Source organism: Mustelus asterias, chromosome 19 (assembly GCF_964213995.1).
Source record: "Mustelus asterias chromosome 19, sMusAst1.hap1.1, whole genome shotgun sequence".
Lineage (NCBI taxonomy): Eukaryota > Metazoa > Chordata > Chondrichthyes > Carcharhiniformes > Triakidae > Mustelus > Mustelus asterias.
Window position 1 is genome coordinate 34602883 of NC_135819.1, and position 144179 is coordinate 34747061.

At 45.4% G+C, this 144179-nt stretch overlaps 2 protein-coding genes across 5 annotated transcripts in view; both read right to left on the reverse strand.

The window, feature by feature from the left end:
• Nucleotides 1–9979: 9979 nt before the first annotated feature.
• Nucleotides 9980–69791, reverse strand: LOC144507478 (solute carrier organic anion transporter family member 1C1-like). The gene is made up of 14 exons (XM_078234603.1): nt 69222–69791; nt 62133–62274; nt 61906–62038; nt 61066–61193; nt 60823–60969; nt 60625–60723; nt 49967–50209; nt 43542–43706; nt 39799–39994; nt 31340–31505; nt 26932–27110; nt 19886–19950; nt 14497–14614; nt 9980–10175 (listed from the first exon to the last, which is right to left on the reverse strand). The coding sequence occupies exons 1-14, from the start codon at nt 69540–69542 to the stop codon at nt 9980–9982; spliced, it is 2298 nt and encodes a 765-aa protein (XP_078090729.1). The 5' UTR covers nt 69543–69791.
• A 15218-nt stretch (nt 69792–85009) lies between these two features.
• LOC144507880 (solute carrier organic anion transporter family member 1C1-like) overlaps nt 85010–144179 on the reverse strand; it is a 59216-nt gene continuing 46 nt past the window's right edge. The window contains exons 1-15 of one of the 4 annotated variants that reach the window (XM_078235321.1): nt 144095–144179; nt 142634–142789; nt 132838–132979; nt 132602–132734; nt 125669–125796; nt 125426–125572; nt 125242–125340; nt 120037–120279; nt 112462–112626; nt 106687–106882; nt 105849–106014; nt 101326–101504; nt 93016–93080; nt 87619–87736; nt 85010–86314 (exon numbers count right to left, since the gene is read on the reverse strand). The exon at nt 144095–144179 is cut by the window's right edge and continues 46 nt beyond it. In XM_078235321.1, coding sequence (XP_078091447.1) covers nt 86089–86314; nt 87619–87736; nt 93016–93080; nt 101326–101504; nt 105849–106014; nt 106687–106882; nt 112462–112626; nt 120037–120279; nt 125242–125340; nt 125426–125572; nt 125669–125796; nt 132602–132734; nt 132838–132979; nt 142634–142702 — 2076 coding nt within the window. In that variant the 5' untranslated portion in view covers nt 142703–142789; nt 144095–144179 and the 3' untranslated portion in view covers nt 85010–86088. Of the gene's footprint in view, nt 86315–87618; nt 87737–93015; nt 93081–101325; nt 101505–105848; nt 106015–106686; nt 106883–112461; nt 112627–120036; nt 120280–125241; nt 125341–125425; nt 125573–125668; nt 125797–132601; nt 132735–132837; nt 132980–142633; nt 142790–142901; nt 142990–143048; nt 143169–143882; nt 143906–144094 lie in introns of those variants that run through there. The other 3 variants (XM_078235320.1, XM_078235319.1, XM_078235318.1) reach the window with 3 other exon arrangements.

The window sequence follows — 144179 nt, forward strand, 5'->3', positions numbered from 1 at the left end:
AGGACAAACTCAACCGCAACAAGCATGAACAAGCACACCCAGCTGGAGCAATGTCGGAGCTCAGAACCCTGACCCTCTTCGAGGTCAGAGCCCTCAAGCTGGAGGGGAGGAGAAGAGCCTGCGCTGATGGTGGCGGCAACAACAAATGTGAGAATCCTCAAGACACATCGTCATTCTCCAGTGAGTAATCAATGTTCCTTCCTTTATCCCCTGTGATACACTGATGCCACCTCCCATCTCTTGCAAGCCGAGCAGCCCAGACCACTCTCGCGCCCCCTGGACCCATCGGATACAAGGAGCCCCAGAGACTTCTCGGACCCTACTGTTGAAGGGGCATCACAGCTTTCACCCGCACCCACGCCTAACGCAGATACTCACACCTCAGTGAGTTCACTAAGTAGGCAGACTCTGGGTCACTCACTGGGGAGCACCTCACAGCTGAAGATCCATGGCAGATGGATGCATAGGTGTCCCAGGAAATCAGCACTCGAAGGGATGCCGGAGGCCAGGACTCTGCTGAGCCCCAGGCCGATGATGTGCCCTGGGCCCAGTCATCCCCACAGCTGCTGGAGCTGCAGAGCTGCGAGCGTCAGGAAGGGATGACAGTATCTCTCCTCGGAGCGCAAGGCCAACTGGAGAAGTCCCATCGCCGAAGAGATAATCCCGTCACTGCAGCACAAGAAGGCCAACACTGCAGTGGTGGTGTCCGCAGTGGAGATCTTGGCGCAGGACGAGCACTCCATGGCAGGAGATGTCCGCACCATGGCTCAGCTCATGACCTCCATGTCTGAGGGCATGAACTCTGTGGTGCAGGGCTTCAACTGTATGGTGCAGGCACTGGTGAGAATTCACGAGTGGCAATGCCGGAGGACGGTGGGGCTTCTGGCCCTCACTCCAGCTGCCCCTCTATCCCTTGGAGGAGCACCAGGTCCATTGGGCATATGAATGTGTGAGGATCATCTGGTGCAAAGCCTAAGGCCTTCCACCCAGGGGTGTCCAGACCATCTGACTCCCCTCCCGGTGAGCGACACACCCCAAGCCCCACATACCATGGAGGGCAACACTGCAGTACCTGTGCTGCCTGAAAGCAGGTCCAGGAACCCCAGGGGACACCCACCAAGGTGATCTCAGGCAACAGGGTGTGGAAGTCAGCAAACCTCCTCAACATCAGCTGTCAATCTTGGGGAAAGCACATAGTGTGAGAGTAAGGAGGGGTAGGAACTTGTAGGCATCTAGTTGGCATGGGTGAAAGAAGGCACAAATGTCGAAAGGTCATCACTGTACATAAATAGAAGCATAGAATCATGGAATCTCTACAGTGCAGAAAGAGGCCATTCAGCCCATTGAGTGTGTACCAACCACAATCGCATCCAGGCCCTATTCCCGTAACCCCATACATTTACCCTGCTAATCCCCCCAACACTAGGGTCAACTTTAGCACATCTTTGGACTGTGGCAGGAAATTGGAGGAAACCCACACAGACACGGGGAGAATGTGCAGACACCACACCCACAGTGACCAAGGTCAGAATTGAACCTGGATCCCTGGCGCTGTGAGGCAACACTGCTAACCACTGTGCCACCGTGCTGCCCTAGTTCTAGAATAAATATTCGCTGTGTTCACCCACAGAGCCTCCACCATGGTATTTGGTGCCGAAAGCTGTGTTGAACCCCTGCACGCACATCCAGTGCTTCATCCGTGATGAGTGTGAGAATGGCTGTGCTATGTCTCACCCACGCTGAAGAAACTGTAGATGCTCAGCTACAGGTAACCCTTCCCCAACCCCACGGAAACCCTTCCCACATTCCCTTTCATTGGAGGGACATCTCTCCTCCCATCCCCAGTCATCAAGGTTAGAGCATTTCAATAGCATTGCACCTGTGCTCCAGAGGCCAAGGCGCTGTCTAAACGCTGAGAGTCTCCCCACCTCAGGTGAAACTGAAACTGAAAAGCTGAGCCCTTACCCCAAAGGGGCCTGCAGTGCCTGGTGCTCATCTTAACCTGTTTATAAAGCCCACCATGTACCCGTTCATTGGCAGGGCCAATTCAGCTTTCGGTCAGGAAGGAGTCAGACATAGCGCTGAGGATGAAAGGAACATCGCTCTATCCTCACAGCAAGTCATCATCACTCTCCCACAGAGTCCAGCCAATGGCTTCGACCCCCTGTCCATGAAGATGTGCAACATTGTGGTTTGATGATGCTGGCATCACATTCTTTGATGTGGAGATGCCGGTGTTAGACTGGGGTGGTCACAGTAAGAAGCCTCACAACCCCAGGTTAAAGTCCAACAGGTTGATTTGAACTCATGAGTTTTCAGGGCGCTGCTCCTTCATCAGGTGAGTGGCTTGATGAAGGAGCAGCGCTCCGAAAGCTCGTGATTCCAAATAAACCCGTTGGACTTTAACCTGGCATTATGAGACTTCTTACTGTGACCACATTCTTTACTTGACCTGACACCCATGGGGGAGGGCTTAACACAGGACATTTTTACAGTATATTTGCTGTACTGGCTATTTAAAGTGAAAATTATCTTTTTATTTGAAGTATCAGTTATCTGTTGATTTATATTTAACTTGCATTGGTTCCGATTCATATTCGTGTAAAGGCTACAAACAGAGGAATCTTGTTGGCAATTTCTTTATTTGGGGATCAATCAGTAAATATGGTTATTGATGGTACCCCCACGGGATTCAGAGGAGCTGTGAGGTTGTACATTGTCCACCTTCCCCACACAATGCTGCTAAAAAGCCTCTTGGCGCATGCCTGCTAACATTCCTCTCCTTATCCACTATTTTCAAACTATCAAAACCTCTAACCAATCTGACACAGTAATTATCTCTACTTTTATTGACAAGGATTTACAAGGATGTTGCCAGGATCAAGGGACTGAGTTATAGGGAGAGATTGGACAGGCTAGGACTTTTTTCTTTGGAGCGTAGGAGACTGAGGGGTAATCTTATAGAGGTGTTTAAGATCGTGAGAGGCAGGGATAGGGTGAATGCACTCAGCCTTTTTCCCAGGGTTGGGGAATTGAGAACTAGGGGGCATAGATTTAAGTTAAGAGGGGAAAGAATGAATGGAAACCTAAGGAGCAACTTTTTTTTACACAGAGGGTGGAATGAGCTGCCAGAGGACGTCATTTGACAAATTACAACATTTAAAAGGCATTTGGACAGATACATAGATAGGAAAGGTTTAGAAGGGTATAGGTCAAATGCAGGCAAATGGGGTTAGCTTAGATGGGCTTTTTGGTTGGCATGGACCAGTTTGGGCCGAAGAACATGCCTCCGTGCCATAGATTCTATGAATCTATGACTCTACTGTCTCTTTTACCTGGAAATGCAAACTCACATTCCAGAAAAGAGATTTTCTAACACAGAAATTCTTGGCTCTTTAATAAAATTCTGGTTTGTCTTTTTTTTTAAGCCTTTGTGTTTTCAGATACTTGATCGAGTCAGCTGCAACTTGCCATCTTGTGCCACCATGTGACTTTGCCCCCACGCTCAGTGGAGGACCCGTTACTGTAATAGTGGGAACTGACCCATTTTGGATTGCAAATATCTTCATGACTTTTCTGAATGCGGCAGTCATATTCGTGTGGACGAGGCAGGCGGTGTATATAGTATGGGTCCATATACCAGACGCAGGCGGTTTCAGAGTGTGGAATTTCAAGCAGGTTTCGGAGGCAAAAGTGAGTTCTACACCAGTTTATTAAATTAGGCAATTTACACAAAAGCAAGCACTACACTGAATGGAATACCCATTAATACCAAGGGTTATCTTTCATTTGAACTCCTCACCATTCAGTTTACTGTCACCTTTTGCCACTTCACACTCTTATGTGAAAAAGTCTTTTCATTCATATTAATAACTCAATAAGATCACCTCACACTCTTCTGAGCTGCAATCGATACAGGCCCAACCTGTCTAACCTTCCCTCGTAAGATAACCAGTGAAATCCAGAGCTTAGGGTTAGGCAGTTGAAGGCAGAACCACTGGTCACTGAAGATGTGCAAGAGATCACCAAAGTAGAGCTGGAAAAGATTCCATTGTGGCACAGTGAGGCCGGGAAAGATTTGAAAACGGGATTTCGAGTTTTAAAATGGAGACATTTCTGGGTTTAGACCCAATGTATGCCGGAGGGGTGGGGAGGGGGTGATGGGGGAATGGGACTTTGAGCAAATTAGATTACAGGCAGGGGAGTTTTGGATGTGCACTGCTTTATTTAATCATTAATGTGTTGGAGACTGGGGTAAAAATGTTGTCTTACTAACAGTCAAGATTAGTCCAGCTGATAAATGTCATTACGTATTCCTGCTTCTTGTGAACATCAGCACTCCTACTTTGCAGAACCCTTTCTAAATGACGTGGATTGTCAATCCCTGCACCGCCTCTCCCCCTCCAACGGCCCCCCACCACATCCCCCCACCTCCCTACCGCACCCCCAAGATTGTCCTGTACTTGAAGATTAAGCTCCAGTACACTGGTTGCAAGGCTAAAGATAATTAAATTAAACTGTGTTTCATCTGATTTCTTTGAACGTAGCAGCTTGCATTTTGCTAATAACTATCAATGCAGTAAAGTGTCCCAAGGTGCTTCACAAAGCTTTTTCAACCAAACTCTCTCCCTGAGCCACGTAAGGGGTTATTAGGTTAGATGAGAAGAAGGTTTTAAGGGGCATCTTAAAGGACAGGAAGTTACAGAGGTAGAGATAATCACATGTGAATAAATTAGGAGTAGTAGCAGGCCATTCAGCCCCTCGCATCAGTTCCGCGGCCATTCAAATCCGGCCTTGGGTGACTGTCTGTCAGGAGTCTGCACGTTCTCCCCATGTCTGTGTGGGTTTCCTCCGGGTGCTCCGATTTCCTCCCACAGTCCAAAGATGTGTGGGTTAGGTTGATTGGCCATGCTGCCACCAGGAGGATTAGCAGGGTAAATACGTGGGGTTACGGGGATAGGGCTCGATGGGCTGAATGGCCTCCTTCTGCACTGCTTGTTTGTAGTAAGATCATGGATGATTTAATTGCAACTTCAACTCCACTTTCTGCTGACCTCCTATAGCCTTTATTAGTTAAGAATCTATCCCCCATTTCTTTAAAATTATATATTGACCCAGTCTCCATTTCCCTCCTGGAGAGTTTCAAGGATTCAGCACTCTCTGGGAGAAAACATTTCTTCTCAACTCCACTTAAATGGGAGACCCCTTCTTTTTAATGTGTCTCCCAGTTCCAGTCTCTCCCACCAGGGGAAATATTGATTCAGTATTCACCCTATTGAGCCCTCTGAGGATCTTACATGTTTCAATAAGATCACCTCACACTCTTGTGAACTGCAATAGATACAGGCCCAACTTGTCTAACCTTGTAAGATAACCAGTGAATTCCAGAGCTTAGGGTTAGACAGTTGAAGGCAGAACCACCAATGGTGAGGAAACTCCGACTGAAGATGTGCAAGAGATCACAAAACTAGAGCTGGAAAAGATTGCATTGTGGCACAATGAGGCCGGGAAAGATTTGAAAACTTTGGTTTAGAGTTTTAAAATGGAGATATTTCTGAGTTTAGACCCAATGTATATCGGGGGAATGGGACTTTGAGCAAATTAGATTACAGGCAGGGATGTTTTGGATGTGCACTGCTTTATTTAATCATTTGATTTGATTTGATTTATTATTGTCACATATATTAGCATACAGTGAAAAGTATTGTTTCTTGCGCGCTATACAGACAAAGCGTACTGTTCATAGAGAAGGAAAGGAGAGAGCGCAGTCATAGCTAGGGTGTAGAGAAAAATCAACTTAATGCAAGGTAGGTCCATTCAAAAGTCTGACAGCAGCAGGGAAGAAGCTGTTCTTGAGTCAATTGGCACGTGACCTTAGACTTCTGTATCTTTTTCCCGATGGAAGAAGGTGGAAGTGAGAATGTCCGGGGTGTGTGGGGTCCTTAATTATGCTGGCTGCTTTGCTGAGGCAGCGGGAAGCGTAGACAGAGTCAATGGATGGGAGGCTGGTTTGCGTGATGGATTGGCTACATTCACGACCTTCGTAGTTTCTGGCGGTTTTGGGCAGAGCAGGAGCCATTCCAAGTTGTGATACAACCAGAAAGAATGCTTTCTATGGAGCATCTGTAAAGGTTGGTGAGAGTCGTAGCTGACATGCTAAATTTCCTTAGTCTTTTGAGATGGTGGAGGCATTGGTGTGCTTTCTTAACTATAGTGTCGGCATGGGGGGACCAGGACAGGTTGTTAGTGATCTGGACACCCAGAAACCCGAAGCTCTCGACCCCTTCTACTTTGTCCATCATTAATCATTAATGTGTTGGAGACTGGGATAAAAATGTTGTCTTATGAACAATCAAGATTACAAGATAACAAAAGATGAAAATGCTGCAAAATCTCAGCAGGTCTGACAGCATCTGTGGTAGAGATGTGGTAGAAGCTTTCGGAGCTTGCAGCTCCGAAAGCTTGTGTGGCTTTTGCTACCAAATAAACCTGTTGGACTTTAACCTGGTGTTGTTAAACTTCTTACTGTAGAGAATAGAGCCAATGTATCAAGTCTTGATGACCCTTTGTCAGAGTGGGGGACCACATGCAGCCACACATGGTCTCAGCAACCCTACACTGAGGCAGCCTCCTCACTGACTGCCTCTACACACTGGCTGTTCAATTAAGGATGCTGGGTGGACCAAGGAAGAGGGAGCCTCCCCATCCCCTCCCACAACTCCCTCACCCCCAGCAATATCTAGATGGCTGACACATTGGGAGAGGTAAGTGCTACTTGAGAAGAGGGAGACTTATGGGTTGCCTCAGAATGGAGGCACTGACAAAGGCCTCCCTCTTCGGAAAGGTGAGGAAGTACTGTGAGGGGCCTTAGAATAGAGGGTTGACCACTCCAGAAAATTCCTGCTGTTGTCCCTGAACCTCTCCCTGCATTGCAGCGCCCTGGTGTTGCCAATTAATTTAGTCACTCACAGCACGTAGAACTCCCAAGAAGAGCCTGTGTCTGCAGTGTTGCTAAGTCCCCAATGTGGTGGGAGGCAGTACAATGTTAGGGGTGCGGCTTCGGAGGGGGTGCTGGAATTCCAGTGGTGCTTCACACTGTTTTTCCAGCCCCTCCACATCCAACCCCATCTCCACAGTACCGGCAAAGTTCACCCAATGTATCTGTACCCTTCTAAATTGGCATGGCAGGGTCATGTGCTCAGACAACGGGTCAATAGTAGGAACTTCAGGGTGGGCAGTTTGCGGCAGGTTGTAATAATCCTCCAGGAATTCATCCAATCAGAATTGGCAACACTTTGGCTGACCTCAAGCAAGGTCCAGGCTCAATCCCGTCTATTCCATTCTCAACGTTCACCTAACCCAAAGAGAAAATGCTGGAAAATCTCGGCAGGTCTGGCAACATCTGTAAAGAGAGAAAAGAGCTGCCGTTTCGAGTCCAGATGACCCTTGTGGGACACGCCTTGTGGGGAATCAATGGCCGAGTGGCATAATCACTAGACTCTTCATCCAGAAACTCGCTATTGTCCTGAGGATCCGGGTTCAAATCCAGCCACGGCAGATAGTGGAATTTGAATTCAACAAAAACAAATCTGGAATTGAGAATCTACTGATGACCATGAAACCATTGTCAATTGTTGGCAAAAGCCCATCTGGTCCACTAATGTCCTTTAGGGAAGGAGATCTGCTGTCTTTACCTGGTCTGGCCTACATGTGACTCCAGAGCCACGGCAATCGGCTTGACTGTCAACTGCCCTCCAAGGACAACTAGGGAAGAGAATTGAATACTGGCCATCAGCGATGCCCATGTCCCACAAACGAATAAAATAAAAGAGTAGAAGTCAATCATTTGGCCTGTCGAACCTGGGGTCCAACATTCCAACAGGCTGCTCATCTCTCTTTCCACCACTTTTCCCCAATATTAGAATCCCTACCATGCAGAATGAGGCCATTCAGCCCATCAAGTCTGCACTGGCAGGGCATCCTACACAGCCCCAGCCCTATCCCTGTAACCCCACTCATTTACCCTTTTCTTACCCCCAACCTACACATCTTGGGATACTAGGGGCAATTTAGCATGGCCAATCCACCCAACCTACATATCTTTGGCGTGTGGGAGGAAACCGGAGCACCCGGAGGAAACCCACACAGACACGGAGAGAATGTGCAAACTTCACAGGCAGACACCCAAGGCTGGGATTGAACCTGGGTAACTGGTGCTGTGAGGCAGCAATGGCAGCCACTGTGCCACCGTGCCGCACCCATGTCCCTTGATGTTATTAATATTCAGAAAACAATCGATTTCTGTTTTAAACATGCTGGATAACTGAGCTTCCGCAGCCCAGTGGGATAGAGAAATCCAAAGATAAGTGATGGGATTTTTCAGTCACCCCGCCCCCCGCCCCCCCCCCCCCCCCCCCCGCCTCCTCCCACCAACCCCAAGTATGGAAATCCCTACCCGAGGTCAATGGATCTTTAAATGGTTCGCCAAATTATCCTCCCCCCCCTCCCGCCCCTCCCCGCCCGCAATGATTCCCACGGTGGGCAGGACTGGAAAATTTACCCCAAGAAATTGCAGGAGATAGTAATAGTTATAGACAAGAAGTAACGAACTAACTAACTAACTAAGTTATAGACAAGAAGTAACTAACCCCACGTAGCACTAGTGCTCTTTGTTTAATAGGGATTCAAAAACCAGCTCATTCTGGTTCTGCAAGCCCTCACATGATCTGTTCAGGAGCTGACTCTCTGCTGACCCTAGGAAAGCTTCATGCAACTTCCTACATTCCGTATCCATGGCTGTACTTTAATCTGCCGGAGTTGTATGATTCAAATTCCATTGAAGCTAAACTTCCTACTTGAACACATAATTAGCTTTTGTTAGCACTCGTAGCTACATCCGTGCCAATTAATTTAATTCTGTTTTGCATTTATTCTGCTCAGGCAGTCTGTTCTGTGTATACAGCAATTCAGTTAGTGCTGTTCCCACTTTCTCCTTCCACACGCTGTCATCTCCTGAATACAATGACCATTCATCAAGCTGCTGACCTGTTATGTTACACACCCTCATATGAGATTGAGACTTCTGGAACTATTGACAAACTCTACTCTCTCATTTATCTAGCCTAAATTGTTTTAAATGAATTCGGAAAAAGAAAATCAGGCAAACATGTCAATTCCACAGCAGAAATTCAACCCTCGTTATCCGATTGCGTTGAGGTGAGGAGAAAGGACAACCAATTAGAAAGTGCCTTAGCTCACTGGGTGGGATTTTATGGCCTCGCTCGTCCCAAAACTGTGAAATCCCACCCGAGGGCAAGGGGCCTTTCCAGGGTCCGCCCCTCGCCTGCCCCGATCCCAGTGGCAGGCGGGGCGGTAAAATTCCCGTCACTGTCTCTGTCAGAGAGTATGCTAGCCAATTGTGTCATACAACCAAGTGGGTACATTAAACCAGTGTGCCAGTCAATCAAGAGGCATGGTAAACCAGTTTGCCACAGCCAATCGGGGAGTGTGTGTGCCGGCCAATCAAAGGAGGTGTTAATGCCCTGTATCAGCCAAACAGAGCGTATGTTCATCCAGTGTGCCGGCCAGTCAGAGCGTGGGCTAATCCCATGTGCCAACCAACCAGCGTCTGTGTTCCCTCACTGTACCAGTCGGGCAGATGGCTTGCCAATGCACCGTGGCAGCGGGTCACCCAGATGTAGCTTTATAGATACTAATTTCAAGTCAGAATTTTACAGAATAACTGAAAATTTTCCTCACAAGTAACTCTTCAGAATAACTGTATCAGGTAAATTTTGCACTTCAACACACTCAGTGCAGATCCAGGCACAACAGGAGTGTTTAACTGAAGACCAGCATGGCCTTCCATTAATATGGAATGCTTTTTGGAGGGCTAAAGTGTAAATATTACCCATTATATAAAAGAGATACAGAATTTCTCACGCCTTGTCTTTCTCTGTACACAGTTTTGCGAGTGCCCTCACTGGTCATGATCTATGGCATTCATCAAAAGATCACAATCTGCGCGATTGCTAACTTCATTCATAATTGTCAGTTCATTGTCCGATGTTTTCTTGTCTTTTAACATAAAATGTTTCTTCACTTGCAGGTAAAAACGAATAAACAGAGCAATACAGATTAGTCCAATTCCGGTAGCCACTCCAAAGTAGATATGCCTGCAAGTATACGGAAGGATATGAGAGGGAGTGTAAAAGTAATTCGATTGTTCATCTAATTATTTGCGACTTGACAGCAATTTGACCTTTCAAATTGAGACAGGGATGGCACTATCCAATACAAGTAACACACTGAGGTCTATAATTCCCCCCACATGGAATTATAGTTCAGCAAGAAGCGGGCTTCTTTAGGAGCAACATCGGAGAGGCTCGGACCTGTCCACTTACAGACCAGAGGTTATCTGAATTTGGTGGGAAACAGGTTAAAGGTGATGGTGCGCTGCCTTCTTGAACCGCTGCAGTCCACGTGGTCTAGGTACACCCACAGTGCTGTTAAAATCATAGAATCATTGAATACCTGCAGTGCAGAAGTAGGCCATTTGGCCCATCGAGTCTGCATCGATGCTCTCAGATACAGCATCTTACCCATAACCTATCCCGGTCACTCCACATATTTACTTCACTAATTCCCCTAACCTACACACCTTGGGACACTAAGGCGCAATTTAGCATGGCTAATCCACCTAACCCGCAGATCTTTGGAGGGGGGAATTCCAAAATTTTGAACTGGCAACAGTGAAGGAACGGTGATATATTTCCAAATCAGGAGGGCGAATGACTTGGAGGGGAACTTTCAGATGGTGGTGTTCCCACGTTTCTGCTGCCCTTGTCCTTCTAGGTGGTAGAGGTTGCATGTTTGGAAGATAATGTTGTGGAATCATAGAATCTTACAGTGCAGAAGGAGGTTATTTGACGCATTGAGTCTGCACCGACCACAATCCCACCCAGGCCCTATTCCCATAACCCCATGTATTTACCCTGCTAATCCTCCTGACACTAAGGGGCAATTTAGCATGGCCAATCCACCTAACACCAACATCTTTGGAGGAAACCGAAGGACCCAGAGGAAACCCACGCAGACACCGGGAGAATGTGCAGACTCCACACAGTCACTCAAGCCGGGAATTGAACCCAGGACTCTGGCGCTGTGAGACAGCAGTGCAAATCACTGTGCCACCGTGTTGAAGAAACCTTGTTGAGTTGCAGTAATGAATCCTGTACATGGCTGCCACTGTGTGGCTGTGGTGAAGGCAGTGAATATGTAAGGTGATGGATGGAGTATCAAAAAAGTGGGCTGCTTTGACCTGGATGGTGTTGATCTTCCTGAGTGCAGTTGGTGTTGTACCTATCCAGTATTCCATCACTTCCGATTTGTGCCTTACAGATGGTACACAGGTTTGGGGGAGTCAGGAGGTGAGTTATTCACTGCAGAATACCCAGCCGCTGACCTGCTCTTGTAGCCACATAGAATCCCTAGAGTGCAGAAGAGGTCATTCGGCCCATCGCGTGCACCAACATTCCGAGATGGTATATTACCTAGGCCCTGTTCCTCGCCCTATCCTCGTAGCCCCACACATTTCCCATGGCTAATCCATCTAACCCACATGTCTTTACAGACTAAGGGACAATTTAGCATGGCCAATCCACCTACCCTGCATATCTTTGGAACGTGGGAGGAAACCGGAGCACCCGGAGGAAACCCACACAGACATGACACCCAAGGCCAGAATTGAACCTGGGTCCCTGGAGCTGTGAGGCAGCAGTGCTAACCACTGTGCCACTGCGCCACTAGTCCAGTTCAGTTTCTGCTCAATGGTAATAGCCAGGATGTCGATAGTGGGAGAATTCAGTGATGGTAATGCCATTGAGTGTGAAGGGAGTTGGTTAGATTGCCTCTTGTTGAAGATAGCCATTGCCTGACACTTATGTGGTAAGAATGTTAAAATTATACGGTTGGAAGGCCACTATTTAGGTCCAGAAGTAGTCTCCATCACAAGGCAAGTGCATCAGAGAACTTAGAGACAGGGATCACAGTCAGGTTACACCAGTAATCTGTGATTTATACAAGCTAATGGGAAAATGTATTAAAACTTTTATGAGCTCTATGTGACATGGAGACACCATGAAGACAAAAGCCTTGACCCCCACAACTATGACTCTATATATGGGCCTCTATGACTATATATGGGCCAAATGCGGGCAATTGGGATTAGCTTGGGGGTTTAAAAAAAAAGGGCGGCATGGACAAGTTTCCATGCTGTAAACCTCTACGACTCTATGACTCTAACTCTTGCTTCCTTTCTTTAAACATATGCCTGTCACTATGGAAACTGTAGCCCCCCCCCCCCCCCACCCCCCCCCCGTTATCCCCACAAAATCCACGCCTCAAAAGAAAACTGGGGCCAGGCATGGAGTGGGTGCTTGATTCCTCTCCCCCATTAGCCAACCCTGTGTCCCCCGCGATCCTTCTCTGTTTATATAAATTACAGAATCACAGAATCCCTGCAGTGCAGAAGGAGGCCATTCGGCCCATCAAGCCTGCACCGACAACAATCCCACCCACCCCCCTATCCCCGTAACCACACATATTTACCCTGCTAGTCCCCCTGACACTAAGGGACAATTTAGCAGGCCAATCCACCGCACCCGTACATCTTTGTTAGTGTGGGAAGAAACCGGAGCACCCGGAGGAAACCCACGCTGACACGGGGAGAAGGTACAAACTCTACACAGGTAGTTGCCCAAGGCTGGAATTGAACCCAGGTTCCTGTCTCTGTGAGGCAGCAGTGCTAACCACTGTGCCACTGTACCACCCCATAAATAAATAAATGATTTATTTGATACCAAAATTTTATTTTAAGAGAAAGGTACCTCAGCTCCAGGGGGTGTTGATATGGAAATACTCAGAGCTATCAGGTCTGCTTACACCGCTCTGGAATCAGCTTCCCTCACCTTGCTGGCAATCTCTGATTGTAAGCCAGATCCCCTGGAGACTGAGGAAGTGGCTATTCCCAGTGTAGGGATTCCCAAGCCATCCAGATTTGTGCCAATGCCCCTGTAGGGAGTAGGTGAAGGTTCTGTACTGACCAAGCTGAGGGAAAGCTCTCAGTATATGCTGGGACCTGACATATTTCAGCTGCTCCACCTAATTCTGTCCGGATATCTCAACGGAATTTTCCATTTTTGTACAGAGTGCGGGCTGAAGCGTGGGGCTCACTGCCGGCACAGCCGACTTTACTCACAGCATCGTGCGGTACTCTGTGCTAAAGAGAGGAGGCATTGCCCAGACCATCACGCTGGGATGGGGCTGGAAAACACTGGGGATGTCGGGAATCCCGAGATCGGGGCACCTTTTCTAAAGGGTGACCTACCTGGGTGGGAATCTCATTACATCACTGATGGCGGGGGGGGGGGGGGGGGGTGAATTGTGAAAATTGGAATATGAGATCTTGCTGGAAAATCCCCTGCAAAGTCTGAGTTCACCTGAATGACTCAAGTAAATTCCTCCACTGCCATTGCTTTCAGAGTGAAAATGGCAACCAGAGTTTTGGCCTGGAGTCTCCAGGAATCAAAGATCAATCTCCAGGATATTGCTATGTGCAAGCCCGGGGCAAAACTAGTGAGGAATTAAAAAGATTTCTTCATCATTTTCTTTGAACATTTCTCTTTACAGTATAGACATATAGGGCGGCACAGTGGCACTGCTGCCTCACAGCGCCAGGGCCCTGGGTTCAATTCTGGCCTCGGGTCACTGTCTGCGTGGAGCTTACACATTCTCCCCGTGTCTGCGTGGGTTTCCTCTGGATGCTTCGGTTTCCTCCTACACTCCAAAGATGTGCGGATTAGGTGGATTGGCCATGATAAATTGTCCTTCAGTGCCAGGGGGATTAGCAGGGTAAATACATGGGGGTACAGGGATAGGGCCTGGTTGGGACTGTTGCCAGTTGTTGATGGGTTGAATGGGCTCTTTCTGCACTGTAGGGATTCTATAATCCAACGATATAAAAATCTTGATAATTAGGAAATAAAGGTTGTTGGCTACCAGTCAAGCATCATTTAATTGGGTAATGTTTACTTTTGCTTTCCAATTGGCCTAGGAAGGCAAGGACAAATGTTTTAGTCAACTAATGACTGGACATGTGATAAAAACCTTCAGGAATTCATTTAATCACATTTTCACCCCTAACCACAGCCAATGTGACTATTGTAGAAGTTTGATAATATCACAGCATGGTTGCTGGGTTATTGTGAGGTTCAGTTCAAATGGGCTTCAGGTACATGGATCACAGTAACGGTTCAAAAAGACATCTCACCAACATCTTTCCCAGGGCAATTAAGGATGGGAAATAAATGCTGGCCGAGCCAGCAATGTCCACATCCATCGAAAGAATAAATAAAAAGAAGGAGCAGCATAATGATTGGCTGCTGTGCCACTATCATTGATACTAGGCCTAAAGGCCTTTTGGAAATAACAACAAACCTGAACGCATCTGTGTCATACATCCGGCAGGCTCCACGATCCCCACATCTGTTGGTTCCCCATTTCAGACAGGTTGTGTCTATCAATGCTCCAAAGTAAATAGGAGCGGGGATTCCAGCTGGAACAGAAGGAAAAGGAGGTTTTAGAAATGACATTTGGAACAAAACCAATAACCTGCACTGATATACTTTTAATATTGTAAAATGTCCCAGCAGGGTGCGGAGCACAGAGTGGAGGGTGGCACGGTGGCACAGTGGTTAGCACTGCTGCCTCATAGCGCCAGGGATTCGGGTTCGATTCCCGGCTTGGGTCACTGTCTGTGTGGAGTTTGTACGTTCTCCCCGTGTCTCCATAAGTTTCCTCCGGGTGCTCCCGTTTCCTCCCACAGTCCAAAGATGTGCGGGTTACATTGATTGGCCATGCTAAACTGACCCTAGTGTCAGGGGATTAGTGGGGCAAATATGTGTGGTTACGGGGAAAGGGCCTGGGTGGGATTGTGGTCAGTGCAGACTCGATGGGCTGAATGGCCTCCTTCTGCACTGTAGGGATTCTATGATTCTAAAAGAGTGTGGTGAGGCTGGTGTGTTAGGGAGGCAGTGGCATTGTGGTATTGTCAGTGGTACTAGTAATCCAGAGACCAGGGGTTGATGCTCAGGTGACCAGGTTCAAATCCCACCACAGCAGGTGATGAAACTTGAATCCAATAAAATCTGGGATTAAAAATCTGTGATGAGCTGTGTTGGTAATTTAATGCAGATGGGAATTCAGTGCTGAAGGCCTGTTAAGTAAGTCTTTTTATTTCAGCCTCCAAACAAGGTGTGTCTTTGATTAAGGAAGCAGATAGGTTGAGATTTTGGGTGGGATTTTCCAGCCCTTCCCGCTAACCAGATCTTCCAGTCCCACCAAATGTGACCCCCTGTGATGGAGGGGGTGAGGGGGGGGATGGTGAGGGTATTTGGTGGTGGGATGGGAGAGTCATGCAAAATGCCATTGACATTGTTGAGACCGTAAGATTCCCCCGGCGTCCAATGTTAAGCTGTCTCCCCTGCCAGAAAACACACAGCGGGGGGATTGGAAAATCCCACCATTATCCCTCTCAATGCGGGCAGTGTTTTCAACAAGTACTGGGGGGATATAAGCATTACTTAAATTTACAGCTTAACTGGTTAACGCATATTTCTAAACTTGAAACCCAATTCCTTCTCTTCCTCCTACTGTGAGTGTACCTACATCACGTGGACTGCAGCAAGAAGGCAACTCATCACCACCTTCTCAAGGGCAATTAGATATGAGCAATAAATGGGGACCTAGCCAACGAAGCCCACATCCAGTAAGAGAATAAAATTTAAAAGGCACCATGCCCTAAGAGGGCATTGGTTACCATGACTGCCATTGGATTGGTCCATGATGATGCTTGAGCAAGCACTGCAGTGGTTTGCTGTTGCTGACCAGGAAACTCTCCCACTCTTACCGCCTGCCATCAGGTGTATTGGAAAAATTTTACAAAACAGTATTCAACCTGTTTGGCCAAATTATAAATGCACCTTCTTTGGCAATCAAGTCCTGAAGTGGGACTCGAACTGGATCCTCTAGCTCAGAGGCAGGGACACTACCCACTGAGCCATGAGACCTCCTTCAAAACCCAACTAGTGCAGTAAAACATAATAAAGATGACATAACAAAGCTGCGTTGCAGCTGTAACATGTAGGGCCTCCTGGACACCATTGTGAACCACAATAAACACATCTGCAATAAGTGTCTGCAGCTTGAGGAAATTTGGCTCTGTGTTGATGAGCCAGAGTCAAAGTTTCAGACACTGTGCTGCATTGGGGAGTAATGCTTTAGATATCCGTGTGGTGTAGACTTTAGACATGTCTAAAGCATTACTTTCTGAGGCTTAAAAGTTTGAAAGTTAATTCATCGGTGTCACAAGTAGGCTTACATTAACACTGCAGTGAAGTTACCGTGAAAATCCCCTAGTTGCCACACTCTGATACCTGTTCGGGTACACTGAGGGAGAATTTAGCGTGACCAATGCACCTAACCAGCACGTCTTTCGGACTGTGGGAGGAAACCAGAGCACCCGGAGGAAACCCACACAGACACGGGGAGAACATGCAAACTCCGCACAGACAGCGACCCAAGCCAAGAATTAAACCCGGGTCCCTAGCGCTGTGAGGCAGCAGTGCGAACCACTGTGCCACCATGCCGCCTCAGAAAGGCTAAGAGCCTTTCATAATGATCTGTAAACATCTTAAGTATATGAATACATCCTCTGTCCATTATTTCCAGTGAAACTGGAGAAACAAAATAAAAACTTCCAAAAATTCTGGAAGCCTTCATAAAAGTATTTACATACAATGTACACATATTGTTGCCCAGTGTGGAATTGTTTAGGCTTGATTTTAACCTAAGCGTGAATGGTTTGGGTTCCAGTTGTTTACCTGACTTACACAACAGCACCAACTTATATTTATATATAATAGAATGCCCAAGGCACTTCACAAAGGCATTATAAAACAAATTATGATGCAAAGCCACTTCAGGAGATATTAGGGCAGATGCCCTAAAGCTTGGAAAAATGAGGTAGGGTTTGAGGAGTGTCTGAAAGGAGGAAAGCAAGGTAGGGAGGCAGAGAGGTGAAGGGAATTTGATTTGATTTGATTTGATTTATTATTGTCACATGTATTAGCATACAGTGAAAAGTATTGTGTCTTGCGCGCTATACAGACAAAGCATACCGTTGATAGAGAAGGAAACGAGAGAGTGCAGAATGTAGTGTTACAGTCATAGCTAGGGTTTAGAGAAAGGTCAACTTAATGCAAGGTAAGTCCATTCAAAAGTCTGACAGCAGCAGGGAAGAAGCTGTTCTTGAGTCGGTTGCTACGTGACCTCAGACGTTTATATCTTTTCCCGACGGAAGAAAGTGGAAGAGAGAATGTCCGGGATGCATGCGGTCCTTAATTATGCTGGCTGCTTTGCTGAGGCAGCGGGAAGTGTAGACATATATATAAGTGTAGAATATTTCAGAACATAGGACCTCGGCAACTGAAGGCACGGTCAGCAAACAATTGAAATTGGGGGGTGCTCACGGAGCCAGAATTGAAGGGCGCAGATATCTGACAGAGATGTGGGGCTAGAGAAGATTACAGAGATTCTGGGAAGGATGAGGACATGGGAGGGTTTGAAAACAAGGATAAGAATTTTAAAAATCAACAGGAGCAATGTAGACCTGTGAGCTCAAGGGTGGGTTTTGGATGACATCAAGTTTATGGAGGGTAGAATGTGAGAGATCACACTGGAGTGCATTGGAATAGTCATGATGTGGAGATGCTGGTGTTGGACTGGGGTGAGCACAGTAAGAAGTCTCACAACACCAGGTTAAAGTTCAACAGGTTTATTTGGTAGCACGAGCTTTCAGAGCGCTGCTCCTTCATCAGGTGGGTGGAGAGTTGGGTTCACAAACAGGGCATATTTAAACACAAACTCAATTACAAGATAATGGTTGGTTGGAGTGCGAGTCTTAACAGGTAATCAAATCTTTACAGGTACAGACAATGCGAGTGGAGAGAGGGTTAAGCACACGTTAAAGAGGTGTGAATTGTCTCAAGCCAGGACAGTTAGTGAGATTTTGCTTCATCCTGGACCACAACGTCTTCGCCTTCAACAGTTCTTCATCCAGACATACGGAACAGCCATGGGGACCAAATTCGCACCTCAATGTGCACCTCTTCATGCACAGGTTTGAACAAGACCTCTTCACCGCACAGGACTTTCAACCAATGCTATACACCAGATCCATCGATGACATTTTCTTCCTTTGGACTCACGGCGAACCATCACTGAAACAACTATATGATGACATCAACAAGTTCCATCCCATCATCAGACTCACCATGGACTACTCTCTAGAATCGGATGCATTCTTGGACACACACATCTCCATCAAGGACGGTCACCTCAGCACTCCACTGTACCACAAGCCCACGGATAACCGCACGATGCTCCACTTCTTCAGCTTCCACCCTAAACACGTTAAAGAAGCCATCCCCTACGGATCTGCTCAGATGAGGAGGATCGCAACAGACAACTACAGACGCTGAAAGATGCCCTCGTAAGAACAGGATATGGTGCTCGACTCATCGATCAACAGTTCCGACGTGCCACAGTGAAAAACCGCACTGACCTCCTCAGAAGACAAACACAGGACACGGCGGACAGAGTACCCTTCGTCGTCCAGTACTTCCCCAGAGTGGAGAAACTACGACATCTTCTCCAGAGCCTTCAGCATGTCATCGATGAAGACGAATATCTCACCAAGACCACCCCACTACTTGCCTTCAAACAACCGCGCAACCTCAAACAGACCATTGTCCGCAGCAAACTACCCAGCCTTCAGGAGAACAGTGACCACGACACCACACAACCCTGCCACAGCAACCTCTGCAAGATGTGCCAGATCATCGACATGGATACCACCATCTCACGTGAGAACACTATCCACCAGGTACACGGTACATACTCTTGCGACTCAGCCAAGGTTGTCTACCTGATACGCTGCAGGAAAGGATGTCCCGAGGCATGGTACATTGGCAAGACCATACAGACGCTATGACAACAGATGAATGGACACCGCTTGACAATCACCAGGCAAGAGTGTTCTCTTCCTGTTGGGGAACACTTCAATGGTCACGGGTGTTCAGCCTCTAATCTTTGGATAAGCGTTCTCCAAGGCGGCTTCAAGACTCACGACAACGCAGAATCACCGAGCAGAGACTGATAGCCAAGTTCCGCACACATGAGGACAGTTTCAACTGGAATCTTGGGTTCATGTCACACTATCTGTAACCCCCACGACTTGCCTGGGCTTGCAAAATCTCACTAACTGTCCTGGCTTGAGACAATACATACCTCTTTAACCTGTGATTATCCCTCTCTCCACTCACATTGTCTGTACCTGTGAAGACGTGATTACCTGTAAAGACTCGCATTCCAGCCATTATCTAGTAATTGAGTCTGTGTCTATATATGCCCTGTTTGTGAACCCAACTCTCCACTCACCTGATAAAGAAGCAGTGCTCCGAAAGCTCGTGCTACCAAATAAACCTGTTGGGCTTTAACCTGGTGTTTTGAGACTTCTTACTGTGGCTTGGAATAGTCAAGTCTAGAACTATTGAAAGCGTGATGACGCAGACGAGCTGAGATGGGTGAAGTCAGGTGATGTTACAGACATTGACTTCAACAGAGCGTAAAATCAGTCAGGGCCTAAGTTGACCACCTCCCCCCGGCCAAAGCACCCAGTTCTTGCTGAGTGGATTAGATCACAATCAGGACTTTAGTTGCTGAAAGCAAAATAATTTCAAAATACAGTTGACCTGACAAAACTCACCGAACATTCTTATAATCAAACTGTACATGCCAATAGCCAGTGGTTTCAGCTCTGAATCAACTGACCTGTTGGAAGCAAAAGACCAATTAAATCAGTGTAAAGACAATGAAGAACTGCCCAAATGCCTCAGCATTGCTACTTAGTTTGATATGTTGATAGGAGATAACATGGGGAGGAGGCTTGTGAAAGGATAGAATCATAGAATGCTACAGTACAGAAGGAGGCCATTTGGCCCATCGAGTCTGCTCCGAACACAACCCACCCATGCCCTATCCCCATAGCCCCACGTATTTACCCCGCTAATCCCCTTGACACTAATTTAGCTTGGCCAATCAACCTAACCCGCACATCTTTGGACTGTGGGAGGAAACCAGAGCACCCGGAGGAAACCCAGGCAGACACGGGGAGAATGTGCAAACCCCACACAGACAGTGGCCCAAGCCGGGAATCGAACCCAGGTCCCTGGCACTGTGAGGCAGCAGTGCTAACCACTCTGCCACCATGCCACCCCCACTGGCATAGGTCTGTTGGGCTGAATGGCCTGTTCCTGTGCTATTGTATGTCTTGCTGGCTGTTTCCCACTCACAAGCTTTACTATTATGATTAGAACAAATATGGTTCTGGCTGGATTTCAACACAAAGCACCTCCCCGAACCAAAGGAGTTGGTAACAAGTGTTTTTTCCCCATAGCTTTTGTCCCTTAGGGATGGCACGGTGGCACAGTGGTTAGCACTGCTGCCTCACAGCTCCAGGGAATTGGGTTCAATTTTGGCATTGGGTGACTGTCTTGACTGTCTGTGTGGAGTTTGCACGTTCTCCCTGTGTCTGCATGGGTTTCCTCCGGACGCTCCGGTTTCCTCCCACAGTCCAAAGATGTGCAGGTTAGGTTGATTGGCCATGATAAATTGTCCCTTAATGTCCAAGGATTTAGGAGGGTAAATATGTGAGGTTACAGGGATAGGACTTAGATGGGATTGTTGTCGGTTGTGGTTCAATGGGCCAGATGGCCTCCTTCTGCACTGTAGATTCTATAAGCTCTCTCCTTTATCCTCAGGACCGGTCCTTCGACACCTCTTTTAACTCCCTTGAATGCAATGGATCAGTGGCATTTGTTTTGGAAAGTTGTACTAATTTGTAATTAGCAATGAGAGGTATTAGGCATAGTGTAGTGGCAACATTCTTGACTCTGAGTCTGAGTACAAAATCTAGACTGGAATTCTCAAGCAGACCTGAGGGAGAACTACACTGTCAGCTGTGCTAGCTTGTGAATGAGATGTTAAATCATTGCCTTGCCCACCCTCTGGATAAAAGGTCTGGACACTCTTCAGGGAAGAGTGGGGGAGCTCTCCCGGGTGTTCTGACAATATTTACCCCTTAACCAGCATCGAAAAGTCAAATGAGCTGGTCACTTACTGCATTTTGAGACTTGTGTGCAAATAGGTTGCTGTGTTTACGTGACAGCAGTGACCACACTGCAGAAGTGTCTCATTGTTGTAACGCACAATGGGAAGTCCTGCGAGGATAGAAATGCAGATCTTTTTCTTAAATTACACTGTAGTAATTTTCAGTGCCAGAAAGTTTGGGGAGCTCCAATCAAAATAACGTTCCTTATCAGGTGCTTCATGGAAAAACAACTTTTTTTTTTAAAGACACTCTAGAAAGCAGGCAGACATGGGCACACACACACACACGCACACACAGACAAATAGGCATATATACACACACATTAATACACACACATGAACATGGGTATGGACACACACACGCAGACATGGGCAAGGTACACACACATTAATGTGCACACATGAACATAGGTATGGACACACACAGACATCGGCAAGGTACATACACATTAATACATACACATGAACATGGGCACACACACATGCACATGCATGTATGGACACACACATGCACACACACGTGAACATACATATACACGAACATGGGCACACACATGCACATACATACACACACATGCACATGTACACACATGTGAACAAGGGCACACACATGCAAGTATTATGTTTAATATGTTAATATATGCAATCTGTGAATTCTTCTCTGTTATTACTCATAGCACCCGGAGTCAGGTTCCTGTAAATACCATACTTCAAAGTTCTTAAATCATGCCACACCAGCCAATTATCATAATTACAAAGCAGCATTTTTCTAAATTAGTTTTGGTGCTGTACAACGCTTAATCATTTTGAGTGTTTAACTCAGGTAAGTGCCAAATCATTAGTCATTCAATTAATATAATTACAATTATATCATAGATGAACCCACATGCAATTAGATCAGCTTTACATAAACATTGTTGGCTGGACAGTTTTTAACTCTATAATTTATATAATTACTACAATAACAATTTATATGACTGAAATATATTTTCTTTATTTGTGTAAGGGTTTGTATTGCAGCTGGTGGATTTATTTGCAAGTAATTACCAGTGTCACTCAAAATGCTAACTGGGAATATTGCCACTTTGATTAATTAGTGACGTCAGAATACAGATTATGATAGTTTATTCTGTCCGATGGGCGATAATGGATATGACTTAAACAGAAGGAGTTGACAAAGTCTCCCAGTGGACTTTAGAATAAAGCATAATATTGTCCAGCAATTCTCAATTACTGCAACAATAAAATTTGAGTGGCAGAAGCAGTTAGCCATTGTTCATCATATAAACTCCTGCAAAAGTCAAATTTCAGAGATCCTTTTATCAGCAAAAAGTTATAGGATCGATTTTTATATTGCTGTTTATGGGGGGGTTTGCTCTCAGTTCCCGACACTGAGGGAGAATGCGAGCAGAGAACAGCACTGAGTCTTCAATCACTCAGTTTCAGATCATCGTGGCTCACAAGGAAATGGATTGGGGCTAGAAGGAAGCTTAAAAAGGCACATTTTTAATGATGAATATTTATACCTGTAACCTCCAACCAAGTGCCAGCTGCAGGTTTCTTGTAGTGAACAAGAACAAAGAACGAAGAATATTGCAGCACAGGAACAGGCCCTTCAACCCTCCAAGCCTGCACCAACCGTGCTGCCTGACTGAATTGAAACCCCCTACCCTTCTCGGGACCATATTCCTCTATTCCCATCCTATTCATGTATTTGTCAAGACGCCCCTGAAATGTCACTATCGTATCTGTTTCCACTACCTCCCCCGGCAGCGAGTTCCAGGCATCCACCACCCTCTGTGTAAAAAATCTGCCTCGTACATCTCCTTTAAACCTGCACCTTAAACCTATGCCCCCTTGTAATTGACTCTTCCACCCTGGGAAAAAGCTTCTGACTATCCACTCTGTCCATGCCCCTCATAATCTTGTAGACTTCTGTCAGGTTGCCCTTCAACCTCTGTCATTCCAGTCGGAACAAACCAAGTTTCTCCACCTCTCCTTATAGCTAATGCGCTCCATACCAGGCAACATCCTGATAAATCTTTTCTATACCCTCTCCAAAGCCTCCACATCCTTCTGGTAGTGTGGCGACCAGAATTGAACATTATTTTCCAAGTGCGACCTAACTAAGATTCTATAAAGCTGCACCATGACTTGCCAATTTTTAAACTCAAGACTCCAGCCAATGAAGGCAAGCAAGCCGTATGCTTTTTTGACTACCTTCTCCACCTGCGTTGCCACTTTCAGTGACCTGTGTACCTGTGCACCCAGATCCCTTTGCCTATCAATACTCTTAAGGGTTCTGCCATTTACTGTATATTTCCTGTCTCTATTAGACCTTCCAAAATGCATTACCTCACATTTGTCCGGATTAAAATCCATCTGCCATCTCTCCGCCCAATCTCCAATCAATCTATATCCTGCTGTATCCTCTGACGGTCCTCATCGCTATCTGCAATTCCGCCAACCTTTGTGTCATCTGCAAACTTACTAATCAAACCAGTTACATTACCTCCAAATCATTTATATATATTACAAACAGCTAAAGTCCCAGCACTGATCCCTGAGGAACACTGTTTGATGTGGAGATGCCGGCGTTGGACTGGGGTAAACACAGTAAGAAGTTTAACAACACCAGGTTAAAGTCCAACAGGTTTATTTGGTAGCAAAAGCCACACAAGCTTTCGGAGCTGCAAGCCCCTTCTTTTGCTACCAAATAAACCTGTTGGACTTTAACCAGGTGTTGTTAAACTAACACTGTTTGTCACAGCCCTCCATTCAGAAATGCACCTTTCCACTGCTACCCTTTGTCTTCTATGACTGAGCCACTTCTGTATTCATCTTGCCAGCTCACCTCTGATCCCGTGCGACTTCACCTTCTGTACCAGTCTGCCATGAAGGACCTTGTCAAAGGCCTCACTGAAGTCCATGTAGACAACATCCACTGCCCTACCCTCATCAATCATCTTCGTCACTTCCTCGAAAAACTCGATCAAGTTAGTGAGACACAACCTCCCCTTCACAAAACCATATTGCCCCTTGCTAATATATCCACTTATTTCCAAGTGGGAGTAAATACTGACTCGAAGAATCCCCTCCAATAATTTCCCTCCCACTGATGTAAGGCTCACCGGCCTGTAATTACCTGGGCTGATCAAGGAAGGAGTTATTCCGGAAATCGTCTTTAACATGTTTTTTATATTTCGAAATCCAATTGCAACTTATTATCTGACCTCATGGCAATTGTGTATTGGATTATCTTCAGTTGTGGCCAATTTTAGGGTGAAGGTTTAGGTTATTTTATGCTGTAATTGAACTACGTTCCAAGCTCTCATAAGACCATGAGACCATAAGACGTAGAAGCAGAATTAGGCCATTCTGCCCATGGAGTCTGCTCTGCCATTCAGTGAGATCATGGCTGATCTGATATGATTATCCTCAAATCCACTTTCCCGCCTTATCCCATAGTCCTTGCTTCCCTTGCTGATTAAAAATCTGAAACAAGAACTGAAAAAACTGGAAAGTCTTAGCAGATCTGACAGCATCTGTGGAGAGAGAATCGAGCCAATGTTTCGAGTTAGGTTGACCCTTCGTCAGAGCTGAAGACAAGGAAAATCGAACAAGATTTATACTGTGAGTGTGAAGGGTCTCTCTCCACAGATACTGTCAGACCTGCTAAGATTTTCCAGCAATTTCTGTTTTTGTTTCAGATTCCAGCATCTATTTGATTCAAAATCTGTCTATCTCAGCCTTGAGCATTCTTAATAAGTTAAAGTCTATTTATTACTGTCACAAGACTTATATTAACACTGCAATGAAGTTACTGTGAAAATCCTCTAGTCACCATACTCCGACACCTGTTTGGGTACACAGAGTGAGAATTTAGCATGGCCAATGCACCTAACCAGCACGTCTTTCGGACTATGGGAGGAAACTGGAGCACCCGGAGGAAACCCACGCAGACACAGGGAGAACGTGCAGACTCCGCACAGACAGTGACCCAAGCCAGGAATTGAACCCGGGTCCCTGGTGCTGTGAGGCAGCAGTGCTAATCACTGTGCCACCGTGCCTCAACAGCCCTCTGTGGTAAAAAATTCCACAGGTTCGCTACCCTCTGAGAGAAGAAATTCCACCTTACCTCTGTCTTAAATGTGCGATCCCTTACTCTGAGATTAGACTCTCTCAGAAGGAAAAGCGACCTCTCAGTATCAACCCTGTTAAGCCCCCTGAGATTCCTATATATCTCAAAAAGGTTTGCATCTCATTCTTCTAAACGCCAATGAGTACAGGCCCAATATACTCAACCTCTCCTCATAAGAAAGTCCCTCCATACCCAGGATCAACCTAGTGAACCCTCTCTGGACTGTCTCCAGATGTGGAGATGACAGCGTTGGACTGGGGTAAACACAGTAAGAAGTCTCACAACACCAGGTTAAAGTCCAACAGGATTATTTGGAAGCAAAAGCCACTAGCTTTCGGAGCGCTGTTCCTTCGTCGGAGCAGCGCTCCGAAAGCTAGTGGCTTTTGCTTCCAAATAAACCTGTTGGACTTTAACCTGGTGTTGTGAGACTTCTTACGCTGTCTCCAGAGCCAGGATATTTTTCCTTTGTTAAGGGGACTTAAACCTTTCACAGTCTTCCAGCTGTGGTCTAACTAGTACCTTGTATAGTTTTAGCAAGACTTCCCTATTTTGCTACTCCATTCCCTTTGAAATAAAGCCCAATATTCCATTTCCTTTCCCAATCACCAGTTGATCTTGCATGCTAGCTTTTTGTGATTTATGCATGAGGGGCCCCAAATCCCTCTGAGCCGCAGCTTTCTGCAGTCTTTCTCTGTTTAAATAGTACTTAGCTCCTTTATTCTTCCTACCAAAGTGCGTAACTTCACATTTTCCTATGTTATATTCCATGAGATTGGATCAATTAATTCAGTCCAAATTCATTGTTTGACTGGGTGAGTTTCTGCTCAGAAGTTATGCTTTAATTCCTATAGATGGAAGAAAGGAATTAGGAAAAAAATGAAGGAAAACCCTCACTTCTTTTTCTCTTTTCAACAAAAGACGTGCTAACCAGTCTGCAGTACTCTTATCTCTGACTGAACCTCCGGGGCAGTACTGAGGGAATTCTGCGCTTTAAGATTGTGGTGGACCTCAGTTGTGCCTTTGTCCTATATGGACCACCGTTGTGTGTGCTTGTCATACCTGGACACATCCCCTTCCATTGGCATATCGGTAGTCTTTCGCCTTATTGATAGCGCATCAAAGATATTACCCGCCTTCAGATGGGGCTGTCCCAGTCTGTGCCTGTCCTCTTGAGTGAACGTAAAAGACCCCATGACATTCTTTTAAAGAAAAGGAAGGGTTCTTTTCAATGTCCTGGCCGATATTATTTATTCAACCAATGACACTGAAAATCAGCTTAGTTGAGCACTGGCTCATTGCTGCTTATGGGATCTTGCTGTGTATAAATTGTATGCCATGTTTCCTACATCACAATAGTGACTTCATAAGGATTGAAATGGCGATAGATCCCCAGGGGACATCTTGAGTTCCTGGAAGGAGCTATATAAATGAATAAACTCTTTATGGCTCTGATTTATACAGGAATTCAAATTCCAACCATTAATTCAATAAAATCGTTTTACCTCATTAGTATCTCAAACTCTGCCATGGCTCCAAAGGATAAGGTGAAGGACTCAAACGCTGTTACTGCCAAGTAATACGGAAAGACTTTGTTGCAGTCCTCAGCTCTTGGACATTGCCCCAGAACAGCAGAAGAATTGACAGCCGCGAAATGGGAAATACAGCTGCAGTTGTGGAATTCCTGCGTGGAAAAGGCTCAAAGTCAGGATAAAGGCGAAATACTGCGGATGCTGAAATCTGAAACAAAAGCAGAAAAATGCTGGAAAATCTCAGCAGGTCTGACAGCATCCATGGAGCGAGAATAGAGCCAACATTTTGAGTCTGGATGACCCTTCATCAGAGCGAAGGGACTGATGGGTCTGATGAAGGGTTCTGGCTCTAACGCAGAGTCATCCAGGCTCGAAACATTGACTCTATTTTCTTTCCGCAGGTGCTGTCAGACCTGCTGAGATTTTCCAGCATTTTCTGTTCTAAGTCAGGGTGTTAGTGGGAGAAAAGAGCGGATGAGTAATAAGGATTACATAATTCCTTTTTGTTGCTTGGATTTATAGTGCTTCTTTGCTCGAGATTTATGGCGTGGTCACTTTAAATGGATTGTGTTTACTGCTTCAGCAGCTATTACTGCCCCTGCATAGGAATCCTTTGTGTTAAAAAGTCGACAGCTTTCAAAAATGAATATGAACCGACCTTTGTAAATCAATTTAACTTTGGACTCCATGTCGTATATGTAGCTGATTGAGCTGACAGAGTCATGCCAACAGGATAAAACTGCTCGACTGGGCTTATAGATGGAGATGAGAGAACCAACTTAAGGTGATAACTTAATTGACGTCATCCTTACCAATTTTCCTGTTGCAGATGCATATGTGTTGGTAAAAGTGACCACTACACTGCTGAAGGATAGGTCAGAGTAGGACGCTCTCCACTGTGTCATGTGGTACTACCACTGTATTAAGAGACAAAAAATATCTGGAATTAAGAATCTACTGATGACCATCAAACTATTGTTGAATGTCAGAAAAACCCATCTGGTTCACCAATGTCCTTTACGGAAGGAAATCTGCCGTCCTTTATCTGGCCTGGTCTACATGTGACTCCAGAGCCACAGCAATATGATTGACTCTCAACTGTCCTCCAAGGGCAACTAGGGATGTGCAATAAATGCTGGCCAGCCAGCGATGCCCATGTCCCATGAATGAATAAAAATAAAGGCTGATTAAGGGCAGATCTAGCAGCACAAACCTGGCCATTCATGTGATGCTTTAAGGCCATCAACAGCAGAAACCTTTTAACCCATCACAATCTGGAGCTTGATGGCCAGGCAGATATATCATCCTTGAAGAGTAACCCTGGTTCAATAAGGATTGCAGGAGCGAACGCCAGAAGCAGCACCAGACTTACCTAAACATGAGGTACCAACCTTCAAAACTACTGTTGAATGGGAAAGAGTGAAACTGGTGTGCTATAGATGGGGCTAAGCGATCCCATAATAATGGGTCAGGCCAAAATTCCTGTAGCCCTGCCACATCCAGTCCTGAATGGCAGTAGAAAATTGAATGATTAACAGAGGATGAACATCTTCATCTCCAATAAGAGTCGAATCCCACTGGTAATCCCACTTTGGTGGTCTGCAGGACCCAGGGCCATATTTTGTCAGTGGCAGCTAATTAATTGGTTTCTGATGGTGCGACTGTCCCTATTAGGTTCAACCATCTGATCCCAGAAGCTGACAGCTGAGCCAATGGGAAGGCAATTGGTTGGTAAGGACAGACAGCGCTGTCACTGCCACCTGGGGGCTCCTTTGTGTGTCAAGGTGCCTAAATGGGAGAGACCCCACCTGAGCCAAGATCACCAGGGTTAACCTGATAGTTTCCATATATGGTAGAGGGCCCATCATTGCTGATAACATGCCAGCAATGGTGGGAAGAGGTCCTTAATTGGCAGATAGGTGGGCCAATTGGCCTTTGGGATGGGGGGGCTCTCTGTCACATTTCCTGTCACTGATATGTTGGCAAGGTGGTAGCAAAGTGCCAGGCACTACATCACTGCCTTCCCTTATCATTTTACAGGCACCCTCACCTCCCAGCCCCTCAGGAAATGTAGGGGTGATGGATGAATGTAATCTTGAGCAGTTAAGATATGGGGAGCAAAGCTTTAGATGATCATAGATTGGTGTAGGGTGCAAGGCAGGAGGCAGCCCAGCCTAGAATGTCAATCACTAACCAATGGTCATGTCTTGGATCAGGGAGAAATCTCTCCACTTTTATAGAATCCCTACAGTGCAGAAAGAGGCCATTCGGCCCACTGAGCCTGCACCGGCAAAAACCCCACCCAGGTCCTATCCCACAACCCTGCTAATCCCCCTGATACTAAGGGGTAATTTAGCATGGCCAATCAACCTAACCTGCACATCTTTGGACTGTGGGAGGAAACCGGAGCACCCGGAGGAAACCCATGCAGACACGGGGAGAATGTGCAAACTCCACACAGTCACCCAAGGCCGGAATTGAATCCGGGTCCCTGGTGCTGTGAGGCAGCAATGCTAACCACTCTGCCACCATGCCACCTTCTGGAGCAATTCTTGGCACAAAAGAAGATGGTTGTGACTGCTGGAAGCCAAGAATCACAGCCTCAGGATATATTTGTTATTTATGGGAGGTGGGCATTACTGGCTGGATCAGCATCTATTGCCCATCCCAAACCAACCTTGAACTGAGTAGCTTGCTCGGCCATTTCAAAGGGCAATTAAGAGTCAACTGCATTGCTGAGGGTCTGGAGTCACATATAGGCCAGACCAGGTAAGGATGGCAGAATCTCTTCCCTGAAAGGCATTAGTGACCCATATTTTAGAGACAGTCAACAATGGTTTCATGGTCATCATTAGACTTTTAAGTCCAGATTTTTATTGAATATCAATTGCATTGTTTGTCATGGTGGGATTCCATGCCACATCCCGAGACCACTACCCTGGGTTACTGGATTACTAATCCAGTGACAATATCACGATGCCATCACCTCCCTCACTCCAGGAATTCCTCAGGGCAACATCATAGGCCCAATTATCTTCAGCTGCTTCATCAGTGACTTTCCCTCCATCATAAGGTCAGTAATAGGGCTATTCATTGATGACTGTACAGGGTACAGTAGTCATAGAACCATAGAATCCTTACAGTACAGATGGAGGTCATTTGGCCTATTGAGTCTGCACCGACCACAATCCCACCCAGGCCCTATCCCCATAACCCCACATATTTACCCCGCCAATCGCCCTGACACTAGGGTCAATTTAGGATGGTCAATCAACTTAACCTGCACATCATTGGATTGTGGGAGGAAACCGGAGCACCCGGAGGAAACCCACGTAGACACGGGGTGAACGCACAACTTCCACGCAGAGAGTGACCCGAAGTCGGAATTGAACCTGGTCCCTAGTGCTGTGAGACAGCAGTGCTTGCCGCTGTGCCACCGTGCTGCATTCTTCAGATAATAATGCAATCCAGCAACAAGTCTTGGGCAACATCCAGGTTTGGATTAATAAGTGGCAAGTAACAGATCTGCCATCAGGTGACAAGCAATACCATCAGAGAGAGACAAGCTATCTTCTCTTTACAGTTGATAATATTGCCATCGTTCAATTGTTCTTGGGATTAGCTTCCTGGGCATCATCATTGACCATTGACTAACCATATAGATGCTGTGCCAACTAGAGTAGGTCAAAGTCTTGGCATTTTATGGATGGTGGCTCCCCTCCTGACTCCTCAAATTCTCTCCACCAGGGCAAAGCATAAGTCAGGAATGTGATTAAATAAATGCTAGTACTTCAAAGATATCTTCATTATATCTTTTTGGTGTTCTATTATCATCATATTGCTGGATAAATCAGACACAGAATGGTTTATAGAAGCAATTCAGGGGACCACGTGTGATACCATCTTGGATAGGCAACACCCTCCTTGGATACCAGCATTGAACAATTGACAGCAATCCTCACTGTGTACTGTAGTACTATTCTTCATTCAGAGAGGCTCCTGCAGCCATCCTTCCATAGTAAGTGGGTAGTCAACACCATGTTTGGTGTTTGTAGAATCAATGCTCCATTTCTGTCAGATCTGTCAGAGATTTTCCCAAAGAAGAAACACAGAGAGAAAGTGCAAACTGCACACAGACAGTGACCCAACCCGTGGCCAGAATTGAACCCAGGTTTGTGGCACTGTGAGGCGTCAGTGCTAACCACTGTGCCATTGTGCCTCCGAAATAAAAGGCCTGATATGATTACACTTTGCTTTAGTCTTGAAAATTAAATCTAAATATTTCCACATTGACCTTCACAAAGAGTTACCATTATGTTGCAAATCAGTTCTGGGAATGAACCCAAAGTTATCTTGGCAGACGGATGAAGTGTTTTCTTACCGTCTTTACCCCTGTTCCACTCGACAGTTTGCAACCAGCAAGACAAGGAGAAACATAAGTCATCCCATTTCCAGCACACACAGGTTCCCACTCTGTCCTTGAGCATACACAGCCAGCGTTACATTGGGAGAATAATTCATGCTCCTGGTATGAGCTGCCTGTTAACCTGAAATATAATAGCAGAAGAAGTATGCTAAATGTACTAGTTAATATGTTCAGCAGTTGATCTAAACTAGATGAGAAAAAAATACATCAAAGTTACTGGCTGTGTGAGAATGGGACAAAAACAGCAAAGTTCCAAATCTTAGATTGGAGGCGGACGGATACCATTCACATTCTTGAGTCTAAAGTAAAGTTTATTTATTAGTCAGATGTAGGTTTACATTAACACTGCAATGAAGTTACTGTGAAATTCCCCTAGTCGCCACACTCCGGCATCTGTTCGGGTTCACTGAGGGAGAATTTAGCATGGCCAATGCACCTAACTAGCATGTCTTTCATACTGTGGGAGGAGTCCGGAGCACCTGGAGGAAACCCATGCAGTCACGGGGAGAACGTGCAGACTTCACACAGACAGTGACCCAAGCTGGGAATTGAACCCTGATGCTGTGAGGGCAGTAAGAAGTCTCACAACACCAGGTTAAAGTTCAACAGGTTTATTTGGTAGCAAATACCATAAGCTTTCGGAGCGCTGCTCCTTCGTCAGATGGAGTGGAAATGTGCTCTCAAACAGTGCGCAGAGACACAAAATCAAGTTACAGAATACTCTTTGTGATCTCTGCTCTTTGTGATTTTTATTAATGACTTAGAGGAGGGGGCTGAAGGATGGATCAGTAAATTTGCTGATGACACCAAGATTGGTGGAGTAGTGGATGAGGTGGAGGGCTGTTGTAGGCTGCAAAGAGACATAGATAGGATGCAAAGCTGGGCTGAAAAATGGCAAATGGAGTTTAACCCTGATAAATGTGAGGTGATTCATTTTGGTAGGACTAATTTAAATGTGGATTACAGGGTCAAAGGTAGGGTTCTGAAGACTGTGGAGGAACAGAGAGATCTTGGGGTCCATATCCACAGATCTCTAAAGGTTGCCACTCAAGTGGATAGAGCTGTGAAGAAGGCCTATAGTGTGTTAGCTTTTATTAACAGGGGGTTGGAGTTTAAGAGCCGTGGGGTTATGCTGCAACTGTACAGGACCTTGGTGAGACCACATTTGGAATACTGTGTGCAGTTCTGGTCACCTCACTATAAGAAGGATGTGGAAGCGCTGGAAAGAGTGCAGAGGAGATTTACCAGGATGCTGCCTGGTTTGGAGGGTAGATCTTATGAGGAAAGGTTGAGGGAGCTAGGACTGTTCTCTCTGGAGCAGAGGAGGCTGAGGGGAGACTTAATAGAGGTTTATAAAATGATGAAGGGGATAGATAGAGTGAACGTTCAAAGACTATTTCCTCGGGTGGATGGAGCTATTACAAGAGGGCATAACTATAGGGTTCGTGGTGGGAGATATAGGAAGGATATCAGAGGTAGGTTCTTTACGCAGAGAGTGGTTGGGGTGTGGAATGGACTGCCTGCAGTGATAGTGGAGTCAGACACTTTAGGAACATTTAAGCAGTTATTGGATAGGCACATGGAGCACACCAGGATGATAGGGAGTGGGATCGCTTAATCTTGGTTTCAGATAAAGCTCGGCACAACATCGTGGGCTGAAGGGCCTGTTCTGTGCTGTACTGTTCTGTTCTAATGCTGATTAGAATGCGAATCCCTACAGCCAGCTAGGTCTTGAAGGTACAGACAATGTGGGTGGAGGGAGCATTAAACACAGGTTAAAGAGATGTGTATTGTCTCCAGACAGAACAGCTCGTGAGATTCTGCAAGTCCAGGAGGCAAGCTGTGGGGGTTACTGATAATGTGACATAAATCCAACATCCCGGTTTAGGCCGTCCTCATGTGTGCGGAACTTGGCTATCAGCTTCTGCTCAGCGACTCTGCGCTGTCGTGTGGGCTAGCAGTGCTAATGACAGTGCCACCGTGCCACTCAGTCTGTTGAGGCATTTGACTGGATCATGGCTGGTTTGTGTCTTAACTCCATCTTCCAGCTTTGGTTTTGTAGACCTTAATAACCTTACCCTAACAAAATCCAATTAATCTCTGTTTTGGATTTCCCAATTGACCCAGCTGAGGGGTTGGGGGGTTGGGGAGCTGGGGGCGGCGGGTGAGGGGGGGGGGGGTGGTGGGCAGGTGGTTAGGGAGGGCAATGGTGTGTGAGAGATTCCAGATTTACACCCCAGTTACATGAACAACAACAATGGCAAGAATCTGCATTTGTATAGCACCTGTAATGTAACAAATCATTACAAGTATTAAGATTGTTACATCATGGAAAACCAGTACAGACACAATGGGCCAAATTACCTTCTTTTGTACTGTAATTCTGTGGAAACGATTCACAATCATGTTATCAAAACTTGACACTGAGCCATCTAAGGTGATGTTATGATAGATGACCAAAAACGTGGTCAACGAATCAGGTTTAAAGGAGTGTCTAACGATAGGAAGAAGAGGTAAAGAGGCAGAGACAGTTAGGGAGGGAATTCAAGAGTTCAGGGCCTTAGTAACTGAAAGCCACCAATGGTGGAGGGATTAAGGATGAGGAGGTGACTGGAATTGATGGTGATGCACCAATAATCTTTGAGAGTGGTAGGGATGGAGAAGATGACAGAGATAGTGAGAGCCAAAAGCATGGTGGGATATGAAGACAAGGGTAAGAATTTTATAATCGAGGTCCTGTACTGCTTCATCAGAAGTCAATGTGGGTCATGGAGGTCTTTTGGTTCAGTGGATAGCAGTTCTGCCCTGAGCCAGAAGCTTTGGGCTTGAGTCCCACTCCAACAGCGGGACTTTTCCGGCCCTTCCCAATGGTGGGATCTTCCGGTCCAGCCAAAGGTGAACCATCTCAGCGGGTTCTCTGGTGACGGGGCAGGAAAGCCATACAAAACACCATAAACCTCAGTGGGACTAGAGGGTGACCATTGGTGAGCTGCCTCCATTGCTGGAAAACATGCCGCAAGGAGCCTGGAAAATCCCGACCCAGGACTTAATGGCCAAGGAATGTGCATTCATAATGTGGCCAAACCTGTAAATCAACCTGTAAATCCTTCCAATTCACCTACAGCAAGTGGCAAGAGCGTGATGGACTCCTAGTCCGCCATGCTTGGTGCAGCGTGATACTATAGCTTCTGATTTCAAGCTAGCAGCCAATTGCATGAAATGCGATCTATGGAGGACAGGTGGAAACATCTGCCTTTTCTGCTCATGCATTTCTCGATGCGGGAAGTCTTCATGGTTAATGTACCACAGAGACAATGGGTGATTGGGACATGGTATGAGTTAGGATATAGGCAGTAATTCTTGGATAATCCCAATGATATGAAGGGTGAAAGATTGGGGACCAGGCTGGAGTGTGTTAGAATAGTCAAGTCTAGAGGCAACAATGATGTGAGGCAGTGGCGGAGACATGCAATGTTGTGAGGGTGGAAATAGGCAGCCCTATTGATGACATGGTTACGTGATTGGCAACTCATTTTGTGGTTCAACATCAGAAAAAGGCCAGGCAGAGGAATGGAGTTGGAGGCTAACAAACGGATGTGATACAGACCAAAGACAATTGGCGAGATTTTCCAGCCCTTCTCGCCAGCGGGATGGTGACCCCATTAATGGTGACCTGATGCGATGAGTTTTCCAGTGGGGGTTCCGGGCAAGCCATGCAAAACGCTCCACACATCGGCATGACTGGAAGATGCCACTGGCTGCCAATGGCAAGCTGCCTCTGCTGTCGTAAAACATGCATAGGGTAGGGTAGGCGTGGAATATCCCACCCAATAACAAACTTCCCATTGTAGGGTGGGGGAAATTTCTGATCATCCGAGGTAAGTTTCAAGGTCCGGGATTTGAGGCAGCTGGAGCATCGGTGCGGGGCTCAGGAGAGGCAGCAAGAGCGACTGTGAGGGGCTCAAGCGAGGAGTGACAGTTCAAGGCCCAGGAGGGACAGCTGGAGCAGGAGTGGGGGATCGAGTGAGGCAGCAGGAGCACTGAAGCCCCCTGACGTCTGAGTAAGTGAGTGAGAGGAGACGGAGAGAGTGAGGGGATGGGGAAAAGAGAGTGAGGAGGAGAGAGGGTGTGGGGAGGTTGTGGGGTGAGACTGGGTGTTGTGGTGGGAGTGAGGGTGTGGAGAGAGAGGGTGATTCACATTAATGCCTTGGCTGTGATGGTCTGAGGATGCGAGATGGTATGGAGTTTCCATTCTCTGCTGGTAGCTTTACATGGAATGTACAGCACAGAAACAGGCCATTTGCCCCCCCCCCCCCCCCCCCCCCATCTATGTTGGTGATTATGTTCCACACCAGCCTCCTCCCACTCTTCTGGATCCCACTATCAGAGTAACATTCAGCTTCTTTCTTCCTTGTGTGTTTATCAACTTTCTATTCTGTACCTATACTGGAAACATAGAACAGCACAGAAGGAGGCCATTCAATCAATCTTACCTTCTCGCCCCGCTGGCCAATGGGCAGGGTGAGCCGATAAGATCGCGAGAGAAGCTGAGAAATCATTTCTTGCGAGCTTGCCAGCACTGGATATCTGGTGTAATCAGCGGCTGAATATATTATTTAAATGAATTGAAATTCAAATTTGAATGTAATTAGTGAGCCCGGGATGGAATCGTCCAGGCTCACTTGCCTCTCCGGCTTTGCTGGGGAAGGTTCTCTCTCGTGAGGATCATATATGATTCCCCCATCCAGATACAAACCCAGTTCCCTTTGTTAAAACCACAATTGAATCAGTCTCCACCACGCACTCAGGCAGTCAATTCCTGATCCAAACCATTTGTTGCAGAAAGACAGTTTTCCTCATGTCACCTCTGGAACTTTTGTTAATCACCTTATGGTTTGCGACCTTCCGGCAATGGGGACATTTACTCCATCCAGACCCCTCAGTATTTTGAACACATCTAACAAATCTCCTCTTAACCTTCTCTCTCCAAGGAGACCTGCCCCAGCATCACCAATCATTCCAACTGAAGTCTCTTATCCTCCGAACATTTCTTCTAAATTTTTTCTGCTCCGTTTCTAAAACTTCCACATCTTATTGAGGCTGAACCAATGTTTCATGAAGCTTCATAGCGGAATTGATTTTCAATTCTATGGTCCTATTTATAAAACCCAGGATACAATATAATTTATTAACTGATATCTCAACCTGCCCTGCCACCTTCAATGATTTATATACAGACACACCCAGGTCCCTCTGCTCCTGCATTGCCTTTAGAATTGGAGCCTTTATTTTATTATTCCTCTCCTCCTTCTTCTGACCAAAATGGATCACTTCACACTTCTCTACATTAAACTTTATCTGCCACATGCCTGCCCCTTCCACCAGCCTGTCTCTATCTTCTTGAAGTCTATCATTACCCTCCTCACAGTTCACAATACTTCCAAGTCTTGGATCATCTGCAAATTTTGAAATTGTGCTCTGTTACACCCAGGTTTGGGTTATTAATATAAATCAAGAAAAGCAGCGCCCCCTCCAAATACCATCCCCCAGTCAGCAGTAAGTAAAGTTTTCTGTGAGTCTGATTTGGATTAAATAACTGAATCCCCCACTGTCAATATCCTTGGGATTACCACTGACCAGAAACTGAACTGGACTTGCCACATAAACACAATGGCTACAAGTGCAGTTCAAAGGCTAGGAATACTGCAGCAAGTAACTCATCTCCTAACTCCCCAACATCTGTCCACCATCTACAAGGTAAAAGTTAGGAGTGTGATGGAATATTCCCCAATGGTCTGGATGGCTGCAGCTCTAACAAACACTTGAGAATCTTGACACCATCCAGGACAAAGCAGCCTGCTTGATTGGCAGTACATCTACAAACATCCACTCCCTCCACCACCGTTGCTCAGTAGCAGCAGTGTGTACTATCTACAAGATGAACTGCAGTAGTTCACCAAAGATCCTTAGACAGCGCCTTCCAAACCCACGACCACTTCCATCTAGAAGGACAAGGGCAGCAGATACATGGGAACATCACCACCTGCAAGTTCCCCTCCAAGCTACTCACCATCCTGACTTGGAAATATATTGCCGTTCCTTCGCAGTCACTGGGCCAAAATCCTGGAATTCCCTCCCTAACGGCATTGTGGGTCAACCCACAGCACAGGGACTGCAGCGATTCAAGAAGGCAGCTCACCACCACCTTCTCAAGGGCAACTAGAGATGGGCAATAAATGCTGGCCAGCCAGCGACGCCCATGTCCCGCGAATGAATGAAAAAAAATTAAACTGTTTCATAATAATATTCTAGCTGGGCTAAAAACTAATGTTTCAAAAATACCACATGGTTTGAAACAAAATGCTACTGGCACCAATATTTTTCACTTACAAAGCATAGTTTTACTGACATTTGGTGACTAAAATAATTAATATATAGGGAAATAATGTAATTGTAGATTTAGAAATAATGGCCTACACATTTATTAGAACTCCTTCACCTCTAAGTTTCCCACTGGATGGGATTATAAACAGTGTTTTATAATAACTGTAGTATAACTTCCACCTCTTTAAGTGCTAATGCCCAAAGGTCAACTTTCCTTTAGCCTTTTAACTTATTATTTACGCCAGCCCTCCAGCTTTTAGTGATTTAGTGATTTGGATCATTGCATTGCCCTGCGCCTCCACAGTTCCAACTTGCCACCGATTAGAAAACACTCCGATCTGTTTTTCTTAGTTCCAGAATGATCTAACACTTCCCCATATTGAATCTCCAATTGCCATAGCTTTTGACACTGGCTTAATGTTTCAATGTCCCTTTGCAACTTCCTGCTCCCATCTGCATTATTTACTTCAGTCAGTTTCATCAGCACACTTGCCTTTGCAGTTCTCTATTCCTACATCCATGTCATTTATAAATGGAGTGAAAAGCTTCACCATAATTATTCAATATGATACTGAAGAATGCAATTGCAGCGCATGTTTAAATGTCACAGTGGGCGGACCATTAACCTGTTGACGATTTCAAGGTGACGCAGATCATAGCGTTAATGTTGCCCTGTTGCTTGCTGGGAGTGCACATAAATTGAAGGACATTAGTCATAACATGAAATATGATCAGAAGACAGAAATCAAATTAGGTATCCGTGTATCTGTTGTTCTGACAAGCGGTTTGTACCTGCAATGTTAACTTGTTTGTTTTTTTCCATTGACTATTCCAATGCTTTCCTGGCTTGTCTTCCATCTTGTACTATAGATTTAACCTCGCCTGAAACTCTCCAGCCTACACCTCCAACTCACAACAAGTCCCTTTTTCCCAACGTCTTCCCTTCCACCCGTGCTTGTTGACACTCATCGCCTGCAAATGGCTTTGTTTTAAAACTCACTCTTGTGTTCAGCTTGCTGCATGTTGCTGCCCCCACTCTCAAACCACTGCTCCTCCCTGTTGCTGCGACCTCCTTCAAACCAACAGATCTCAGTGAACTCCCCACTCCTTCAACTCTGACCTTTTACCCATCCCCACTGCCTTCTCACTGGGTGGCTATGTCTCTAGTTATGTTCCTACAGTGTAGAGGGAGGCCTTTCGGCCCATCAAGTCTACTCTGACAACAATCCCACCCAGGCCTTAGCCCCACAACACCATGTAATTATCCCACTAGTCCCCCTCGCACTACAGGGCAATTTAGCATGGTCAATCAACCTGACCTGCACATTTTTGGACTGTGGGATGAAACCGGAGCACCCAGAGGAAACCCACGCAGACATGGGGAGAATGTACAAACTCCGCACAGACAGTCACCCAAGGCCGGAATTGAACCCGGGTCCCTGGTGCTGTGAGGCAGCAGTGCTAACCATTGTGCCACCGTGCCACCCCCTGTAGGTTTTAGGTTCTGGACATCCCTTCTTAAATCTTTTTACTTCATAAATTCTAATCCTTCTTTGATTCAGCATCAGTGTTTGATTGATTCTGAGATGGTTAGATGCTTTGGGATATTTTTCTCTGTTAAAGAGATCCACATCAAATGATGTGGAGATGCCGGCGTTGGACTGGGGTGGGCACAGTAAGAAGTCTCACAACACCAGGTTAAAGTCTAACAGGTTTATTTGCAATCACGAGCTTTTGGAGCGCTGCCCCTTCGTCAGGTGAGTGGAGAGGTAGGTTTCAGAAACACGGCATATATAGACAAAGACACAATTGCAAGATAATTGCAAGATTAGCTTGCAATTGTGTCTTTGTCGGGATGTGCCATGTTTGTGAAACCCTCCCCAGGTGTTGGTTTGAAGGAGCAGTAGAAGTAGCTTATGGATATTTAAATCAGCTTCATGCCCTTCCTGGGCGTGCCATGAGATGCACATACAATTGCACATGTACATACTGTGACAGTCTAGCCATTATTTTCCCAGAACCATACCTACCCCGTGTAGGAGGCTGTTAAACCCGCCACTGGTGTCCTCTGGCAGCCCATTGCGAAAAACAAGACAAGGAACATCCACGCGCCAACAGCAGTCCCAATGTAGAACCTTGCAGCACCGATCACTTTTATCTTGAACTTCTTCATCAAAAACCCTCCACAGAAAAACCCAACTGCCACAGGAGGAATATTGACAATTCCTGGAAAAGAGATGCTCGCGTTAGCACCGTATTACTCAGACTGTCCGACTTGTTCTCGCATTGCTTCGCATCCTTACACTTGTCCTTGAACATGTGGTTTCCCACAGCCCAATCCAGTGCCTAACATCAGTAACCTTCTGAAGGGCCATTAGGGATGGGCAATAAATGCTGGCCTAGCATAAAGGATGTTATATGTTGTATTGTTGTATATGTTGTATTGTCATTAATTTAATTCCAACTATCATTGTGTTTAGCTTGTATATTTTCTGTGTTATCAGCATTAACACTCGGAAATTGATCAGTTCCCATCATTATTCCATTCAGCTCCTTTCCATTGAGATGCATTCACACTCTGACCATAATATATTTACTGCCTATTCACCCAATAATTGTGTTCTCCACTGCTTTTCACGTGACAGTCATTACAGCTATGGGACACTTTGGGTTCTTTATCCACTTGACTCTCATTCGTTCAATATTTACGATATTTCACATAGCTCAATAGTTCGAGATATTTTATCAAAAACGACCACATATCAGTATCTTTACTAACAGACAATTCAATTGCTAATTGACAAGTGGGTATCTTCCATTTGGGTCAGAAACTTTGACGCATTGGATAGTTTGAATCTAAGCACACAGTGCTCAGATTAGAGAGCTGCGCACAGTTCTGGTTTCCATGCACTGAAAAGACACAGAGGTTCTGGGGAGGGTGGAGAGCTGATTTGCAAGAACGATACCAAAATTGAGAGATTATACTCATTGAGAAAGGGTGAACTAGGTGCCCCTGATTCTCGGAAAAGTGTACTCACTGGAAGCTACATAGCACATAACCTGTGGAAGAAGGATGGCAGCCAGAGCAAAGTCTCACAAATCGAGGGAATACAGGGATATGGACCGCATAGAGGCAAAAGGTCTTTAGTTTAGAAAGGCGTCATGTGGCGGCACAGGCTTGGTGGGCTGAAGGGCTGTTCCTGTGCTGCACTGTTCTTTGTTCTTTGTTCTAAATAGCAATGGAATCCCCACCAGACAAAGGGTAAATGTTGGAATGAGGTTCTTCCCTTTGTTGAGGTGACTTTTAAATTCCAAGGATCTAAATTCAGACTGTTGTAAACTCATCAACAATTCGAAGCTCAGACCTAATCCTTTTTTGTGACATTGAGTTAAGCAGAGAATATTTTTCCTCTCCAGAAAGAAAGTTCTTCACTCATTGAAGGATCATTCAATTGTATGGGTACAAGGCAGTGGTAGCAGCAACCTGCTGTATGTGTGCATGGCTGATCATTTGACATCAGAGGGCAACCTTTTATTGATTTACCAAACAGCTTCTGTAGCACCTACGTAATCCAGGCCTCTTCAGATGATACCAATGCGATCATTTCTTCAAAAAAACCTCTCTGATTGCACAGTTGTGAGTCATACTTAACAATCTGTCTTGATAGTTTGATAAAGAATGTGAATAAGGCCTTACTCATCAATGGGTAAGTACCGCAAAATCGTGAGTATCCACTCCTGACATGGATACTTGCGCAACAGGCGAGCAGATCAGAGAGTAGTAGGGGGGATCATTATTAGTTACAGTTCAGCAATAGTGTTCTAGTCTTGGAATCAGCAGGTTCTGCGTTCAACACCCATTCCTGTGTGTGATTTAGTCTACCATTGCAGTGAGGTACCAAAGGCAGCATTGGAATATTAGAGGTGCCGCCTTTTGACTAATAGGTTAAACTAGGGCCTACTTTCTCAAGAAAATGTAGAAGTACCATGGCACTATTTTGGAGAAGAGCGGAGCTTTCTCTCCAGTGCCTTGGCCAATATTTATTCTCAATCAAACCAGGTTATCTAGTCACATTCGCATTGCTGTTTGTGTGGTCTTGCTGTGCACATATAGCTCCATGTGATCACGCCGAAATCTCCCGCCCTTGTCCACGGTTAGGATTCCCCGGTGTTGCTGAGAGTGAATGGAGTTGTGGCTGGAATGCCAGATCTGTTCCCCATTCCCGCTTGCGATGGGTCCCGCCACGGACAAGGCCGAGAATCCCGCTTACTGTGCCATGAGCACTTCAGTAAAACCCTTTGAGGCATGGAGAGAAAAGGCATGAGGTAGATATGTCTTTCTTTCTATTTCCTCTGATATCATGGGCAGGATTTTCCAGCTGCACTTGCCCGAGAATCGAAAATCCCGCTTTCTCTCCAGTGCCTTTGCATGGTCCATGTCTCTCTTCCAGTCTCCCATCCATTGACTCTGTCTATACTTCCCAGAAAAGCAGCCAGCATAATTAAGGACCCCACACATCCCGGACATTCTCTCTCCCACCTTCTTCTGTCGGGAAAAAGATACAAAACTCTGAGATCACGTACCAACCGATTCAAGAACAGCTTCTTCCCTGCTGCCATCAGACTTTTGAATGGACCTGCCTTGCATTAAGTAGATCTTTCTCTACACCCTAACTATGACTGTAACACTATACTCTGCACTCTCTCCTTTCCTTCTCGATGAACGGTATGCTCTGTCTTGTATAGCGCGCAAGAAACAATACTTTTCACTGTGTACTAAAACACTTGACAATAATAAATCAAATCAAATTAAAATGTCCTGCCCACCACATGAAAATTCCACACTTTGTCTTTTGCCCATTGAAATTCTCAAGCAATAGTGCCACAAATCAGGTTCACCCCGTATCCTATCCTCAACCTGACCGCAGGGAGAAGATTTTTATCATCAACGACTGGGTTTCAGGCATCGGATGGGCAGAACTCAGCAAAGGCAACGCACACACCAGGAACAGAATCCACGTGATTCTGGTTCCCTCTCCACTGAAATCAGTTGAAGTAAAATCTGGGGGATTCTGTTAGCTCCACAGGAGTGTTAGGAACAGGAGTTCAGGCCCCCAGGCCTGCTCAGTCATTCAAATTGATCCTCCACCTGCCAGGCCCTCCTGACTGCCTCAGAGATGTTCAATGCAAAGTTAAGCAGTAGGCCTCAGTAAACTGTGATGATTTAAAAAAACATAGAATCTACAGTGCAGAAGGAGACTATTTGGCCCATCGAGTCTGCACTGACCACAATCCCGCCCAGGCCCTATCCCCATAAACCCACACATTTACCCTCCTAGTCCCGCGACACTAAAGGGCAATTTATCACGGCCAATCAGTTTAACCCGTACATCTTTGGACTGTGGGAGAAAACCGGAGCACCTGGAGGAAATCCACGCAGACACGGGGAGAACGTGCAAACTCCACACAGACAGTGACACAAGCCGGGAATTGAACCCGGGTCCCTGGCGCTGTGAGGCAGCAGTGCTAACCACTGTGCCGCCATGAGTTCAGACCACTAGTCCTACTCAGTCATTCAAGTTGATCCTTTACACGTCGGGTTCTCCTTACTGCCTCACTGATGTTCAATGAGGCCTCAGTAAACTGTCATGATTTTAACATCAGTACGTTTTTTTCTAAATGAAGATTTCTTTAATCAGCATTATTGAATGCCAAGCTTCTGAGCAAATGAAACTCAAAAGAACCGATAAATCAATCAAAATAAAGTACAAACCCACTAAAAGATTGGCTCTTGATGCTGTCTGGCCATACTGCTGCTCAATAAATTTGGGTTTGAATGTTAGTATTCCGATCATACTGTTCATTTGTAGGGCACTCTGCAGTAGAAGCAGAAAATAGATTGGGTTGCAAATCAGCCTTTTCACAGATGGCAAGAAATCTGAAAAATAAAAAGGTTTTACGTTATCTTTTCATATGAAAATTGTAAGTTTTTTTCCCCAGCTGTGATGGACACATGCAGATATGGGAGCAGGAGCAGGCCATTCAGCCCATCAAGCCTGCTCCACCATTCAATATGGTCATGGCTAATCATCAACTTCAATGTCTTTTTCACACATTACCCCCATATCCCATTATGCTGCTTATTTATTTGATATTAGTGTCACAAATAGGCTTACATTATCACAGAAATTCAGTTCCTGTGAAAATCCCCTAGTCGCCACACTCCGGCACCTGTTCGGGTACACTGAGGGAGAATTTAGCATGGCCAATGTCCCTAACCAACATGTCTTTCGGACTGCGGGAGGAAACCAGAGCATCCGGAAGAAACTCACGCAGCCACGTGGAGAATGTGCAGATTCCGCACAGACAGTGACCCAAGCCGGGAATCAAACCCGGGTCCCTGGTGCTGTGAGGCAGCAGTGCTAACCCACTGTGCCACCGTGCCACCATCACTGGCGTTTTGAAATATGCTTCGTTAGATATTTGAATATTTACATATTTGAATATTAGAAGTTGGGAGATAAAACGAATCAGTAAGGACTTTAAACAGGTTCTAGATATGTTGGGGTGGCACGGTGGCACAGTGGTTAGCACTGCTGCCTCACAGCACCAGGGATCCAGGTTTAATTCCCAGCTTGGGTCTGTGTGGAGTTTGCACGTTCTCCTCATGTCTGCGTGGGTTTCCTCCGGGTGCTCCGGTTCCCTCCCACAATCCGAAAGGCGTGCTGGTTAGGTGTATCGGCCATGCTCAATTGTCTGTTAGTGCTGGGGTAAGTGCATTGGTTTATGGGGATAGGGTCTGGGTGGGATCATTGTCAGTGCAGACTCGATGGGCCAAATGGTCTCCTTCTACACAGTAAGGATTCTATTCTATTCTAAGATAAAGTCTAGATTGTTACCACTTTAAGTGGAAACTATGGCTGGAATTCTTCAATGTCGTATGCCCCACCACTGCTGCCAGCAGGAACAGAGAAATCGGTGCTCAAATCTCCATTCACTGCAGCGGGACTGGAGAATCCCAGCTACGGGAGAGGTCACAGAATCCCAGCCTGTATTTGTTAATTTTGATCACTACCTAAGCAAACCTATGTTGGCACCCAAGAAAAGAAGATAAAGGTTTGATGCCAGTGGTTGATGAACTGCAGCAGATTTGGACAGGGATGCAACAGTTGCCCTCCATTTTACCTGTAATTCTTATACAACGTTTAATTTAAAATAGGAACATGGTCCAGGGTACGGAACACCATTTATACAGAAGATCCAAGAAAGACACCTGCGATGGTTTGGAGAACAGAAACAGAATAACTTTCCACAACACTACACGCAGAAACAGCTATGGCAGGATGTTCAGGAAGAATAAGGAAGGGTCACAGAAAAAATGTCAACATGGACTTCTTACAGAAAAGCATGGGAGTGACTGAAACAGCCAGACCAGTCCAGAAACAGCAACAATGGAACGAATTCATTCAGTCCTGACGTCACTACTGAGCTGATGAATGGGAATTTGTTAGTGATGTTGGTGGTAGCGATAGTAGCTGTAAGTAATAGCAACACTACAAGTAGTGTAAGCAGTTGCAGAGGCAAGAGTGGTAGCTTACAATATTTAACACTGATTATCAGAATGAACTCAAGTTTGTGGCACTGTGCCACCTACACGTTAGCCATGCGCAGGACCACTGACGCAGGTGCAAAATTCGGAAAGAATGGAAAAGCGTGAATCTCGCTGGCAAGATTGCGATTTCCGATTTCCGATTTTGCAAACCCTCTGACTGGTGGAGTAACACGAAACACTCTGAGGGAACCCGGGAACATCATTTTAATATATTAACATTGTAATAATCGTACCGAGGCCAGTTCTCCATCATTAAGCGCCCCATTTAATTACAGTGGTGGTCAAGTGCCATTCGACAGCTAGAGTGTAAATAAGCCCCAAATCTATTGACTGCTGGCCTGAGTGGAACCAGCTAGCTTTTAATCCCCCACTGCTCCTTCCCTATTGGGTAAACCTCCCCTTGCCTAATAGAGGAGCTTGCATTCTACGAGGCCCACGGGGAGATCTATTGATGATCCCTTCTGGCCATCATAACAGAAGTCATTCTGAATACTCACTGCGGGACATTGCCCCCCACCCCCCCACCGACTATTCAGCAGGTGCCAGTGTGAAAGCACCCTGGCACCATTTACAATAGATTTATATAAACATCTTTAGGTGTCCAAGTTTTTAGGTGTCCAGATCACCAATAACCTGCCCTGGTCCCTCCATGCGGATGTTAAAAAGCCCGCCAACACCTCTACTTTATCAGGAGACAAAGGAAATTTGGCATGTCCAAAACAACTCTCACCAACCTCTACAGGTGCACCATAGAAAGCATTCTTTCTGGTTGTATCACAGCTTGGTATGGCTTCTGCTCTGCCCAAGACCGCAAGAAACTACAAAGGGTCATGAATGAAACCCAGTCCATCACGCAAACCAGCCTCCCATCCATTAACACTGTCTACACTTCCCGCTACTTCAGAAAAGCATAATTAAGGACCCCACAAACTCCGGACATTCTCTCTTCCATCTTCCTCCGTTGGGAAAAGATACAAAAGTCTGAGGTCACGTACCAACTGACTCAAGAACAGTTTCTTCCCTGCTGCTGTCAGACTTTTGAATGGACTAACCTCGCATTAAGTTGATCTTTCTCTACACCCTAGCTATGACTGTAACACTACATTCTGCACTCTCTCCTTTCCTTCTCTATGAACGGTATGCTTTGTCTGTATAGGGTGCAAGAAATAATACTTTTCACTGCACACTAATACCTGTGACAATAATAAATCAAATCAAATCACCGGTGGAATCACCTCCAAAGGGATCTCAGAGGTGAGCACTCAGGCAACCATCACCCTCCAGAACTGTTAAATGTTCAAGGGGCATCGAAGATTGCATGGGGAACCCAGATAATGTTAACTCAGGGCTCGAGGTGGGGGTTCACTTTCACAATCTTGGGGTGAAGGGGTCATTCACAGGCCTTTATTCCCCTTCATGTCAGGATGCCCGTTGCTTTAAGGGAGTGTGGAGGCTGGTACGCAGGCAGCACTTCCTGTGCCTCCCTTGATGGGCATGTGTTTAAATTGCTGCCAAGGGAGTGTCCTTCCAGAGTGGAAGCTAGAAAGTGGGTGGGTGAGGGGGGATGGTGGGGGGAGGTAGGGGAGCGGGGGGAGGGAGGTGAAATCAGAAGCTCAGCACTGGGGGTGACTGTGAGATTCCTGGGTGGTGTTCCAAGAAAAGCCAGGCTGTAAGGGCAGAGTGGGGGACTCAGGAATGACGTGCTCCCCCTGCCTCATGAGGCCTGAAGAGCCTCTAACTGGGGGAAGGATGACTGCAGTGTGATTTGAACCCCACAACCCAGAAGGTCAAACCCACTGGTCAGGGAAGTTTGAGTGTCAGGATGAAGTGTCAGGGTGGATGGCTGGAGTTGACCTCTGCCAATTGTGACCTGGGAGGATGAGGGTTTCCTCTCGGGGTGAGCTTGACATGGTTATAGGAGTCTTCTTACAATTCCGGTGTGCCTGGTCAATAGTTGGGGTAGCCAATAGCCTGATCAGCTCCCTCATCCTTCTCTGACTATTCAAATATACCAATTAAATCAGCAGAGCTGCAGATGAGTGCCACTGATTGGAGCCAAGTTCCTAACCCATCACAGACATTGCCTGGCTTTTACCAGGAGTGACTCAAAATCTGGGACACGGTTACCTTTTGCTGCAGCTCTCCCCCATTTGGAGTAACGGGACCTGTTCCTCCATCAATCCCATTTCAGGTGGTTGGTGAGGGTTCCGTTCTCACTTTTATCTGCTGCCTCCACAACCCAGAAGTGGTACCTCAGCACTCTGCCTGGAACTAAGTGTCAGGACTGCTGTAAAGGTAGGTTCTGGGGTGGGAGGGTGGGGGACACCCTGGGAGGGTTGCGGGGCGAAGGCGGGTGGTGGTTTTGGGGGTGAGGCCAGTGGGGGGGAAGGTCGGCACCCCTAATCTGAAGAGGCCATCAGATTGTGGCATCCCGCCCCCTCCTCCATTCCCACCTAAGATGGAGGAATGTTTTCTTTCTCAGTTTCTCACCCTATGGACACCCACTCCGACCAACCTAAAGAACTGAGGCTGGCCGAGTGAAGGCCCTTCAGTGCCCAGCAATAGGTGAATGGGCGCCCAACCATGAAATTGTGTCTGGGTTTGGGTGGGCGGGATCCCAGGGAGATTCCTGTCCATTCAATATTACATTGCCCCACCCCCATCTCAATCTTACATTCCCCCGCGCCCCCTCAATCTACATTCCCCCGCCCCACCACAATCTACATTCCCCCGCCCCACCACAATCTACATTCCCCCGTCCCACCTCAATCTTACGTTTCCCGCCACCATCTCAAAACCGTTCTTGGGGGGAGTGTAAAATTCTGCCCGTGGTGAATCAGGGAGGGAGGTCAAGGGGGTCAGGTTAACTTACACAGAGAGCTTTAAGCACTAGGTGTCACTTGCTGATACTTATTGTATTAGCATGTGTAAATCTTCTTAACATGTCTCTTAATTACATCAGAGAATAACAAGTTACTCCACTGAAAACTGATTTTGAGTGAATTGTTGCTGAATGAATAGATCAGAAAAATGTATGATGTACCACGTACATGTACAGGTAATCCCAGTAACCACACTATATAGAAGGCCTGTGTTACACAGGTATAGTTAATACACTCCAGAGAAGGCAGAATGTGCCCAACAATCGTCACTACCCTCAGATCTGGTTGAGAAATGAGAATAAGAGTGTACATGGGGAAATTGAGCTGCAATGCATCGCATTGGATATCATTCTGTCATTTCCTCCCCTTGCTCACACAAATTAAGTACAGAATCACTCTGATTGATTCACCTCCAACATCCATCTATCCAGCCACATTTTAAAATCAAATTGTTTGGACTATCAAATCGTACCCCTGGAATGGTGTCAAATGTCACTTGATAATTTTTTTTACTGTGGCATGTCTCAATTCTCAAGCAACAATATTAGCTCTCCACTCAGACAGAAGGATTGCTGTTACACTAGACCTCAACAAAAGGAGCATTAACTTTTGTCCACTGAACAAGACTGCAATGCTGAGGGAAAGAGGTTGTTAGAAGCCATAGAATCCCTACAGTGCAGAAGATGGCCATGTGCCCACCAAGCCTGCACCAACAGCTATCCCACCCTGGCCCTATCCCTGTAACCCCACGTATTTACCCTGCTGACCCCACTGACACAAAGAGGCAATTTAGCATGGCTGATCAACCTAACCCGCATATCTTGGACTGTGGCAAGAAACTGGAGCACCCGGAGGAAAGCTACGCAGACACGGGGAGAATGTGCAAACTCCACACAGACAGTGACCGAGTCCGGAATTGAACCTGAGCTCCCTGGTGCTATGAGGCAGCAGTCCTAATCACTGTGCCACCGTGCTGCCCCCAGATGTGCAGGTTAGGTGGATTGGCTAGGCTATATTGCCCATTAGTGTCCCAAGATGTGTTGATTAGGGGGATTAGCGAGATAAACGCATGGGGTTACAGGGATTGGGCCTAGGTGGGATGCTCTGTCGGAGAGTTGGTGCAGACTTGATGAGCCAAATGGCCTCTTTCTGCACTGTAGAAATCCAACATTCTCTGATAAAATGCCAAGGAAGATCTGCTCAGTAGTACAGTAAGAAGTCTCACAACACCAGGTTAAAGTCCAACAGGTTTATTTGGAATCACGAGCTTTCGGAGCGCTGCTCCTTCATCAGGTGAGGAAGGAGCAGCGCTCCAAAAGCTTGTGATTCCCAATAAACCTGTTGGACTTTAACCTGGTGATGTGAGACTTCTTACTGTGCCCACCCCAATCCAACGCTGGCATCTCCACATCATGCTCAGTATTAGAAAGGAAAAAAAGGAATCGTATTTACAGATCCCCTTCTTACATCACAATCTTGCCGCAAAGTCCTCGACAGTCAGCAGGCTTCTATTGAAGTGTAGTCACTGTTGTTATGTAGAACATTACCATGATTGTACGTCAATGGTAGGAATTAATGTTAATACCTACAATATTAGCCAGAGCAGTTCACCAACTTATCTAACCAAAATTAGACATCAGATACATATCACTTGAGCATGTATGTAATCCTGTAGTTCTCTTTCATTAATAAATTGTAACTTGCCTTTGGCCAGTGCTGAAAACTTGGATGCCTGATGTGCTGTATGATCTGACCCACCATGGTCTCCCTCTCCAGACCCTTTCGCAGATGTGTTTGATCCTCTCTTTCCTTCTCCTTCTCTCGGCATGGTTTTTGGAAAGAGGCATATTGGTATTGCAGCAAGAATAGATATCACACCGGCTAGTAAAACACCAAGCCACCAGGCACCGACCCATCGGGTATCCTTTGGAGTAATTGTCAGACTGTCTGTGAAAATAGATGCATATTTATTGTGAGATTCTGCAGAGTCATGGAAAGTCATAACATTCGTTCCTTGTTGAGTTGCCAGCTTCAATGAAAGAGTAAAATGATTCAATGCGACTTGCCTCCCACAGACACTTCCGCTACCCTCTATACTGCACAGTTTTGAATCACAAGTAAGTATTTTAATTGCCTGCACACCAGCTGGGCTTAGCCTGGCCGGTCTTTGGGTTATTGGGACCCATGGAATGATGTCAAATTTCATGTAAGATTTTTGGCTCAGCTATGTTCTGTTTGAGCATTACAGCAAAGAACAAAGAACAATACAGCACAGGAACAGGCCCTTCGGCCCTCCAAGCCCGTGCCGCTCCCTGGTCCAAACTAGACCATTCTTTTGTATCCCTCCATTCCCACTCCGTTCATATGGCTGTCCAGATAAGTCTTAAACGTTCCCAGTGTGTCCGCCTCCATCACCTTGCCTGGCAGCGCATTCCAGGCCCCCACCATCCTCTGTGTAAAATATGTCCTTCTGATATCTGTGTTAAACCTTCCCCCCTTCACCTTGAACCTATGACCCCTCGTGAACGTCACCACCGACCTGGGGAAAAGCTGCCCACCGTTCACCCTATCTATGCCTTTCATAATTTTATGCACCTCTATTAAGTCTCCCCTCATTCTCCGTCTTTCCAGGGAGAACAACCCCAGTTTACCCAATCTCTCCTCATAACTAAGCCCCTCCATACCAGGCAACATCCTGGTAAACCTCCTCTGTACCCTCTCCAAAGCCTCCACGTCCTTCTGGTAGTGTGGCGACCAGAACTGGCGACCATACTGGTCCAGGAGGGAGGGCTTCATTTTCCTAGATCAATGGGAAGTTTTCAGGAGAGGATGGCACCTGTACAAGAAGGACGGGTCGCAACTAAGTTGGAAGGGCACGAATATCCTGGCTGGGAGTTTTGCTAGTGCAGTTCGGGGGGGTTTAAACTAGTATGGCAGGGGGGTGGGGATCAAAATATTAGGTCTACAAGTGTAGAGGCTGGGGACGAGCTTGGGGCTGGGACAAGGCTGGCAAAGAAGAAGAGCACTCTGGGGGAGGACGACCTCACTGGGCCTGGAGGTCTGGAGTGCTTATACTTCAATGCAAGGAGCGTAGCAGGTAAGACAGACGAACTTAGGGCCTTAATGCTCACGAGGAATTTGGATGTGGTTGCGGTGACGGAGATTTGGTTGAAAGAGGGACAGGACTGGCAGCTGAATATTCCGGGGTACAAGTGTTTTAGGCGAGACAGAGGAGGGGCCAAAAGAGGTGGGGGAGTAGCAGTATTAGTTGGAGAGCATATTACAGCGGTGCAGAGGGAGGACAATTCAGAGGGGTCGTGTAACGAGTCACTCTAGGTGGAGCTTAGAAACAGGAAGGGCGCAGTCACTATGTTGGGGGTGTACTACAGGCCCCCCCAACAGCCCAAGGGAAGTGGAAGAACGGATATGTCAGGAGATGCTGGATAGGTGCAGGAAAAATAGGGTTGTTGTAGTGGGAGACTTCAATTTCCCTGGTATATACTGGAAATCGCTGAGAGCTGGGACTCTGAATGGGGAGGAATTTGTAAAATGCGTACAGGAGGGTTCTTTGGAACAATATGTAGATAGCCCGACTAGAGAGGGGGCTATACTGGACCTAGTACTGGGGAATGAGCCCGGTCAGGTCTTCAAAGTTTCGGTAGGGGAACATGTGGCAAATAGTGACCACAATTCTGTTAGCTTTAGGATAGTGATGGAAAAAGGATGAGTGGTGTCCCAAGGGTAAGGTGTTGGATTGAGGGAAGGCTAACTTTAGTGGGATTAGGCAGAAATTGGCAGCTCTTGATTGGGAGAAGCTGTTTGAGGGTAAATCCACATCTGGCATGTGGGAGTCTTTTAAGGAACAGTTGTTAGGGCTGCAGGACAGGCATGTGCCTGTAAAAAAGAAGGATAGGAAGGGTAGGATTCGAGAACCGTGGATAACCAGGGAAATTGAGGGACTGGTCAAAAAGAAAAGAGAGGCGTATGTTAGGTCCAGGCAGCTAAAAACGGAGGGAGCACGGGAGGAGTACAAAGAAAGTAGGAAAGAACTCAAATGGGGAATTAAAAGGGCAAAAAGGGTCACGAAATGTCCTTGGCAGACAGGATTAAGGAGAATCCCAAGGCATTTTATTCATACGTTAGGAACAAAAGGGTTGTCAGGGAAAAAATCGGACCTCTCAGGGACAAAAGTGGGGAATTATGCTTGGAGCCCAAAGAAGTAGGGGAGATCCTAAATGAATACTTTGCGTCGGTATTCACAAAGGGGAGGGATGTGTTGACTGGGAGTGTCTCGGAGGGGAGTGTTGAACCGTTGGAGAAAATCTCCATTACAAGGGAGGAAGTGTTAGGTTTGTTAGAGAATATAAAGACTGACAAATCCCCAGGGCCTGATGGAATCTATCCAAGGCTACTCAGGGAGACGAGAGATGAAATCGCTGGGCCTCTGACGCAAATCTTTGTCTCGTCACTGGACGCAGGTGAGGTCCCAGAGGATTGGAGGATTGCTAATGTGGTCCCGTTATTTAAGAAGGGTAGGAAGGATAACCCGGGTAATTATAGGCCGGTGAGCTTGACGTCCGTGGTGGGGAAGTTGTTGGAGAAGATTCTTAGAGATAGGATGTATGTGCATTTAGAAAGAAATAAACTCATAACGATAGTCAGCATGGTTTTGTGAGAGGGAGGTCATGCCTCACTAACCTGGTGGAGTTTTTTGAAGAAGTGACCAGAATGGTTGACGAGGGAAGGGCCGTGGATGTCGTCTATATGGGCTTTAGTAAAGCGTTTGACAAAGTCCCTCATGGGAGGCTGCTGAAAAAGGTTGGATCTCATGGGATAAAGGGGGAGGTGGCTAGATGGGTGGAGAACTGGCTTGGTCACAGAAGACAGAGGGTGGTAGTGGAAGGGTCTTTTTCCGGCTGGAGGCCTGTGACTAGTGGTGTTCCGCAGGGCTCTGTATTGGGAACTCTGCTGTTTGTGATTTATATAAACAATCTGGAAGAAGGCGTAACTGGGGTGATCAGTAAGTTTGCGGACGACACAAAATTGGCAGGACGTGCAGATAGTGAGGAGCATTGTCAGAAGCTACAGAAGGATATAGATAGGCTGGAAATTTGGGCAAAGAAATGGCAGATGGAGTTCAATCCTGATAAATGCGAAGTGATGCATTTTGGTAGAAATAATGTAGGGAGGATCTATACGATAAATGGCAGAACCATAAAGGGTGTAGATACGCAGAGGGACCTGGGTGTGCAAGTCCACAGATCCTTGAAGGTGCCGTCACAGGTGGAGAAGGTGGTGAAGAAGGCATATGGCATGCTTGCCTTTATAGGACGGGGCATAGAGTATAAAAGTTGGGGTCTGACGTTGCAGATGTATAGAACGTTGGTTTGGCCGCATTTGGAATACTGCAATATTATCTGAATACGCACTGCATGAACACTCGCAGTGATGATGTGGAGATGCTGGGTTTGGACTGGTGTTGGCACAGTAAGAAGTCTCACAACACCAGGTTAAAGTCCAACAGATTTATTTGGAATCACGAGCTTTTGGGGCGATGCTCCTTCACCAAGTGAGTCTGTTCACCTGACAAAGGAGCAGATGATGAAGGAGCAGCGCTCTGAAAACTCATGGTTTGAAATAAACCTGTTGGACTTTAACCTGGTGTTGTGAGTCTTCTTACTGTGAACACTAATAACATAATATTGCCGTCACTTGTGTCACTTTGCTTTCTCTGACAGCAGCATCAAGCACTCGCTGTCAAACACTTCAAACTCACCACATATTTCCATTGGTAAAGCGAGTTCCAAGCACGGACACAATCCCCAGTTTTTATTTGGTTGGAAGGGAGTAATCTCTATGAATAACTGCTAGCAATAATACTGCAAGCATCAATTTCACTGTTGGCACATGCCAGCTCAGAGCTCCTGCGAGTTCATCTCTGTTGCAATCTGCCTTAAGGGAGAGCAGCATGACATCATTAAAAGGGAAGTGTGTCATGTGATTTCATCTCAGTTTCACTCTGACCTGTGAGCAGAACACAACCTGCTCTGATATCTTTAAGCTTCCTATTCAGGTATATATGTTCTCATGTGCATAGTTTAAATAAATGACCCCACAACACGGCATGAAGGCACAGTGATTAGTACTGCTACCTCACAGCTCCAGGGACCTGGGTTCGATTCCCAGCTTGGGTCACTGTCTGTGTGGAGTTTGCACATTCTCCCCGTGTCTGCGTGGGTTTCCTCTGGGTGCCCCGGTTTCCTCCCACAGTCCAAAGATGTAAGGTGGATTGGCCATACTAAATTGTCCCTTAGTGTCAGGGGGACCAGCTCGGGTAAATGCATTGGATTACAGGGATCGGGCCTAGGTGGGATTGTGGTCGGTGCAGTCTCAATGGGCTGAATGGCCTCCTTCTGCACTATATGATTCTATGATTCTAACATGTTTGCGCAATCCCTTATGAGTGGTTTTGCCTTTAAATCATTACAAAACATAACAATCTCTTTGCTTATTTTTTATTCCCATGCCCTTGTCCATGATCTTCAGCCTCTTCGCATGCTTAGGCAGAGAGAGGCTTGGAACCCGGGCCCCGGAGAATGTGCCAACCCCCAACCCTTCTCCTGGTGACTGAATTCCTTCATTTTCCTCTCGCGCTGAACATGAATTAGGTGCCTGCTGAACGTCTCATCAAGTGGCACAGATCTTAGAATTATAAAATCCCTACAGTGGAAAAGCAGGCCATTTGGCCCATTGATTCTGCACCAGCTTTCTGACAGAGCATCTTACCCAGGTACACCCCCTGCACTATCTCCATAACCCCGTGCATTTACCCAGTTAATGCCCCTAACCTACGCACTAAGGGGCAATTTAGCAGGGCCAATCCACCTAACCCGTACGTTCTTTGGAGTAAGAGAGGAAACCGGAGCACCTGGAGGAAACCCACGCAGACGTGGAGAGAACACACAAACTCCACAAAGGCAGTGTCCCAAGGCTGGAATTGAATCCGGGTCCCTGGAGCTGTGAGGCGGCAGTGCTAACCACTGTGCCACCGTGCTGCCCAACTGAGATGGGGCGTTGGTAGGGGACTCAAAGCTGATTACCACATCTTACCATCCTGTAGCACAGCACAATGCAAAACGATAGCCAGTTATTCCGAAAAGTCAGCTCTGAAAGTATATTTTATTTGGTCGCGTTATTTCAAATAAGATTCCAAACAGAACTTGCTCTCTAAGGAATAATCTTAAACATTCTGCCAGCTGGGGGGGCATCAATCAGTCACACTTAGGAGGAGCATCAAACAGGCTGGATTCAACTGCGCAAGGTTGTTAAATCTAGATTGACACATCAAATATTGTGTTCACAGTATTTTGGGAATGGTGACATCCTGCGACCTCTGAGGACAAGCTACTTATGGGTGGGATTTTCCAGACCTGCCGTTGTCTATGATGTTTTGTGTGGCTTGCCCGTCCTGCTGCCGGGAGGGGTTGGGGATGGGGAGGTGTCACCTTAGGTGGGACTGGATGATCCCACCGGTGGGAAGGGCTGGAAGATTCTGCCCTGAATGTTCACCACGTGTTTCTGACCCATGCTGGAACTTGCATTGGGACTTTGTCTACTGCCACAGCACCACTAACCCCTCAGCAGCTGTTGTTAAAGGGCTAACGCTTTCATTTAAAGGGGAAGGTTTGTTTTATTTTCAACTCTATGTATAGATATATTTTGGGATTTCAGTCATCGCAAGCAAGGCTGGCAATGTTTCACCCTCCCTGAGAAAGTGGTGATGGTTCTTCTTTGATTTGATTTGATTTAATTTATTATTGTCACATGTATTAACATACAATGAAAAGTATTGTTTCTTGCGCACTATACAGACAAAGCATACCGTTCATAGAGAAGGAAATGAGAGCATGCAGAATGTAGCATTACAGTCATAGCTAGGGTATAGAGAAAGATCAACTTAATGCAGGGTAGGTCCATTCAAAAGTCTGACAGCAGCAGGGAAGAAGCTGTTCTTGAGTCGGTTGGTATGTGACCTCAGACCTTTTTCCCGACGGAAGAAGGTGGAAGAGAGAATGTCCGGGGTGTGTGGGGTCCTTAATTATGCTGGCTGCTTTGCCGAGGCATCGAGAAGTGTAGACAGAGTCAATGGATGAGAGGTTGGTTTATGTGATGGATTGGGCTACATTCATGTCGTTTCTTGCGGTCTTGGACAGAGCAGGAGCCGTTCCAAGCTGTGATACAACTAGAAAGAATGCTTTCTATGGTGCATCTGTAAAAGTTGGTGAGAGTCGTAGTTGACGTGCCAAATTTCCTTAGTTTTCTGAGGAAATAGAGGCGTTGGTGGGCTTTCTTAAATATAGTGTCGGCATGAGGGGCCCAGGACAGGTTGTTGGTGATTAGGGCGCCTAGAAACTTGAAGCTCTCGACCCTTTCTACTTCATCCCTGTTGATGTCGACAGGGACATGTTCTCCACTACGCTTCCTGAAGTCAATGACAAACTCCTTCATTTTGTTGACATTGAGGGAGAGATTATTGTTGCCGCACCAGATTCTCTATCTCATTCCTATTCTCTGTCTCATCATTGTTTGAGATTTGACCCACTACGGTGGTGTCATCAGCAAACTTGAAAATCGAGTTGGAAGGGAATTTGAACACTCTGTGTGGTGAGGTTGCGCTCACAGTAATGTTAGAAATTCCCAGAAATTGACCCAGACAACCACAAAAGCAGCTGCAGTAAATCATGCAACATCATGCAGCCAATTGGTGGAAAGAGAGAGCTAGCAAGAGAACCAAAGAGGAGATGAGATTTTGACTGGAATTCTCTGGCTGTTCATGCCAGCATGGGCTGATATCAGTGGGAATTCCCATTGACACGGGCGGGGCCAGAGAATCCCGCTGCTAGCAAACAATGCGCCACCTCCCGCCAATGGGAAACATGTGGCTGGGAGGCCGGGGAATCTCACCCTTTATTTTTAAACTCAGGGAGTGATCTGGAATATATTGCCTGAAAGGGTTAAAGAAATGGATTAAATCGTAACATTCAAAAGGCAATCGGATATATAGAAAAGCTTTGTAGGGTTACTGGAAAAGAAAAGGACCGTGGGACTATAACTGCATAGTTCCTGCAAAATATTACTTATAATATTTATAAAAGTTATGCGGCCATTTTGTCTCCTCCAATTCCTGTCCTTTGCATGATTAAATGGAACTGTAAGATTTGTTGCATTAAATTTTGTGACTGTCCACATGATAAGTACCGACCCTTTAAATAGGCCTTTAACTGCGAGAGGAAGTGTATGAGAGGACATGAAGCACATCAGGAGAATAGTTTGGTAGCCAAGGGAAAACTCCCAAGATATTATCGCTCAGCATTTACCTGTACTAAAACATGGGGAATGCCTGTCAAAAGAGCCCCCCCAACCAACCCCCAACTTTGTCCAGCTCAGATGGGATTGTAGGCAAATTCATAGAATCCCTAAAGTGCAGAGGGAGGCCATTCGGCCCATCGGGTCTGCACAATCCCAACATTTATCCCGCTAATCCCTCTAACCTACACATCCCGGGATACTAAATGGCAGTTTAGCATGGCCAATCCACCTATCCTGCACATCTTTGGAGTGTGGGAAGAAACCGGAGCATGCAGAGAGAAACCCACACAGGCATGGGAGAATGTGCAAACTGCACACAGACAGTGACCCAAGCCAGGAACTGAACCCAGGTCCCTGGAGCTGTGAGGCAGCAGTGCTAACCACTGTGCCACCCTAAGAAGTGGTTGTGGCAGTGATTCTTGCCTTATGTAAAGTTTTTTTTTACTAGTACCACGAGTAGGTTTACATTAACACTGCAATGAAGTTATTGTGAAAATCCCCTAGTCACCACACTCTGGCACCTGTTTGGGTACACTGAGGAAGAATTTAGCATGGTCAATGCTCCTAACCAGCACGTCCTTCGGACTGTGGGAGGAAACCGGAGCACCCGGAGGAACCCACGCAGACACGGGGAGAATGTGCAAACTCTACACAAGCAGTGACCTAAGCCGGGAATCAAACCCTGGCGCTGCGAGGCAGCAGTGCTAACCACTGTGCCACCATGCTGCCCACCATACAGTATATGCCAGGTACATCTAATGTGAGGCAACCTTTGTAGTTGCTATGGAGACCTGGAAACATGTTTGGAATTACCGATATGAAATTGTGAGCACAAAACTCCCAGAAGTTCAGATATCAGAACAAAAGGAATAGAAGAAGCACTTAGGAATAAGAAAATGTAAACACAATTGTGTATTTTTATGGCCCTTAATGGGCTCCATTGGCAAACACTTGCCTCTCAGACAGAAGGTTGTGTGTTGAAATCCCACTTCTGGTCTTGAGCACAAAATTCTATGGTTAACACTCCAGTGCTGTTTTTGACCAATGATTGTGCGGTCAAATTCCCCTCCAACTCGATTTTCAAGTTTGCTGACAACACGACCGTAGTGGGTTGGATCTCAAGCAATGCCGAGACAGAGTACAGGAATGAGATAGAGAATCTGGTGAACTGGTGCGGTGACAATAATCTCTCCCTCAATGTCAACAAAACAAGGAGATTGTCATCGACTTCACGAAGCGTAGTGGAGAACATTCACCTGTCTAAATCAACAAGGATGAAGTAGAAATGGTCGAGAGCTTCAAGCTTCTAGGTGTCCAGATCACCAACAACCTGTCCTGGTCCCCCCCATGCCGACACTATAGTTAAGAAAGCCCACCAATGCCTCTACTTTCTCAGAAGACTAAGGAAATTTGGCCTGTCAGCTACGACTCTCACCAACTTTTACAGATGCACCATAGAAAACATTCTTTCTGGTCGTATGACAGCTTGGTATGGCTCCTGCTCTGTCTAAAACTACAAGAAACTGCAAGAGGTCGTGAATGTAGCCCAATCCACCACACAAACCAGCCTCCCATCCATTGACTCTGTCTAAACTTCCCGCTGCCTCGGCAAAGCAGCCAGCATAATTAAGGACCCCACGCACCCCGGACATTCTCTCTTCCACCTTCTTCCAATGGGAAAACGATACAAAAGTCTGAAGTCAGGTACCAACCGACTCAAGAACAGCTTCTTCCCTGCTGCTGTCAGACTTTTGAATGGACCTATCTTGCATTAAGTTGCTCTAAGTTCTCTACACCCTAGCTATGACTGTAACACTGCATTCTGCACTCTCTCATTTCCTTCTCTATGAACAGTATGCTTTCTCTGTATAGTGTGCAAGAAACAATACTTTTCACCTTATACCAATACATGTGACAATGATAAATCAAATCAAATTTAAAAAAACAATAAAATGATGCCCCTCTGACCTTTCAGGTGGATGTGGCACAATTTTGAAGAACGGGGAGATTTTCCTGGTGTCCCAGCCAATGTTTATCCCTCAAACAACAAACGGCAGGTGATGTGGTAATGATCACATTGTTGAGTGTGAGATCTTGCTATGCACAACTTGACTGCCTTGCTTCCGACATTACAACAGGCCACCAATTCAATGAGGACCTCATTGGGTCTAAATCACCTCAGAAGATCCTGAGGTCGTGAAAGGCGATATATAAATGCAAGTCTTTAATTTCTTATTTTTAAATGAAACTTTCACTCATTTTAAACTAGATTTTGTTTGCAGATATGCAAAATTGACTTGCGAGACTCCAGCATTGTTGCAAGAACCTCCCTGTACAGATGCCTTAAAGTTTTGCTTAAACAATGGGGCTGGTTTAGCTCAGTTGGATGGACAGCTAGTTTGCGACTCTGAGAAATACCAACAGCATGGGTTCAATTCTTGTGCTGGCTGAAGTTACTCATGATGGCTCAACCTTGCCTGAGGCCCTCAGGTTAAATCACCACCACTCTCCCCCTCAAGGGGGGTGCAGCCTATGGCCATCTGGGGCTGTGGTGACTTTACCTTAGAGAATGAAAAGACCTCTTACCAGTTTTGTGGCAGCTGCATTTTCTAAAGCATAAACCGTTTGGTCTCACCATATACGAGACTCCTCCCACTTTAATTATGCCTCCCCAGCCTATCCGGTGCCTTCTCATTTGCAGCTGCATCACGCTACATCTTCAATGTGGAAAGTTGTCTTCCTTTTCAACTTGGAAGGTGAGGCGTTCTGCATTGGAAAGCCAGTCAGCTGACAAATGTGCGGGCTAGATTGATTGGCCATGCTAAGTTGCTCCTTAGTATTAGGGGGTTGTCGGGGGGATTAGTAGGGGTTGTGAGGATGGGGCCAGGGTGGGATTGTTGTCGGGTGTAGGCTCAATGGGCCAAATGGCCTCCTTCTGCATTGTAGGTATTCTATGATTCTATGAAATGTTAGAAAATGCTCACAGTCCTTACCTGAGCTAACAAATCCAATATCCACAAATAAACTGGCACAGAAGGATCCCAATACAAAGCCGAATATTGGTCCCAAGAGTCCAACTGTGTACATACATCCTAAAGTGCAATGGGATTATTCAGTTAAAAACAATCAGTACACTAAAATTCCTTATTCCAAATGTACAAACCGTACTCGTTCGGAAAATCCATAATTACCCAGGTAGAAGGCAAAGTTCTCCTGCTTGGCATGATCGTCGAGATAAGAGACACCCAAAGGTATAACTGGCGTCTCCCCAATTCCACGCAAGACATTTCCAAGGAATACAAATATCCACAGAGAGGATTTGCCTGTATTTTCACAACCTGAGCGACAAATCCATACTTCCAGTAAAATGAAGAATGCCACAACATAGAATAAAACAATAAAACCGTTCAAAAATCTGACAGAACTTTACTTGCCCTCTTTAGGTATTAGTGTTGACATCTGCAGGGATTCTGAAATTTGCACATCATATGATTCTCTTGAGCACATGGACACATTTGACGTAGAGTTGTGCGAAGATTTAATTGCTGATTCATATTCATAGCTGTGCAAATGTTGACAGTTTTTATTAACATTGATATATCAAATAGCACTTCTAGCAATATACTTAGAATCATAGAATCCTACAGTGCAGAAGGAGCCCATTTGGCCCATCAAGCCTGCACTGACCACAATCCCACCCAGGCCCTATCCCCATAACCCTAGCTAGTCCCCACTGACATTAAGGGACAATTTAGCATGGCCAATCCATCTAACCCGCACATCTTTGGACTATGTGAGAAAACCGGAGCACCCGGAGGAAACCCACGGGGCGAATGTGCAAACTCCACACAGACAGTGACCCAAGCTGGGAATTGAACCCAGTCCCTGGCGCTGTGAGGCGTCGATGGTAGCCATGATGTGGAGATGCCGACGTTGGACTGGGGTAAACACAGTAAGAAGTCTCACAACACCAGGTTAAAGTCCAACAGGTTTATTTGGTAGCAAAAGCCACTAGCTTTCGGAGCGCCGCTCCTTCATCAGGTGAGTGATGAAACCAGTCACTCACCTGATGAAGGAGCGGTGCTCCGAAAGCTTGTGTGGCTTTTGCTACCAAATAAATCTGTTGGACTTTAACCTGGTGTTGTGAGACTTCTTGCTGTGAGGCAGCAGTGCTAATCACCGTGCCACTGTGCCACCCTTAATATACTTAACACCCTTAACATTTCCTTCACAGAATCGAGAGAAATTATGAACACTTGGTTTTGGAAACTCACCGTCCCATGATGAAATGGGGCAAAGCTATTATAAATGTTCCAGTGGCCATGAGTATCAAACCGATGGCAATTAGCTTCGGTCGATGAAACTTTGCTCCAAAGTAACTCACGAAGGCAATCACCAGCAGGTTCCCTTTAGCCAAAAAAAAACCAACAAATGCAAATGATAACCGCAACTGATCCCAATCCTGGACTGAGACTGTCACGTTTCTGGATTTAACACTCACCAATTTCAAAGCTCCCGTCAATGATGCCAATGAGTGAACTTGGTATATCAAAGCGTCTCTCGATTTGTGTGATTGTGCTCTTCAAATAGCTCCCAGATAATGCTTCCGCAAAGAAGGCAAAGGACAAGGCTGCTAGAAACAACTTGAAAAATATAACAGGTTTATAAATGGATGTCCGGGGCAGGCGGGGGAGGGGGGAGAATGTATCAGGAAGTGGTCATCGATTCACACCCAGGAATATATTTCCAATATGATATTGTCACAAACAATAAATTTCCTTCATGCATGTATAGCATGTATGATTTGAGGAAATGTCATCACTCTGTCTGGATTAGCTCAGATAAAAATCAGGAATTACTCAACACTTAAACCAGGGAATTTGCTAAAGTATATCTCCTGTTGACGAATGACTCTTTTGATGTAAGGCACGAGTCAACAGGCCTACAGGGGGTTCATCGGTGCAGCGACTAATGCCCCCATGCATTAGATCAAGGAGAGAAGATAACAATCAAAGAAAGTACAAAAGGTTGTGAATGTAGCCCAATCCATCACACAAACCAACCTCCCGTCCATTGTCTCCATCTACACTTCCCGTTCCTCAGAAAAGCAGCCAGCATAATTAAGGGGCCCCACGCACCCCGGACATACTCTTTTCCACCTTCTTCCGTCCAGAAAGCGATACAAAAGTCTGAGGTCACCAACCAACTCAAGAACAGCTTCTTCCCTGCCGTCAACAGACTTTTGAATGGACCTACCTCGCATTAAGTTGATCTTTCTCTACACCCTAACTATGACTGTAACACTACATGCTGCACTCTCTCGTTTCCTTCTCTATGAACAGTATGCCTTGTCTGTATAGCGTGCAAGAAACAATACTTTTCAGTGTATACAAATACATGTGACAATTATAAATCAAATTAAGTCAATCAGTGAAAGCTTGATTTTATTCAGTGTCTTCAAGGAAATATCTCCAGACACAAAAGAGTGGATTGACCTAAGACAAGCTCTGTAAAGGAATTTCATAGAATCCCTACAATGCAGAAGGAGGCCTTTCAGCCCATCGAGCCTACACCGACAACAATTCGACCCAGGCCCTATCCTCGCAATCCCATGCACTTACCCTGCTAATCTCCTGACGCTAAGGGGCAATTTAGCCTGGCCAATCAATCTAACCCACACATCTTTGGAGTATGGGCGAAAACCAAAGCACCCGGAGGAAACCAATGCAGGCACAGGAAGAATGTGCAAACTCCACACAGTCACCCAAGACCAGAATTGAACTTGGGTCTTTGGCGCTGTGAAGCAGTAGTGCTAACCACTGTGCCACCATGCCGCAATGATGTGGAGGGACAAGGAAATGCTAAAGGGCGAAGTTAGTTTGTTACTCCTCCTCTCATGCTCCATCGGAAAAAGTTTTGGACACTCTTTGTTAAGTAATTGAATCTAAGGCTATGGAACAAAAGCAGATTGAAGGATAGATTGTTCATGACCTAAGTCCAAAGGTGTGCAGGTTAGGTGGATTGGCCATGCTAAACTGCCCCTTAGTGTCTTAAGATATAAAGGTTAGGGGGATTAGCAGGGCAAATACGTGGGTTACGGGGTAAGCCTGGATAAAAGTTGGCGCAGACTCAATGGACCACATGGCCTCCTTCTGCACTGTAGGGAATCTACAAGTCTATGATTCTAATTGCTGGCCCACAGGGCTGATGGCATGAATCCCATTCCTATGGTCCCTCTCATCCTCCACTTGAACTGGTTTTATTAGTTGTTATGCCAATTAGCATACAGCACAGCCGCATTTATTTTCAGCCATCTCATAGGGTTTGGAGCCTCAGCCAGAATGGCCCAAGTGCATGAAGCACCAGCCCACTATTTGGAAGAAATTAGTAAAATTGATTGGCACGAGATTCACAAAACACAGACTAATTGGATGTGGGGACTTTAAATAATCTTAGGTGAGTGGCCAGGTGTCATCTTCATGTAGCACTGCAGAATTGCTGTACAGTATCCAGCCATATGGTTACTCTGAATGAACCCAAAGCAACACTGCATGTTGGTGGGTACAGCCTTTGAGATTCACCATTGATGCTGGTAGATCAATCCTCTGTTGTAAGGCACTGTGGAACTAGAAACTTGAGCGTAATCACAACCTGATCTCTCACAGGAAGGATACGGCTAACTGAAGGCTGCCTCTCGAGCTTATCATTCAGGGAATGGCACAAGTTGGTAACCTGCCTTAGATGGCCAGGGCTACCAATGTTATTTTCTTCTCTGCCGGCTCTCCGTCACGTCTTGCCCCCATCCCACCAACCTTGGGCAGTACAAGAGAAAACCATTGGTGGCGTAAATTAATGGAATCTCACTTGCAATCGGGAAATGCTGCATCGAGTTTGGGACCCATTTTTAAGACAGTGAAATTCACTTTGAGCCTGAATGGCATCTAAATTTAATGTCCATGCTGCTGTAGGTTCTTCAGAAACGCTGCCAACCGCTCCAAAATGATATATGTGTTAACTCCAGTTGATTCTACTCTTCAAGATGCTGCAGTGCACCCTTTGCCAAGCTGCCGAATTGCCTATCCCCCAGTTGTCAGGCTGCCTTTTGAGGAGTACCTTTTCCACAGGCAACTCATGGGCCACATTGTAATGATGACCCGAACCAAAATAAATCCATTCCGCATCCAAAAAATAGCACTCCAAATGAAAAGCCCTCCCTCGTATTGACTCCAATTCAGGTCAGAAGCACCAACATCATCTGACAATTTATTACCTCCTCCCACCCATTCAGAAATTCCAGTCAATTAGCATTGGGGACAATAACAGGTCCCAAATTTGTACAATACCATAGTGGGCAGAAAAGAGATGTATTAATGCATCTTTTTGCCCTAAAGGTCTTTATGTACTTGTGAATACAATACATATCAATGTAAAAAGCTTAAGAAGAAGGTTAAGCACAGAATCTCCATTTAATTTATTGTGGCCTAAGCAGTTGATGGGAACGTCTCGTGGTGTTTGCTGATCCCAAGGTCTTCCTTGGGCTGTACTTTAAGTTTCAGGAATATTCAAAACAACAGAAATTCAAAACAGATTTACAGATCCTGTGAATTCAATGGGGCGGCACGGTGGCACAGTGGTTAGCACTGTTGCCTTATAGCACCAGGGACCCGGGTTCGATTCCCAGTTTGGGTCACTGTCTGTGTGGAGTTTGCACATTCGCCCCGTGTCTGCGTGAGTTTCCTCCGGGTGCTCCGGTTTCCTCCCACAGTCATGTGGATCAGCCATCCAAAAAATAGATCAGCCAAGATCTTATTGAATGGCGGGGCAGGCTCGAGGGGCTAGATGGCCTACTCCTGCTCCTCTTTCTTATGTTCTTAGTCCAAAGATTGACCATGCCAAATTGCGCGTGTGTCTGTGATGTAGTGCCCCACAAGCCATAAGCCCCAGGTGACAGACTAGTGACCTGTTCCAGGAATAATTAGCTGCAGAAATAGATGGAAATCAGGGGGGGAGGGTTGAGAGAGAGAGAAAGATGGATTTGATATGCCAATCACAGCACAGCAGCAATCAACTCTAGAGAATATTTAAATAGATTGGAAAACAGTACGGCACATAAGAACATAAGAAATAGGAGCAGGAGTAGGCCATCTAGCCCCTCGAGCCTGCCCCGCCATTCAATAAGATCATGGCTGATCTGACGTGGATCAGTACCACTTACCCGCCTGATCCCCATAACCCTTAATTCCCTTACCGATCAGGAATCCATCCATCCCGCTTTAAACATATTCAGCGAAGTAGCCTCCACCACCTCAGTGGGCAGAGAATTCCAGAGATTCACCACCCTCTGGGAGAAGAAGTTCCTCCTCAACTCTGTCTTAAACCGGCCCCCCTTTATTTTGAGGCTGTGTCCTCTAGTTTTAACTTCCTTACTAAGTGGAAAGAATCTCTCCGCCTCCACCCTATCCAGCCCCCGCATTATCTTATAAGTCTCCATAAGATCCCCCCTCATCCTTCTAAACTCCAACGAGTACAAACCCAATCTCCTCAGCCTCTCCTCATAATCCAAACCCCTCATCTCCGGTATCAACCTGGTGAACCTTCTCTGCACTCCCTCCAATGCCAATATATCCTTCCTCATATAAGGGGACCAATACTGCACACAGTATTCCAGCTGCGGCCTCACCAATGCCCTGTACAGGTGCATCAAGACATCCCTGCTTTTATATTCTATCCCCCTCGCGATATAGGCCAACATCCCATTTGCCTTCTTGATCACCTGTTGTACCTGCAGACTGGGCTTTTGCGTCTCATGCACAAGGACCCCCAGGTCCCTTTGCACGGTAGCATGTTTTAATTTGTTTCCATTGAGATAGTAATCCCATTTGTTATTATTTCCTCCAAAGTGTATAACCTCGCATTTATCAACGTTATACTCCATTTGCCATATCCTCGCCCACTCACTCAGCCTGTCCAAATCTCTCTGCAGATCTTCTCCGTCCTCCATACGATTCACTTTTCCACTTATCTTTGTGTCGTCTGCAAACTTCGTTACCCTACACTCCGTCCCCTCCTCCAGATCATCTATATAAATGGTAAATAGTTGCGGCCCGAGTACCGATCCCTGCGGCACGCCACTAGTTACCTTCCTCCAACCGGAAAAACACCCATTTATTCCGACTCTTTGCTTCCTGTCGGATAGCCAGTCCCCAATCCACTTTAACACACTACCCCCAACTCCGTGTACCCTAATCTTCTTCAGCAGCCTTTTATGGGGCACCTTATCAAACGCCTTTTGGAAATCCAAAAACACCTCATCCACCGGCTCTCCTCCATCAACCGCCCTAGTCACATCTTCATAAAAATCCAACATGTTCGTCAAGCACGACTTTCCCCTCATGAATCCATGCTGCGTCTGATTGATCGAACCATTTCTATCCAGATGCCCTGCTATCTCCTCTTTAATAATGGATTCCAGCATTTTCCCTACTACAGACGTTAAGCTGACCGGCCTATAGTTACCCGCCTTTTGTCTCCTTCCTTTTTTAAACAGCGGCGTAACATTAGCCGTTTTCCAATCAACCGGCACTACCCCAGAATGCAACGAGTTTTGATAAATAATCACTAACGCATCCACTATTACCTCTGACATTTCTTTCAATACCCTGGGACGCATTCCATCCGGACCCGGGGACTTGTCCACCTTCAGTCCCATTAGTCTACCCAGCACTGCCTCTCTGGTAACATTAATTGTATTAAGTATTTCTCCTGCTGCCAACCCTCTATCGTTAATATTTGGCAAACTATTTGTGTCCTCCACCGTGAAGGCCGACACAAAAAACTTATTTAAAGACTCAGCCATATCCTCATTTGCCACTATTACCTCCCCCCTCTCGTCCTCCAAGGGTCCAACATTCACTCTGCACAAAGCAGAGAAAGTTATGCTCAAATTATGTGATCCAATAGCCAGACCAAAATTAATTATAGGATCCATCTTGGGTTAATGAGATGCAAGGGGTATATTCAAATACTGGGGACAATTCAGAAAAGAGTCAGGTGGCTAATCAAAATGATTTGGGAGTCTTGGTAGACATAACTTGACATCCAACAAGTCCAGCTATCATTGTTTAAGTATGAGTAAAGTCTAAAGACAGGGGGAACCTAAGACATTATTTTGAATTCATTCATGGGACGTGGCTGTCACTAGCTGATCCAGCATTTATTGCCTATCCCTAATTGCCCTTCAACAGAGTCACTTGCTAAGCTATTTTAGAGTACATTTCAAAAGTCAACCATGTTGCTGTGGCTCTGGAGTCACTTGTAGGCCAGTCCGGGTAAGGACGGTAGATTTCCTTCCCTAAAGGACATTAGTGAACCAGATTTCCAACAATCAACAATGGTCATCATTAGACTTTTAATTCCAGATTTTTATTGAATTTGAATTTCACCATCTGCCGTGACGGGGATTCGAACCCTGGTCATCACAGCGTTACCCTGGGTCACTGGATTACTCGTCCAGTGACAATATCACTATCCACTGCCCTCTCCTTAAAACGTCATCTTATAAAAGGCAGGAAATGCTATTCAAAAGATAACTCCAGAATATTACTTCAACTAAAGAGTGGGTTTAGAGCAATGGAACTCAGATTTAAACTAGTCGAAGACAAATTTAGGACTGAAAGTTCACTGCACAATGTGATAAATATCTGTTTTTGTGGGAGAAGACTTGGAGTTATTTGACAACCAGTGGAATGTCATAATGGAAGGATGTCAGGCCCTTCCTAGATGGTTGAACAAAGGGAGGTCTCACTCCCATTTATCCTATGATCTTTTGAAGCTCAAACACAGGGCAGGCAATGGCCTAGTGGTATCATCGCAAGACTATTAATGCAGAAACTCAGCTAATGTTCTGGGAACCTGGATTCGAATCCTGCTACAGCAGATGGTGGAATTTAAATTCAATGAAAAAAAAGTCTGGAATTAAGAATCTACTGATGACAATGAAACCATTGTTGAAAAAAAAGCCCATCAGTTTCATTGATGCCTTTTAGGGAAGGAAATCTGCCATCCTTACCTGGTTTGGCCTACATGTGACTCCAGGCCCACAGTGATGCGGTTGACTTTTAACTGCCCTCTGAAATGGCCTAGCAAGCCAATCCATTTCAAGGGTAATTAAAGTTTATTTATTAGTGTCACAAGTAGGCTTACATTAACACTGCACATTAACACTGCAATGAAGGTTCTGTGAAAATCCCCTCGTCGCCACACTCCGACGCCTGTTCGGGTACACTGAGGGAGAATTTAGCATGGTCAATGCACCTAACCAGCACATCTTTGGACTGTGGGAGGAAACCGGAGCACTTGGAGGAAACCCACGCAGACACGGGGAGAATGTGCAAACTCCACACAGGCAGTGACCCAAGCCGGGAATCGAACCAGGGTCCCTGGCGCTGTGAGGCAGCAGTGCTAACCACTGATGGTCAATAAATGCTGATCAGCCAGCGATGCCCATGTCCCACAAATGAATAATAATAAAAAAGTAAAACAAATCCTTCCTATTGGACACCACTAGGGATCTGGGTCATCACTAGATTACCTTTAAGTTATGAAAACACGAGTGGCTTTTCTCAATCGTTGAAGATTCAGGATGATGTGGCGCACTCTGCATCAGTGTTGTCTCATCAACACATGATTCCTTCTCCACCGCTGAAGCTTCAGGATAACGTGTCGCGTCCTCTATCACTGACGGCTCGGATTGATGTGATGTATCCTCCATCAGTGAAGCTTCCGGATGAAGTGGAGCACTCTCCTCCATTGGTGGTAACACCAAATGATCTGACGTTTCTTCCGTCGGTGAAAGTTCTGAACAATGTTCGGCGTTCTCCGTCTGGGGAAGCTTTAGACGATGCGAAGCCATCTCCTCCTTCAGCGAAGGTTCAGTTTGAGCTGGAGTAACTAGCGATTCTGTCCGTGCGTTTTCTAATCTCTGCAATGAAGAGCTCTCAACAGCACAGCTGAACTAAAACGATAGAAAGCATTGCACCGTGGCGGGGGGAACAAAGTGTGAATTCAATAAACAATTGAATTAACCAATGACAATTGCAAACAGGAGATAAATTGGGTCTCCTAACTCAGCTGAGTTTACGTGGTCCTGAGAGAGAGAATGGTGAGATCTGACTATAAAGCAGAATGCTGAAGAATCTCTGTGGAGACTTTGCAATTTTTTTTCATCATTACTGATTAACAAACGGCAAACAATGAGTCCAGTATTTGCTTCCTTAGGACTACATTCACACTTGGATTGAATCCCAAAAAATACAATAGTAGCAACACGAAATCAGAAGAAGAGAAGTATAACTGTAAATGCTAGAAATCTGAAACACAGGCAGAAAATGTTTGAACTGCAGAGGATCTGGAGACAATACAAAAGGCTGGTTATTGCTTCACTGGATAGTCCTAAGGATCGCAGAGACTCTGTAAACCTGCCCTCTTTCTTCTCCATATGGACACAGGCAGACCCCACTATGCACTTGTCGGATATTTTGTTTCTCTTCCAGCAGCAAGCACTGATTGCCTGAGCCTGTTCACGCCTGAAGTTATCGCTTTTGCTGAGTCGCAGAAGTGTTGAATTTTATGAATGTGCGCTATTGTCCTTGGCTGCAGGGAGCGTGTATCAAGAAGCCAAGGGCTGGCTTACTGCTTTGTGTTGCAATGGAGAAAATTGCACTTGAAGTGTGCATGAAATTGCGCTTGCTAAAGTAAAGTTAAAAGTTTATTTATTTGTCACAAGTAAGGCTTATGTTAACACTGCAATGAAGTTACTGTGAAATTCCCCTAGTCGCCACACTCCGGTGCCTGTTCAGGTCAATGCACCTAACCAGCACGTCTTTCAGACTGTGGGAGGATACCAGAGCACCTGGAGGAAACCCACGCAGACACGGGGAGAACATGCAAACTCCACACAGACAGTGACCCAAGGCGGGAATTGAACTCGGGTCCCTGGCGTTGTGAGGCTGCAGTGCTAACCACTGTGCCATCGTGCCACCTAGGTTAGGCTTTGAGCTTCCACTAAAATTAATTTGCATAACATCAAACTTTCTATGAACCACTGCAATCAGGCAACATGATAGGAGGGAATCATTTTCTTTTCCTATTCAAAAGTATTTCTAGATGTAGTTTCATTAATGCCACTGAGAATGGGTTTATCATTAATAATAACCATTCTTAATAAGGGTTCTGATTCTGCTATCTGAGTAGCCTCACTTGAAATCACTGAAGTTGATTTAATTAAATTATACTGAGCCATTTAATAGTTTCATTTACGTACACTAGTATTTTTAAAATTTTATTTATTGGTCACAGATGGACTTACACTGCAATGAAGCCACTTTGAAAATCCCCTAGTCGCCACACTCTGGCACCTGTTCAGGTACAATAAAGGAGAATTTAGCACAGACAATGCACTTAACCAGCACATCTTTCGGACTGTGGGAGGAAACCAGAGCACCCGGAGCAAACCAACGCAGACACAGGGAGAACAAAGAATAAAGAACAAAGAAAATTACAGCGCTGAACAGGCTCTTTGGCCCTCCAAGCCTGCACCTACCATGCTGCCCATCTGAACTAAAACTCCCTACTCTTCCAGGGACCATATCCCTCTATTCCCATCCTATTCATGTATTTGTCAAGACACCCCTTAAACATCACTATCATATCTGCTTCCACTATCTCTCCTGACTGTGGGTTGCAGGCACCCACCATCCTCTTTGTAAAAAAACTTGTCTTATACATCGCACAGACTCCGCACAGTGACCCAAGTCAGGAATTTAACTCGGGCCCCTGGCGCTGTGAGGTAGCAGTGCTAACCACTGTGCTGCCCACTAAGTTCCTTACTAATTTTTCTGAAGTGAAAAAAACGTTTTAATAGGTGCCTCCTTGTGCCTGTGAGCCAAAGGAAATTAGCACAATTTCAAAATCCTTCCTCAACCAGCATTGCAGGACAACCTTCCTCCAGGTTTTGTGCTTTCCAAAGGTTACGGGAATCGTAGCGGGTATGGGAAGGGGTGGGGTGGGGGTGGTGTGGTGGACCGTGCAAAGGTCTGTTGACCTCGGGTGGGATTTTCCAGTTTTGGGGTGAGCGGGGCCGGAAAATCCCACCCGTGGTGTTTTATCCTTCGGAGGTCCAAAGATGTGTGGGTTAGGTGGATTGGCAACGCTAAATTGCCCCTAGCTAGGGTAAATGCTTGAGGTTACAGGGATAGGGCCTGGGTGGGATTATTGTTGTCGGTGCAGACTCAATGGGCCGAATGGCCTCCTTCTGCACTGCACTGTAGGGATTCTGTGAGATATATAGAGATGACACCAGTTTCTCTGTTTGAAGAGGAACTTTCTTTCCAATGCTTACAAAATGTTTGCTTTCGCGTTTGCAGCTTCTTGCTGTCAATTTTGTTTCTCTTTCTCTCCGTAACCTCACCCAGGAGTGGTTAACAGCAGCCAGAGCAGAGGGATTCGATAGATGCACACAATCAAACACAAAACAGTTGAACAATTGAATGGCATAAAGAGTGCACAAGGTGATCATCTGCCAGATAAATGCAACGTTGAAGGAACTTCCTGTTAAATGTGCGTGCGTGTCTCTGTAACTTATCCTGAAGTTGTCGCTTTGGAATCGATTGAAACAGCAGAGTTTTAAAACTCATTTTCTCAGTCTCCTCCCTGAAGTCATGACGTTTAGCTAGGGGAAGGTTTCCACAGGCACCAGCAGGCCTCATTCGGTCATATACTCTGACTACATGAGCCGCAACTATGAAGTCCAGTAACTTATTAACCATTGTGTGTATCACCTGATCCCAACTCAGCACACATACACACACACAGGACAGATACACACACGGACACACACGGACACACATACACACATGGACATACACACACACAAGGACACATGGACACACACGGACAGACACACACCTGGGCACACGGACATGGACACACACACATGGACACACACGCAGACACACACACACCTGAGCACACACACACACATATATGGACACACACACAGACACACACACACACATGTACACACACATGGACACACACACATGTACACACACATGGACACACACATGCAGACACACACGGACACACACATGTACACACACACATGGACACACACACACATGGACACACACACACATGTACACACACACATGCATGCACACACTCACTTCAGCGATTGTGGCCTTCGCATGCTGGGGGAAATGAATTTTTTCTTAATTTTGTTGGTTGTCACAAAGTGAAACTTCCCAACAATGCAGCCTCAGTATGAATTGAAAACTTTTGTAATAATCTCAACAATGAGAAGATGGGTTGGAATTGTTATCGTTGCTCAGTAGCTACAATGTATGCTCAATATTCGTAGCGAATGCGATCCTTCCTCATGAAATAGAATCAACACTGTTGAACTTTTATCTGAGGGGGTTACTTTCATGTTGACCTGTAATCTCACTTGGCAATTGATTTCTCTCTGCCCCTGAACTCACGATACTTTTGTGAGCTGGTCATGACATATCTCTAAACCATATTTTAGAGTCACGAGAGTATACAGCACAGGAATAGGCCCTTTGGCCCATTGCATCTGTGCCGGTCAAAGACAAACCACCTAACTATCTCTTAGCCCTGTGTGCATTTGAATCGCAAGTGCACATTTAACACTCAGTGGTTAGCACTGCAGCCTCACAGCTCCAGGGACCCAGGTTTGATTCCCGGCTTGGGTGACTGTCTGTGCGGGGTGTGCACCTTCTCCCCGTGAGTGCGTGGGTTTCCTCCGGGTGCTCCAGTTTCCTCCCGCAGTCCAAAGATGTGTAGGTTAGGTGGACTGGCCATGCTAAATTGCCCCTTAGTGTCCAAAGATGTGTAGGCTGGGTGAATTAGTAGGGCAAATATGTGGGGTTATGGGAATAGGGCCTGGGTGGGATTGTTGTCGGTGCATACACGATGGGCCGAATGGCCTCCTTCTGCAATGTAGGGGTTCTATTATTCTATTCTATGATTCTAACTGAAACTCTCCAGCCCAGGCAGCACCCTGATAAATCTCCTCTGCACCCTTTCCAGTGCGATCACACCCCTCCGAAAATGTGGATTCCAGAACTGCACACAATACAGCGATTAGCACTGCTGCCTTACAGCTTCAGGGACCTGGTTCGATTCTGGTTGGGTCACTGTCTGTGTGGAGTTTGCACATTCTCCCCGTATCTGCGTGGGCTTCCTCCGGGTGCTCCAGTTTCCTCCCCCACTCCAAAGATGTGCGGGTTAGGTTGATTGGCCATGCTTAATTGACACTTAGTGTCAGGGCAACTAGCAGGGTAAATATGGGGTAGGGGCTGGGCGGGATTGTGGTTGGTGCAAATTTGATGGGCTGAATGGACTCTTTCTGTAGGGATTCTAAGTCTAACTGCGGCCTAACCAATGTTTTATATAGTTCCAGCATAACCTCCTTGCTCTTAAACTACGCCTCAGATAATAAAGGCAAGTATACTATATGCCTTCTTATCTACTTTATCCACTTGGCCTGCTACCGTAAGGGACTGGTATACATGCACACCAAGGCACCTCTGATCCTGCCATTCATCATGTATTCCCTTACCTTGTTTGTCCTGCCCAAGTGCATCACCTCACACTTATCCATATTAAATTCCATTTGTCACTGAACAGCCCATCTGTCCAGCCTGCCTATATCCTCATGTCATCTAAGGCCATCCTCCTCACTATTTACCACAATTTTTGTATAGTACGTGAGTTACTGATCAACCCTCTTACATTCAAGTCGAAATCAGTTAGTGTGGGAGGAATCTTCCCAAAAAATGGCAAAATGGCAGGGTCTGGCTGAAAACCAGTGTGTTTCACTGCTGAAAAATAGGCCAATTTTCTCTCTGGATCTTCTGATATTTTGGTTAACGGTGCCATCTTGAGGGGTGGGTCCTTAACACAACGGCAAAGCCCAGTTGCACCGAGATCGGGGTGCCATGTTTAAAGGGCTAAAGATAACCCCCCCACTACCCCACCACGGATTTCTCAGGGGCTCCCTCACCCACACTCCCCCATTGGTCAGGCCAGCATCTCTCTGCTGATCTTCCCCCATCCCCCCACCCCCCATCTCCCCCTTCCAACCATCACCAGCACCACCCCCTTCCCTCTGAACATCTCCGGTATTGGACCCCCACTCCCCTCAAACATCCATCACCGGCATCACCACTGCTCCCACGTCTGCTCCCCCAAACCACCACAAATAAATGAGATCCACACCCCCCCCTTCCCCCCGCCTCACCATGAGGCTCCATGAGGCCCCTGGCATTTCTCCCAGCACAAGTTGCCAAGTTTGCATAGCGCCAACCTGCACAGGGGCAGTGCCAGGGCACTGCCTGGCCATGTCCCTCTCCTCCGGGGACTAGCCTCATCTTTATGCCCCTGCGGGGGTGGGGGGGGGGGGGGGGGGGGGGGGGCGGTGTTGGGGGTAGTTCCCATCTGGTTTGAAAATATGGCTAAGGTTCAATATATGGTGAAAGGGGTTTTTAATTATGTTTAAATTGATCAAAATGTATTAAAAACAGGTTCACACCCGTTATGGGCATGGACCTGATTCTGGCACTGGTGAGAGGTGATGGAAATCAGAAATCCTGATCTCAGCGGTGAGATTCCCAATATCCGGGTTTCGCCGGATCTTGAGCCCCCACTGCCATTCCCACAGATGGAGTGCGTGGGTTCAAGATCATCCCAGAAACCAAAAAATGGCAAGGACCCCAACACCGATCCCTGTGGAACCCCACTGGACACTGTCTTCCAGTTGGAAAAACATCCCTTGACCATCACTCTGCTTTCTGCCACTCAGCCAATTCTGGATCCAATTTGCCAAATTTCCTTGCATCCCATGGCTCTTATCCTTGCTATCATTCTCCATGTGGGATCTTATCAAAAATCTTGCTGAAGTCCAAGTAGACTACGTCTAATACCCGTATCTACACACCCGGTCACCTCTTCCAAAAATCAAGCTGGTCAGACATGACCTCCCCTTAACAAAACCATGCTGACTGTTCTTGATTAATCCCTGCCACTCCGGATACAGATTCATTCTGTTTCTCACAATTGCTACCAGTAGTTTCCTCCATCACTGAAGATAGACTGACTGGCCTGTAATTTCCTGGTTTATTCTTTCCTCCCTTCTTGAACCATGGTACCACATTGGCTGTCCTCCCGTCCTCCAGCACCTCTCCTGTGGCCAGAGAGAAATTGAAACTTATTGTCAGCGCCCCTGCTATTTCCTCCCTTGCCTCATTCAGCAGCCTGGGATAGATTTCACCTGGCCCTGGAGACTTACCTACTTTTAGCCTGCCAGGCCACTCACAACCTCCTCTTTGTCTATGTTAGTTTCTTTAATTGTATTACAGTCCTTCTCTCTGACTTCTATATCCACATTGTCTCTCTCACCAGTGAACACTGACACAAAGCATTCATTGAGGACATTACCTACCTCCTCTGGCTCCACACACAACTTACCACTATGGTCCTTAATGGTCTCATTTTACCCTTACTGTACTTTTAAAACAGCTTAGACTTTTTCTTTATGTCACCTGCTAGAATTTGCTGACTTCAAGCTGTACCAGAAAGAAAAATAACATTATCTCCTGGTAAATTTCCCACTATCAACATTCTGGGAGGTTACTATCGATCAGAAACTGAACTGGACCAGCCATCTAAATACTGTGACTACAAGAGCAGGCTGGGAATTCTGTGGAGAGTAACTCACCTCCTGACTCCCCAAAGCCTGTCCATCATCTACTAGGCACCAAGTTAGGAGTGAGATGGGATACTCACCACTTTCTAGCATGAGTGAAGCTCCAACAACATTCAAGAACCTGGACACCTCCTTGTACAAAGCAGCCCGTTTGATTGACACCCGATCCACTGCCCTCAACATTCACTCCATCCACTACTGACAAACAACAGCCATGTGTACCATCTGCAAAATGCACAACTCACCAAGGTTCCCTCCACACCAGCTTTCAAACTCGTGACCTCTACCACCTGGGAGGAAAAGGGCAACAGACACGCGGGAACATCACCCTCTGCAGGTTGCCCTCCAAGCCACCAATCATCCTAAATAGGATGTTACTGTACCTTTTAAGAAATATATTTATATCATGTTTCATGTAAGAGGTGGAGTTGCGTTGCAAGAAATAAATTTGTCTGACAAAAGATGCAGTTCCATGTTGAGACTGCAGGATAATAACTCATTTTAGCTTATGGTGTGTTAGTCTAAACAGAGTTAATGCATTTGTGTTTACTTGGTTTTTCCCCTGGGATTTCAGAAGAGTTTTGATTAGGTTTGTTGCAAGTTTTGATGTTCAGTCTTTTTAATTGATCACAACTTTTGTTCCCTTTATGTAACTAGACCAAGTCCTGGTGTGGCAATCATACCAAAAAATTTCGAAGTGCCAATCGAGCATGAAAACAGAAGAGAATCATGCTGATTTTTTGGGCATTTAGTTTAAAAAAAGAGCCAGGATGTGATTCTCGCCAGTAGGGTGAGGGGTGGTGCCTATTCTCACTGAGAAGTGGCTGCTGAGCTCTCGGGGTGCCATTGCACAGGCGGCCGGATCTCCCAGTATACTGGAATTTAAAAGAGGCATCATGGGCGGAATTTTCTCAAAAGATTTCGAAGTGTAAAGCGGAAGGTTTTCTCGCCCATTTTTTCAGCGAGGTATGTCATGTAAATTACAGCGATATTGCACAATACTGTGCAATACAGAGGTTGTAATGTGAATCTGATGAGGAGGGGATAGTGGGGTCTCAGCTCGCGTGTGAGGCTGAGCTCTAGGGGAGCCATTGTTTCGGCAGCCTGATCTCCCAGTATACTGGGAGAGCATACCCCCAAGCTCCCCACCCCCCCTCAGACATCACCCGGCCCCCCTCCCACTCCACCCCGCTCACCGCCTCGCCTGACCCCCATCCCTGATTGCTGCCCCGGTCGATCACCCTCCCCCCCCCGCCCCCCCAGTTGCGGCCCTAGCCAATTGCCCCCCATCTGACCACCGCCCGGTGCCCAGTGGGCTGTGCCAGGGTGCCAGGGTGGCAGTGCCAGGCTGGCACTCCTCCATGGGCACTGCCCAACCACCTCGGGACTTCAACGGCCTCTAGTCCCACCAGCAAGGCCATCACATCTGGTCCCTCGAGGTGGGGATCATGTATGATCTTCGCTGCTGAGGACCTCGATAGGCGAAGGGACTAAAGTAAGTGAGCGCAGACGATTGTGCCCCTTCCAGGATGTGAGGCTGACTTCACTGGCAGAATCGGGCCAACAAGATCATGAGAGATGAGGGGGGCGCGGTTTGAAGAGGTGGAGTCAGGTCACTCTCATCCTGCATAGTGTTGGTGAGGGGGGAACGATCCGTTATTTAGTGTTGGGGGTAGGGTGTCCCTCTTTCCTGGGTGGTTGGTGGTGCTCCCCTTTTTAGTGGAGTAGGGGGGGGGGGGGTCACCATTTCCATGGTGATGGGGAGGGGTCTCTCTCTGAACATGGAGAGCAGGGTGCCCTTTTAAATTGGCGGCCCAATCTCGGTGAAGACAGGCGGCCCCGTGCGCCTCCTGTTAGGCATCGTTTTACTTGCTAAAGGTGGGTGAATCCCAGCTTGGAGGTGCTGCCAGCAGCAGCAGCAAACATTCTCATTTTCCCGCTAGCTTAGAATGCAAACGGGTGAATTGCGGCCGGACAAATATTGCCCAGCTCGTCAAGGGAGCTCTGAAATTCGCCAACATTAATTTGCATTTATTGATAAACACATCTCAGCTATTTGCTACTCCAGATTGTGCTGGCAACAGTGTAAATGTTGTCCATTTAACCTCGTGCAGAAAGTGAATTATCAGTAACATAATAAAAGAACAAACTCTAAAGAAGATAACAGATTGCATAATGCTCATGACTTGTGTATTCACTGTGATCTGGTGAACTTTTCCATAGTGAACCTTTCTGCACTAACAGCATGCCTCCCCTGCTCCTGTTCATCCTCCACTGGTTTACTGGAAACTTGTAATAGGATGACCATATAGCCAAGCACAGAGTGGCATGGTGGCACAGTGGTTAGCACTGCTGCCTCACAGCGCCAGGGACCAGGATTCGATTCCCGGTTTGGGTCACTGTCTGTGTGGAGTTTGCACATTCTCCCCGTGTCTGTGCGGGTTTCCTCCGGGTGCTCTAGTTTCCTTCCACAGTCTGAAAGACGTGCTGGTTAGGTGCGTTGGCCATGCTAAATTCTCCCTCAGTGTACCCGAACAGGCACCCGGAGTGTGGCGACTGGGGGATTTTCACAGTAAGTTCATTGCAGTGTTCATGTAAGCCTACTTGTGACACTAATAAATAAACTTAAACTTTAAGTCTCAGAAATCCCATTGACATCATTGGCTACTGACATTTGCATCAGGCCACATGATGTTTCAGATTTGCTCCAGCCATCAGGTTTAACCAGCTACACGAGACCACCACACATGGAACATCAGCGCACGTATTGTCAACATATGCCTCCTTCAGGGACCTCTGAATCCTCCCTGTGCCTTGTGGATGTTGGCATTTATCACGAGGGGGATATAAAGGCAGAGAAGTCTTGCTGCATCTGTACAAGGCATTGGTGAGGCCGCAGCTGGAATACTGTGTGCAGTTTTAGTCCCCTTATTTGCGGAAGAATATATTGGCCTTGGAGGGAGTGCAGAGAAGGTTCACCAGGTTGATACCGGAGATGAGGGGTGTAGATTATGAGGAGGGATTGAGCAGATTAGGTTTGTACTCGTTGGAGTTTAGAAGGCTGAGGGGTGATCTTATAGAGGCATATAAAATAATGAAGGGGCTGGATAGGGTAGAAGTGGAGAGATTCTTTCCACTTAGAAAGGAAACCAGAACTAGAGGGCACAGCCTCAAAATAAAGGGGGGTCAGTTTAGGACAGAGTTGAGGAATGGGGCTTGTTGTGATTGTGGTGAGTACAGACTTGATGGACTGAATGGCCTCCTTCTGCACTGTAGGGATTCTATGAATTATCAGGCCCCCTCCCCCTCATCAGAAACCCATCCATATCCGGCAGAATGGCATGAATCACGACTGGTCTCCCAAGGTATGCACCTGGCGAGTAGACCTCGCAGGGGTGCTCAGGTGAATGCAGGATTCAGGAGCGAGAGGGTGATGCCTAGGAGGTGCCCAGGCACTGTCCCAGTACTGCCTAGGCAGTCCCCAGGCAATGCCCAGGTAGTGTCATGTGCCAGTGCCCAGGCAGTTGGGGGAAGACAGTGCTGAGGGGACACGGTTGGTTTCCAGGGTGAACTCATTTGGTCTCTCTGTGCTGGGGTGGTCTTCAAAATGATGACCCGATCCTCAGCTGACCAAGTTGCTGATCGGGAGGGCGAATCAAATCAGCAATAGATCATGGCCCCTGCACAGCCTCCCCCCCCCCCCCCCCCTCCAAAGTATTTTTTCAAAGCTGCAAACTATCTGGTGGAGAAAGTTGTTAATGTTATCGACAGCCTCACTGCCACTTTTCCCATCCTCCGTCAAGTTTGCCGATTTCTGGGAGAATCTCGCCCTCAGTCTCACACATCCAAACACACCTACCCACACAAACAAAAATTCGTTACAGGTAGCCCAGTTTTACAGAACACAGTTAATTCAATCTCTGATTTATGATTTCAGGTCTCCCACGCAGCAGGCCTGTGGTTGCTTGGATGGATTCGATGATTAAAAGTGGAAGTGAGGTCTTGTAAAGGTTGCAGCTGGTTACAAGGATTCTTGCAGTTGAACATCTAGGAGATTAATTTTGGCGTGAACTGTGAAACTGGAGCAGCTAAGTACTTTTGGTGCTTGATGGCTTACGGCTCATTCCAGCGTCTTCTCAGACTGATGATTCTGTTGGATTTGCTGGGCCCCCGGGTTAAATAAAGGTGTAGTCCCCAAGGCCAGCTTTAATCACATGATCACTGGTTTAATACTGAGGAGACCCCCCCCCCCCCCCCCCCCCGCCCCGCCCCACCTCACACCCTCCTCCCTCTCCAGTCTAGTTTGAATAGGGGAAACAATCATGATACAATAGGAAGCTGATAGTGGCCATTTATTTTGACCTTCCCCTTTCATCCAGTATGAAAATGGAGACAGGTAGTCTGGAAACTGCATAGTGATTAAGTGTTTCCCATCCTTAAACAATGAGATGTGCGAATTCTACAAATGGCTTTGAATTACCTTTACCTGTGTCCATATTTAATGAGGTACTCGCTGAAGGCTCGATACTGCCTGTAGTCCAAATGCCCAAGGTTATATGATTTGCAGCAGCCATTTTAAAAATTTGTGTCCAATTTGCAAACGTGTTAGCTGTAAGTCCAAGAAGGGGACGCCGCAGTGGCACAGTGGTTAGCACTGCTGTCTCACAGCACCAGGGATCCGGGTTCGATTCCAACCTTGGTTGATTGTTTAGAGTTTGTACGTTCTCCCTGTGTCTGATTGGGTTTAATGTGCGGGTTAGGTTGATTGGCTGTGCTACATTGCTCCTTTGCAATTAGCAGGGTAAATACATGGGGTTACAGAAATAGGGCCTGGGTGGGATTATTGTTGGTGCAGGTTCAATGGGCTGAATGGCCTCCTTCTACACTGTCAGGATTCTATATCACATGCCTGTACTGGGCGTGACACCACCCTTTTGACAATATTTTTTCTTTAATGTTTTATTTCTGTTGGACCACATTTCCCATGGAGCTTGTATTCCTTAAGGAAATATATATATTCATTTAAATTTATGATTGCTTTAAATGTTCACCATTGCTCAACTATCATAAATCTCATTCCAGTGCTCCAGTTGGTTTTAACAAATTTGTCTCTTGTGCCTATGTTGTTGGCTTTGCCCAGACATTCAGCAGTGAGTTCAGGATGCATTTATGAAAAAAATCAGGTATGGATAAATCCTGTCACAGCAGCTGGTGGAATTAGAATTCAATAAAAAATATCCGGAATTAAGAATTACTGATGACCATGAAACCATTGTCGGAAAAAGCCTATCTGGTTTCACTAATGTCCCAGCTCTGACGGGTTCGATTCCCGGCTCGGGTCACTGTCTGTGTGGAGTTTGCACATTCTCCTCGTGTTTGCGTGGGTTTCCTCCGGGTGCTCCGGTTTCCTCCCACAGTCCAAAGATGTGCGGGTTAGGTTGATTGGCCAGGTTAAAAATTGCCCCTTAGAGTCCTGAGATGCGTAGGTTAGAGGGATTAGCGGGTAAATATGTGGGGGTAGGACCTGGGTGGGATTGTGGTTGATCTCGGTTGCGGACTCGATGGGCCGAATGGCCTCCTTCTGCACTGTAGGGTTTCTATGATTTCTATGACGAACGGTCATCTGGACTTGAAACATTGGCTCTATTCTCTCTCCACGGATGCTGTCAGATCTGCTGAGATCTTCCAGCAAGCATATTCTGTTTCTGTTTCAGAATCTAGTATCTGCAGTATTTTGCGTTCATCTATGGATAAATGGAGTCAAAATAAAGGTGTTGAATGTTATGGCATGCCAATGGTGGAACAGGTTTAATGGGCTAAATGGCCTCGTCTCATGACTTTTCCTAAATTACAGATATGGCGAACTTGTTTCTGCACTTTGGAAGGAGTAATTTGACAAGGAAGTATACTATGAAAGGTCTGACACTGGGAAGTTCCGAAGAACAAAGGGACCTTGGCGTGTTTGTCCATAGACCTCTGATTTCATCTTTATCAATCGGGGTATAGATTACAAAAGCAGAGAGCTCATGATGGAGTTGTATAGAACTTTGGTGAGGCCACAGCTGGAGTACTGTGTGCAGTTCTGGTCTCCACATTATAGGAAGGATGTGAATGCACTGGAGGGGATGCAGAGGAGATTTACCAGGATGTTGCTTGCAGTAGAACATTTAGTTATATAGAGAGGTTGGATAGGCTTGGGTTGTTTTTGTTGGAGCAGAGAAGACTGAGGGGTGACCTGACTGAGGTGTTCAAGATGGAACAGTGGTGGAGGCGGGATGCCTCATATCCTTTAAAAAGTACCTGGATGAGTACCTGGCACACCATAATATTCAAGGCTATGGGACAAGTGCTAGCAAGTGGGATTAGGTGGGCAGGTCAGGACATTTCATACATCTGTGCAGACTCGAGGGCCGAAGGGCCTCTTCTGCGAGTAGTATTCTGTGATTCCGTTTTAAACATGTTTTAAATAGAAATCGGTTTAATTGTATTTCACCGTTTTTAGGAAGCTGACAGGCAAACGATTTCAGGGAAAATACTTTTATTTAAGAATTAAGAACAATGCAAAAGATAAATATTTCAAAAACAGATGGAAAGTAGTTTCGCCATTCATCCTTCCTCATTCTGTCTGAGAAATGGCGGGATCTGGGGTGGGATTTTTCAACCACGCTCGCCCCAAGACTGGAAAATCCCACCCGAGATCAGTGCCCCTTGCATGGCACTGTCCCTCCTGCTACAATTTCCATGGCGGGTGGGATGGGAACATTCTGCCTCTGGTCTCTGTCACTAAGGCCTGTTATAAGGGTAGAATTTGCCTGCAAAAGAGTAGCAGATCATCTAAGCTATCCAAGTAAGTGTTCCGTTAATTCAGATTTTAAAAAGGATATGTATAATAAATTGATCCGATTGATGGAAGACCTTTCTAACTCAGCTATTTGCTACTCCAGATTGTGCTGGCAACAGTGTAAATGTTGTCCATTTAACCTCGTGCAGAAAGTGAATTATCAGTAACATAATAAAAGAACAAACTCTAAAGAAGATAACAGATTGCATAATGCTCATGACTTGTGTATTCACTGTGATCTGGTGAACTTTTCCATAGTGAACCTTTCTGCACTAACAGCATGCCTCCCCTGCTCCTGTTCATCCTCCACTGGTTTACTGGAAACTTGTAATAGGATGACCATATAGCCAAGCACAGAGTGGCATGGTGGCACAGTGGTTAGCACTGCTGCCTCACAGCGCCAGGGACCAGGATTCGATTCCCGGTTTGGGTCACTGTCTGTGTGGAGTTTGCACATTCTCCCCGTGTCTGTGCGGGTTTCCTCCGGGTGCTCTAGTTTCCTTCCACAGTCTGAAAGACGTGCTGGTTAGGTGCGTTGGCCATGCTAAATTCTCCCTCAGTGTACCCGAACAGGCACCCGGAGTGTGGCGACTGGGGGATTTTCACAGTAAGTTCATTGCAGTGTTCATGTAAGCCTACTTGTGACACTAATAAATAAACTTAAACTTTAAGTCTCAGAAATCCCATTGACATCATTGGCTACTGACATTTGCATCAGGCCACATGATGTTTCAGATTTGCTCCAGCCATCAGGTTTAACCAGCTACACGAGACCACCACACATGGAACATCAGCGCACGTATTGTCAACATATGCCTCCTTCAGGGACCTCTGAATCCTCCCTGTGCCTTGTGGATGTTGGCATTTATCACGAGGGGGATATAAAGGCAGAGAAGTCTTGCTGCATCTGTACAAGGCATTGGTGAGGCCGCAGCTGGAATACTGTGTGCAGTTTTAGTCCCCTTATTTGCGGAAGAATATATTGGCCTTGGAGGGAGTGCAGAGAAGGTTCACCAGGTTGATACCGGAGATGAGGGGTGTAGATTATGAGGAGGGATTGAGCAGATTAGGTTTGTACTCGTTGGAGTTTAGAAGGCTGAGGGGTGATCTTATAGAGGCATATAAAATAATGAAGGGGCTGGATAGGGTAGAAGTGGAGAGATTCCGAAGAACAAAGGGACTTTGGCGTGTTTGTCCATAGACCTCTGATTTCATCTTTATCAATCGGGGTATAGATTACAAAAGCAGAGAGCTCATGATGGAGTTGTATAGAACTTTGGTGAGGCCACAGCTGGAGTACTGTGTGCAGTTCTGGTCTCCACATTATAGGAAGGATGTGAATGCACTGGAGGGGATGCAGAGGAGATTTACCAGGATGTTGCTTGCAGTAGAACATTTAGTTATATAGAGAGGTTGGATAGGCTTGGGTTGTTTTTGTTGGAGCAGAGAAGACTGAGGGGTGACCTGACTGAGGTGTTCAAGATGGAACAGTGGTGGAGGCGGGATGCCTCATATCCTTTAAAAAGTACCTGGATGAGTACCTGGCACACCATAATATTCAAGGCTATGGGACAAGTGCTAGCAAGTGGGATTAGGTGGGCAGGTCAGGACATTTCATACATCTGTGCAGACTCGAGGGCCGAAGGGCCTCTTCTGCGAGTAGTATTCTGTGGTTCCGTTTTAAACATGTTTTAAATAGAAATCGGTTTAATTGTATTTCACCGTTTTTAGGAAGCTGACAGGCAAACGATTTCAGGGAAAATACTTTTATTTAAGAATTAAGAACAATGCAAAAGATAAATATTTCAAAAACAGATGGAAAGTAGTTTCGCCATTCATCCTTCCTCATTCTGTCTGAGAAATGGCGGGATCTGGGGTGGGATTTTTCAACCACGCTCGCCCCAAGACTGGAAAATCCCACCCGAGATCAGTGCCCCTTGCATGGCACTGTCCCTCCTGCTACAATTTCCATGGCGGGTGGGATGGGAACATTCTGCCTCTGGTCTCTGTCACTAAGGCCTGTTATAAGGGTAGAATTTGCCTGCAAAAGAGTAGCAGATCATCTAAGCTATCCAAGTAAGTGTTCCGTTAATTCAGATTTTAAAAAGGATATGTATAATAAATTGATCCGATTGATGGAAGACCTTTCTAACTCGATGAAGAAATCAATACGTGAGCCAATCTTATTCTAACCCAAAGCACATCAAATTGTTAAGAACACTTGACTGGCATCAGTTGGCCTCTTGATGGCCAACAATGCCACATTGGCCCAAGACACTAAAAAGGCACATTCTACATTTGCCCAAGAACCTCCATTGATTTGAAAACACCGTGGGGAAAAAAATTGGGGAGCTTCAGCAATATCATAAGAAAATAATTTTGTGGTGAATCCATTGCACAATTTACTCCAGGCACCATTCTCCATGGAAATTTAAACTGTGTGTATGGTGTAGTAGAAGCAGGCAATTGGTTAGACGACTGCTTGGCACTGCTGGTGACGGGAAGATCCCAAATTTCATTTCCAAAGTGTTCAGACAAAAGATAAAATAGTTTTCAGTTCACAGTTACTGTTCCACAGACACAATTCATTAAAAAAACATAATTGATGGAAAATGTCCTATCTCGGTGACAACTTTACTCCATCCTCAAGACATTTATTTAAAAGCACAGATAATTAATATAAATCTGAGAATTTTTTAAAAGATTATGGCACTTATAGATTTTATAATTAACAAAAATAAAATCTTTTGCTTTCTTTTACTAAAATGTTTGACTCAAAATTTGCAACATGGTTATATTTTAATTTACACTTGGCATTGAAGTCCTTTTTCAAACATTCGAATCTTTGTCTGAGTCATTGGTGGGTATTTTGACGGAAAGATCTCCATTGTCTGGCCCATGTTCCTTGTCCTGATCAGGGACCATTTCAGTCCCACAGTTAGCTTCTGGGCAGCGGTCCTTGGCAGGAAAACGTTTAATCAGTTGCATTAAAATAAAATAAAACACCAGCATGCCAACTCCACGCAGTGACACTTGTAAGCCCAGAAAGATATACCTGCATGGAATGGGAGAACAAGAATGAGGCATTAATACTCGCGGGGCAGAAAATCCTTAATGGACAGCACGATGGCACAGCACTTAGCACTGCTGCATCCAGGGAGCCGGGTTCAATTCCAGCCTTGGGCAACTGCCTATGTGGAGTTTGCACCTTCTCCCTGTATCTGTGTGGCTTTCCTCCGGATGCTCTGGTTTCCTCCAGTCCAATAGATTAGCTGGATTGACCATGCTAAGTTGCCCCTTAGTTTCCCAATATGTGTCAGTTAGATGGCTGGCATATGAGTGGGGTTATGGGGATAGGGCCTGGATAGGATTGGGCTAAAGTACCTACTATCCCTGCATTCAGGGCATACAGGGATCACAGCATCATGGAATGAACCCTAATAACTCAAAAGTTACTGCAATGGGGCAAAAATGCAGCCATGCTTTACTCGATAAACTTCCTCAGGTCAGGTTTGGTCTTAGCATAATTAAGTGCTGTGGTAAACCACTGTTATGTTCTGATAACCACTGTTATGTTCTGATGACGGGACACGCCCCTACCGGTGCTGCCTGAGGCTCCTCCCCTGTTCATTGGGGTATAAAGGTGGCTGCTCCTCCCCTTCGCCTCATTCTGGTCCGGTCCCTTGGTTAGAGTCTACTGTAGAGTTAGTTCCCTTTTATAGTTGATAAAAACCTATTATTCCAGATTCCATCTCTGGGTGTTGATAGTGCATCAAGTGCCTCATAGTTTATTTGTGGAGAGGAGCATAAGGAATTGATAATTTGAATGTCAACCTTAGCCCAGGTGTTAGCAAACCTCTAGTTTAAATCACACGCCAGTTTTGTGTACATATTCTAGGCTGACACTTTGAGGGACTGCGGGAGTGCTGCACTGTCTTTCAGATGAGGTGCTTCACTGGGGCCGTACCTACCTTCAGGTGAACTGAAAGGTGCCCTGGCACTATTTTGAAATATAATCTAGGAGAGTTATCCAGGGTGTCCGGGCCAATATTTATCCCTACCTTAATCACTGAAACAGATTGGTCATTATCACACTGCTGTTTGAGGGAGTTTGCTATGTGTACTTAGGTGCTTGTAAAGCGATTCTGGGCATCCTGCATTCAGGAAAGGGGAACGATACATAAACGGCAGTCTTTCTTTCTATCTAATAACCCAGTTGGAGGGCAGATTTTACCTGCTGGTTTCACCTTGTTGAATTTATAAGTCAAGCTCTTAATTTCTCATTTTAAAAAGAGTCTGGGTCATTGCACCTTGTACCTCAATCACATCCATTGCATTGAGCCAGCAACGCATTCTTACCTGAAAGCATCGGAGTTGTAAATCCTGCAGGCTCCTTGTTCCCCACACCTGTTAGTTCCCCATTTCAGGCATGTTTTGTCAATCAAAGCTCCAAAGTAAATAGGAGCAGGGATTCCAGCTGTAACAGGGAGGAGGAGGCCGTTATCAACAGTTATTCCAGCCGTACCCTGTGACCATTTACACAATTATGCTAAACTGCTTCATTTCCACAAGCGCAGATTCCCATTTTCCCGGCTCATATTTCTGTTGCGTCCAGCTATTGGCTATTTTTAGAAGCACAGTTTAAAATGTATTATGTACAGGATGCTGGAGCCTTCAAACCGTTTCTTGCCTGGCTGATTTTTCCGTACCTAATGGAATAGCTTTGCTGTCGAACACAATTCATTTTTCACCAAGGAAATGGGAACATTCACCCATGTCAATTTCATTCAATGCCACTTTTGTTCTCCCACTCCAACAACCTTGAGAGATGCAGAGCACAAATGTAATCATCCCCTTTGCTGCTAGCACATTGTTTTGCTTATGAATGATGTTAACCAAGCTTTAGGGCTTCTTAGTGTCTTGAAAATTCTACGTGGGAAATGGATTGGTGTACAGGGTTACAGCTGCTGGTTGTGTCAAGTTTAAAGCCCAATGTAGTAGCGTGACCCTTTAAGTGGTGGTGTGGGGGGGGGGGGGGGGGGGGGGGTCATTTCCCGAGGACCACATGACCGGACCAGATACAATGGAAGCTGAGCCAATCAGCAGAACATAGAAACATAGAAAAACTACAGCACAAACAGGCCTTCGGCCCCACAAGTTGTGCCGAACATATCCCTACCTTCTAGGCCTACCTATAACCCTCCATCCTATTAAGTCCCTTGTACTCATCCAGGATAGAAACATAGAACAACAGATACCACATGGCAAGAAGAGACTTGCATTTAGAGCTGGAGAATTGAGTGAAGTAGTCGCATTGTAATTTAGTCTGACCTTGTTTAGTTTATAAAAAAGTTTATTTATTAGTCACAAGTAGGCTTACATTAGCACTTCAATGAAGTCACTGTGAATATCCCCTAGTCGCTACACTCCGGCGCCTGTTCGGGTACACTGGGGAGAATTTAGCATGGTCAATGCACCTAACCAACACATCTTTCAGACTGTGGGAGGAAACCGGAGCACCCGGAGGAAACCCATGCAGACACGAGGAGAGTGTGCCAACTCCACACAGACAGCCACCCAAGCTAGGAATCGAACCCAGGTCCCTGGCAGCCATGCTAACCACTGTGCCACCCCGGGCACATATATTCAATATATGTGGTACATATTTTGCTCTTTGTTTGGTAACAAAGCCTATTGTTGATTCAAACCACATCGAGTCTGACTGACCATTTCCCCTATTGTGTTTTCTATGTAGCAGCACCGAGCTATACTACTGGCTCTGCATTCTAATTAAAAGCAGGGCTAAGCTAATGCCTGTGACCACGATATGCAGAGCTCTGCTTACCAGCATTCAATTTTTGAACAGGATTGTTGGTATTTTGCCAAAGTTGCAAAGGACAGGTTATCTATATTAGAAAAAAGTTTCGAAGGGGGTTGAACAATTGCAAGGTTGAATATTGCTGGAAAGGAAGACATGTTGAAGGCTTTCGTCTCGCACTCATCAGGACAAACACAAGAATGCCAAATTTCAAACCATCACTGTAACTTGTACAGCAGGAGCAAAGGACGCCAGAGGCTTGGGGAGCCTATAGTTCCCTGCTGTTTTCTCCAGGAACACCTCAGCTAATTACAACCAACCTGTCAACCAATCAATACCCTTTTCTCCTGCAGTGTAAATTGTTGTGATCGTTTGAAATTTGGCATTCTTTTGTTTGTCCTGTTGAGTGCAAGATAAAAACTTCAGCAACATGTTTCCCTATTTAGTGCTAATATTCAAGTTCTGTCCTTCAAAGCAACAATTTCAAAGTTACTGCATTGGATATATAGGGGAGTCAATGGCCTAGTGGTATTATTGCTAGACTATTAATCCAAACACTCAGCTAATGTTCTGGGGACCCGGCTTCGAATCCTGCCACGGCAGATGGTGGAATTTGAATTCAATAAAAATATCAGGAATTAAGAGTCTACTGGTGACCATGGAACTATTGCCAATTGTCGGAAAAGCCCATCTGGTTTATTAATGCCCTTTAGGGAAGGAAATCTGCCGTCCTAAAGTAGGTCTGGCCCATGTGTGACTCCAGAGCCACAGCAATGTGGTTGACTCTCAACTGCCCTCTGGAATGGCCTAGCAAACCACTTAGTTCAAAGGCGACTAAGGACGGGCAATAAATGTTGGCCAGCTAGTGACGCCCATGTTCCACGAATGAATAAAAAGTATAATTGTGCTGAGATCAACACAAGGCAGAAGTGTGTACTTTACAACTACCTCTGGCAGCAGTTTCATACCGTCTCGCAGTTGGAATCAGGCTACATGGTTTCAAGTTTCCCCGATGGTAGCTCATGGATTCAGGTTGAGCATTAAAAAAAGCCTGCACTACTATTGATTTATAACCTTCACACACCAACTCATCAGACATTGATCTTACTGAGCCATGGACCAACCATTGTAGGACTTTAACAGAAACTTATCAAACTAATTTAAAATGTCATTATCAGGGCTGATGACACACTCCAGCTCCAGCGGTGTCCACCAGTCACAAAACCCCTCAAGATCTTGCTAGGGGTACCCAGGCATGAACTTAGCCACAGAGGAAGGGAAGGCAGTTGGGCTGAATGTGAATTTGGCCCTCAAACTCTTGCTGTTACAGGCCCCCTTAGCAAGGCGTAGGAGCAGGCGAATGAGGATGCCTTCCTGTCTGCCTGCTCCATTCTATACTTGATGGCCAAGAACAGAAGCTTGGAGCCAAAATGAAAAAACAGATGCTTGCTTCTGTTCATTCATTATGAATGCCTGGCTGAGCTCCAAGGGTGACTATTGCACTCAGCTCAGCAGGCACTGTTTTTATAACTTGCAGCGGAGTTTGAGCTTGGTTTAATTGAGATATTTAATACCTTGTGGATAAATGAATTCTTTCTTTGAAGTGGCTTGTGTGTTGACACAAGAATAAGAAATTCTATAATTATTAATAATAAATAATAATTCATTATTATCTGCAGCGGATAAAAGCTTTTTGAAATTGATAAAATGAATGACTGTGGTTGATTGTCATTTTGTACTCAGGATGTGATCTCCTCAATGTCCCGCACAATTATAGCAAAACCTTTCCTACTGCATTTTGCATTCCCCTTGGAATGCTATCCTTTATTGCATGGGATACAAATGTAGGAAAGTTTTACAAGAGATGCATAGGGCATTAGTGAGACTACATTTGGAGCACTGTGCTTTATTCTCACCTTAAGCGTATAATTGCATTAGGAGCAGTACAGAGAAGGTTCACTGGACAGATTCTTAGATGAGGAGCTTATCTTATGAAGAATTGTTGAACAGGTTGGACCTATACCCACCAAGAATTTAGAAGAATGAAGGGGTGATTTTATTGAAACAAGCAAGACCCTGAGGGGGCTTGATAGATGAATGCTGAAAGGATGTTTCTTCTCATGGGAGGGACTAGAACAGTTTAAAAATAAAGGTCATCCCATTTAAGATTGAGGTGAGAATGTTTTTTCTTAGAGGGTTGTTAGTCAGTTGAATGCTCTTCAATAGAGAACAGTGGAGGCAGAGTGAATGGGTACTTTAAGGTCAAATTAGATGGATTCTTGATTGACAAGGGAGTTAAATGGTGAAGGAGTAGACGGGAAAGTAGAGTTGAGGCCACGGTCAGATCAGCCATGATCTTATCAAAAGACAGAGCAGGCTCAAGAGGCTTTATAAAATGTATTTACGGATGTGGGCTTTGCTGGCTAGGCCAGCATTTATTGCCCATCCCGAGTTACTCTTGAGAACGTGGTGGTGAGTTGCCTTAATGAACCACTGTAGTCTTCGAGGTGTAAGTACATCCACAATGTTGGTAGGGAGGGAGATCCAGCGACAATGAAGGAACGGCGATCTATTTCCAAGACAGGATGCTGGGTGACTTGGAGGAGAACCTCCAAGTGGTGGTGTTCCCAGGTATCTGCTGCCCTTGTCTTCCTATATGGTGGTGGTTGTGGGTTTGGAATGCACTGTTTATGGAACGTTGGTGAGCTCCTGCAATGCATCTTGTAGATGGTACACACTGCTGCCTCTGTTCGTCAGTGGTGGAGGGAGTGGATGTTTATGGAAGAGGTAGCAATCAAGTGGGCTGCTTTATCCTGGATGGTGTCGAACTTCTTGAATGTTGTTGGAGCTGCACCCATCCAGGCAAGTGAAGAGTATTCCATCATACTGATCTTTCCCTAGCAGATGGTGGACAGACTTTGGGGAGTCAGGAGGTGAGTTACTTGCCGTAGGATTCCTAGCCTTCGACCTATTCTGGTGGCCACAGTATTTATATGGCTAATCTAGTTCAGTTTCTGGTCAATGGCAACCCCAAGGATGTTGATAGTGGGAGATTCAGCAATGGGAATGCCATTGAATGTCAAGGGGTGAGGTTAGATACATTCTTGTTGGAGATAGTCGTTGCCTGGCACTTGTATGGCATGAATGTTCTTTGCCACTTGTCAGCCCAAGTCTGAATATTGTCCAGGTCTTGTTGCATTTATACATGGACTGCTTTAGTATCTGAGCAGTCGCAAATGGTGCTGAACATTGTGCAATCATCAGCAAACATGTCCACTTCTGATCTTTATGATGGAAGGAAGGTCATTGATGAAGCAGCTGAAGATGGTTGGGTCTAGGACACTATCCTGAGGAACTCCTGAATTGATGCCCTGCAGCTGAGATGCTAAATTCTCCCTCAGTGTACCCAAACAGGCACTGGAGTATGGCGACTAGGGGATTTTCACAGTAACTTCATTGCAGTGTTAATGTAAGCTTGCTTGTGACACTAATAAATAAAGTTAAACTTAAGATCCCTTTTAGTTGTTATGTATTAGTGATATCAGAAATGACAAGAGTTTCCAAAACTCCATGGATGTTGGGGACAATTGGAGCTTTGTAGACAAAGAGCTATACAAGTCTGTAGAGGTATGGAGCTAAAACTGATAAATGGAGTTGTGGAATGGATCAGCCATGATTTAATTCAATAGTGGAGCAGGTTTGCGGGGCTGAATGATATTTTGTTCCTCTGTTCCCATATCCTCAGTTGCTTTTTCTAGCAAAACCTTAAGAGTTAATGGGTATAACATGAGGGGAGAAATTGTCTCATTATATTTAAGATTCCAGCAACACTACAGTGACTCCAACACCTCCCCACCACCCCACCCACCCCCATTCTTCCAGATATCGAGACAAATGCTTCCGATTCATCAAAAAAAAAGGAAAATGAAGCATCTCACCAAGTGTTCTTCCTAACAAGGTATGTATACCTATTGCCAATGATTTCAGCTCCGGCTCATTACTCCTGACAATAAACAAGAAAAACATTGCCGTCAATATTGAAGCAAACACATGCAAGAAATGTGTCTGTGTAAGGTTGTACAGTAATGGACAAAGGTGGAGAATGGGCAAGTTGAATGTGGGCGCGTTATTTATACGCCATTCTAAACAGGCTTAACTTAAGTCATCAAATATATTAATATTGGTGAATCATCACACTATAGATTGGTTGCAAAGAGAAAGCTCTACCAATAATAACTGGAGATGGGGAAGACGGTACAAGGTTCAAGACAAAGTTATGAAAAAGAACATTCTACAATAAATAAGCTCAGCGCAACATCTACGATACTTTCTTTCCCACAGCTAAAGTATCAGTAGACACACAGGAAGCAATTTACCAAGCAGTGCTCCTGGAATGGAGACTTGTTAGGGCGGCACAGTGGTTCGCACTGCTGCCTCACAGCGCCAGGGACCTGGGTTCAATTCTCGGCTTGGGTCACTGTCTGTGTGGAGTTTTGCACGTTCTCCCCGTGTCTGCCTGGGTTCCCTCCGGGTGCTCCGGTTTCCTCCCAGTATTAAAGATGTGCTGGTTAGGGTGCATTGATCTGAACAGGCGCCAGAATGTGGCGACTAGGGGAATTTCACAGTAACTTCATTGCAGTGTTAATGTAAGCCTTACTTGTGACACTAACAAATAAAAAGACGGTAGCATGGCTCAAAAAATTGACTCTATAATATTTTTGCGTTACTGCACCAGGTCTGATGACCTCCAACTAAACGAGTGGCAAAATCTGACAACATTTTTTTTGGAATGTAAATCGTGACCATCAGAAGCTGCTACAAGATGAATTCAGATAGCTTAAGGATCAGAGTTCACAATGGACAGCCTTAATAATAGAACACATCAAATTGAAATTCATGGAGCTTTCAAGCTCCCTCTTTTTTTCTTTGCAAACCAGTGAGTCAGGTGAACATTTAACACTGTGACTCAACATAAACAGAAACTTAAACCATCTTTTTTCAATTTGTCATCAGGCACTGCGTATATGCCACAGAAAGTAAGTACAGTACCACTGATGTGGGCTGCCTGAATGGATGAGGTTTACAGCCATATTTAGAGTAACATATCACACCGAGTGTCCTTGACAATGGATGCGATCGTTCTCAACAGCACGGAAACATACTGGGTCCCAAATTAACAAGTTAATCGGAACTATTGATGTAACTTGGCTCCTTGCGGATGGTGAGGCAGGCAGAAATCAGGAAAGCAAATCAAATTTTTATTGGAGGGGGGAGGGAAATCTGGTGCAGACAATCGGTGGAGACAGTGCAGTTTGTAGCAATGGAAGCAACGGCGGCAAAACAAGAGAAAGTGAAGAGGGTTCAGTAGCTGCCATTATTCGGTGTTCTCCTAGTTGCAGGAAAAGACAGCGTCAGTGCAAAAAATGCCTCTCTAAAAATGCAAATTGTCATTCCTGCAAGAGGGGCCATTTTAAATCAGTATGCTGCAGCAAAAAGTAAAGTTTATTCATTAGTGTCACAAGTAGGCTTACATTCACACTGCAATGAAGTTATTGTGAAATTCCCCTAGTTGCCATACTCAGGCACCTGCTCAGTTACACTGAGGGAGAATTTGGCATGGTCCATCCACCTAACCTGCACATCTTTGGACTGTGGGGGGAAACAGGAGCACCCAGAAGAAAACCATGCAGAGACAGGGAGAACATGCAAACTCCACACTGACAGTGACCCAAGCAGGGAATTGAACCCAGGTCCCTGGTGCTGTGAAGCAGCAGTGCTAACCACTGTGCCACCGCGCCGCCCAAAAACCTTCAAGTTAGACAATGGAGCTGGAGTTGCAATTCTTTTAGACACAGCAACTATAAAGCTCCACTGTACAGAGGACGTTCAGCTGAAGGAAGAGGGACAGTTGACTACTAAACTCTGGTACAAAGGAAGAGAAAGCACAGAAACTTTGCATGTGATTCACAACCAAGAATGTCCGCTGTTACGTCCGAAAGCTTGCACACATCTCCAACAAAAATCAACTGAATTCAGCACAGAATTCGCAACACAATTCAGAGGTCCATCAAATAAGAGGGGAGCAATGGAGTAAACTTTCAAGTAACATAGAAGCAGACTGTAAAAGCTCCAACAAGTATGTAAAAAGAGTAATGAAGACAAATGTAGGTCCCTTACATTCTGAAACAGGAGAATTTATAAATACAGAACAAGGAAATGGCAGAGCAATTAAATCACTACTTTAAGAGACAGACACAAATAACTTTCCAGAAAAGCTAAAGACCCAAAGAAAGGGAGAAGTGGAATAGAAGGAAATTAGTATTACTAAAACGCAAAGTGCTGGAGTAATTATTGGGACAGAAAGCTGATAAATCCGCACTGCCTGATGATCGACATCCCAGGGTACTAAAGAAGGTGGCCATGGAAATAACTGATGTGTTGGTTGTCATCTTCCTAAGTTGTACATTTTGGGAAAAGTTCTGGCAGATTGGAGGGTGGCAAATGCAACCCCACTATTTAAAAAACGAGGGAGGAAGAAAACAGGGAATTACATACTGGCTAACCAAACATCAGCAGCAGAGAAAATGCATGGACCTATTATGAAGGACATGGAAACAAGACGCTTAGAAAAATATCAATGGGATTAGACAAAGCCAACATGGATTTTTGAACGGGAAATCATGCTTGACAAACCTACTCGATAGTAGAAAAGTGGGTGTTAGTCATTTGGATTTTCAGCAAGCTTTTGATGAAGTCCCATATAAGAGGTCAGTGTGCAAAATTAAAGTACATGGGATTGGGGATAATATATTCATATTGATTGAGAAATGGTTAGCAGACAGGAAACAGAGTAGGAATAAATGGGTCTTTTTCAAAATGATAGGCAGTGACTGGTTGGGTCCCACAGGGATTAGTGGTTGGGCCCCATTGATTCACAATACAGGTCAATGATTTGGATGAAGGTACCAAGAGTTTGCTGATGATACAAAACTTGGTGGGAATGTGAGTGGTGAGGAGGTTGTTAAGAAGCTTCAAAGTGATTTAGACAAGTTGAGTGAGTGGGCATATACATGGCAGATACAGTATAGTGTGCATCAATGTGAGGTTATCTACTTTGGACAGAGAAACAGAATGCAGAGAATTATTTAAATGGTGATAGGTTGGGAAATGTTGATGTACAAAGGGACCTAGATGTCCTCTTACATCAGTCACTGAAAGTAAGCCTGCAGATTTGAGAACAGGCGCAAGGATGTCTTACTGCAGCTGTTCAAGGCCTTGGTGAGACCACTCATGGAGTGTTGAGACTGTTTTGGTCTCCTTATCTAAGAAAGGATATACTTACCAGAGAGGGAGTGCAGCAAAGTTTGACCAAACTGATTCCTAGGATGGCAGGATTGTGGTACAAGGAGAGATTGGGTCAACTGGGCCTGTATTCAGAATGAGAGGGGGGTCAAGCTGGATGCAGGGATGATGTTTCCTCTGGCTGTGGATTCTGGAACCAGGGGTCACAGTCTCAGGATATGGGGTAGGCCATTTAGGACTAAGATCAGGAGAAACTTCTTGATTTAGCGGATGGGGAACCTCTGGATTTCTCTGCCACAGAAGGCTGTGGAGGACAAGTCACTGAATATATTTAAGAAAGAAATAGATAGATTTCTCAACGTTAAAGGTGTCAGGGAGTATGGGGAGGTGCAGGAGAATGGTGTTAGAATCATAGAATCCCTACAGTGCAGAAACAGGCTATTCGGCTCATTGAGCCTGCACCGATAACAATCCCACCCAGGCCCTACCCCCATAACTCCATACATTTATCCTGCTAAACTCCCTGACACTAAAGGGCAATTTAGCATGGCCAATCAACCTAACATGCACATTTTTGGACTGTTGGAGGAAACCGGAGCACCCGGAGGAAACCCACGCAGACATGGGGAGAACCGGCAGACACCACACAGACAATGATCCGAGGCCAGAACTGAACCCAGATCATTGGCACTGTGAGGCAGCAGAGATAGAGTTGAGATAGAGGATCAGCCATGATCATATTGAATGGTGGAACAGGCTCGAAGGGCCGAATGGCACACTATGGGGGCAATTCCCTGGCCTCCCAACTGCATGTTTCTCGATGGTGGGAGGTGGCGCATTGTTCACTGACAGCTGGATTATCTGGTCCCGCCGTTGTCAATGGAATTTCCCATTCATGTCACCCCACGCCGCCATGAAACCCATCGGAGGGGGTGCACTGACAGTGGGACCAGAGAATCCTGCTGGCATGAATGGCTGGAATTCCCCCTATGTTGTGAGAAGGCTGAAATCAGTACTCTGAAGTGGGAGCACCAAAAGCTAATAGAACCATGTGATATATAGGATTACATTCACTGGAGTTTAGAAGAGTGAGAGGAGATCTCATACAAACTTCTAACATTCTAACAAGATTAGACAGGGTGGATTCAGAAAGAATGTTCCAGATAGTGGGGGAATCCAGAACTCGGGGTCATAGTTTGAGGATAAGGTGTAAACCTTTTAGATCTGAGGTGAGGAGTAATTTATTCGGCCAGAGGGTGGTGGAGGTGTGGAATTCACTACCACGGAATGTATTTGAGGCCAAAACGTCTGATTCAAGAAAAAAAAAATAGATATAGCTCTTGGAGCAAAAGGGATCTTATTGAGGGCGGCGGGGCGGTGGGGGGGGGGGGGAAGGGTGGGATCAGGATATTGAATTCATTGATCAGACACGATCAAAATCAATGGCGGAACAGGCTCAAAGGGCCAAATGGCCTCCTCCTGCTTCTAGCTTCTACGGTAACCTAAAGAAAACCAGGCAGAAGATCTCCCCTGAGCAGCAGGGGAAGAAACCAAAGATGCATTGTCATCTGTTCCTGAGAAAGGAGAACAGGAGGACATCAACTTAACTGAAGATGTAGAGTCATATACCTCATTGAATACAAAATTCCTGTCAGCAATACTACAGAAAATGAAATTCAACAAGCAAAGAAGCAGATGAAGAATGCGCTAAAATATGAATTGGAAGCCGGAATATGTCCTGAATCTCATCCTGAAACAATGCTTCCAGCAGCAAAAATATTTCAGTCGTGGATAACTTGCTAATTTGTAACAAAAGTTGGGTCATACCAAGGGACCTTCAGATTTGAGATCCTTCAGAGAGTATGCCTGGGACACCCAAGCAGCACAGTGGCACAGTGGTTAGCACTGCTGTCTCAAATTGCCAGGGACCCGGGTTCAATTCTGGCCTCAGGTAACTGTCTGCGTGGAGTTTGCACATTCTCCCCGGTGTCTGCGTGGGTTTCCTATGGGTGCTCCGGTTTCCTCTCACAGTCCGAAAGATGTGCTGGTTAGGTTGACTGGCCATGCTCCATTGACCCTAGTGTCAGGGGGATTAGCCAGATTGCATGTGTGGGATTATGGGAATAGGGCCTGGGTGGGATTGTTGTCGGTGCAGACTCGATGGGCCAAATGGCCTTCTTTTGCACTGTAGGGATTCTATGATTCATTATTATGTGTCATGTTAGAGTGTGAAGTTCAGTCTGCCAAGGATCTCAAACTCACTGGAGGAAATGATTTCAAACGGCATCACCTGCGAAATCCATTACCGAGAGCAAACAGAACCATTGACGGTATCCTCATTCCCATCCAGACCACAGGAATGTCTCAGAATGGACCTTTGCAAGCTCAAGGAGGAGACAGTCTTTACAGCTGCAGATTCTTACTCCAGATGGATTGAGGTTTAACATCTTCATGGTGCAACCTCAGAAACGGACATTGTTTCACATTTCATTTCCCGTCTTGTCATTTCAGACAATGGCCCACAGTTTGCGAAGGAATGGTTGAAGAAATTTACAGAAGAGTTTTATCTAATTTCTTCTTGAAATCAGACAATGTTTGGCTTCAACTACTTTCTGTGGTAGTGAATTCCAACATTCACTACCACCCTCTGGGTGAAGAAATTTCTCCTCACCTCAGTTCTAAAAGGTTTACCCCTTATCCTCAAACTACGACCCCAGTTCTGGACTTCTCCACCATTGGGAACATTCTTTTTGAATCTACCCTGTCTAACCCTGTTAGAATTTTATAGGTATCTATGAGATCCCCTCTCACTCTTCCAAAACTCCAATGAACACAATTCTAACCGTTTAGTCTCTCCTCATCTGACAGTCCTGCCATCCCAGGAATCAGCCTGGTAAACCTTCGCTGTACTCCTTTTATAACAAGGGCATCCTTCCTCAGATAAGGACACCAAAACCGCACACAATACTCCAGATGTGGCCTCACCAATGCCCTATACAATTGCAGCAAAACATCCCTATCCCTACACTATAACAGAATCATATCAACTTAGCATTGTTGAGCTGCCGTTCCACACCACTTCAGAATGGTTTCACTCCATCAGAACCTCTGATGGGAGGCTACAGACCCAATTTCCTGTTCTCCCAAATACACTCATGCGATGTTGAAAAAACAACTGATATAGAGTGCATAACAGAGAAAAGTATCGCGAAAATCGAAGGAAACTATAATCAATGCCAGAGTGTGTATAATGTACCACAACAGTCTGGATTAGAGACCAGAAGCGAGAATGATAGAGGCTATTCGGCCCACCAAGCCTGCACCGACAACAATCCCACCCAGGCACTAGCCACCCGTACCCCCACATATTTACCCTGCTAACCCCTCTAACCTACGCATCCCGGAACACCAAGTGGCAATTTAGCATGGCCAATGCATCTAACCCGCACATCTTTGGACTGTGGGAGGAAACCGGAGCACCCGGAGGAAACCCAGGCAGACACGGGGAGAAGATGCAAACTCCACACAGACAGTGACCCAAACCGGGAATCGAACCCAGGTCCCCGGAGCTGCGAGGCAGCAGTGCTAACCACTGTGTTACCATGCCACCCAGAAGGAAAAGTACTGGAAACGACGCAAAATGTGAGATTTTAGTGGGCAGAGACTGAAAATGAGTTTGTGAGAAGAAATAGAAGTGCACTTATTTCTACAAGAAGACTACCATTAATGGAATTGGTTCGCTACTCATCTGATCAGAGAACTAATAGACTGTGACGATTCACATACTACTTCAGAGAGTTCGAGTGAGAATATGGGGAACTTATCCGATCCAACCTCCGAGAGGTGAGAGCAAGGTCAGAGAGATTGGTGACATCACAGAGAATGTTTATCTCTGCGAACCAGATATGAAGGCCAAGACTTCTGGAGTTGGGGGAATGCGGATATTACATAGATAATGGGTGGGATTTTTCACTCCAGTTTTCTGCGGGCAGGATCGGCGGAGTGTAAAATCCCTCGGGAGACCCAAATCGCGGTTTAGGCCGACAGGATTTTCCATCACAACTGCCCCTACCCTCTGCCAATGACATAATAGGAATCCTTATGGTGACATCAGGATCCCCATTAGAATTAATTTTAATCCAACTATCAGGCCCACTAGATTAGCCAATTACAACAGGTTTCCCAGGACGTAGACTTGGCAAGCTGAATCTACCAGGGGAGTTCAAGTGAATGCATTGCTCAGTGGGGGAGAGGGTTATGTCCAGGGACTGCCCTGTGGGTGGAGAGTTGTGGAAAGGGTGTTGAGGGTGGATCTTTTAAAACCTAAGTTTTTATTTCTTATTTCCATAATTTGTATTATTTTGACTTATTTTTACACTTCAAATAGGACTTATTCGATCTCATTGAAACGTACGAAATATTGAAAGGCCTGGATAGAGTGGACGTGGGGAAGATGTTTCCATTAGTAGGAGAGACTCGGATGCGAGGGCACTGCCTCAGAGTAAGGGACGAACGACCCTTTAGAACCGAGATGAGGAGAAATTTCTTCAGCCAGAGAGTGATGGGTGAATCTGTGGAATTCATTGCCACGGAAGGCTGTGGGGGCCAAGTCATTGAGTGTATTTAAGACAGTATTTAAGAGGTAGGCCCTTGATTGGTAAAGGGATCAAAGGTTACGGGGAAAAGGTGGGAGAATGGGGGTGAGAAAAATATCAGTCAGGATTGAATGGTAGAGGAGGCTCCATGGGCCGAATGGCCTAATTCTGCTCCTATATCTTATGGTTTTATTTAATTATTTGAAATAACTGGGCTCCCCGATACTGCTTTTTTATCTGACTCCTATGATGATGACAAAATTTAGTATTAGTTAACCTCAATCATGGCCAGTATCACTTGCGAGAACATACCTGAAACTGGAGCAGGGAGGGCCTGCTGAGAAAACTCACCTGAGTAATATCATGAAACCGGGAATTGCTCCAAAGGAGAATGTGAAAGCACTGACCACGGTGACTGCCATGAAGTAAATAAAAATCCGCCCACAGTCGTCCCTTCTTGGGCATTGCCCCAGAAGGGCTGAGGAATTCCCAGCTGTAAAGGCGGAAATGCAGCTACAGTTGTGGAATACCTGAGGAAAAAAAAAGACAGGATCCCGAAGAATTAGTCTGGATTCACAAGGAGAGTGCAACATTTCTATTGGTCATAAAATGTTTTCAGAATTAAAGGAGAAAGCTTCCTAAAGGAGAGGGGCTGGGTAGAAAACATGGGAATATTTTCTGTCCTACACCAACATTCAGCAGGTTCCACGAATTGGGGATTATTTTAAATTTCCAAACATACAAAATAGGAGCAGGAGGCCATTCGGCCCCTCGAGCTTGTTTTGCCAAGATAATATCTGATACGTTTGTGTTTCGAATTCCACATTCCAATCTATCCCCGATTAGCTTTGATTCCATTGGCTAACAAGAATCTATCTACCTCTGCCTTAATAATATTCAGTGACCCACCTCCACGCATTCTGAGACAGACGCTGGAACTCTACCACTTTGCCCGCCACGGGGAAGGAAGGGTCTGACAATGGAAAGTTCCACTGACTTTGGGCGGGAATTTTCCATCTCGCCGGAGCCAGGTTGTAAAATCCCGCCCAGAGAGTTCCAGAGTCGCACAACCCTCAAGAAAACATTTCTCCACATCTCTGTCCGACCAGAATGACTCCTAATTTTAAAACAGTGCCCCCTACTTCTGGACTCCCCCACAAGAGGAAACATTCTGACCACGTCTACCTTGTCAAGACAGTTCAGGATATTAGATACTTCAATCAAGTCACCCCTCACTCTTCTAAACTCCAGTGGAACAAAAGCAGAGAATCGTTCCTAACCTGTTAGTTGAGTGAGGATTAAAATGGGTGTAGGTACAGGAGGACATGCTTGTCCGAGAAAGGCTTAACTATATGCACTGCATTGGGAACTATTGTTTACCAATCCTATTTGGCATAACAATTGACATCTTCATCTTCTATTTCCTTCTTAGATACGATCAGTGACTTGACCTCCACAGCCTTCTGTGGTAAATAATTCCACAGGTTCGCCACCCTCCGAGTGAAAAAATGTCTCCTCAACTCAGTCCTAAATGTCCTACCCCGCATCCTGAGACTATGTCCGCTTGTTTGGGACCCCTCCCCCCAGCTAGGAGAAACATCATTCCTCCATTTGGCCTATTCAGTTTTCAGAATTTTATACATTTCAATGAGATTCCCTTTCATTCTTCTAAACTCCAGGCTTAGGTGACCCAATCCCTCCTCATACGAGAGTAAGGAGCAAGAGCGCTACGCCCAACCACAAGCCCACTGAATATACCCATATCTGACCCACCATCATGTCCATTCCACCACCACCGCCACCCGTCCCCCCCCCCACCGACACACCCACCCCGGCCCTCCACTTTGGGATTCCCCACGTTCGGCAATCCCACGCAAATCAGCATTCAGGCCTCAACCCTCACAAATTCCATTATCTGAAACACCCCACTTCAAGACCTTTCTTCCCCTGTGAATGGGAGGATAGCAGCAAGCATGAGCAAGAAGGTCAAGAGAGGCAACAGGGGTGGCAAAGTGTTTAGCACTGCTGCCTCACAGCCAGGGACCCAGATTCGACTACAGTATCGGGTGACTGTTTGTGTAGGGTTTGCACATTCTCCCCTTGTCTGTATGGGTCTCCTCCGGGTGCTCTGATTTCCTCCAAAGGTCCAAAGATGTGCAGGTTAGATGGATTAGCCATAGTAAATTGTGCCTCAGTGTCCAAGAAGTGTAGGTTAGGAGGATTAGTGGGTAAATATATGGCAATATGGGGATAGGATGGGGAAAGTTGCTCTGTTGGAGAGTCAGTGCAGACCAGATAGGCTGAATGGCCTCCTTCTGCACTGCAGGGATCCTATGATTTTATGAGTGAAGCAGCAGTTTGTTTTGATAAAAAGAACGAGAGTGTGTGAGATTGACAGACCACCCAATGGGCGAGAGATAGAACTTCCAACAAGAGGCTGCAGCTAAAGAGCCCTGGGAGTTTCTAGAAGGTATGGCTGCGATTGAAGATGAGAAAAGGATTTTCCCATCATTTTGAGGTGGAGATAGTGTGGACAAGGAAAGATGAGCCTGGCCAACGTTGTGGAGAGAGAGTAGGGCCATGGTTGGTGGGAGAAGGGTAGCTCAGTGCAGAAGTTTAGCTGTTGGGACTCTTGTGCCCCCGACAGTGGACCTGACACTGCCACTTCCTCCTTCTTAGGCCTCAGGTTAAAAATTGCAGCTTGGGTCCTAATAATATTGTCAAACCCAATCTATATATTTAAGAGTTGGGCCTTACTTCCTTATTGTGAATTGCCTGCTCAAAAGAGCCAATTAATATGGGGACATGGGGCAAGGGAAGCAAGATCAGTGAACGGATAACTAACACCTGTGCTTTTAACTTCCCCCTTTGCCCAGTTTTGACCAGGTGCAGTGTAATAGGCCTTCAGAGGCAGAAGCCCCTTCAACAAAATCCCTTTATTTACAACTCTAACAGAGAGCGATTAGTTAGCAGTCTATCTCTGCGGGTGCGAGAGGAACTGACACTCCCGGTTTAGTACAAGGCAAAGACTCCCTGATTGGCCCCCCAATTGGATCCTTAATCAATAGGCCAACCTCAATGGCCCGATTGAAGTCATTACATGCAGACGGTTTAAATTGGGCTTAGGTCTCTAGATTTGTTTTAAATTTACTGCCCTTCAGGAACAGACTCTGATCTGATTTGACTATTTTGGACGAGGTCAAAAAGCTGGGCCTGGCCTCCACTATTGTCATGGAAACAGCAATCGTTATCACCAATCGACTTCTTCTTCCATGGCGATGTTTGGTGTTTGATTATTGCTGTCTGTTGACTGCTCACAGTGACTAGTTAAGCCTGGGTGTGATGATTGAGAAAGAGAAACGAAACTGTAGGCAAACAGCTGGGAGCAGGAGAGCAGATATTTTAAAGCACTGAATTAAATATCTGTTCAGATATATCACATGGAGTGCATCATCTCTGCACATCTGAGGCAGAAACACAAGTTGGGGATATACCCCATTCATATAATTGGTCCTCATAATTCAATCCCTTCCCTCCACTCACTTATTTTGTTATTTTTGAACTGTTTGTTGTGAATACTAGTTAAGCATCAAGTACGAGTTTATTGTGAATAATGGGCATCGAAGTTGACCCCCCGCCATTGGGGAATGAACAAGGAATGCAAATCGTCATCTGTTTTGGCGAGGTTGGCAGATCCCGCCGACAGCCACCAGCAAGCCCCCGCCACCACGGGAAAATTTGCTGTGCGGTTGGGGGCTGGAGAATTCCACTCAATGAACATCAAGGGCGGAATTTTCCCAAAAAAGCCCCAAGTGTCAAATGGGTGTGAGAACGGTAGGTTTTCTCGCTGTTTTTTTTTCAGCGAGGCAATTTATGGCACTCTGTGCAAAACAGAAGCGATAATGCGAATCTCGCAGGTGGGGGAGGGGGGTGGAGATGGGCGGAGCCTCAGCTTGCCTGTGAAGCTGGCTGCTGAGCTCTAGGGGCGCCATTGCGCAAGGCGCCCCGATCTTCCAGTATACCGTGTACACAGTGTTCACAGTATACTGGGAGATCTGTTACCACCCCCACGGACATCAGTTCAATCCCCTGCATCCATGGACATCGCCCCCCCGACCCCCGGATCACCGCCCAAGAAATGGCCCCTCCACCTATGGTTAATCATGTCATTAATATTGATATCAGCCTCATGCTTTTCAGTCCCGAGGCAGATGTCGGTGGCAAAATGGGGCCGGCAAGATAGTGAGAAACCCAACATGACTTATTGCCGCTGGTCCTATTTTAGCGGCTTGCCACGCCGATGGACTGGTGCGATGAGCTGGTAAGATCGCGCCCCAGGTACTCGTTTTCAAATTTGGAAGATGGGAAATTAACCACAACTCTCATCTGGTTCTGTACATCATTATGCTTCCTTGTATCGTTAGCATTCATTCCACTCTTACATGGCAGGGCTTATAAGCACATTGCTCCCTGGAACCTGCTGGAAATATTTTGGATAAACCAGCACAGATTACAGAGCGGTCTAAGAGAATGGGATAGAGTCGATAGAAGCAGACTGTTTCCAATAGTCAAGGGGACAAGAGCAAAACGCCATAGACAGGGGAGAAATGGAAGTGACTTAGAACAGGTTTCTTCACAAAGAGGGTCGAGAAAAATTCAATTGCAGGGTTCAGTGGTTGAGAATGTCAACATTCAAGATTAGAGAGGACAAATGGATGGAGGAGGGAGTGTTGGAGGGGATATGGAACCAGGGCAGATTGACGTGATTGGAATTATTTACCAAGGTGTTTGGGGTGTAATTGCAAACATCATTGGTTTGTCCAAATGGCCCATGTCTGTTTGATAGCCACAATACGGAAATGAAAGTCTCTTACTGTATCTGTCCCTATTCCAGTAGATGTTGTGCAACCAGCAAGACAGGGGGAAACATACGTGAACCCAGTTCCGGCACAAACGGGCTCCCACTGTGTCCGTGGGCAAAAGCAGCCAGCGTTACAATCGTGGTATAGAGCACTTCCCTCATAGGAGACCTGTGCGGCTCTGGGAAACAAAGATAAAAAGGGTTCATAGAATCATACAATAGAGAATGAGGTTATTCAGCCCAGTGTACCGGTGCTGGCCCTTTCAAAGATCTATCCAATTAGCCCCACCAACCACCCCTCCCTCCCCCCTCCTTCCACTCCATCACATCCCGATTCCTTCCCCTTAACTTTACAAATGGGGAGGGGGAAGGGGCACTCCTGGTGTAAAACCCTCCACTCAAAAGTCAAGAATGTCCTTTGTTGCTGACAGCAAGCTCAGTCCCACTGGGAACATATCCGAGGAAGCCCGGGGTAAGAGGGAAAGGATGTGAAGTAACAAGTCTCTCTCTCTGATTTCCTCTTCACTCTACCTGGAAACTGAATACGTTGCAGTGATAACAAAGAGGAAAATCTTTCAACTTGGAAAATTTGCCACTGGTTACCATGGTAACAGTGCCAGAGGGCATCTTGGCAAAGGCAAGGATCAAATATAAGTAGAGGGAACAGAACCAATCTCATCAGAGCCTTCTATTTCAGCAGGGGTCCCAATCAAATGGAGAATTATCAATACACCAGCACAATATACAACATTCCCTAAATAATAAACAGATTCCTCCACCAACATTGCTGTTTTTTTAAATATAGAGCACAGCCCAAGAGATTCTGAATGATTGATTAAATTCAAACTTACCCCTCATAGGAGATGGTTAAACCAGCCACACGAGAATTCTCACAGCCCATTCCAAGATAGGAAAGGGATAACAACCAACTCAGGGTCGCACTTCCAATGCTCAACTTGGCTGCTTGAACAATATTTAACTTGAACCTTTTCATCACATACCCTCCCAAGAAAAATCCAAGGCACACTGCAGGGACGTTTATGAGACCTGGAGAAGCAAAGACAGAGAATTTCCAAGTCACTTCAGCTCAAGTGAGGAAAATATAGAATCGTACACTATAGAATAAGGTCACTCGGCCCATCGCGCATGTGCTGGCCCAATGACGGAGCTATTCCATTCGCTTCACTCTCAACCCACTCTTTCACCATAGCTCTGCGCATTGCTCCCATCAAGAATTTCTCCAATTCCCTCTTGAAAGTGACCAATGAAGGTGCTTTCAGACAGAATATTCCGATTCATAATAACTCGCCCTTTTATTAAAAACGTGTCTCCTTCTATAGGCATTTTGTCAGTATATCGCGAGTACTTATTCATTTCACAGCAGAGTCATAGAAACAGTGCAGGAGAGGCCCTTCAGCCCATTGAGTGTATACTGGCACATGAAAAACACCTGAACTCCACCTAATCCCATTTACCAGCACTTGACCCATAGCCTTGAATGTTATGATGTGCCAAGTGCTCATCCAGGATGTGAGGCAACCCGCCTCTACCATCCTCCCAGGCAGCACATTCCAGACCGTCACCACCCTCTGGATAAAAAATGTTTTCCCTCACTGTTACGACGCAGAGGGTAATCCCTTCTACCTCGCTTTGTAACCTGGTTAAAGTGTTTGGGAAGGTGTTAACTGTTCCTCGTTAACACCGAGAGGTTCATTAATATAAAGACCTGACACTTGCTTTAAGTGAATAATTAACAAGTTATTTTATTCAACCAACCAGGAACTTTAACTAAACCAGTAACATCTTAATTAAAGGATGGTTCAACTGAAATGCTGTTCAAATAAAGACAAGGACCATTCAGTACCAAAACAGTAATAACAGAATTGTAGTCATTCTCAAAAAAAACTATATACAACCAGGTCTGATGGCTTGGAAAAGATTTGGAGTTGGCTGCTCTCTGTAAGCGCTGTCTTATTTGGTACTTTTAGCTGATTAAATAGCGAGTTCTATTCAGACATATCTGAAGCTGGCAGAGTTAAGAACTAACTGTTTCAGTTGATCTCACTCTGGTTTTGGCTCCAGAGAGGTTCTCCTGAGATGGCTGTTGCTCTGACCTTTATACTTAGAATCATAGAATCCTACAGTGCAGAAGGAGGCCATTCGGCCCATCGAGTCTGCACCGACCACAATCCCACCCAGGCACTATCCCCATAACCCCATACATTTACCCTAGCTAGTCCCTCTGACACTAAGGGGCAATTTAGCATGGCCAATCCACCTAACCTGCACATCTTTGGACTGTGGGAGGAAACCAGGGCACCCGGAGGAAACCCACGCAGCCATGGGGAGAATGTGCAAACTCCGCACAGACAGTGACCTAAGCCGGGAATCGAACCCAGGTCCCTGGCGCTGGGAGGCAGCAGTGCTAACCACTGTGCCACCGTGCTGCCCATGCGATGACCTCACAATTTTCTCCCCCACGATTGGTCTGAGGCTATCAACAACAGCAAATTCAAATGATAGGCTCTTAACAGCTGATTGTCTTTTTTAGACTGATAGGCTATTAAAATGCAAAAGCCTGTTACCAAGGCAACCCTGATGTTTGGTCCTCGAAACAAATATTGCAACTGAGAGTCTGTATGTACTCTGCATCCAAGCACTGAACTCACAACCAACTTTTAAAGGGGCCACACACTGTTTAATTTCCCTCTCGCATTTTTACAATCCTTTACAAACATTGTTTACATCTTCACAAACTCAACTTCACAACATTCACATTCCTCCTAAATCTCCTGCCCCTCACCTTGAACCTGTGTCCCCTCGTGACTGACCCTTCAACTTGCATCACATAGCTCTGAACGGCTGGTATGCTACCTAATCTTAAGTACATTCAGAAACAATCAGCTGCTTCAGCCGCCCTCAGTGGGACCCTGGCATCAATCGGAAATCAGCAACGACAGGATAAATAGTTAAATCCATGTGCTTGTGTTTTCTAAGCAGAACATGACCAAGAGTGTTACTCTCAATTGAGATTACAGTTTGTAAAACCCAAGAGTCACTGGGTCATAGATGAGAGAAACTTTCTTTATAAACAATTTTACACATGGTATTTTTTTAAAATTCATTCATGGGATTTGGGTGTCACTGGCTGGACCAGCATTTATTGCCCAACTCTAATTGCCCTTGAGCCGAATGACTTGATAGGCCACTTTATAGGGCATTTAAAAATCAACCACATTGCTGTGGATCTGGAGTCAAATGTAGGATGGCAGCTTTTCTTCCCTATTGAGCATTAGGGAACCAGATGGGCTTTTTAAGACAATCAGCAATAGTTTCATGGTCATCATTAGGCTTTTAATTCCAGATTGATATCCAATTTAAATTCCACCATCTTCCATGGTGGGATTCGAAGGCAGATCCCTGGGTTTCCGGATTACCAGTTCAGTGGCGATACCACTATACCACTACTTCCCCAATATGGCACATATGTCTCACATGCTAGGCTTTCCTCATTCTTCTGTAGTCTCCTTGGCTGGAACTACTTTGGCATTTGGAGGACACAAAAGGAATACAAAATCTGGGCTCTGTAACCAGACACCTGGAGTAAGGATATATGCGTATTTAACAGATGGGCCCAAGTGACAAGTTAACTTAACAGACCAAAATTCTTTTTTTTTCCTCTACTATCCTTTAGTAATGGAGAAATTTCAGTTTTGGAGCAAAGTCAATCAGTTTGGTTATTTTTGTGTTCACGTGTTAACTCTATGGTACTTATTACAAAATCCCTTTTTCCCTTTGTCTCATTGCATATCTCTGGTCTCTAACCCATTTGCATCTTCCTCAGTCTTCTAGTTCAGTTTCTACTCCTTTCTCTCTCATGGTTCATCAATCTTATTGCCTAATCCTCCTCACTCCTCATTCCATGCATCTTTCCTTTTCTCCGCCTTGACAAAGCACAGAGGTTGACCCCACACTTAGGCAGTATCTGCCCCTGCCATCTTCAAACCTAATAGCTTCCTCCACCACCCACCTCCCCACCATCCTGCCAACCACACCCGCTTCGCCCCCTCCCCCCCCCCCCACCCCGCCCACCCCAACATTCCTTCCTCACCTCTGTCAAAGTATCAGCAATTGTACCCTTTGGCAAGAATGTTGTTAAGCTAATTGCATTGTTAAAGACAGATGATGACCATTGACTTAACCTCCAAATCGAGTATAAATGGACACAGCTGGAACAGTCGGAGTTGGGGGGGGGAGGGGGGCGGGGCGGGGGGGGGCAATGAATTTGCGTCTCTCCTAAGCGGCATGCAGAATAAACTTGCTGAAGGTAAAAGACAAGCTGCTGTATTATTTCTCCATCGTACACTGTTACTGATCTTAACAACCTGTTGCCCCAACTCGCTTCCCAGCAAAAGCCCCCTATAACCTGTCCTGGCCTCACACTCCCAGCACCTCCCCTGAGCCGTGTGAGGGGATAATTAATGCAGGAATGCAAAATTAAAGAAAGAAATCCTTCAACGATACAAACACCTGGTATTCATTACATCCACAGACTTTCCCCTATAATTTTTACACACCATCGCCTGTACATTTTCATTGTCGCTTTTGATGTTCATGTGTACTTGAGCGCCCACAGGCTCGATGCTGCACATAGATGTTACTGTACTGTCACCTAGTGTCTAACACTAGCACTATCAGTGTCTTGGACAAGAACCCTGTCATGTTATTTAGGCGTGTGAATGTGTAAAGATTGATGTTTGAGGGTGCAAACACAAAAATATCTTCACAGCTATTAAAGAATTTAGCATACATCCTGAATCCCAGCTAAATATGCATTTTCCTCTACATTATCATGCGCAAATTAGGGGGGATGCACTTTAAAATGTGCATTTTTGTTTGTAAAGGAGATGAATTACTTTCTTTTCTTTTTCCCCCCCCACACACAGTGGTTGGCACTGCTGCCTCACAGCGCCAGGGTCCCAGGTTCGATTCCCAGCTTGGGTTGCTGTCTGTGTGCAGTTTGCACATTTCATCGTGTCTGCGTGGGTTTCCTCCCACAGCCCAAAGACGTGCTGGTTAGGTGCATTGGCCATGTTAAATTGTCCCTCAGTATACCCCGAACAGGCGCTGGAGTGTGGCAACTAGAGATTTTAATTGCAGTGTTAATGTAAGCCAACTTGTGACTAATAAATAAACTTTAGTCCCACAGTAGTTTTCTGTCATGCATGTCTATATTTGCATTTCAAGAAAAGTCATTCTTGACCATAAATGTACATGCACGTTTCAGAAGACATTCAACATTAAAAATCATTCATCTGAGCAGGTGATGAGGAGCATGTTTTGGAGGTGTTTAACAAGACGCAAAGTCAATAATTCAGCTTCAGAAACAGGACAGCGGAGCACAGCCTCAGAGTAAGCAGAGGTCTCGAAGTTGGTTTCTCCAACTGGTAAATGTCCCTTTAAGGACAACACAATGGAAGAGGGTCACCTGGCTTGGGGAAACAATTAGGATGAGAGTGGGTGGGTGGAGCTCTCTCTTAGGCAGAAGACATATAGTAGACATGTAGGGGCAGCCAGGGGTGCTGCTAGCCTCTGTACAGTTTTTCCTGGTTAATAAATACACTTCTGTATGTTCCTGACAAAGTCTTATAATGTGCATCATTACACTGGCAATGAGGATAGGATGCTTTATGTGACACTGCCTGTGGCCAGAGACATGCGATAATGAGATGTTTAGAAATTGCCAGAACCTGAGGGAGAGACACAGAGTAATTGGCTGATACAGTCAGACATTTAAAAATATATATATTTTTAAAATGAAGCGAAGCAGGAGCTGTGATTTTGGGGGCGATTCTTCCAGCCCGCTCCCAGTGCAGTGGGCTGGGAAACATCAGCGGAGACCATTTTGCAGGCTTCCTGCTGGGTGCCACAGCCTCCTCAAGTCTCCGAGGCAAAGATTTTCAGAGTAATCAGCTCCAATGTGGAGCTGATTACAATATGGAAATCAGGATGACTTCCATTTCGTGAGCAGGCCCAGAGCTAGTGTCTCCAACCCCTCGCCAGGAGTGGTTCACTTCAGCGGGATTTACAACTGCTCCCCACTCACGAGGAACAAGCGGCTGACCCTGCTGGAGGGAAGAGAGGCCACTGAGGCCCCCTAGGAGGTCGGGGGTAAGGGGGGTGCCTCTTGGGCAATGCCAGTCTGGCACTGCCAGTATGGCACACTGACACTGCCCAAGGGGCAAACTGGAATCAGGCAGTGCCAAGGGGGAAGAGCAGAAGGGGGCAGCCCTATTGGGGGGTGGGGGCAATCAGTGGATGTGGGGTTCCCGTAGACTAGGCAAATCAAATTAGTCGCAATACCACAGAAAAGTAATTGGACTGGGGTGGGCACAGTAAGAAGTCTCACAACACCTGGTTAAACCTGTTGGACTTTAACCTGGTGTTGCGAGAGTGCTTACCATGACTATGATGGCAAATGTCTGCTGCTAAGTGGTTTAGAGAAGCATAGCGACTGGCTCAAGAACATATCTTGGACCATGGCCACTCTTGTTCCACGCCAAATAAAAGAAAAGCAATGGCTCAACATAGTTCTGCAGAGATATACGGACAATGTAAGTACAAACCGATGATGAAGTTGGTTCTAGATGCTGACTGTCCATACTGCTGCTCAATGAACTTTGGTTTAAAGGTCAACATGCCAATTAGAGAATTCAGCTGTATGACCATAGACACCAAATACAATACGTAGACGCTGTTTGAAAACAGGACTTTCAATGATGAAAAGAAACCTGGAAAACCAAAAAAAAAGCAAATGTTATTTAGAAACATAGAAAACTACAGCACAAAACAGGCCCTTCGGCCCCACAAGTTCTGCCGAACATATCCCTACCTTTTAGGCCTATCTATAACCCTCCATCCTATTAAGTCCCATGTACTCATCCAGGAGTTTCTTAAAAGACCCTGTTGAGTTTGCCTCCACCACCACTGACGGCAGCCGATTCCACTCGCCCACCACCCTCTGTGTGAAAAACTTACCCCTAACATTTCCCCTGTACCTACCCCCCAGCACCTTGAACCTGTGTCCTCTCGTAGCAGCCATTTCCACCCTGGGAAAAAGCCTCTGAGAGTTCACCCGATCTATGCCTCTCAACATCTTATACACCTCTATTAGGTCTCCTCTCATCCAACCTCTCTCCAAGGAGAAAAGACCGAGCTCCCTCAGCCTATCCTCAGAAGGCATGCCACTCAATCCAGGCAACATCCTTGTAAATCGCCTCTGCACCCTTTCAATCTTTTCCACATCCTTCCTGTAATGAGGCGACCAGAATTGAGCACAGTACTCCAAGTGGGGTCTGACGAGGGTCTTATATAGCTGCATCATTATCCCCGGACTCCTAAACTCAATCCCTCAATTGATAAAGGCCAGCACACCATACGCCTTCTTAACCACCTCCTCCACCTGCGGGGCCGATTTTAGAGTCCTATGGACCCGGACCCCAAGGTCCTTCTGATCCTCCACAGAATTAAAAGTCTTTCCCTTTATATTATACTCCTTCATCCCATTTGACCTGCCAAAATGGACCACTACGCATTTATCTGGGTTGAAGCCCATCTGCCACTTCTCCGCCCAGTCTTGCATCCTATCTATGTCCCTCTGTAACTTCTGACATCCCTCCAGACTATCCACAACCCCACCAACCTTTGTGTCGTCGGCAAACTTACCAACCCATCCCTCCACTTCCTCATCCAGGTCATTTATGAAAATGACAAACAGCAAGGGTCCCAGGACAGATCCCTGGGGCACACCACTGGTGACCGACCTCCATTTAGAAAAATACCCATCTATACACACTCTCTGCCTCTTTTGGGCAAGCCAGTTCTGGATCCACAGGGCAGCAGCACCTTGGATCCCATGCCCTCTCACTTTTTTGAGAAGCCTTGCATGGGGGACCTTATCGAACGCCTTGCTAAAATCCATATAAACCACATCTACCGCTTTCCCTTCGTCAATGTGTTTAGTCACATTTTCGAAGAACTCCACCAGGCTCGTAAGGCACGATCTGCCTTTGACAAAGCAATGCTGAGTATTCTTGAGCATACTAAACCTCTCCAAATGCTCATAAATCTTGTCCCTCAGGATCTTCTCCATCAGCTTACCAACCACTGAGGTTAGACTCACCGGTCGGTAATTTCCTGGGCTATCCCTATTCCCCTTCTTGAAAATAGGAACCACATCCGCAATCCTCCAATCCTCCGGCACCTCTCCCGTCTCCATCGACGACGCAAAGATCATCGCCAGAGGCTCTGCAATCTCTTCCCTCGCCTCCCACAGTAACCTGGGGTACATCCCATCCGGACCCGGCGACTTATCTATCCTGATGCCATTCAAAGATTCCAGCACAACCTCTTTCTTAAAGTTCACATACTCAATCTTTTCAGTCCACCGCAAGCCCACAGTACATCCACCCATGTCCTTCTCCTCTGTGAAAACCGAGGCAAAATACTCATTAAGCACCTCTGCTATTTCTACTGGTTCCATACAGACTTTCCCACCTTCACCTTTTATAGGCCCTATTCCTTCACATAACCTGATCGGTAACTTTGTTTGGATGAATTCTACATAATTCAGCAAAGAACATCTCAAATTTTATTGCCAATTTCCACTTTTGGAATTTAATGCAATATCTTTTGGCCAACCTTAGTGGAGATCGGATCATAGAATCCTTACAGTGCAAAAGGAGACCATTTGGCCCAACGAGTCTGCAACGAGCACAATCCCACCCAGGCCCTATTCCCGCAACCTCACATATTTACCCTGCTAGTCCCCCTGACATTAAGGGACAATTTAGCATGGCCAATCCACCTAACCCGCACATCTTTGGACTGTGGGAAGAAACTGGAGCACCTGGAGGAAACCCACGCAGGCATGGGGAGAATGTGCAAACTCCACACAGACAGTGACCCGAGGCCGGACTTCAGATTTCGGGAAGTTACCCTGCGCTTCCTCTCCTATTTCATGAGCATCCATACAATTAGCAATAGGATATTCCTCAGACTTGCTCTGAATGGGAAGGGAATCAAGCAACACATTCCGCACACAGCCCGTTCTCCTTTGTTTTAAAATGACAGAAAGCTAAATTACCCTTCAAATGATTCCAACAAATATAATTCTCTGTTTCAAGTGAAGAAATTCCCACCTTTAACCATCGGAATCCTGAATCCATGTTGTAAGATTGGGTGGAATTCTCCCAAAACATCTTTAAGTGTCGGTGCCTCTGACCTCCTCCCACCACGCCTCCACCCCGCCCCCCAACCACACCCCGTGGCTTTAATGGCCTGCAAGCCTCTTCGGGCGTGACCATTGTGACAGGTCTCCACTTATAGAGACCAGTAGCAATTCTTGCCATTATTGCACCACGCCTGCAGGCTGGTGAATTCCGTGCACTGGGATTTGAACGGGAAATGCATATTTAAATACTACTTTAAATATGCTAATCGGACTCATGTCCTTTCTGGGTGCGATCTGCTTCGCATCAGTAGAAAGTTGCCGGGAGACTTGCAAACTGTTTGGCACTGGGTGTGAAACGGAATTTTAGGCCTGCACTCGATTCACCAGGGTTGGCACATTCCACTAATGGTGCAGGGAGGTCGGAGAATCGCCCCCATTGTTTCCAATTATTTGCTTTTTGAGTTTTATTCCTTTCTTGTGTGGAACCTAATCAAATCTCTCTCAAAGTCCAAACAGACAACATTCATAGACATTCTGCTAACCATTGTCAGCGATATCCTTCACAAAATCCAATTAGATTAATCACCAATGGCCTTTCTTTGTTAATCCCTCATACGTTCCCCATTAATAGCCTCCTTTCAGCCTGAGAAGTTCCTACGCCTGGGTTCATGTTTTGAAATCAATTTTCCAACCAGTGCTTCCTTATCCTTTTAATCCCTAACTCCTTATTTTGACCGTTGATCAGCAATGTGAACCTTAGCAAAAGCTGTCTGACAATACAATACAATAACCAGATATCATATCGACATTTTCCCCGGAGATCTGGTCAATAATGTTAAAGACTTTAGCAAATTAAATGTGATCCCTTGTCACATTGACTGTACTCATGTAAGTGTTACTCTTCCACATAAAGCAACAAAATAATTGTGCAAATGCTGGAAATATGCAGTAGGTCAGTCAGCATCTGTGAAGAGCCAAGGCAACTCATTGACCTGTTAAGTTGTGTGTAACCTTAATCAGTTTGGATGGAAAAGTTATAGAATGGAAATGTAATTAACTTATTTATGCTCTGTTTAAATGCTAACTGACCTATTAATGTCTATGACAATTCCAAGTATTGATTTATTAAACTTTAAAAAAAATTCTAAAGACTTTCTAAGCAACCTGTCCAAGACCGCAAGAAACTACAAAGGTTTGAACATAGCCCAGTCCATCACGCAAACCAGCCTCCCATCCACTGACTCTGTCTACACTTCCCACTGCCTCGGAAAAGCAGCCAGCATAATCAAGGACCCCACGCACCCCGGACATTCTCTCTTCCACCTTCTTCCATCGAGAAAAAGATACAAAAGTCTGAGATCACGCACATCCCAACCGACTCAAGAACAGCTTCTTCCCTGCTGCCATCAGACTTTTGAATGGACCTACCTTATATTAAGATGATCTTTCTCTGCACCCTAGCTATGATTATAACACTACATTCTGCATCCGCCCCTTCCCTCTTCCCTTCTGTACTCTATGAAAGATAAGCTTTGTCTGGATAGCGTTTCACTTTACATGTGACAATAATAAATCAAATCTCACTGTAACAGAGGCTAAAAATGAAGTAGTCTACAGTTCAAACAAATGCTCTTCCCCAATTTTTGAAACAGTAGAATGGCAATAAGTGACATCTGCAAGAAATTCTATCAAACTTAAATAAGATGGGGTTGCTGCAGCAATGTAATGTTTTGTTGCAGCACCAGATTACAATTGTGATGAGAAATTCTGGAGGTTTACACAGGGAAATTGTGATCTCAACATTAGAGAGGAAGGACACTGGAAACCTGCGTACGGGGCGATGTCAGTTAGGCAAGGTTCTCCTGGGTTTCCCCTTGTGGAAATTACACAACTGGTGTGGGCCAGGGTTTTACCCGGCCTGCAAGTGGAGGGTGAGAGGGTGTACATATCAAACAGCATAATGGCAGGGGAAACATCAGGCCCATTCCTTATCACCCTCCACTCACAATTCACCAGCAATGGGACAGATGTTAGGCAGCCTGCAAGCCTGAGGCAATTGCGGCCAGTTCATGGTTATTTAAGGGCCTCCTCCCACCACTGTTAGTGTTTTAGTCTCAGTCTTACCTCAGGGTCGGAAAGTCTTGGGATCAGCCCCAGAGTCTAGGGCATATAATCCAGACTGATATTCAGTGCACTATCGAGAGAACGCTGCAATATCACAGAATCCCTACAGTGCAGAAGGAAGCCATTGGCCCATTGTGGCCATACCAAATCCCTGACAGAGCATCCCACCCAGGGAAGAAGCTGGGCGGCACGGTAGCACAGTGGTTAGCACTGCTGCTTCACAGCTCCAGGGTCCCGGGTTCGATTCCCGGCTCGGGTCACTGTCTGTGTGGAGTTTGCACATTCTCCTCGTGTCTGCGTGGGTTTCCTCCGGGTGCTCCGGTTTCCTCCCACAGTCCAAAGATGTGCGGGTTAGGTTGATTGGCCAGGTTAAAAATTGTTTCTTAGAGTCCTGGGATGCGTAGGTTAGAGGGATTAGCGGGTAAAAATATGTGGGGGTGGGGCCTGGGTGGGATTGTGGTCGGTGCAGACTCGATGGGCCGAATGGCCTCCTTCTGCACTGTAGGGTTTCTATGTTTCTATGTTATCACCGTAACCCTGTATATTCACCCTACTAATCCCCCTAACCTACACATCTTTGGACACTGAGGGGCAATTTAGCCTGGCCAATCAATCTGACCTGCACATCTTTGGACTGTGGGAGGAAACTGGAGCATGCGGGGAAAGGCAGTGGATGCTGTGTACATGGACTTCAATAAAACCTCCGACAAGGTACCTCATGAATGATTGGTATGAAGAGTGAAGGGTGAAGTCACACAGGATCAGAGGAGAGCTGGCAAGGTGGATACAGAACTGGCTTGGCCATAGAAGACAGAGGGTAGCAGTAGGGGGGTGCTTTGCTGAATGGAAGGCTGTGACTAGCAGTGTTCCACAGGTCTGGGACCTTTGTTGTTTGTAGTATATATAAATGATTTGGAGGAAAATGTACCCGGTCTGATTAGTAAGTTTGCAGACGACACAAAAATTGGTGGAGTTGTGGATAGTGAAGAGGATTGTCAGAGGATATAGCAAGATATAGACTGGTTGGAGACTTGGGAAAGGAAATGACAGATGGAGTTTAATCCAGACAAGTGTGAGATAATGCATTTTGGAAGGTTCAATGAATGCAGGAATTAGACAGTAAATAGTAGATTCCTTAGGATATTGACAGGCAGAGAGATCTGGGTGTACATGTCTACCGATCACTGAAAGTGGCAACACAGGTGGATAAGGTAGTCAAGAAGGCATACGGCATGCTTGCCTTCATCTGTCAGGGCACTGAGTATAAAAATTGGCAGGTCATTCTGCAGCTGTACGGAACCTTAGTTAGGCCTCATTTAGAATATTGTGTACAATTCTGGTCGCCACACTACCAAAAGGATGTGGAAACTTTGGAGAGAGTGCAGGAGAGGTTTACCAGGATGTTGCCTGATCTGGAGGGCCTTAGCTATGAGGAGAGGTTGGATAAACTCGGTCTGTTCTCACTGGAACGAAGGAGGTTGAGAGGTGACCTGATGGAGGTTTACAAGATTATGAGTGGCATGGACATAGTCAGATGCTCCTTCCTAGAGTAGAAAAGTCAAGTACTAGGGGACATATGTTTAAGGTGCGTGGGGAAAAGTTTAGAGGAGATGTGCGAGGCAAGGTTTTTACGCAGAGGGTGGTGAGTGTCTGGAATGCGCTGCCCGGGGAGGTGGTGGGAGCAGATACGATAGCAGCATTTAAGGGGCATCTAGATGAATACATGAATAGGATGGGAATGGAAGGATATGGACTCTATAAGTGCATATGGTTTTAGTATAGGCAGGCATCATGATCAACGCAGACTTGGAGGGCCGAAGGGCCTGTTCCTGTGCTTTACTGTTTTTTGTTCTTTGAAACCTACACAGAAACGGGGAGAATGGAAAGATTTCACACAGACAGTCACCCAAGGCCAGAATTGAACGCGGGTCCCTGGTGCTGTGACGCAGCAGTGCTAACCATTGTACCACCTTGCTGCCCTATTTGCACTATCGAGAGAGTGCTGCACTATCAGAGGCACTGTCCCTTAGATGAGTTATTAAACTGATGCCCTGTTTGACCCCTCGGAAAGACATAGCAGATCCCCAAGCACTATCGAAACAAAAGCAGTCAAGTTCTCAAGGTATCCTGGTTAACATTCCCCCCTCAACCAACATCTAAAACAATTACTGTTCACAGGACAAAGTAGGGTGAAAATTGGCTTTTGCATTCCTTTACATTGCAACCAGGTCTACAGTTGGAAAGCCTCAATTCTCAAAATAGCAGCTCATGATTAAGACACCAAATCTCTGGATATTTAGGCAACACGGTGGCACAGTGGTTAGCACTGCTGCCTCAGAGTGCCAGGGACTTGGGTTCAATTCTGGCCTTGGGTCACTGTCTGTGTGGAGTTTGCACATTCTCCCCGTGTCTGCGTGAATCTCCTCTGGGTGCTCCAATTTCCTCCCACACTCCAAAAATGTGCAGGTTAAGTGGATTGGCCATGCTAAATTGCCCTTGGTGTTCCAAAATGTGTAGGTTAGTGAATTAGCCATGGTAAATGCACAGAGTTACGGGGATAGGGTGGAGGGGAAGGCCCTGGATGGGATGCTCTTTTGTAGAGTCAGTACAGACTCGAAAGGCCAAATAGCCTCTCTCTGCACTGAAGGGATTGGATGGTACTCTATTGGCTATAAATAGAGGGGACATTTGGAATTCATGAATGGCACTGTAGAAACATATTCATTCATTAGGAAGAATGAAGTCTGTCATAATGAAGAGAAGATCCCATAGGGTGCTTACTTAATGCAGCAATTGATAAATTCTTGATAGGTTTGTACAGAATGGTAGAATTGGTAATACTTGCCCCTGTCCACTGTTGAAATCTTTGGTTCAGGATTATTTTTGACAAATTCACTTTGCTCCTGCGCGATGAACTCTATCTTCTCCGAGGGCTTGTCAACCTCCTTCTTTCTTGTCTCTTTGGTTAGAGACTTTGGAAAAAACCAGAATGGTATGGCAAAAAGGAGGGAAAGTGCCCCAGCAATTAAAAAGCCAAGCCACCAAGCACCGACCCATCTTGCATCCTTCGAAGTAATTGTGACCCTCTCTGGAAAATAAATGGCCAAGAGTAATGTTAAATTGGAGACGGTTACTATTACATGGCTATATTGTTCAAGAGGAGTAAGGAACTCTGTTGGTATGTGTATGGTGGCAGTGACTGGCTCGGGGGCACAGTGCTTAGCACTGCTGTCTCACACTGAGAGGGGTCCATGTTCGATTCCGGGAGTCACTGTCTGTGTGGAGTTTGCACGTTCTCCCCACCAACATGTCGTTATCTGGGATGATGAACTGTGAGGTGGAAGCTGATGCCAAAACGGTGCCACCCTCGGAGGAGCTTGGGGGTCAGGATCTGGAAGCATGCAGGTTGCTGGGGATTGGAGGATCTGGGGGCGATTTGGGGAAGATGCTAGATGGGGTTAAGCACTTACCTTTGAGGTCATTGACCTTCTTGCGGCACTGCTTCCCCGTTCTGAGGGCCAGTGCCATGGCACTGATGGAAGCGGCAACTGCCTCCGAGGCTACATTGCCGTCACCCCCCCCCCCCTCCCCGCTCCCCCCAACCCGGGTCTGCCTCCTGCTGGGGGAGAAGAGGGTGTCCTGCCTCGCCTCGCCGCATCCAGCAGCCTCCCGAGGTCGCCTTCAGTGAATCGGGGGGCTGGTCATGTGATCATCTTTTTCCTGCACTGCCTACCTATCTGTCCATTCTTTAATTTTTAATGGAGCTGCCCCTCGTTAGGGCAGATCAGCTGCAGGCAGTTTGGCCGAGCATTCCAGCAAGTTCCATGCAGTTTGCTTGTTAGCATTGAGGGGAAGGCAAGTGAGCAGGTGTGCTGATGAGGGGGTGATGGATCAGTGCCTCTATGATGATTGGGGATGGGGAGAGAGAGGGAGGTGTCACACAGCCATCGGAGTCCGGAGGAGATGGGGGCCTTATGCAGGAGGGTCTGAGGTGCGGGGGGGGAGATCACTCTGCTTGTGATCAGTGGGGGGGGGGGGGGGGGGGAGGGGGCCGCTGCCATTCTGCTTCAAATCGGTGGGGGAAGGGGGCCACAATTGGTCTGGGTGGCGGGGAGATGGGGGGAATAAGGGGGTCAGTAATGTTGAGGGAGTGGGGCAATGTCTGTGGGGGCCAGGGAGAGGCATTATCCCACCCGGGAGGGATGTGGGTGTGGAGCCGCATTCTATCTTTTTTCTCTGCGCGCATGCGCAGTTGGAGGCTCCAATCGGAGCTGCAGGATTTCGGGCGAGTTAACCCCCGCCCACAGGATTCTGCAGCGCCATTCAGAATCGCTGATATTTTTTCAGGCAGAGTGCGTATGGAGGCGCCTCAGAACGGGTCTAAAAGTCGGATCTGAAACAGTCCCAGATTCAAGTCCGCCCAGGACTTAGAACCAAAATGGTAAAACAGGGCCCATGGAGATTGATACCTGAAGAAAGCTCCAATATTTGTCTAAGAGTGTGATTATTTTGAACGCCAAGAAACCACAACAATTACTAACTTGATTTAAGCTGAATGCTTTCTTTGCCATTCAAGAATGTAAGGTCAGCACAAAAAAGGGTTTAACAGATATTCAGAACCACACGCCGTGACTGGAATTAGTTAAATTTGGCAATGTCCCAATGCCAATCCACTCTCTTTCTCTCTCCCTTTCGCATGCCTCTTAATTGACATGCTGGAGAGTGAAGCTTCATGCCTGCTGAATATTTAATTTTATTTTCACAAATGAGACACAAAGTCTGCTGTCCAAACTAGCTGGTAGCTCATTGCTACCCAACCTGCATACAACTGAACCTCCTCCAGTCAAACCAAATCTCAGGATCAGACTTCTCAAAACAAGTCCTCCAGCTCTATCAAGTCAATGGAAACCTGTAACTGGGTGTGACACAGAAGTTGCACTCTATCACAAATCTCCATGAACCAGGTCAGAATTGACACAAGTAGGATAGAACATAGAACATTTAAAAAATACAGCACAAACAGGCCCTTCGGCCCACAGGTTGCGCCGGTCATGTCCCTACCTACCTGGGCTTATATATAGGCTTATATATAACCCTCAATCCTATTAAGTCTCATGTACTCATCCAGAATCTCTTAAAAGACCCTATTGAGTTTGCCTCCACCACCACTGATGGCAGCGGATTCCACTCACCCACCATCCTCTGAGTGAAAAATGTAGCCCTGACATCTCCTCTGTACCTACTCCCCAGCACCTTAAACCTGTGTCCTCTCGTAGCAGCCATTTCAGCCCTGGGAAAAAGCCTCTGAGAATCCACCCGATCTATACCTCTCAACAGGATAGATTGCATTGGAAAAAGAAAATTGGAAAGAAAACCTTGCAAGCTATTTGCCATGATTAAATACAACTACGGGTCTTGTTGTGCAATGGGTAGCATCCCTGCCTCTGAGCCAGAAGCTTCGCGTTTGAGTCCTGCCCCAGGACATGATGGTCAAGGAAGATGCGTCCATAACGCGGTCAAACAGGTTGAGTGTCAATCTGCAAATTCTTCCAAACATGCCAACGGTTGGTGGTAAGAGCGGGTGAGACTCCTGGTCAGCCATGCTTGATGTGGAGTGGTGCCCCCTCCAGCTATAAGCCTCTGGCGACAGGATAGTGACCTGTTCCAGGAATGACTAGATATGGAAATGGATGAAAGTCTGCCTTAGGTGTGCCGTTGGGTGCAGGGAGAGAATTGGAATGGCAAAACAACTGATGCTGTTTTATGGATGGCGATTAACAAGAATGAAGAACAGGTCAAAAGCCAAAATGGTACAACACATTGGCATAATACTCCAGCAAATACAACAAAACCTAGTGCCTTTTAAACACAATAAAATGACCCAAGGTGCTTCACCGAAGTTGGATTTGATGCTAAGCCACATAAGGAAACATTAGGGTGAATGGCCAAAAACTTATCAAAAGAGGTAATTTCAGCAGCGACTTAACAATAGATGCTGGTGTTGGACTCGGGTAGGCACAGTAAGAAGGATCACAACACCTGGTTAAAGTCCAACAGATATATTTGGAATCACGAGCTTTCGTGACTCACCTGATGAAGGAGCAGCACTCCAAAAACTTATGATTCCAAATAAAGCTGTTGGACTTTAACCTGGTGTTGTGAGACTTCTTACTGTGTTAAACAAAAGAAAGCTAGAGACTTGGGAGGTGAGGTTTATGGAGGTTATTCCAGAACATGGGGCCATAGCACCTGAAGGTGCTGGGATGACTTTAATGAGGTCCATGATGTGGGCCTCTTAGAATACGAGTTCCCTGATTAAGGCAGTAATGGCTTGTCCAATCAGGAAGCCTTCCCTGTGTATATACTGTGGAGTGTCAGGGTTACTGGCACTCTGGGATTATACCCTTTACGAGGAAGTACCTGTCTGAGTGAATTTTACCAGTATGTCCGCCCGAGGTTCGTATGGTCCCGCCCCAGGCCAACGGAGAATGCCATTCTCTGAGCCTCGTCCGGCCCCGATTCCGGGGAGGGCGTGCCAGTCACATTCCGGCCAATGTCTGACTTCAATAGCAATGGAAACTGGCAGATGGATAACTTTCAAAACTCAAGTTCGAAAGGCTGACATTCTAATGTTAAAGCAAAAAGGGAATTGAGAATTTGATTGCTCCACTATTATAAGTTGTAAATTGGAATTTGAGTGTGCACCAAACTACAGATTACATTCTAAGGGGCCTATTGGTAAAATAGGCCTCTCCAAGCATTAATATCTCCCATTTGCACAGCCATAGCTATATGTAGTATATATCTGATCAGCCATTCATGATAAACAGCTATAAATAGACTTAACCAATGGAAACAAGCACCCATTTCACTTTCTGGATAAATAGTTATGTAGAACCAGTTTCCGACTTCCAATAAATTAAATGAGGCCTGTAATGGCACTTGGGTAGTCAGACAAACTTGCCCAGATTTGCACTGGAGTATTCTGATTCATAAACTTGTCCCTATAAAATCAGAATCCTTGGTTGGAATGCAATGGGCCAATATTTATTGTAAATCTTTTGATGCTCCTGGGAGCTGGCAAGACTGGCAAAATGACATGGGAAGGTGTCAGGAGGGTGCCCAGTGTCTTCCCGCTGCCATGCCACTTTGGCAGCACCAAGGAACATGTGGCACCTTGCCAGTCCACTGAGAGCCAAATAAAGCCACTTCAGTCACCAACTGAGGGCCCCTTCCCTCATCTTTGGGCACTTTTCTCACATCAGGAGAGGCTGCTGTTACACTGGGGAGGTGACCAGAAAAATGCTGGAGGCCTTCCAGTGAACTTTGGGGACCCTCCTTTCGGGCATTCCATGCCCATGGATGATCGAGACCATTCCCCCCCAGTGGCAATGGGGCCACCTTGCCCTCAGTGATCCCTACCCAAGGCCTTGGTGACACAGACCTGTCTTTAAGGGTGCATAGCCATCAATGTGTCCTCCAGGTACAGCCCCAGCAATGCTGGTGATGGCATTGCTGAGTTGCAGATTCTCTGACATGTCTGGCAGATGCTGAGGGCGGTATATTGTGAGCAGCTATTTCATTGCCCCAGGGTCCTACCACATGCCGAAGCAGGCTTGATTCCTGCCTTAGCAGTGGGACTTCCACCATCTCTGCTAAATTCTGGCCAACATTTCCACCTATCCAGGTATAAGGCAATGCGCCATTTCAATTCTTAGCCAAAAATCCTTTCCAGCCAAATATTGTGCCATCCAGTTTTCCTTAATTCAAATCAATCTTTACAACTTTTATCCTCGTGTAGCCACCTACCATTGAGTGGCAACATCCCTTTAAATTTCCCCTCGGAAGCAGCTTACAATGAATTTCGCACTCCCTCAGTTGAGCTCTCAAAGCCAGCATCAATATGGACCATGCATTACACAAATAAAGCAGACCCCACAAAGGAATGCGAGGCTTGTACAGTAAGAGTCAGGAAGGCACTACAACCAAATGATCCAACTCACGTCCAACTGCAATAGCTAGAAAAGAAAATGCTTTAAAATTTCCTTACCCAAGTCAACAAATCCAATGTCAACAAATAGCTTGGCGCAGAACGATCCCAGTAAATATCCGAACAATGGGCCTATGAGGGCCACTGTATACAAAATTCCTAAAATACAGAAAATAGTTTGTCAAGATGCTGACCAAACAATTCAGAATAGTGACATCTTTTCATGTCAACCTCTTCACATTACCTATATAAAAAGAAGTATTTTCGGCTGTAGCATAATCATCCAGATAGGATATCCCCAGAGGTCCAGTCGGTGTTTCACCAATTCCTCGCAAAGTATTTCCAAGGAATATATATATCCACATGGAGGAGCCTGCTCCTTTCTCACAACCTGGCCAGAATATCAGGCGTGATCAGAAAAATAAAATCCTGTTTGTAATATTATTCAAGTTAGATCAGAGATGTTTAAATCCATTGACGTACTTACCAGGAAGCTGTCTATCTGAGGCGGTCTCCCCAGCTCCATGGGTTAATGTACTGTTTGACATGTTTGAACATTGGGAGGTACTTGTAGTCAAATTGTTTGAAAATGTAAGTGCTGTTTCATAGTTGTAACTAGAGCAAGAAAACTACTGTTAACAACTTATTGTATATATTATAAGAACACAAGAACATATGAACTAGGAGCAGGAGTAGGCCATCTGGCCTCTCGAGCCTGTTCTGCCATTCAATAAGATCATGGCTGATCATTTCATGGACTCAGCTTCACTTACCCGCCTGCTCACCATAACCCTGAATTCCTTTACTGTTCAAAAATTTATCTATCCTTGCCTTAAACAAAAACAATGAGGTAGCCTCAACTGCTTCACTGGGCAGGGAATTTCACAACCCTTTGGGTGAAGAAGTTTCTCTTCAACTCAGTCTTAAATCTGCTGCCCCTTATTGTGAGGCCATGCCCCCACCTGTCAGTGGAAACAACTTCCCTGCTTCTATCTTATCTATTCCCTTCATAATATGTTTCCACAAGATCTCCCCTCATTCTTCTGAATTCCAATGAGTATAACCCCAGTCTTCTCAGTCTCTCCTCATAAGCCAACCCTCTCAACTCCGGAATCAACCTAGTGAATCTCCTCTGCACCCCCTCCTGTGCCAGTATATCCTTTCTCAAGTAAGGAGACCAAAACTGTACACAGTACTCCAGGTGTGGCCTCACCAGCACCTTATACAGCTGCAACATAACCTCGCTGTTTTTAAACTCCATCCCTCTGGCAATGAAGGACAAAATTGAATTTGCCTTCTTAATTACCTGCTGCACCTGCAAACCAACTTTGTGTGATTAATATAGCATACATCCAGTGGGAGTAAGACCAGCATTAATTTTATACTCCCAACAGAAAGCTGCGTTCGAAGGGAATAGGATGCATAGTATCAATATATCACTTATACCCACATATACAAATTCAGAATTGATGCATTATATTATGCACACACAGGCGCCCAAATACCTCCGATCTCATCAGTGTCTGGAATTCTCTGGTGCACTGCAGTGAATGGAGTTTTGGCTGGACTGCCAAATTCTCCATTCTTGCTGGCTGTGTGGTGGGTACGGACAAGGTCAGAGAATCCCGCCCATGAAATTTGTTAATATGATGGAGAGAGGAGTTGATGGCAGTGCGGTTGGGAGGCAATGGCCTAATGGTATTATCGCTAGACTATGAATCTAGAAACTCAGCTAATATTCTGGGGACCCGGGTTTGAATCCCATCATGGCAGCTGGTGGAATTTGAATTCAGTGAAAAAAAAATCTGGAATTAAGAATATAACGATGACCATGAAACCATTACTGATTGTTGGAAAAACCCATCCGAGTTCACTAATGTCCTTTAGGGAAGGAAATCTGCCGTCCTTACCTGGTCTGGCCTACATGCGATTCCAGAGCCACAGCAACTCTCAACTGCCCTCTGAAATGGCCTAGCAAGCCACTCAGTATAAGGGCAACTAGGGATGGTCAATGAATGTCGGACAGCCAGTGACACCCATGTCCCACAAATGAATAAACAAAAATGTATGCACTTTAAAAAGATGGGTACGGCATAATAGACGTATTATTATAATCATGGAGGACTTCAATATGCAGATGGACTGGGAAAATCAGGTAGGTAGTTGATCCCAAGAAAAGGAATTTGTGGAATGTCTAAGAGATGGTTTTTCAGAGCAGCTTGTGACAGAGCCTACTAGGAAATAGGCAATTCTGGATTTGGTGATGTGTAATGAGGCAGACTTGATTCGGGAACTTAAGGTGAAGGAACCGTTAGGGAGCAGTGACCACAATATGATAGAATTTACCCTGCAGTTTGAGAGGGAGAAGCTGGAATCAGATGTAACGGCATTACAATTAAATAAAAGGTAACTACAAAGATATGAGGGAGGAGCTGGCCAGAGTTGATTAGAAATGGAGCCCAGCAGGGAAGACAGTGGCAAGAGTTTTTGGGGGTTATTCGGGAGACACAACAGAAATTCATCCTATGGAGGACGAAACATGCTAAGGGGAGGACGAGGCATCCATGGCTGACAGGGAAGTCAAGGACAGCATAAAAGCAAAAGAAAAAGCATACAAAGTGGCGAGGATTAGTGGGAAGCCAGAGGATTGGAGGGCCGAAGGGCCTGTTTCCTGTGCTGTACTGTTCTTGATTGGGAAGTCTTTAAAAGCAAGCAGAGGACAACTAAAAAAGCAATAGGGGGAGAAGATGAAATATGAGTGTAAGCTAGCTAGTAATATAAAAGAAGATAGTAAGAGTTTTTTTCAATATATAAAAGGTAAGAGAGAGACAAAAATTGGACCACTGGAAAATTAGGTTAGAGAAGTAATAATAGGAAACAAAGAAATGGCAGAGGAACTGAATAATTACTTTGCATCGGTCTTCATGGTGGAAGACACCAGTGGGATGCCAGAGCTCCAGGAGAATCTGGGGGCACAGGTGAGTGTAGTGGCCATCACTAAGGAGAAGGCTCTGGGGAAACTGAAAGGTCTGAAGGTGGATAAATCACCTGGACCAGATGGGCTACACCCCAGGGCTCTAAAAAGAGATAGCTGAGGAAATTGTGGAGGCATTTGCGGTGATCTTTCAGGAATCACTGGAGGCAGGGAGGGTCCCAGAGGACTGTAAAGTAGCTAATGTAACACTGCTGTTTAAGAAGGGAGGGAGGCAGCAGACAGGAAATTATAGGCCGGTTAGCCTGACTTCGGTCACTGGCAAGATTTGTGAGTCCATTATTAAAGATGAGACCACGGAGTACTTGGAAGTGCATGATAAAATAGGGCTGAGTCAGCACGGCTTCATGAGGGGAGGTCATGTCTGACAAATCTGTTAGAGTTCTTTGAGGATGTAACAAGGAAGTTAGGTAAAGGAGAACCAGTGGATGTGATATATTTAGATTTCCAAAAGGCCTTTGACAAGATGCTGTATAAGAGATTGTTAAATAAGTTAAGAGCCCATGGTGTTAAGGGTAAGATCCTGGCATGGACAGAGGATTGGTTGACTGGCAGAAGGCAGAGAGTGGGGATAAAAGGGTCTTTTTCAGGATGGCAGCCGGTGACTAGTGGTGTGCCTCAGGGGTCAGTGCTGGGACCACAACTTTTCACAACATACATTAACGATTTGGAGGAAGGAACTGAAGGCACTGTTGCTAAGTTTGCAGATGATACAAAGATATGTAGAGGGACAGGTAGTATTGAGGAAGCAGGGGGGCTGCAGAAGGACTTGGACAGGTTAGGAGAGTGGGCAAAGAAGTGGCAGATGGAATACAATGTGGAAAAGTGTGAGGTTATGCACTTTGGAAGGGGGAATGGACCATTTTCTATATGGGGAAATACTTAGGAAATCAGAAACACAAAGGGACTTGGGAGTCATTGTTCAAGATTCTCTTAAGGTTAATGTGCAGGTTCAGTCGGCAGTTAGGAAGGCAAATGCAATGTTAACATTCGTGTCGAGAGGGCTAGAATACAAGAGCAGAGATGAACTTCTGAGGCTGTATAAGGCTCTGGTCAGACCCCATTTGGAGTATTGTGAGCAGTTTTGGCCTGTATCTAAGCAAGGATGTGTTGGTCTTGGAAAGGGTCCAGAGGAGGTTCACAAGAATGATCCCTAGAATGAAGAGCTTGTCATATGAGGAACGGTTGAGGACTCTGGGTCTGTACATGTTGGAGTTTAGAAAGATGAGGGAGATTTTATTGAAACTTACAGGATACTGCAAGGCCTGGATAGAGTGGACGTGGAGAGGATGTTTCCACCAGTAGGAAAAACTAGAACCAGAGGTTTCAACCTCATGCTAAAGGGACAATCCTTTAAAACAGAGATGAGGAGGAATTTCTTCAGCCAGAAAGTGGTGATTCTATGGAACTCTTTGCCGCAGAAGTCTGTGGAGGCCGGGTCATTGAGTGTCTTTAAGACAGAGATAGATAGGTTCTTGATTAATAAGGGGATCAGGGGTTATGGGGAAAAGGCAGGAGAATGGAAATGAGAAAAATATCAGCCATGTTGAATGGCGGAGCAGACTCGATGGGCCGAGTGGCCTAATTCTGCTCCTATGCCTTATGGTCTAATTGTTGAGCAAAATTAGTGCACATGGGATTATAGGGACTGTGTTTGCATGGATGCAAAACTGGCTAAGGGACAAAGAGCAGAGAATGGTAGTAAATAGTTGTTTTTCAGACTTGAGGAAGTATGGGGACGGGACTGCTCTTTTCGAACATGCTTAGAACATGTCATAGACTTGTACATACAAGACATCATTTCGAAGTGTTAACGATGATACTCTGCAACTAAAGTTTTTTTCAAAGTTTATTTATTACTGTCACAGTAGGCTTACATTAACACTGCAATTAAGTTACTGTAAAAATCCCCTAGTCGCCACACTCCAGTGCCTGTTCAGTACACTGAGGAAGAATTTAGCATGGCCAATGCTCCTAACCAGCACATTTGTCAGACTGTGGGAGGAAACCCGAGCACCAGGAGGAAACCCACACAGACATGGGGAGAACATGCAAACGCCACACAGACAATGACCCAAGCCAGAAATTGAACCAGTGCTAACCTCTGTGCCGCTACGAGGAAGATAATCAGAACCTTAGGAAGGACAGACAGGTTGGTGAAATGGGCAGATACGTGACTGATGAAACCTAATGCAAATAGTTGTGAAGTGGTACATTTTGGTCGGAGGAAATGATGTGGGTAGTATAAACTAAATGAAACAAGAAGGGAGAGATCTGAGGATTTATGTACACTGGTCACTGAAGATGATCAGGCAAGCTGAGAAGACAAATGGGATCCTTACCTTTATAAACAGAGGCAGAGTACAAAACGAAAGAAATTACGTTAATTATTTATAAAACATTGGTTAGGCCCCAGCTATTAAAACAACCTCCATTTATATAGCATCTTCAATGTTGTAAAGTAAATATTGTTTTTATTCATTCATAAGATGTGGGTGTCGCTCGCTCGACCAGTTCATCTCTAATTGCCCTTGAACTGAATACCTGGCTAGGCCTATTAAGAGTCGACCACATTGCTGTGGCTCTGGAGTCACGTGTGGGCCAGACCAGGTAAGGGTGGCAGATTTCCTTCCCTAAAGGGCATTAGTGAACCAGATGAGTTTTCTTAACCACAATCGACAATGGTTTCATGGTCATAATTAAACTCTTAATTCGAGATTTTTAATGAATTCAAATTCTACCATCTGCTGTGGTGGGACTGGGACCCGGGACCCCTGAGCAGTACTAGTCCAGTGACAATACCACCTCCAAATGTTCCAAGACATTTCTTAGGATTCTAATCAAAATCTCTGGTATCAGATAGAGTATTGTGGCCAATTTTGGGCACCACAAGTTTGAAAGGATTTCAAAGATCTTAACAGTGCGGATGAGAGTTTAAAATTTATTTATTAGTGTCACAAGTAAGCTTAATAAAACCAGCCGCCTATCCATTGACTCTGTCTACATTTCCCGCTGCCTCGGCAAAGCAGCCAGCATAATTAGGCACCCCACGCACCCCAGACATTCTCTCTTCCACCTTTTTCTGTCAGGAAAAAGATACAAAAGTCTAAGATCACGTACCAACCGACTCAAGAACAGCTTCTTCCCTGCTGCTGTCAGACTTTTGAATGGACCGACCTTGCATTAAGTTGATCTCTCTCTACACCCTAGCTATGACTGTAACATTACATTCTGCACTCTCTCGTTTCCTCCACGATGAACAGTTTGCTTTGTCTGTATAGCGCCCAAAAGCAATACTTTTCACTGAATGTTAATACACGTGGCAATAATAAATCAAATCAAATGGGAACTACAGACCAGTGAGCCTCACATCTGTGATGGGTAAATTGTTGGAAGGTATTTTGAGTGACAGGATCTACAGGCATTTAGAGATGCAAGGACTGATTAGGGACAGTCAGCATGGCTTTGTGAGTGGAAAATCATGTCTCATAAATTTGATTGAGTTTTTTGAAGGGGTAACCAAGAAGGTAGATGAGGGCAGTGCAGTTGATGTTGCCTATATGGACTTTAGCAAGATCTTTGACAAGGTGCCGCATGGTAGGTTGTTGCATAAAGTTAAATCTCATGGGATCTCGGGTGAGGTATCTAAATGGATACAAAATTGGCTCCTTGACCGAAGCCAGGGGGTGATTGGGCAAACCAAATCAGCAACAGTACTGTGGTAGATAAATTCCTGGCATGTGTACAAGATGTTTTTTTTAGACCAGTATGTTGAGGATCCAACTAGGAAACATGCTACCCCAGATGTGGTATTATGGAATGAAAAGGGATAAAATAATAATCTTGTTGTACGGGGTTCTTTAGGGAACAGCTACCATAACATGATAGGATTCTTCATTAGATGAAAAGTGAATAAGTCAGATCTGAAACTAGGGTCCTAAACCTAAACAAAGGAATCTATAAAGGTACGGGATATGAGTTGGCAAAGATAGATTGGGGAACTTCCTTAAAAGGCATAACAGTGTATAGGTAATAGCTAGCATTTAAGGAACAAATGTATGCACTGTAACAGTTATACATTTCCTTTTTTGGAACAGAAACACAACAGAAAAAGTGACCCAACCATAGCTAACAAAAGAAATTAAAGATAGTTGACTCTCAACTGCTCTTGGGCAATTAGGGATGGGCAATAAATGCTGGCCAGCCAGCGATGCCCATATCCCATGAATAAAAAAAGCAGGGGAACTGAACCAACCATTTAGCTCTTCCAAGTTGGCACAGATACGAGAAACTCCAATGGCTTCCTCTGTACTGTATCATTCAACATAATTAGAAACATGTACATACAGATGAGTGTGCATTGTGTGTATATATGTGCAGGTTTTCAATTGTGCCTGTTCAATATGTATTATAATTTAACAAACTCACCGTCCCATGAAGAAATGAGGCGAAGCTATTAAAAAGGTTCCAATAGCCATGACCATGCTTCCGACTGCTATTATCCTGGGCCTGTGAAATTTTGCTCCAAAGTAGCTTACAAATACAATCACAAGCAAATTCCCTTAACCACAAAAATAGAGGGGGAGGGTGAAAAATAAGCAACTCATTAATCGTGCGCAATATTGCTTTCTGGCTTGGCACAGAATTTTCAGGTCCATACTTACCGATTTCAAAGCTTCCATCGAGAACACCAATTAGTGAGCTTGGGATATCGAAGCGTCTCTCGAGCTGTGTGATAGTGCTCTTCATGTAGCTCCCAGAAAATGCTTTCGCAAAGTACAAGCAGGACAAGGCTGCCAGAAATAGCTTTGAAAATGCAAGGCGTGTGTTAATGAACGCCAAATGGCGGGTTGAACTTCTATTTGAAAATCATCAAAAATACCTCTATGTTAAAGTCTGCTGGTAAAAGTGAGGCTCATCATGTCACATCAGAACAAACATGACGGCGGTTGTAACGAGCAATGTTTTTGAACTGGCTTAAGATGGGGAAGGTAAACAGGTTTTCATGTTACCATTTTTTGCCCTTTTTTAGCATTCATCAGGTTCCTGTGGTTTATTCTTCCAAGTCAGCTTGAGGGTGGCTTAAGTTTAAATTTATTTATTAGTGTCACAAGTAGGCTTACATTAACACTGCAATGAAATTACTGTGAAAATCCCCTCGACGCCACACTCCGGCGCCTGTTCGGGTACACTGAGGGAGAATTTAGCATGGCCAATGCATCTAACTAGCACATCTTTCGGACTGTGGGAGGAAACCGGAGCACCCGGAGGAAACCCACGCAGACACAGGGAGAATGTGTAGACTCCGCACAGACAGTGACCCAAGCCGGGAATTGAACCCAGGTCCCTGGTGCTGCGAGGCAGCAATGCTAACCACTGCACCAGCACTGCTTCCTCACAGCACCGGGGACCTGGGCTCGATTCCTGGCTTGGGTCACTGTCTGTGCAGAGTCTGCACGTTCTCCCCATGCCTGCGTGGGTTTCCTCCGGGTGCTCCGGTTTCCTCCACAGTCCAATGATGTGCAGGTTAGATGGATTGGCCATGCTAAACTGCCCCTTAGAGTCCCAAGATGTGGAGGTTAGGGGGAATAGTCAGGTAAATTTGTGGGGTTACGGGGATAGGGTGGGGAAATGGGTCTGGGAAAGGTGCTCAGAGAGTCGGTGCAGACACAATGGGCCAAGTGGCCTGTAGGGATTCTAAACATTTATAAACAGAATGTCGCATTACTCACAACCAATGTAATAAGTCCTTGGAGGCGGAAGTCCTTTCACCAAAATTCCTTTATTTACAAGATCCAATATCACGACACAGAGTACTCTCAGTGTGCAGCCTGCATCCGGAGTGCCAGAGGAACTGACACTCCTGTTTCAGTACAGAGTATGGGGCTGGTGTATTTGTACAGCCCAAAAGTATGATTTAACACCAGTTTTTTGAGGGCATTTCTCTATCTTTATTTATCTTTTGTTTCTTTCTAGTTGGGGTCTTTGTGCCATGAGCTTGGAGATCGGTATCTGTTTGATACATCTACAATGCTGGGTCCCAGGTAACTTCGAAAGGCAAAAGGGATTGCACCAGTCAGGCTTGAATAGTTGAATAGGTAATTAGCTAATTGATTCAATATTGTTTCTGTAGCTGCAGTTCAGCATCATACAAATTCAGGACTCTTGATAGTCCAGCTTTGTAAATGAGTGCAGTTTGGAACAGAGTGTATACTTGGAGTTTGGTGAGTGGGATTGATTCATGCTCTACAGTCTGACTGGGTGCATTGTCCATGCTAAATTCTCCATCAGTGTACCAAACAGGCGTCAGAGTATGGCAACTAGAGGATTTTCACAGTAACTTCATTACCCGAACAGATACCAGAGTGTGGTGACTCGGGGATTTTCACAGTAACTTAATTGCAGGGGGCAGTATTACGAGGAGGATTGACACTGTTCTCTGTAGCAAAGAGCGAGAGTCTAGATGGCCTGGTACTCTTGCTCAGAGTTGGAGAGGGGGAGGATCCATATTGTGGTCCATGCTGTCAGGGAGGAATTAAATGCAGCCAGACACAAAAGAGGGAAACACAGATAGAAATAAAAGACAGAGAAGTAGAGAGCAAAGTTGTAGTCAGAAGAAATAAGGGCCTGCAACAAATGGATCCACAAAATGTGTAAAAATGTGAAAAGTCAAGTTTAAAAGCACAGTATCTGAATGCAAGGAACATTTGCAATAAGGTGGATGGAATGAATCCAAATTGATCCGAATGGATCAATACAATATAGTTGAGGTTACAGGGACATGGTTACAGGATGACTAAGGCTAGAAACTGAACATCCAAAGGTATTCGATATTTAGAAAGGACAGGAAAAAAGGGAAGGAGATGGAGGCTGTTGTTAGTTCAGGATCAAATCAGTGCAGTAGTGAGAGAGGATATTGGCTCAGAATATCAAGGTGTAGAATCAATCTGGGTGGAGCTAAGAAGCAACAAAGGGCATAAACCATGAGTGGGAGGTGTCTATAGGCCTCTATGTAGTAGTAGTAGAGGTAGGGGATGGCATTAAACAGGAAATTAGAGTTGCATGTAACAAGTGTCCTGCAGAATCATGGGCGAATTTAATCTACATATAAATTGGGCAAACCAAATCAGCAACAGTACTGTGGTAGATAAATTCCTGGCATGTGTACAAGATGTTTTTTTTAGACCAGTATGTTGAGGATCCAACTAGGAAACATGCTACCCCAGATTTGGTATTATGGAATGAAAAGGGATAAAATAATAATCTTGTTGTACGGGGTCCTTTAGGGAACAGTTACCATAACATGATAGGATTCTTCATTAGATGAAAAGTGAATAAGTCAGATCTGAAACTAGGGTCCTAAACCTAAACAACGGAATCTATAAAGGTATGGGATATGAGTTGGCAAAGATAGATTGGGGAACTTCCTTGAAAGTCATACCAGTGTATAGGTAATAGCTAACATTTAAGGAACAAATGTATGCATTGTAGCAGTTATACATTTCCTTTTTTGGAACAGAAACACAACAGAAAAAGTGACCCAACCATAGCGAACAAAAGAAATTAAAGATAGTATTGGATCAAAATAGGAGTCATATTAGTTGCTAGGAAACCCAAGGATTGGGAGCAGTACAGGATTCAGTAAAGGAGGACCAATAGATTGATTAAGAGGGGAAAATTAGAGTATGAGGGTAAGCCTACAAGGAACATAAAAGTGGATTGTAAAAGCTTCTATAAGTCTGTAAAAAGAAAAAAAAGATTAGTGAAGACAAATGTGGGTCCCTTATAGTCCAAACTGGGAGAATTGGTAATAGAGAACAAGGAAATGGCAAAGCAATTAAACAACATTACGGAGGAAGACATAAATAACTTTACAGAAATGCTAGGGAATCAATGTAGTGAGAAGAGGAATTGAAGAAAATTATTACTAAAAAAGTGCTGGAGAAATTACTGGGACTGAAAGTTGATAAATCCCCAAGACCTGAAAATATACATCCCAGGATATTAAAGGAGGTGGTTATGGAAATAAAGGATCCATTTGTTGACATCTTCCCCAATTCTGTAGATTCGGGAACAGACCTAGCAGATTAGAGGATGGCAAATGTAATCCTTCTTTGATTTGATTTATTATTGTCACATGTATTAACATACAGTGAAAAGTATTGTTTCTTGTGCACTATACAGACAAAGCATACTGTTCATAGAGAAGGAAACAAGAGCGTGCAGAATGTAGTATTATAGTCATAGCTAGGGTGTAGTGAAAGATCAACTTAATGCAAGGCAGGTCCATTCAAAAGTCTGACAGCAGCAGGGAAGAAGCTGTTCTTGAGTCAGTTGGTACGTGACCTCAGACTTTTGTATCTTTTTTCCGATGGAAGAAGGTGGGAGAGAGAAAACAAGAAATTACAGACCAGTTAGCCTGACATTATGGGAAAATGCTCAAGTTTATTATAAAGAATGTGATAACAGGGCACTTAGAAACTACCAACAGGATTAGACAAAGTTGACATGGATTTATGAAAGGGAAATCAAGTTTTAGTAATATAACTAGCAGAATAGACAAGGGTGAACTAGTGGATGTGGTGCATTTGGATTTTCAGTGTGCAAAATTAAATTGCATGGGATTGGTGGTTATATATTTGCATTGATTGAGAATTAATTAGCAGACAAGAAACAGTAGGAATAAATAGGTCTTTTTCAAAGTGGCAGGCGGTGACTAGTGGAGTCCCGTCGGGATCAACATTTGGGCCCCAGCTATTCACAATATACATCAATGATCTTGACGAGGGAACCAAAGATAATATTCCAAAATGTGCTGACGACATGAAACTTGGGAATGAGAGAGGTGAGGAAGATGTTAAGAGGCTTCAGTTGATTTAGACAAGTTGATTGAGTGGGCAAAATACATGGCAGATGCAGTATAACGTGAATAGACATGAAGGTATCTACATCAGAAGGAAAAATAGATTGACAGAGTTTCATTTAAATGATTATTGATTGAAAGATGCTGATATACAAAGGGACCTGGGTGTCCTCGTACACCAGTGACTGAAAGCAAGTATACAGGCGCAGTAAGCAGTTAGGAAGGCAAACGGTATGTTGGCCTTCATTGCAAGAGAACTTGAGTGCAGGAGCAAGGATGTCTTACTGCAGTTCTACAAGGCCGTGGTGAGACCACACCTGGAGTATTGTGTGCAGTTTTGGTCTCCTTACCTAAGAAATGATGCACTTGCCATAGTGGGAGTGAAGCAATTGTTCACCAGACTGATTCCTTGGATGACAAGATTATCATATGCAGAGAGATTGGGTCAACTAGATGTATATTCATTGGAATTTAGAGGAATGAGAGGGGATCTCATTGAAATATATAAAATTCAGACGAGAAAGGTCTTCACTCAAAGTTTGGTGGACCTGTGGAATTCTCCATCCCAGAAGCCTTTAGATGCCAAGTCACTGAATATATTTGAGATTTCTAGACTCAAAAGACATGAAGGTGTATGGGGAGAGTGTGCAAACATAGCATTATGTTGAGATAGAGGATAAGCCATGATCATATTGACTAGCGGAGCAGGCTTGAGAAGCTGAATGACCTACCCCTGTTCCTTCCTTCTATATTTCTATTTAGATACAACAACAAAGGTAGAATGAAGAAAGAGGCTTTGCAGAGAGAGTACAAGGAACTAGGCATTAAATTAAAAAACAGAACGTCAAGCGTAATAATCTCTGGATTGTTACATGAGCCACATGCAAGTTGGCATAAAGTACATTAAATTACAGAGATGAGTGCATGGCTCAAAGTCTAGTGAGGGAGAAGTGAATTCCAGTTCATGTGGCATTGGCACCAGTACATTCTCCCCGTGTCTGCGTGGGTTTCCTCCGGGTGCTCCGGTTTCCTCCCACAATCCAAAGATGCGCGGGTTAGATTGATTGGCCATGCTAAACCATCCCTTAGTGTCAGCGGAATAGCAGGGTAAATATGTGGGGTTCCAGGAATAGGCCCTGGGTAGGATTGTTGTCGGTGCAGACTCGATGGGTCGAATGGCCTCCTCCTGCGCTGTAGGAATTCTACGATTCTATTCTATGATTCTATGAATTGTCAGGGACGGGTGACTGTTATTATTCAAATGTTCAACATTGATCATGACCCAGGTGTATACTCGGGTGGCATGGAGTGACAGGAAATAAACCAAATATTTTGAACAACATGAATTAGGTCAGTGAAAGCATTGGGATATTATTTTTTTTTAGTATTTTTCATAGCAAAATCATTGAGGGTAAATCCAAGATGGCGCCGGAATGAGGCAACTTCTTGCAAGCTGTGCTTCTAATTCTATCTTTTACTCTCGTTCTATGCTTCAAAAACTTAATTCTAACTCTTTTAAGCTCTCTGTTTCTCTACACCTGAGCTATGACTGTAACACTACATTCTGCACTCTCTCGTTTCCTTCTCTATGAATGGTATGCACTGTATAGTGCGCAAGAAACAATACTTTTCACAGTATACTAATACATGTGACAATAACAAATCAAACCAATTTTGTTTGTTGGAAAGTCCCATCATTTATCAGTCCCTCTCAGTCCATGTTTTCTTCATGGCTAAAAGAATGCAACACTTTAAACAAAATGTGAATTATCTTGCTAACAGAAGCTGGCAAGTTTGGTTTCCAGAAAGCTAAGGTTCAGTCAGCCCAGAGTCAAGGTCCAGAACTCATGCTAGGGTATACAGATGAGTTTCTTCCTAGTGTAGAAATTCTCCCGTTGCTTTCCAATGAGATTTCCTGCACTTGGGAAGAATTTCACACCAGTGCTCCCTTCCATGAATTTCTGACTGAGCCAAGTCAAGCCAGGTTCAAGCGGTTCCTGGAACGAAATGTGACTTTCTTTTTTTGCACCAAATTACAATTGAAATATTTATCCTGGGAAAATTCTACCACAGGAGCTAACAACAGCTGCCTCACAGTGCCAGGGACTCGGGTTCGAATCCAGCCTTAGGTGACTGGCTGTGTGGAGTTTGCACATTCTCCCACTGTCTGCGTGGGTTTCCTCCGGGTGCTCCGGTTTCCTCCCACACTCCAAAAATGTGTAGGTTGGGGGATTGGTCATGGTGAATGTATGGGGTTACGAGGATAGGGCAGTGGTTGGCGTTGGGTAAGATGTTGGAGAGTCGGTGCAGACTGATGGGCTGAATGTCCTTCTTCTGCATTGTAGGGATTCTATGAACATCTCAAATGTAACCAGTAGGAGGAATGTTTATGTCTGGGTGTAAGCAGTTATTCCTAGAATATGCTCCCAAGTAACTCTTTCAGAGTGGAATATAATTACACCAATGGAGGGCTATCAAAGAATACCTAACTTGTCAAATGAAAAAAAAACTGTTCAATCTGCTTTAGAATCCGTGTGTTCATAATCAAATATATAACTCAAGATCGCCAATTAACTTGCACCATTCCTTCTTTTACAACCATAAATGGTACTTAGTATCACTAAAAGATAATGCTTAAAAATTCATTTAGATATATTTATTCCAGTTGTTATCCCAAATTAATGCCAGCTCAGGGGTTGGTTTTGTGCCCATTCAGACAAATGGCAATATAACAAGATATCGAATCCAATGCCGAAAGCCATACCTGAAAATTCTTGTTCTTTTTGCCGCACCTTCATCCGGTATCACATACCACACCTACCGAATTGCCCCTATCATCAGCTGAAGTTAGAGCTTGAGGTGACATGGAAACAGTATGCATTTCCAAACAAAGGGTTTAGGGTTGAATGGAGTTCAGGGATGTGGGGACCCATAAAACAGGAAAATCCCTGTTGTCTTCCCACTGTCATAGCATCTTGACAGCTGTGTGGAAGCTGTAGGGTGACCCTCCAACCCAGAAGCTAATTGAGCCATTTAAGTGGCCAGTTAAGTCCATTCCTGCAGTTGCTGGCATTTTCCCAGCAAGGGGAAGGGTGTCGTGTGGATGAAGGGAGGTGTTGGGGAGGGAAGGAATGAGAAGGAAGGTGGGGGGGGGTAACTCTGGGTAACTCTTTCCCACTCTGAATAATTCGCTTTACAGCAATGGCTACCTCTGTGGGAAAGACACCAGCAATCCTCACCAAAACCATCCCCCCATTCACAAGGACCCCTGCCAAGAGAACAGAACTCCAGAATTGATGTGTAACTCTTTCACCAAGGCTGTTCAATACAGTTGATGACATTTTATTAATCCATCTGCATGGATTTGGCGACCTGAGGTTGAATTAAGATACCTAAACAATATATACGGTATAAAATGCAGCTCACAGCTGCAAGCACAGACACAGTGGACTGAACGGCCACTCTCCGTGCTGTAAGATACCCCATGATAGAACTTGTAATAGTTGGAAGGAGTTCAATGGAGTTTGTGTTGCCACATCCAAATTTGATCACTCAGTGTCAGATTTATTCTGGCACAGAAAGAACTCTCAGTACAAACACATTTAGCTTTTGGTTGTGCAAGTGCTGAACTTTAACACTGAACAAACTGGAAGGGGGATGTGGTAACTGATTCAGCAAAACACACACACCTAACTCAAATGTCAGTTACTGGTTTGAAACAAAACATACAAATAAATACACACAATATCTATCTCGATAAATACACACACAATAGTATATCTTCCTCTCTCATACATATATACACACACTATAGATAGGTACAGTATAGTGTGTATGTGTGTCGAGATAGATACAATATAGTGCATGTGTGTCTATAGAGAGAGATATTTTATAATGTGTGCGGGCAGGTGATGGCCTAATGATATTATCGCTAGACTATTAATCCAAAACCTCAGCTAATATCTGAGGACCTGTGTTCGAATCCTGTCACAGCAGATGGTGGAATTTGAATTCAACAAAAAAAATCTGGAAATCTACTGATGATCATGAAACCATTGTTGAAAAAACCCAGTATATTGCATCTATCTCTATTTTTTTTTATTCATTCGTGGAACAAGGGTGTCGCTGGCTAACCAGCATTTATTGCCCACCCCTAGTTGCCCTTGTTCAAAGGGCAGTTGAGAGTTAACCCCATTGCTGTGGCTCTGGGGTCACATGTTGCCCAGACCGGGTAAGAATGGCAGATTTCCTACCTTAAAGGACATTAGTGAACCAGATGGGTTTTTTCAACAATGGTTTGTAGATGCTTAATTCCAGATTTTTTTTATTGAATTCAAATTTCACCATCTGCTGTGGCGGGATTCGAACATAGGTCCTCAGAGCATTAGCTGAGTTTCTGGATTAATAGTCTATACCATTAAGCCATCACCTGCCCACACACACACTATAAAATATCTATCTCTATAGACACACACACTATATTGTATCTACCTCCATGTATACACACACACTATAGTATATCCATCTCGATACACACTATACTGTATCTATCTCTATACACACACACACTATATTGTATCTACCTCCATGTATACACACACACTATAGTATATCCATCTCGATACACACTATATTGTATCTATCTCTATACACACACACACACACTAAAGAAAAATAAAGAAAACTGCAACACAGGAACATGCCCTTCAGCCCTACAAGCCTGCACCGACCATGCTGCCCGTCTGAATTAAAACCCCCTCCCCTTCCGGGGACCATATCCCTCTATTCCCATCCTATTCATGTGTATCAGGTATCTATCTCTCTATATATACACATATACACACACTACATTATATCTATCTCTATATACACACACATGCACTATATTGTATCTATATGTACACACACACACATTATTATATATCTCTCCACACACTATACTATATATCTATCTGTGCACGCACACTGGCTAGCACTGCTGCCTCACAGCGCTAGGGACCTGTGTTCAATTCCAGCCTCAGGTCACTGTCTGTGTGGAGTTTGCACATTCTCCCCATGTCTGCGTGGGTTTCCTCCAGTGCTCTGGTTTCCTCCCACAGTCCAAAGATGTGTAGGTTCGGTGGATTGGCCATGCTAAATGGCTCCTTAGTGTCAGGGGCATTAGTAGAGTAAATAGGTGGGGTTACAGGGATAGGGCCTGGGTGAGATTAATGTTGGTGCAGGCTTGATGGGCCAAATGGCTCTATATATATCACACACAATATTATATCTCTATACACACACACACACACTATATCATATAAATTTCTCTATAAATACAAACGTGACATTATTGTATCTATATACACACTACATTTTATCCATTTCTATATATACACACAATGTTATATACGCACTATTTTATATCTATGTATACACACATTCATATATACACACATACACATTATATATAAATGTATTTGTTTGCAGCATTGTATAAAAATGAGAGATATGGCACTTGATGTTCATTGTATAACGGTCTGTCTCTTATCTTGAGACTTAGAGAACCCAAGTGACAGCTGAGGTTCCAAGTGACAGTGAATTCGATGTCATCATACCTTTAAATTATTGAATCGATTCTGCTTGACGGGCGGCGAAGCCACGTTTTCCTTGAGTGGATGTTCCATGGTCCAGATCCTGCTGCAAGCGGCGGGCAGTCCACACAGCTCCTGACACTTCTGTGAGAGATTCAGCGGCCGCTGAAAGAGCAATTCCTACAAATGCAAGTGACCAGGGCACAGATCTCAGTTTAAGTAACAGGTGGGTTAGAAAAAAAAAAGCAGCGAGAAATGATTTAATCTAACTTTGAGGGAATGAAGAACTCACTTGAAACCCCTGATGAGACAGAGAAAAAGAGAGCGAGAGAGGCTGAAGAGTTATTTGTGATGACACACGGTCCCCCTCCTCTCCTCCCTCCTCTGCTGAAGCCAATCCAATTGTCATTAATGATCAACACGCCGAAACCCCTCTTACCTTTAACTCCTGGAAAGTACATTCTGATTTTAACTCTTGCCAGAATTGGATGGGAACTCAATTTTGCCCGAATTTAACTGCGGGTTAGTCTCAGGGTTCTCCAAACCCAAAGAGATCGCATCTGATCTCCCGCTGCTTAGAAAATAAGGCAGAATCCAAGGAAGAGGGTGTGGAATAGACCACAAGAAATCTCGCGCAAACAAACCCTGTCTTTATTCCCTGATAAAATTAAAAACTAACACGCGACAAGGCTCCCCCTCTCAAACTTGATCTCTTTACACAATGGGCCTTTCATCCAATTCGTTAAGTTATGAAAACGCAGTGTTACGGTGTGGGTATTCAGCTCAGATTATGCATGTTCCTTTGGGGCTAGCTGCAACACTATTTCACGATTTGGGAGTTCCAGTACATTTTTCCAAGTCTTAGAATCAGAAAACTCTCAATGTTGCAACGAAATATCGCAGGGAGTTTTTTAAATACTAATAAATGAGTTGCAAGCACCCAGACCATTGCCAAGAAACAAATAAAATAATAATTAGGGACAGGATTTCTGCAATTCTCCCCTCCCTGTGTCTCTGATAGTGTAGCTGTCGGATCCCATGTATATTCCAAACTGCCTTCAGTTTAGATGTCCCAAACAGACGGAAAATGTAACCAATTAACACTTTACAAAAAACTTTTAATCACTTTCGAGCAAATGTGGCCACGGCAAAGGGGAATCAGAATTACAAAATGTGTAATTATCTCTTAGGGGAGAAAAATCCTCGACATGTGCGGCCAATATACTGATATAAAAGTGCAATTTAACTTGAACATTATATGAACGGCACTCACCCAATGCTGTTTTCAATACACATGGGGTGGTCCGAGGGATTAAAAAAATGGGGACACGCACCTCTTTAATCTCAATCTCTCCCGCACGTCATTCAAATATTTTCTTAAAAACAAAACATACAATTGGTATTCGGAGTCTTCTGTTTGTCTCTCCACAGACGCTGCCAGTATTGTCAGCACTTTCTGCTGTTTATGTTACAATCTGTACTCACCGTTTCAACCCCTCTGTGGATTTCCTTCCACACGTTTCAGTAATCCCCCACCACTCTGCAATTGTCCACAACCCAATTAAAGAAA

Excerpts from the sequence above, each read along its gene's own strand:
- LOC144507478 (XM_078234603.1), bottom strand. The coding sequence starts at position 69,542 with ATGGCTTCGCATCGTCTAAAGCTTCCCCAGACGGAGAACGCCGAACAT. Across the intron at positions 62,039-62,132 it reads TGACGGGAGCTTTGAAATTG|GGAACCTGCTGGTGATTGCC; the intron begins GTGAGTGTTAAA and ends TTTTGGCTAAAG. Across the intron at positions 60,970-61,065 it reads AACACTAATACCTAAAGAGG|GTTGTGAAAATACAGGCAAA; the intron begins GCAAGTAAAGTT and ends TTTGTCGCTCAG.